At 38.8% G+C, this 113676-nt stretch overlaps 2 protein-coding genes across 7 annotated transcripts in view; one reads left to right on the plus strand and one right to left on the minus strand.

Moving 5' to 3' along the window:
• Nucleotides 1-27213: 27213 nt before the first annotated feature.
• On the minus strand, nt 27214-94091 carry FRMPD2 (FERM and PDZ domain containing 2). Of its 2 annotated transcripts, none has more exons than XM_085324716.1 (46): nt 93968-94091; nt 90283-90440; nt 89533-89598; nt 88339-88524; nt 87352-87478; nt 85415-85546; nt 82647-82731; nt 79987-80137; nt 76125-76196; nt 75266-75440; nt 74374-74524; nt 74141-74279; nt 73074-73226; nt 70684-70869; nt 69685-69841; nt 66811-67021; nt 65788-65891; nt 64680-64778; nt 63456-63563; nt 63222-63338; nt 62478-62713; nt 61851-61955; nt 60432-60525; nt 59873-59958; nt 59547-59697; nt 58256-58470; nt 57414-57512; nt 56176-56540; nt 52914-53205; nt 51815-51973; nt 50978-51152; nt 49609-49819; nt 48271-48308; nt 46877-46963; nt 46344-46408; nt 44609-44770; nt 43331-43502; nt 41088-41173; nt 38901-38986; nt 36699-36799; nt 33445-33593; nt 31669-31759; nt 30190-30524; nt 28589-28804; nt 28241-28303; nt 27214-27324 (listed from the first exon to the last, which is right to left on the minus strand). In XM_085324716.1, the coding sequence occupies exons 1-46, from the start codon at nt 94089-94091 to the stop codon at nt 27253-27255; spliced, it is 6612 nt and encodes a 2203-aa protein (XP_085180842.1). In that variant the 3' UTR covers nt 27214-27252. The 2 variants fall into 2 exon arrangements, with proteins under 2 accessions (XP_085180842.1, XP_085180841.1); XM_085324715.1 differs by having other exon boundaries at nt 36699-36808.
• A 16484-nt stretch (nt 94092-110575) lies between these two features.
• The window catches only part of MAPK8 (mitogen-activated protein kinase 8), a 57106-nt gene continuing 54005 nt past the window's right edge, over nt 110576-113676 (plus strand). For all 5 annotated transcript variants that reach the window (XR_014898208.1, XR_014898209.1, XM_085324800.1 and 2 more), the window contains exon 1: nt 110576-110653. The gene's annotated coding sequence lies outside the window, so the exon portion shown is untranslated. The remainder of the gene's footprint in view (nt 110654-113676) is intronic.

Below are 113676 nucleotides of genomic sequence, written 5' to 3' on the forward strand. Positions count from 1 at the left end.
AGAATGGCGTTCCATTCCATTTCTTTAAATAAACATGCCAATTACACAGCCAAATGGAAACCTTAACTCAACAATGGTATTTAGAGTTTGTGTTTGCTTTGGCTTCCTCCTCTGGGTCCCAGTGTTGTGGAAGAATATTTGCTGTATGAGCAGTGAAGGTTTATGTGAAGCTTATCATGCTAATGCATCAAGTCAGCAAGGTATGTCATATCCTGAGGAGAGCAAGATCCAACAGCTTAAAGAACAAAATTGAGTAGAAGGGAGCTGCTCTTCTTAGGGCACCAAAATTCAGAGGATGAAGAGTCCGAGGGAATCAAATGCCCATGGCAGCCCCTGTAGGTCATCGTAGATATTTACGCATTGCTTGTGCTTGCTTTCTTCATATGAAGACTGCTACAAGTGAATGAAATGAGATGATTGGTGGCACAGTGACAGCTGCAGTTGTGGGTGCTATCATCTGCCACCTCCTGAACAGTAATTAATAAGGTCTGCCCTGAACAATACCGCTGGCTAGTCGAATGCCGACATATGCAACAAATTTTAAAAGGAAGAGACACTCCGTCTGGGGTTCCACCCATCCACTCCCCTTTCTCTCCGCAGCTTAGTTAAAAGTATTCCTTCTTTTTATTTTTTTTTTCACAGCAAAGGTTAGAGTGTATAAAAGTTTACTGTGAAACATTATATCTCTTTGGTCTATATTTTCACAGTGTCACGATTTCATTGGTATGGTATCATAATTAGAAGCTCCGTTTTGAATTCACAAAGAATAGGGTTTATTTGTTTATGTTGATACTTTGCAGTTATGAGAGTTCCATATGCTGCTGAGAATCACTGCTGCTTCGCTCTGCAAGCCCAGCTTTCTTTACTTAGTTAGCACCTTCACTGCATTTTGTCACATAGTCTTGCATTTTCTTTTACTGCAATTCTTTAAGAGGCGTTATTAACCAGAAATAAAGGAAAATATTTTTTTAATATAATCTGAGGGATTAATAGTACTGCTATTGGTTCCAAAAATATATAGAGAAGCACTATTCTTAAGCAGAGAGATCCCTTAAATATCTGTCACATTTTCCAGGTACCTGCTGTATAACACTCCTAGATCTGCATGCAGTTTAATTTATGCCCTTCACATAGTGGAGTAAATCAGGGGGTACTCCAGTGAGCTTGGTGTGTTTGAATTTTCAGAGTCTAAACTGGTATTTCCCCAACTGAATGTGATTCTGAGTTCTGTTACATGGATGCAAATCTAGATTCAATTTGTCATTTATTAATTTTATCTCAGTAACACGTAGTATCCCAAATAGACAATCTTCTCACTTTACAGATGTGAAACTCAGAGGGATGTGTATGTATCTCACACAGTGCTGTTCTGCTGTTCAATACAGATATCTCAACGTTGTAACACATCAACTAGCTTCAGAAACTGGAAGCAGTAAAGTCAGGTGAAAGTACAGTACTGTGGCAGCCTATGTTGATGTAGGCATTACACTGCATCATTTAAAAACACCAATTTGCGTGGACTTAGCTGCATTTTTATGGTGTAGACTTCCCTAAGGTTATATAGACTACTGCAAGATTGCCTAACAAAATGTAGACCGGTAAGCACATTAAAGGACAGCAAGCTCTTTGACCTAACTAAATCTTACGTATTACCAAGACCTCGGATATTTGCAGTTCAGTGTGACACGGACACACTGGAGCTCAAACTTGGGCTGCCTTTTTTCTAGTCCATTATCCTTTCGTGAAGGCAGGGATGAACTTCTCTACACGCAGAGAACGCAATGATTAGCTTGTCTTCTTAACGTGGAGCAAACTTGGACCTGTAGTGATGACTAGCGAAGTTCCAAATTTTTCCCCAACTGTAGTATAGCTTTAGTGCAGGGATATGCACTATCCCAATATTTTGAACGGAAAGGAAATTGTCCATGTATCTACGTATGAATGACAAAGTTAGTGTGACAAAACCTGGAATTAAATTTATATTCTGTTCCTAATCACACAGCAATCTTTGCTTTCCATTAATATCAGTGTAATTCTTTCAGATGAGTCCCATGAAATCGTGGACAATGTGTTTTAGGCGACGGCTGCTTTATAGGATTTAGAAACAGGTGCTATTAATGTACTTCTGGGTAATACAGGGTTGTGGAAGAGAAGGAAAACACTTCTCCTTTTCTTCCCTCCAAAAGTACACTTACATAAGAAATAACTGTCTAGAATTTGGCCACATGGAATAAAAGTGAGCAAGTGCAGAGTGTATTCTCTCTATTTGCACACATATATATGTTTACATGTGCACATTTTCATTTTTAGCAGCAGTGATTCATGACAAGACTTGGCACCTTTCCTTATCCCAGGCCTGGCATTGTGCCCACTCTCTATATAGAAGGAATGAAAAGCTTTTCAATTTCTCCAATTCATTATGCAGTGGTGCACAAGTTGCCACATGTGTGCAGTTAGGAAGTCTCAGCACAGATGAAAATAGACTTTGTCACAAAATATAGGCATTCATCATTACGAATGCTGAGCTTCCCTGCTTAGAGAATGATTAGCTGGCTTGAAGTTCATTTCCAAACTGATCAAAGCTGTGAAATGGGGCTGACTGGCTAATGCCTGTTTATTCCCTCATGCCATTTGAAACAAACTGGCAGAAGACCAAAAGGTGAAGATTCTTGAAAACCACAGGTACAAAAGGCTTCCTACTCTGAGATTTGTTAATCCTCTTTTGACTAGAATAAAGGAGATTTTTTTATGATTGCGTTTTGGTTCCACATGGTGTATGGGTTCAGCAGAGCAAAAAAAGGCCAGATCTTCATCTGGATTTAACTATATTAAAAAAAAAAAAAAAAAAAAAGTGCTCCTGTACTTGAAAATACACGACCAGGCACTACCCAAAACAACCATTGACTGTAAAACACATGAGATATCCTTAGAGATTGATTATTTCTCATTATACGTAAAATAGTACAAATGGTTGGACTGGTTTTTTGTTTCTCTTTCTGATCTGAACAGGTTATAAGGACTTGCAGCTTCCAGGGGTTCACTAAAATGCTAATGAAATATAGGGAGAGTTGAAATCTCTGGCTTGAATTCTGGAATTCAAATTTTTTAGTAATTCAACTCTCATCACTATGTGTCAGAAAGAATAGGGAACAGGGAAACTGAACCCTTCACGCAAAGGAATTGCACTTTGGCTCAGAGGATTAACTGGCAATCTCTATATTAGCAACAAAAAAGGATATGCTGAGCGATGCAGGACTGACCTAAGCCACCTCCTCAAATGTGAGTTGAATGTTAGTGGGCGGGGGCGGAGGTTCCTAGCTCTCTTTTCTTGGTTGCTCTTCAAATCAAGGAAAATAGAAGGAAATTTTATTATAAGCTGAAAAGCTATTTGGAACTAGGATTTTGTCATCTCCACAGAAACATCTATAAAATCAGATCTCTTAAGATGTTTCATACATTAATTTTAGAAGGCAGGAACTGCACAGCACCCATCACAGTGAAGCCGGAGCCCTGATGGATGCTGCTTGGCACACTGGTATTGAGCAATTGTTGTGAGAGCAGATAGTGTAATACATATGAGAGAGGATTCTAGAAACAAAGATTTCATGCGATGGTGAAGCCTTTTCATACTAAAAACAGTGAATAGCAGTGCCTTTTCCTAAGCGATAGTGCCATCACAGAACAATCCACTGCCAGCCAGAGTTTCACCCAGGCTCCAGGCTCTACAGTTCTGTTCTACTTGAAACAATTTCTGCTCAAATAGATTCTGTGGATCGTCTTGGTGTCTCAAAAAAGCTTGTTAAAAGGGTCCCTTTTTTGTTAAAAGTGATTCTTTTTCATAGCTGTCTCTATAGCCCTTAGTTACAGCTGGAGGCTGAAATGGAAGTACTGTGCTAATGCTCCACAGCACAAGCTGGGGTTTTCTGGTCCAGCCAGATGCTGGAAGTCCTGGAAGTCTTGCAAAAGAGCCTGCATATAACTGCCAGCTTGGTTGTCTACAGCTGGACTTAATGGTCTGAGTGCCCCCTGGTAGTCCTGTGTTCCCAAGTTCAGCATAGGATGGTTTGGTTGTGATCCAGACAAGCAGCCAATCTTTTTGGTTACTTTCTCAATATTTACCCACTGTCTCCCTGTAAGACTAGGATTGGCAGGTTGCAGCATATCTGGAGAAAGATATGGTACAAAGTTGTGGAGGCCAACATAAAAGGAGATTCTTGCTCAAACTGGAAACAATTGTTGTATATTTTTCTCTTTTACATTAAAAGGTCATTAAACTTCACCTTTTTTTTTTCCTAAATAGCTGGCTCCCTTCTCTTTGGCAGATCTGTGTTGCTAAGCAATGTACTGAGGAGACACAACTCTTCATCTTTTCCATGTCTGGCCCTTTAAACTTTCATGGAGAGGGATAATGATAGTTTTGCTCTTAAAGTTCAAGGAAATTTAAGTGCTTTATTTAGCCCGAGCCAATTGCATAGATCAGTATGCTGACTTTGATTTTAACTTTGTACACAGAAAAAGAGCTGCTGTTTTATCTCCTCCAACGTTTTTTGCATCTTTTATCCAACAGTGTGTCAGGTGTTGTATACCTACAAGAGTGAAGGCCAAATCCTGCTAAAATGTCATCTCTTTAAGAATTTTTTGTGCCTTAATCACTCACGGTCTTTCATTGTTTACTAACAGCTGCCCATTAGAGAGGATTCATAGAAAGTTCTGTAAACCAGAATCTGATCTAATACACCATGGGAGAATCTGGATTAACTCCAGAGTCTGTCTGGATTTGTTCAAGTCAAGTGGAGAGCAGAATTCATCCTGCCGCTCTAGGCTTCTGTAGCCATCTCTGACAGCTGCTGCTGTATGCAAGGGGAGAAGAGTATAACTGCTGATTTGTACTACTAGGGATAAAAGCGAGTATGATCAAACAGCCATAGACATCACTGGTGCTAAATTCTTTTACACGTAAGTACGTAACTTAGAGGAAAGAGGGAAAAAAGAAAAGCAAAGATCTTGTCATAACCCAAGTCTAGGTAGCAACAGGGAAAAATACTTTGCACCAAGCCTCCTCCTGTCTTCCCGCTTTCTTCCCACTGTTTTAGTACCAAATACAACCCAAACTTTGGAGTGTCTCAGCTATTGGAATAAGATGTTGTTTCATGTCTGGTTTCCATCTGAGTCTCGAGGCAGAAATGCCATAATACCACAAAACAAGCCCCTCACATGCTATTTCTAATCATGACCAGGACTCAGGGCTGCCCCCAAGAAGGGACTAGATGTGTTACAAGATTAGCAGGCATCTCCCAGAGCTCTAGGAGGTAATATAATGTCAAGCCCTCAACTCCTTACAATTCATCTTATTTGTAACTGGACACGTGTAAACTTCCCAAGCAAATCTACACAACACCGAATCAGGCCAGATTGTGACAGCTTTTGTGAACTTATCATGAAAAGTATTGTCCAAAATGCTTGAGAAAGATGTGTAGGTTTAAGCTATTCTTAACTGTCTTGTACTTTACTGCTCTTCCTGTATGTTGCTGTTAATCTCACAGACAAAATGTATTAATATAGGAAAGAGGACCCTTGCATGAAAATAAAAATGAAATATCAGAAAACTTAAAATTAGCATAAGTTTCATGAAGTGTAAAGATTAGGAGTAAGAATATGTCGTGACGTTGGTTAAGCTTGTTAGTTTAAGAGCATTTTGGGGGCTTTGCATATAGCAACCAAATCCCTCAGTCTGTCTATCTTCCCTTACCCTGACAAAGTGCTCTCATTAAGGAATTAAAGATGTTATTGTAATATTGTTCATAATGTATACACTTTGCAGCCCCTAACATCTGTTTTCTGCACTATGTATCTAATCATCAAGACTCCTATTCATATTTGCTTTGGAGATAACAGGGCAGGATACCAAAGGATTCCTGGACTGACAGGAAATGACAGAGGGTTGGTGTAATGGACTAAATAAAGACTTCAAGGTCAGAGGAGAGAAATCTGGGATTCTGTGGTGTGAAGAGACTCTTGGGATATGCAGCACTACTCCATTTTAATGGGGCAGACATGATCAAAGCTGCCTGATCGTTACATCCCAATGAATATGCCTTTGCCAGATCACCCAGCTTCTGATAAGTGGCTAATGTTCTCAGCCACACATTAAAGAGAGATGACAAGCTTTACTTTGCACATGAAAGATTATGAGGAAGCCAGACAACCCGTGTGAGCAAAGAGCTTGCTCTTAGGCACTGACAGGCCACATCTGAGTAGATCAGACTTTTTCTCTATTTTGCTGACCTGTCAGTTGCATCACTGTTTTGGGCCAAAGAGCTCTGATGGGAAGGTAAAATACAATATGAAGATGTAGTCTGTATTCCTTTCAGTATGTACTTTGTTTTCCTTTATTACCTCTGCTGTTAATATTTACAGTAGAAAAATGTTCATATATGTGTGTTTTGATAGAACTGGGCTTAGTAGTCTATACTGGTAGGGGCTGGTTGGGTTACATTTCAAAAATTCCCTGGTAAACAAAATGATAGAAAATTTCATTGCAGGACAATAAATATGCTTTCTTTTTATAAGATAACACTTAAATAAATCATTTCATGTATCTGTTCACCTACGTACATCTATTTGTTGAATGTTTTGGATGAAATTAATACAAATTAGGAAGTCAAAACTCATGAATTTAAAAGTTATGGAGTAAGTTTCTCCCCTCTGCCCCAGTATTTTTCATGTGTTACTTATTTTGTTGAAGTCAGCAAAGAAGAGAGCAGTGAAATTCTTCTACTGCAAATACTGCCAGTAGTTCTGTATGGCATCTATGTATCACTTGTGAAAACAAGAGGCAAGTGAAACACAAGAAAAGATGTATAAGGTGAGATGAAAACAATAAGGATTTGTGTGATAAACAGTAGCTACAGAGCTCTGGCTGTTTTCATAGCCAATGTGACAGGTAATTTGATCATCAGAAGTAAAAGCTTCTGAGCTGCTAGGCTTAATGAATTTTAGTCATACTCAGAAGAGATGACTGTGACAAACTCAGACTCCTTGTGAGCTGGCACAGTGGCATCCTTACAGCATGGGCAAGGACATCTACTCTCTAAACAGTGCCCAGTGTTTTCTGGAGTTCTTCGTCGATGACAGTTTTAAAGAGATATTTGAAGAATCTGAAGTTCACATCCTCTGCTGCTTCATCTGGCTAATGTTGCTGGCAAATCTGTTCTAAACAAATGACTGTGCACTGATAGAAGGGAGAAGATGTGCCAAATTGGAGATCTAAAATTTAGAGCAATATGGAGCTTGAGTCTGCAAGAGCAGTTGTCCAGCCTGCAAGCCACTACAACGTCTCTTTTTCCTGGACATTTCTCAGCTCCAGAGACTGAACTGAGAGACTGAATGAATTGTTCTGGAAACGGAGTGCCTGCTGCACTTTTCCTTTGATATGACCAAAAAAATGTCCTACAGGCAGGCATGTGATGGCCCCACTTGAAAGTCCTATGCCATGGCAGGGTATGATTGGAGCCATGTATTGTGTGACCAGAATTCCCGTACACTTTGCAATGTGGCTGCCTGTGCTCCTTTGGACGATACTGGCCTCTACTCAGTTTATGGACAGAGTTGCATTTACCTGTCAAGCCTTGTCTTCTGCTGCCTTCATAACTGGCTATGAAGTTTGTCCTCTTGGAAAGTTACCATCTCTGCTTTAGAGCACTCAAAACATGAATTCATTTAGGACTTTTGCAAACTTCTGTCACCGCATCAGTAGCTCAGTTTGGTTCTGGATTTAGGTAGAGGGGTGGTAGCAAGATTGTAGACTACTAGATCCTCTGACTTAGAAATCTGGTAAAAACAACAGGAGCTGGCTACATGCTGAAGCCTCAATGGGAAATCTCTTCTGAGTTTATTGCAAAGTACTATCTTCTTTTAACTTCTCCCTATACTATAGTTCCTTCATTTATAGTGGGCTGAATCAAACTTCTTTATTTGAACTCAGTGAAACTAATAGAAGTCTGATACACAGATGAGAATAGCAATTCAGACTCATTCCTTATTTCTGATCAGGTTCTTCTTGGACACTGAGACAAGAAGTATTTGTTTGCAACTGTTTTTCCTCCAAAAAAGGGAGCTGGCACAATGACACACTAAAGCGTACATTAAGTTCAGGATATGCAATGAACTTATTTTAGCCAGAACTGGCTGTTGTCCTAAACTATAAGCTGATTTTTGGGGGCTGGATGAAAGAGACCTAGAGCTGGAGCCTGAAGCCTGGTTAGCACACAGCCCCATTGTAACAGGTATTACAGCTATTTTTCTTTATTTAACCTCCTGAATGCTTCCTCTAATCCATGCACAGCGACTCTGGAGATGGTTTGCTTATGATATTGTGGGAAAACATATTACACTAATCCTAGTTTGCTTTTGATTGTCACAGAGGTAAAGTGCCATGGGATATATTTTCAAGGTACCAAACAGTAGGGCTAGTGGTTCAGAACACCTGAATTCTTCATCTGGCTCATCTGATGGCCTCCCAGTAACACTAAGAAAGTCGGTTTACCTTTCTTTACCTCAGCTTCCCCAAAACTAAAGTAGGATCTCTTTTGTATACCACTTTAAAATTGATGGATGAAAAATGTTAAGATTGGTTCACCACAATAAGGATATGGAGCATTACATACTGTATTTCTCTCTCTCAATGTTTATTTAAAAATAAATATAAATTTATATATATATGAAATATAGTCACTATATATATCACTTATTGTATCACTATATATATTACTAGCAAAGAAGACCACTTTTGTGTAGTTTTCTCTGTCTGGATTGGGGATTAGCACCTAGTTAAGAGATGTCATTAGCCAGGTTTTTCTAACCTAGTTAACTCTGTAGTCATAATTCCCTGACAGACCTGGGGCATCATTTAAGGACAGGAGGTAGCCTCCTTCCATGCTGTTACTATCTAGTAATCTGAGGAGAGACAGTGGCCTGCGTGAATGGCCATGATGAGCAGTACACCCCTGCTGCCTGTCACAGTCACATGTTAATCAGGGTATAGTAATTTGTGAGAACATTAATAAATACAAATCACTCTCCAGGGGACTGCAATACATTATTTTACCTCTCAACAATAACAGTCCTTGTTATCTTGGAGGGAGATGCTCCTGTCAAGGCAATCAAGGATGGCCACTTTTAATGAAGACAAATGATCTCCTTCAAAGGAGCACGGAGCCTTCATTTAGCTTAATGACTTGCTAATATGAAGCATGGATTTAATCAGAGCTCCAGCTTCTGTCATGCATGGACCTTGAAGTCAGGTAATTGGAGGCAGGTGCTAAGTACAATTTAAATGAAATGTCTAGTTAATAAGGACAGTTTGAAACAAGCAACTTATCCCCTTCCCCCAAGCCCTAGTCCTCTCAGGGATGTGGAGGCATACAGATGTGCTCAGGCACCAAATGACTTAATTTCTCAGCATTGCCTTTCCAACTCCCAAAACTACGCTGCTGCTTCAAGTTTGCCATATGTCCCAGCTGGAGTGATGTTCCTACAGAAAAAATGGGCCACGGAGAGATGGTCAGACCCAGTATGCATTAGTTCTGAAGAGGCAGTTGAGCAACAATCTGGACAGAGATATGGTCCATAGAGTTCTGGCTTTTAAGCATGTCAGAGTCCAGGAGGGAATAAGCAAGGAACAGAGTAGCAATGTTTCCATAAAATACACGTCATCGATCACCCTAAACTGTGGGTCTGAGTGAGGGGGTTTGTCTGTATTGTGCACTATGGCCCCTTTCCTGCCTACCAAACCATTTCCTTCCAAAGATGCAATCCTAGTTTATATTTCTCTTTCTTTATCTCTCTCTCTCTCTCTTCTTTTTCCTTTGTGACGGATTTCTCTGAACTTTTTGGTACCAGCAGGAAATACTGCTACAACCCATGACTTGCTTGTAGTTCCATTTGGAACCATTTAGGAATCTTCAGTATCACTGACTCTTGTGATTCCAAGGCAACACAACATCTGTTGTTTTCCTAAAAAAAAATAGCTCCTGAAATCATGTGCTTATGAAATTATCAATGCTGGTGGCTGGAGAAGAAAGTCTGAACATGATATCCAAAGCAGCTGCACCATCAACCCAACATCTCACTGGAAAATAAACATCTACTTTTAAGTGAATCTTAAAATTTTGAGGAGGGACCTCTCTCATTTTCAGTCATTTGATGTCAGCAACACTGAATCTTATAGAAAGCAAAGCTCAGGGAATTATCACCAACAAATTTGTCAGTCTTCTTTACCTTCATTTATGCATCAATAGGAGACTAAACTAGTTTTAAATCCTTATTACCAATTATTTATAAGCAGGAGCTAACAGGAAAAATCATCGTAAGAGTGGTCCTATAGGTATTACAGGATATCCCTTGTCCCCTGTGACCCTTTCTGCCATCCCCTGAAGCTAAGAGTTGAAGGTAGTGTATTTGTAACAAAACCAAGATTTTCCTTCTGGGGGAAAAATCAATTAGCCACTTGGTGTGGAAATACTTTGCATTAGCAACGTCTTAAACTTAAACTGGAATGCAAATATCCATGTTGGGACTGCATGACTAGGAGAAACCAGAGGCTTTCAGCTATAGGGAGATTTCTGTGATCAGCTTCTGTGAGACTGATTTCAATTTCTCAGTCAAGGAAGTACACTCCAGCAAACAAAGTCCATTGATGCAGCTGAGGAGCGAGATAGCTCCATGTACTTTCTCAGCATATTATGTGCTGTTTTGATTTGCAGAGGACCAAGCTACAAGCCTCTCTACTGCAATGCCAGCGTTACTAAAGCTGAACTGTAGTCGATGCACCTGTTTCTGGGAGTGTGACATGGTAGTAATAGGTGAAATAGATTTCTCTTCATTCTCTCTTATTTGTGCTGCAGCAGAAGCATTCAACATCAGTTGACTTCTAAGGGAGCTTCTTCAGAGAAGAATTAAAGTAATTCCTGGCTCAAGTTGTTTATTGGACTACTTGGAAACAAGAATTCTTCCTGGGGCCCATTGCAGTTTTGTCTGGATTTTGGGAAACCAAAGAGTTTTTGGCCTTTCAGATACAGTTTGAAATTCACTGTTGATTTTTTTTCCATCCTTTTCCTGTCATCTAAATGAGGAAAAAATGACCAGCTGTAATTAATAGATGAGACATACGACAATTTTGAACGGGGAAATGGGGCAAGAAGAGTCAGGAGAAAAATATAGGCACCTTAGACCAGAAGTTAGTGTTCAGCTGATCACACTCCTGCTACCCTTCTGCTTTTTGGTTTGAATTCTTTCCAACTATCAGGCAGTTAGCCTGCCCTGAATGTGGAAAATTTCCTAGTAGTGACAAAGCAATTAAAAGGCAAAATATTCAGTTGGCTTTTTTAAGTCTACATCTGCATTGATGTGATTGCAACTCAGCTAGCTTTAAAACAACCTATGAGCTATTTGAATTACTAAACCTAGCTAATTTGGATCTCAAAGGCAGTGGAGATTCAGCAGCGTGGACTGCATCACAAACTGATATAGGCTGGCTGGCATGTGAGCAAATTCACTGTGTCATTTGTGATCATGTCTCTCTCTAGTGGAGGAGAGAAGCAGCATTCTGTATATGGCAGAGGTTTTTGCTTCCAAGGTAGCAGTTGCCACAGTCACTTCCCATTGGCATGTGTGTAAGTAGAGTTTGTCATGGACTGGCATGACAACTGAGTGGTGATGGGAGAGAGAAAAGAGGAATTTGATTCTATACCAGAAGAGGAGGGATTGCAATGACTACCTTGCCTTTTAAATGTTACGTGTTTCTGTGTACCTGTGTCAAAGCAAGATGTTTATGGAAAAAAGGGTATTGTCATTCTGTCAGAAAATGGAGCATTGATACTGTATTTAGTTGTTGCCCTGCTGAGGAAAAATAGAAACTGCCGGAAGAGGAGAAGGCATTTGAGATAACTGTAACTATCGTGTTTCATCATGGAGGTTTGAAAAACAGTGGAGAGAAACCCCAAGCTGGGACTGTAGTTCCCCTGTCCCTCTTGAGAGCAGAAGTGGGAACCATTGAGCAGTGAATGGTTTTTATATCTTCTGTCTGTAATCATAAACGATTTTTAAAAGTTACACACAAGTCTTACAGATAATTCACACCTTAAAATAAGGATTGTTCAATTCTAGATTGGGTGCTATTTTTGGCAAGCCAGGAGGAGACTGTAACACTGATGGCAACAGTGGGCAGGAGACAAGACTGAAGTTACCTCATGAGTCACAGAACTTACGAGTAAGACTTATTCCTGAGCTGAATAACCTTGTGATTCTCCTTGACTTGTCAGAACACCCAAGAGTAAAGCCACAGTGTGGAGATGTTTATTCTTCTGCCTGTCTTTGCTGCTTTGTACACTGCATGGAGCAACATGCACTGTAATCCCAGCTGCTCAGGACAAGCAGGCCCTTGCCAATGTGGACAAAGAGCTCTTCGTTAAAATACCATTAGCAAGAGCGACACAATAGGAACTAACCACCATGCTTCCCTAGCAGTGAGGTTACAGGAGCAAGGCACTAGGCCAGAGGTTCGTTTATACTTGCTGGGATTCACTTTCCCAGCTCACCATGTTCACTATGAGGCACTGGCCAAGTGACTTTGTCTCGGTGTGTACTTCCGTGTAAAACGCCATGAATAATGCTGCTAGCCTCTCAGGAGTGAAATGGTTTGAGGCCCTCCGTGAAAGGTGTTATACAAGCCCAAGCTGCCATTGTCCGGCCCGGCCCGGCAATACCTCGTGGAATGTGTGCCTTTTCTGTCTGTTCTGGGACTACGGGGAACGATGTCCTTTCAGGACGACAGAGGTCTGCAGTTCATGGTGAATTTCCTTTCCTTCTCTCATTAAAATCCATTCTTTTCCAGTTCGACCTCTTCATTCACAAACACACATTTTGGATATTTGTCAACTTCTATTCATCCTATTTAGCCTGCACATCTCATCTCTTTGAGACTAAATGTTTCCTCGGATGGTAGAGCCTTAAGAGTGCTAGTCTGCCAACTGGGATGCATTGGGATGGCCTCTTGGCAAGCCAGCTTTTTCTTGGGGAGCACACTTATTTGAGTAGTGAGATCTCAGGCATTTGTGCTGTACAGGAGACCACAATGCTCAACACTCAGTAAAACTCAGAAAAGAGCCACTACTTTGAAAAACAGGATGCTTACTGGCAAATGTTCTGCAAGATGGGTATGGAAAGCTGGCTTCAGTGCCCAATTTATCTCTTGACTTCCTATGCAATTTCAGGCAGGCCACTTATTTCAGAATCTCTAGCCTGTGGAATAGTAACACAAACTTAGTTCTTGTGCGTTTTGTCACTATATTTCCCACCTGCCATGATGGGTATTTCAGGTAGAAGAGAGTGGAAGAGCTTAGTGGTAGTGTTCCCTGGTAGGAAGTAGAGGGAAACTGATTCCATTCAGATTAAGCTACCCAACATTCATGACATCCCAGTAGCTTTGGTTCAGTATTGATCAAGCAGTATTTGATCCACTCACGCAAAGAAAGTCTCTGTCCTCAGCTCCTTAGGCTAGCCATTTTACCCTGCTCTCTTTAAAAGAGAAAGACACTGTACATTATTGGCACTCAGGCAGAAGGCTCCTGCTGTTCGGACACCAGAGATCCGTGAGAACCTGGTGACATCTGGTGGGAACTGGAAGGATCACATGCCTTTTGCTGCCGTTCTTTGCTAGCTTACCACTTCTGTGCTATGAGCTTCTCTCAGGACTGGAGCTATGAAAGTCTTAAGAAAATATAACCTAAAGGATATGAAAATTTGGAGTTTTCCAGTGGAAAATCAAGGGCAGAAAATTCTTTAGTAGGCTTTGCTAAAGTGGTCTTTTTTCTATCACAGAAAAGTTCATTAGTATCAGAAAATGGGGTTTTTTAAAAGAAACCTGTAACTCCCATCAATACCAAATAAATCGTAAAGCAAATTTAAAATAGCTTGCCATAAAAACAGGCCAACAACTATGAGAAATTTCTATTAATTTCATATTCAAAATCACAAGAACATATTATCACAGCATTATGCTCTAAAGATGCATAAGGATCACTGTGCTTTAGGTATCAAAAGTCTTATAAATCTAATGGAGACTATTTCAGCAGAGCTGAAATCTGAGGTATCAAATGAATTAGGAGGTCTGTTATGTGCTCTAATACAAAGTGTGGACCCAGTTCTGGCTCCCCCTACCCTGAACAGAACCATTCCCAATTTACAGAAGTGCATAGCAGAGAGATTTGCCACACACAGCTTTGCTGAAATCATAGAACAGCTAGAGTGACAACTGGCAGAGGCTAAGTTATTAATGGTCACTACTGCAGCCACTCTCTGGGTAGACATTAGAGCCGTCCTCTTCCATTTCTGTTCCAGCTGGGTGGCTGGCATAGTCAGGCTTTTTAAATCTGTCACACTACAGCAGTAAGTGAAGCATAGTGAAAATTCAAGAACTCCTGTACAAATTTGGCATTAGATTTTTGCAGAAATGTTTTTATCAGCCTGGTCAGAACACTAATATAAATAGTAAATGGTCCAGGTCACATTTGCTCATCAGGCAGTGTCAGATGTCTGTGGTGTATGCCAGTCTCCATTGAGTATTGAACTCTGCATATATCAACCCGGAAAGCATCATTGTCAGTAAATTCAGCAGCCCACTTGTAAACCATCAGATCTGAATATGTGTGCCCACTTTTTGCATTAGGAATAGGTCTATCTGAGCGTAAAGCTTCATTAAAGGGTAGAACAGTGAAGTCAAGGTTATATTCAGGCTAATACTAGTGGAAAGTGGAGATGTGTTGCCAGAAGTTAAAATGATTTATCCCATTGGGTCTGTATGCAGATGCAGATGAAAGGACTTTTCTTCTTTTTTTTTTCCCCTGGGTCTTTTAATCCTACAAACATAAGCACTGTTGCCTTACTCTCCCGTTTTTGCAAGTGCACTTTTGCAAGTGCACTTTTGGATCTAGCTGTGCTTAGCATTCTTGTAGCTTCACAAAAGGAGCCAAGTAATATCCAAAAAGAGACAGAATTTTCTCCCTATCTATTATCTACTAGATGTTGGAGCAGTGTATTCCTCCAAAAAGTGAAAAACAAAGGATCCCTTGCCTTTGCAGAAAGTTTTGAGAGGCTTGTATGAGAAGTGGAAGGGTCTAGAATGTTACCAATCTCCTTTTCTTCTTTGTCCCTTTCTAGGATTTGTTATGAAATAAGAAAGAATGGAAGTAGAAAGAGAAAGTCAGTAAAATGATGGTCAAAGTTTTCCTAACTGATTGTGAAGACTACACCAGATCCAGCAACTACTGAGAGTCCAGCATGTAGCACCTCTTGAAATTCAGCACCTCTTGAAATTCATCCCCCTTAAAGGATCCTCAACTGGGGCTTTAAAGTCACTGGTAAGTTCACAAAGCAATTGCTACAACCTATTTACCATTTCATTATTCAGTAAGGAAGGATTAGGGTGGAGGATAAAGTAGATTTTCAGGGTGAAATCCATCAAGTCCAAAGTAGATCTCCTCTGAGCTACCTGGGGGAAAGGTTTACACTGTAAGACTTCAGGTTGCTTGCCTAGAGCTCCTCAGACCTCTGCATCCTTTCACATGCCAGTTCCTCTCTGCAATGATATCATGGCATGTAATTCCACTGCTGGTAACCTTATTAGCAGAGCTAGTTCTCCAAAAGCCTCCCCACAGGAGGTTGCTATGGAATGAGCTGTGGCTCTATTGTTTATGACAGCATTAGGTGACCTAATTCACTCCAGTGGGCCCATCACGCATATCCTCACGAGGTGGTTTTCCCCTCTGACAGGCCATTGTCAGCACCCCCTTCTCTTAGTAGTCTGCTAGCCCTAGCCTGAAGTACACAGCAACACACAGCTACACACAGATGTGTCCCTTCCCATGAGCTAGTTAATGGGTATCTGCATGGGCATGGTGAGCACAGAGCATCAGCCTAAAGCTACTTGGACAGGCCTTAAGCTTTTAACATAGCAAACTATACAGGGTCTGTAGAATTTAGTCTTGGATAAACCCATTATTTTAGCTGCTCTGACCAGGGCTGGAGCAGACAACAGGAGTTTCACTGTGTCTTATGACACAGCGATAAACAAAGCTGGTAAATCCACACTGAGAGAGAAAGTCATGTTTACCACCACACTACATGCCCTAGCTGTACAGAGCTTGAGGGCATCTTTTGGGACAGAACTAAGATTCTCCATAACAATGTACAGACAAATGCTACTGGAATGAAGACGAAATCCCTAGTGAGTGAAAGGGAATATTTTGTTGAACGGTTTTGATTCTGTTTTGCACATCAACCTGCTCCCATGACAGTAACACCTGGTGGATGCATCCACTCTAAAGCAGATTCCCTTCTGAATCCTACCAGTTCTCTCCCAGACCAGTAGATATTGATTGCATCTGTGCTACGAGATGGATTTGGAATGGACATATTCTGCTTCTTCTGAAAGCTGGGGCAGTTGCTATATACAGGCTTGGTACCCCTACCTATGGAGGAGATAACTGAGAATTAAAAGCATGTTGGTCACATCCTAGTCAGTGTTCAAAGAACAGCCTGATAGAAAGAAAAATGCTGCAGTTCTGGAGGGAAACCTTAAAAAGAATTGAGCATGTGTGAACCCTGTGACTTAAAGCTGTGGAAAGAAGGCAGCCTTGGGTGGATCAGGAGAAGAGCAGCCAGGACAGACCTCATAAATGTATCAGTCAGATCATTTCAGTGTGAATGTAATTATGCTCTGTATGGTAGAAAATAAGGGATGAGGATATGATATAAGCTTGCTTGGGAATGAATGGTACCAAACATGCTTGTATTAAGGACCAGCCTAGTCTATTGAAAGCAGTGTGGAACAGAGCCAAGAAAAGCTAAACAGTAACCTGGAGTGTGTCAAGAAACTTTCTCCACTCTGTTCTGAGACCTGTATATGGGTTATTTTTGAAGGTTTCTCAGGGAGGTGATCTGCATAATGATTTTGAGGCAACTTAACCTGAGGCTGAAGAGAGCAATTACATTGGTGAAAAATTCTTTTCCCTGCCCAAAGCTGTAATCATTCTGGGTGGGCTACAGGCTCCTGAGCAATGTACTCTTGACCAGCTGGAGATAGCTTTGCTGCACTTTGGATCCCTCAACAGCTTTACACCAAACTGTAAGTAAAGATACACTGTCAGAAGTGAAGTGGTGGCTGGTGTGAGAACATGTTGCCTTATTTATCAGACAGTTAAGAGGGGAGAACTGCTGCCAAAGGGGAAGAAGGGAAATTTTCATCTAATGGATATTGTTAACATATTTACTTGGTGGTGGTGTTCCCTTCTTACTCTGTGTCCTTCTCAGTACTGAAGGAGATAATTGAGTTTCATCAGATCCTTTGATAGAGCTCAAACCAATGTTATGTAAGTCCGCAAGAGGAGCTCTTGGATAATTGAACCTGGCCTTTTGAGCAGCTGACAAGTCTGTCAGAAGAACATAATCTAGCAGCCACCCACACTCTTAGTTTAGGATCTAAGTGAATGTTGATGAGAGGGGAAGTAGGTGGAGAAGTCTCCATGAGATTGAAAATCTCAGCAGGAGCTGGCATGGAGCTCTGTGGAAGGAGATGCTGCTGCCTGGGGCAGCGCTGCAATGAAAGAGCTGAGCGTTTGTATTGAGCTGAGAGGTGAGGTCGTCCCACTGCTGCTGGCATCCCAGGCTTTGTCTGGATTCTGATTATGGGAACAGTTTTAGATCTTTTGATGTAAAAGTGCTGTCAAGCAAAAGGAATGATACTCGGTCTGTGCTAAATGGCTCAAGTTAGGTGATGCTAATAGGATTTCTAGCTGTGAAATAACCACTTTGGTCCTACTTGCTACTCAAATGATAAATTTAGCAAAATCTTCCTCCTTTCCAGGGGACAGGTAAATGGAATGAAAATAGCTCACAGTCATATGAAATAACTATTTCCCTTAATGAAGCAGCACAAATTTTATAATAACAGAAACAGATGCTTGCTACATTTATTCTAACACAAATACAGTAATGCTGGTGAATTTACAGTAACTGAATAGTGCAAACATGAAAAATATTTTGTGCTTTGCATCACCTTTTCCCTGAGCACTTTTGCAAGGATTACCTATGACTCATGTATCTCCTGTAAGATGGAAAACAATAAGACAAGGAAAATGAGGCATGATATCATTAAGGAACTTGTCTTACAATTAATTCTAATTGTGGTGAAGAGAAGAATGCAGGAGTTCTGGAGGAATCTGTGTAGTACTATACCAAGTTAAATAATGAAACACTGTTTCTCTTTTATCTCCTGAAAGTTGAAATTCCCCAACAGTCATGCAATTATTTCATCTAGAATCCCAGTAGAATCAGAAAGCACTGCCTGTTTTCCTGTTGAATACACAACTGCAAATTTTGCCTGGTTTCAATGGAGAAAATAGATGTGAGATGGAGACAGGATAGTTTAGTGAGAAAGCAAGGGTCTGTTCTTGACTCTTGCATAATGGTAGCCTTCAGATCTCTGTGATAGTTTTATCAATAGGTGGTTGCTTTGCAGACGTGATGATAAACTTTCAGTAAAATGTGGAGCCAATTGAATGAGGTTTGAGATTTCCTTGCAAATAGTCAACAGTTTTGAAGCTGCTATCTCACCCAACATTTCCAAAGGTGTGTGAGCAAAGATGGAGCTAAGTTTCTGTCTGTCGTAGGTGTTTTCTTGTGTGTGATGCTATCTGTGGCAAGACTGCAGGGCAGAAACGCTCTCTTCTGATGCTCTAGCCTCAGTTCCTGCTTTATCAGCCCTTTCACATATACAATAACAGCAGTTGCCCTGCACTCATGGTGGGGATTTGCTTTGTGACTACTGGTGTTGCTATAGCTACATTTTCCTAATGTTCATTATTTCCCATAGTGTTCTTGTCACTTCTCCAAGGATGCTGGCATTGAGTAAGCTCACAGCATGTCCTTTTTGCTTTGGGAACTATTGCTAGGTGGACTGAATGGACCAAGAGGTACTGCAGCTGGTGCTTTGCCTGGGGTAAATCTACTTCAACCATGAAGGAAATGGCCAAGGAAATAGGAACATTTTTACAGCAATGTGATGGGAAAGGAAAGCCTACAGTTGCTAGGGCTCCTTTCCAAGGGGGCTGGACTGGAAGGGGGAGAAGGAATTGTCATCAAGAGAACAAACGCAGGGAGGGGAGAGCATGTAGGCAACATTGGTTAATTGCTAGGTTGTGTAATGAGCTGGGGTGCTGGACAGCTACTGTATAGTCCCCATTGTGTCTGCTGCCTGGCTGGGGGTGTACTGCTCTCAGGCATTTTAGCTGTTTTTTGTTTTGGAATGGTTTAATGAGCAGGCTAAATAGCTCTGAAATTCAGAGCAGGATCTCTAAAAGCTCGCTGTCCTTCAGACATGCCTGTGTATCTGGTGCTCTGAGCAGACAGGGCAGTGAATTCTCAACAACCACTGACTTCCTGCAGGAGAGAGCTTAGTAGAGTCCTTGTTACACAAGAAAAGACACCGAAAAGTCAAGACCAGCTAGAAAGTAGAACTGGTCACTGTCAGATCTTACCAGCTGACTTCAAAGAGATGCTACTGACTCTGCATCCTCTTTTCAATTCTTGTCTTGGCTTCTCAGAGCTGGATTAGTGCTTAAGTGATATTAAAACAACAACTCTCTCAAGCTAGTAGGTAACAGAAAATAGTATATCTCCCAATTTCAGTAGACATGCAGCTGTTGGATGAAATCTCTTCCTTACTCTGAACCATCATTGGCATGTTAGAGCCATGAAGATGATTAAGGGACTGAAGTATCTATCAAGAAAGGAGAGACTGAGAAAGATGAGGTTATTTAGCTTTGAGAAGAAAAGACTCAAGGGAATTTTTTTTAATGTGCATGAAGGAGTAAAGACAGGAAGGAGTAAAGAAAATGGAGCCAAACTCTTCTCATGGTATATAGTGAAAGGACAAGAGGCAATGGGCACAAACTGAAATACAGGAAATTTCGTATAGAGATGAGGAAGATTTTTTTACTGTGAGGATGGTCAAATACTGGAACAGATTGCCCAGAGAGCTTGTAGTGTCTCCATCCTAGGAGATATGCAGAACCTGACTGGACATGGTCCTGAATAATCTACTCTGAGTGACCCTGCTTGAGCAGGGGGATTGGACTGGACAATCTCCAGAGGTGCCTTCCAGTCTCAACTGTTCTTTGGTTCTGTGGTTCTGTGGTATCTGTTCTATGCTTTCATGTCTGAAGAAGCATGAATAGAGAATGACTTGCTATTCTTCCTGGTATGCATTGAGTCATTGACCAAAACAAGAAAAATTATACCTGTATGGCCCTAAAGAACACTCTTCTGGTTTCAAAAACTTACTTCTAAAACTACAAAGCTCTGTCAGTGCAAAATTACATGCAAATTGTACTTTACTGTTACACATTCCTTTATAAATCCTGTGTCTTCCCATCACACAAGCTACTGGATATTTAAGAGTTCACCTTTAGTCCATTTAGACTGCACAGGCAGTCTGCACAGACAGTCTCTCTTCACTGTGGAGATCTCAGCTGACATCTGTTTTTTGTACTATTACAATAATATTCAGTAATCTTTGCAAGCAGTAGGCTTCCTGTTGATCTCAGAACCATGCTGATTTAACAGCTGTCAGAAATACTGTTGTCCTTCACTGGTAACTGAGACACTTGATGCTTACTGCAGTCCTCATTTTGCAGGTGAGTTTACAATATACCTAACAAAACAAACCAATGACCTAACAAGAGAAAACAGTTTACAGGGGTTATCTCACAGTAAATATGCCCAATTAGAGTTTAAATATCCATATTTAAACCGATTCAGCTGTTCACATCGTTTCATAAAATCAGAGCTTATAAAACTCCAGTAGGATTTCAGTAAATGTGGAAGATACATCATTCCGAGAGCAGCCGTGTTTACAGATCAAGAACAGGCTTAGAGAGAAGTTAGGCTCTGCTCGAGATCTGGGCAGAGCCTGTCCAAATCCTAGACATGTGGTGTCTGCACTTTCCTGAGGCAGACACAATATTTCGTTATTTTAGGATTGCTTAGACTAGCTGCAGGATGCCTGGACAGTTTGTAGCAGCATGCAGCACGCAGCACTTGCCTGGCCGGGCAGAGCTTGAGTGAGAGCACTGCCTCTGGCCTTGCACATCTTGGTAAAACTGTTGAGTGAACTTCAGTGAAAGTTAATTGAGTAGTTCTGTCACCAGGGCACAAGTGACTAATTGCAATTATTATTGTAGCACTAGTGGTTTGCCCATAGGTGGCGGTATGTGCTAGCTTTTATTTTATAATACTGGTAGCGTTTGCATTTATTGTGTTTGCAATAAATCACACCAGACTTCGTTGTTAAGCAAGACCATAAACTTTAAACAGGAAGACAGTCAGAGAACAGTTAATGACCAGCCTCTCTGATTTTCTAAGAAAGCAGGAGGAAGCCTATTTTTAGTCACGCAAGTTTTAAAAACACAAGCTGGTACCTCTAGAAGTCTGTTACTCAGAATGGTCCTGTAGCCAAGAGCTCCCATTCTGGCTTGGGTGGAGATTTTAAGGTATCTTGCTGTTGAAGATGGGTGAATTACAGTGCACAGAGCAATGAGCATGATGCAGTCCTGAGTCCATGAAAGTCTGTTAAGGTGTTAAAGGAAAGAATGACAACACGGTTTTGCTCCTACTAATGAGTAATTTTGTAACTTAATAGCTGTAAGGTGGTTGTCATTGTACTTGCTTTAGAATTGAGATAAAATGTTAGGTGCAGAAAACTTAGCAGCACTCTCAATAGCAGTAAAACAGTCATTTTCCTGGTGCGTGATGACAAGACATGCTATTCCGAGGATAGAACTGCTATCTATCTCAATGTTAAGGATGACTGGCAAGATTTTTGCGCTACAGTATGAATCCAAAGACTAGCAGATGTTTACTTGTTTTGAGTGCTTGTTAGGACAGACACTACTTCCAACAGATTTGTCCTTTTGTTCGCATTTGTACTGCAGCTTGTCCTAATCAGTGACTAGGTTATTATGGTAGCAGGACTCAGAAATGCAATAGTGCCACTGCTGATGCAAGCAGTGTGACTGCAGGCATGGATTGAGGTTCTGTACCATGACATGGGTCTTGTATCTTAGGATGTGTACAAGTCAGTTCACTTTATATTCTAAAAGACATCACATCAGAAATGGGCCAGAGCACTATGATTCTGTTTTCTGACAGGAAAAAAAAAAAAAAAAATCTGACACAGAACCACAGCTTATGTCACCTGTGTTTAGTTCCCAGATTTTCCACAAACTCCCTGCATGACCTTAGACAAATCACCAACCACTGCCTCATTTCCCCATCTCCAAAATGGGACAATAGATCTTCCTTTCTTTCTGTTTTAGTCTGACTTGTTTACTTAGTGTGAGATTTTTAAAGAATGAACTATTCCTTGTTACATATGAGTGGATTTCAGTGAACCTTGATATTCATGGGAGTTTTGTGTGAGTAAAGATCAAGGAAGTGGGACTCTCATTTATGCAGTTTGTGGGAAAATTGTGTGTGTGTTCTAAATCATGAGCTGGTGGATGCAGCTGCTGTGATTTAGGATAATGCCAGACCAATGTGTTGATTGCACTTCATTACTGGAGATCACTGTCCCTGTTGGAAGCCTGAAGTGAAATTCTGCATATATTTCAGTTATTGCAGTTCCTCATACAGCATGTCAGCTTTAGTTGTCTTGATCAACCATAGCTCTTGAATCGAAGCCCAAGCTAGTTCTTTTTATCTTCAGAACACCTCTGTGTAATGATTGTGCCTAGTTTTTGAACCTAAAAATGAATACAACAAATGATAACTGTAGTTACAGAATTACATTGATATGAGCAGCAGTGCTATTAATACAGATAACAAGAAACCCACAAAACTGAAGTATAAATAGTGTGATATTTCACCAAAAGGCGTGTGGAGAGTGACAGGTGTATTGTGAATCACAGCTGCACATTGGAAAACCTTTCAGAGAATTACTAGAAATAAAGCAAATCTGTTGTTTCTTATTTAGAAGAAATACAGATTCTTGAATTAGAGTAGGGTGTCAGTATGGTCTGCTGTATTTCTTCCTGATAAATACAGCTGGTCACTAAAGCCATCATTTCTCTGATTTGCACTTCTAATCAGCATTTTTAAAAGCAGTTGGCTGAGAAATAATGCTGTGGCTATTCATCAGAGGTTCTTTTTCAAAGCTGGCTACAAATTTGTGCTTTGAATTTTACATACATCAAAAAAAATTTTTTTTCCTTACCCATGTAAGCATATATCTCAGGGAGGTACAGCTGGACTGTAGGTTTATAGTAAGTTCAGTTGGCAACATATATATAGATCTGTAGAATCATGAGCAGTGCCTAAGCACTGCTGGCATCAGAGGCCTCATTATGTAAGAATTCAAGCATTCATCCTTCCTCAGAAATATGCTTTTCTTATGTCTGCTTATCTACAGTGGCTTTGTTTCAGAGCTGTTCTTTACATCTTTTCCCGTGGAGATAATGTTAGCTAGAGAGCAGTCATCAAAGACATCTTCTTAAGGAAGAAAGTCAAAGCCAGTATTTTCTAAACTTTACCCATTATGCTCGATGAGTGCCTGGTCTTAGAATGCATATCAGGCTCTGAGAGATGGATGTCCAAGAGATGCTGATTTGAGTTCGCTATGAACCTAAAGTACAAAACAGTTTGGCATAGTCTGAGGCAGTAGGGAATATGTTAACTGGTAAAATATAACCATGTAGGACAGCTCAGCAGAGTTCTGAAGGACATAACTGCACAGAGCTGTGTTGGCTGTACCTTTCCCCTGTCCCCAAAACAGCTGATGGCACCAGAGATGTTACTGTAAGTAAATAATAGATTTAAATCTCTTGATACAAATACTTAAGTTGGAGAAAGCAGATCCCCTTACAGATGAAATTCCTTATGCTGAAATGAGTCTTAATAGTCTTCTAGCTGTTGTTCTAAGTTTGTCTATGCTTGAAGCTCAGTGCCTAGTCTATAAAGGACATGAGATCTTCTAGTAATGTAATGTAAAAGAAGACACCAGTGAGATGTACAGCATCCTGTTTAAGAAGCAGTTTAAAAGTGAAGTGATTTGGCTTATTCAGGCTTATTCAGGAAGTCTGCAGCAAAGCTAGAAAATGAGTCTCTCACTCCTACCTTGAAAAGGGAAGCAAAGGAGAAATTGTTCCTTACTACTCCCAGCAGTTATACCTGCTAAATGCTTATCCCTTATTTCTTCAGCTTAAATGTTTATTTCTTCAAATATGGTGTCTATTGTAGGAAGAAGCTATATCTGTCATTGTCCTTCCCTCCTCAAAATTTATCTGCTGTCTGGACTGATTGTCAGCAGTGGAGTTCGTGAGAAGCACTAGTATGGAGGTGACTGCCCTTTAACTCCAGACAGGCACAAAGCTACTCACCCCTTGCAAGTCTGCAGCGTTCTTAAAATGTTTCCAGGCTTTGGGTTGAAAGACTTCTCTGTAGGTTCACCCCTGGACTGAGAGCAGGGACAGATGAAGGGCCTGTCACAAGTCAGGTGGTAAATCGATCTATCGGGTTCTGCTCAAAGTTGGTTTGAGCATCTCTGAGATTTTCTGTGTACGAAAGTTTCTTTGTTAGGTAACAGATTATAAAATAACTGAACAGACAGTTGTATTTTATCTCACTCCACTGGCAGCTCCATAGCCTAAGAAGATCAGATCTATGTAAAGGTGTGGGGCTAATCCCAAACAATCCCAAACTGTGTTTTGAGTGAGGATGTCAAGGTGGGAATCATAACCATAGCGTTTGTTTAAAAGCATTTCATTATAATACTCCTACAATATAACATTAAATATGGCAGAATGTCTCAGATCTACAGTTCATAGTCCGACTGCATTTGATAGAGGTCAGTGGTATCTGGGAATGTGCAAAAGGTACCAACGTGACAAAATTCATACACAGGGAAAGTGGGGGAAGGGGAAGTTTAAACATAAGCCCTCATTAATAAAAGATTATTTTTCCCCAGAGCCCTTACTGTTTGGTTAAGTATTACAACAGCTATTTCATACGAAGAAATGAAATGAAACACAAGTCAATATGTTTTCAGAAATCTTTTTAATATCCCTGTAAAACAAGAAACACTTCTGTCAAACAGCTGCAAAGATGATGCACAAATGAGGAATAAATAGCGCCACAAAAGCTATCTTCCGAATCCCAAATACTTGTTCTAAACCACAGAAAGAATCATCTTTGCATAAAATCCAGGAATATTTTCACTGAGAAGCTTTTTAAAGTTTTTGTGGTACAAAAAGTGAATTGTGCATTAGTGTGCAGTGTTATTTTGCATAGTAGTAAATGTACAATAAATAAAATCAAACTAAAAGGCCAAATACCAAATGGAGGTAACAAAGTTAGGAACAAAAATTTGGCTGATGATGCGTGATAAAATTGTGCAAACAGTCCTTTATATGCAACATAAATATAGTAAATTCGTAATATAGCGAGAATAATGCTTTCTAGAAGGCTCAAATTCAATTAATTTAAGACAAAACATTAGATTTTGTTTGTATTTACACTGATATAAGTCCAGAGTTATTCCACTGTTTTAGAGTTACTCTGGATTTCTGTCAGTGTGATTGAAATTAAGCATTTGGCTCATATAAATCCTATTTCCAGTTTTTCCTGACTTCCAGCAAAGTATCTGAGGGCAGAAAGCCAAAAATGGCCCTTGGCCTTAATCACGATTGTATTACAGTGGCTTTTTCTAAAAGTCAGATTTTTATTTTGTATTTAATGCCTCATTCTTTCTGAGTCATAAACCTCTCATTCTCATTCATAATGAAAAGAAATAGCTATTTTATTGTCTTTTCAATACTGTAGTTTTATAGTTAAATGCCTATTAATATATTCTCCTTTCTTGAAATCAGTGAATTTTTTAAAATATGTACAATTTAGTCAAATAAGTGCTGTTACCATTTCCTATGTGTGAAAGTTACTCTTCCAATGTATATCTAATAATTCCACTGTATATATATATATTAGCTTCTAGATAAAGGAACTAGAAGTACTATAGAAATAGTTACAATCTTATGAACTCAGACAAATGAAACCCCGTAATGAACCGCCCTGTAAGAGACACCAGAGAGCCTTCTAAAGTTTAATTTAGGTTTAAACCTCACAGGGGTAGACAGTTGGGGAAACAGTAGATATCTGCTCAAATTCAAACTCTCACAAACGGAAACACTTTTTATTAGAGAAATAAACTGCACAGAGAGTTATTTACTCTGATTTAAAGATCTGATTCAGCCCGTACTGCAACCAATGGGACTTTCCATAAACTGCACCAGATCCTAAATAAGAATTATGTGATAGTTAATCAATGGAAATGATCAGGGAGAGAAGTGTAAAGGTGTGTGCCACAATGCACACACATACCCAGTTATTTCATCTGGTTTAGTATTGCATTCCTTTTTACATAGGTGCACAGTGAAAGAATACTAACACTATCTACAGCTGTTTCTGTCACTGGAAAAAAGTGAACATTTCTTCCAATTGCTAGAACTGCTTGCTACTTTGAAGAGCACTAGGTAGGGTTTTGAGGTGTCCTATCTTTCTATCAGTCTCTTGGTTTAAGATTTCCAGTGATGGCTGTATAAATTCACATGCTGGAGTGATACCTGGAAATGATTCAACTTTGTTCAAGCAACTAGAGGTAAATAAATGGAATCTTTCTACACAAAAAGCATAACTACAATAGAAAATACTGATTTGCAATACAGGAGCCAAAAGTGTATAACTATATGCAAGGGTTAGCTAATCTTCAGCCAACACCAACAGAGTCCTAGGTCTTTTCAGCCGGCCTTCGGACAGTAAAGCTAAATCTAGAGGCTGCTTTCTCCTCATCACAGTCCAAAAATATGTTCCTAACAGCTAACATGTTATTACAGAGAACACTCAAAGTGTCCATTGTAATTTACCAGTAGTGTTGCAGTTCTGGCTGTTTCTCCAAACTGCCAGCCAAGATTTAGATGACTTACCTAAAGCATGTTAAGCAAAGTTTAAACATAGTTTAAAAATCAGAGTAATCTAACAGAGCATGTAGTACAACACTTGTCCATCCTGGCTTAACATCCTTTTATAGCGATGGTTGAGTGGTCCCAGGGAGTCCAAGAATAATAGCAACAGGGAAGAGTCTTGTTGCAGTCAGTAGGGGTCCATGGCTTGAATGTTCCGAAGGACTTTCAGCACAACTTCGTAACAGAATAAATACTGATCCTGTATGCAAAGGCACCAATGTGAAATATCCAATAACATTCAACATGTTATAGACAAAGAATAATGAACTGGCTGAAATGCTGTTTATAACATTAGTAACTTTGCAGTGTGGGTACAATCACTTAGACAGTTAAGGACATCCTTGTTGTTTTTGTTCTATCATTCATAAAAGTTCAAGAATGCTTTCTTATTCAGTGAGGTACCTGTAAGCATGTGTTCAAGTCTCACTGATGTCAAAGGAGGTTATCTACAGGCATAAGTTTAGTCACGTGTTCAGTCATTATCCTGAAGATGTGCGTTATCCTTTAAGCATGTGCTTAAATACTTGTCTACGTAAAGAAAAGGGAACACATAGTGGCCTCTGTGTCACTTAGCCCAGCCTTATCCTGCTTTTCTTCACAGCTCCTGTTTGCTCAAAGTTCAGCTAAACTCATCTTGTCTTTTCCTATATGAAAACTCTTTATGGGGCCAGATTTGGCTAAATAGATGGGTTTACTGAGATGATAGCTCAGCAGCAGAGCAGTAGAGTTGAGTTCTGACTCAACTGAAGTGGTTGCAATTTTGCAGGGTAGTTCTTACGAGATCTTACCTGTTTTGTTTGTAATCCCTGTTACTTGCCTTTCTTTTTGCCTAAAACAAAATGTTGGCCCTATATCTGTACTGCATTGTTGTTTTGGACTGAATTTCAAGTGCCTATAAGCTACACCAAAGGTTATTTTCTTGTTTTTTATTTCAGCTATTAAGTATTGCAATTTTTATATTTGAATCTATACACACTTGCATGAAAAGTTGTCATTTTCCTCAAGTGAGAGGGCTAAAATTATGCTTTAAGCCTCTGATTTACCAAAGCATGTGGATGTGTACCATGAATTGGACTTTTTAAAATCATAGTCTGGTTTGAATATTGAGAACTTACCTTAGTTTGAATCATGCCAAAACGCTGATGTCTCAGATCTCTCACTATCTGCTTGATGTTGAACTATCAGGAGAGAACAGATCTTATTTTGCTGAAGTTCAAGTTAAAAAGAAAGATTTAAACATGTCCTGATAGCAAAGCTATAACTCAGTTCTTTTACACACGATGTATTTTTAATTAATGTCTCTGTTGTTCAGAACAATAAAAGCAAGGCTTATTCTATTTTTTAGGGTGAATTGTACCAGAAACTATTCTGCTCTAAGACTCCCATACATACCATTAACATACATACTGGTTCGTAGTACATAATGCATTGCAATACTTAACAATGACTTGTTTGATACTTACACATAGATCTTTTTCTATATAGCTCAGCAAAACTTCAACACACAGCAAAACTCCACTTCTTCCAATACCAGCACTGCAGTGAGCAACAACAGGTCCTGTCTTGTGAGCTTTTCTCATGTAACAAATAAATTTTACAAGCTGCTCAGCCAGTGTGGGAGTACCGTGGTCTGCCCAAGTGGTAAATTGCAAATGACTTACACTGCGTTTCTCTTCTGTCTGGAAGAGAAAGATTGGAAATGTGTATTGACTGAAATATTAGTAATATAGTTATATAAAGTCAACTGAAAAAAATGAATACAAGCAACAGAGGAAAGAGCTTTTGCTTTTTCCCCGGTATTTCCATCAAAAAAAGCTAAATGAAAAAAGCAAGAGTATTGTCATATTCTGGTAAAGGCTTGTATTATAAAGACCTGAGTCTATCCACTAACTCTTCTGCAAAATCATTATTTAGATAACTGAAGACAACACAAAAGAATCCAGGAGCTTTTAGGACTGAAGCCTTCCTGATAAAGTTCCAGTCAGGATGGCTTATGAAACAAAATGCTCTTTAGACAACCAAGGCATTCAGTGAATTAGAGCCATATTCATGTCAGGGTTGAAGAAACTTTCTGATTCTGTGTGCTACTTACTTACAGAAAGGCTGTGAGCTGCAAGGCAGACACCATAAAAGATAGATGCACGGAGAGAAGGTAGCAGTGGCTCCCAGGAGCCCTGTTACGCCTCTGTGGCCTGGGGTTGGGATGCAGTAAGTAGATGGGTTCTAAGGTTTCTTTCGGTTTTACAGAAATGCGTTCTCAGATGCCCCAGGCCTAAGAAATTTGCTTGATAATAATTGTGGATGAGATAATGAAGTTACTTGGTTGCCCTGTAAGGCTATAGTTATCTTATTTGTTGCTTAGAAAGGAAAACAAAGGTATTTGTAAAACTAGAACATTCCAGTACTGGTTACTGAAATTGTTTCGGTGCTTTGTACTCAAGAGACATAAGATCTATCATGTTTTCTTTGTATAGAAAATTTGTTTTCTTGATAGAAAAAAAAAATCAAGTTGATCTGGAACAAGTTAGAATCTTTTAAGAATTCCATGAACTAATCTGTCCTTTGAAATTGCTCTGAATTTTTAAGTTCCAATTTACATGTTCTTGCAACTAGGTTCTGTGTTTGTTAGGAGTTTAATTTGCTCTCAGATTTGTAACTTCATGTGCATTCGTGTCTTTGCATGAATGAAAGATGTGTCATTCTTTCTAAATTCTGGAATGAAAACTACCTTCTCCCCCTCTTTCTTTCCACCCATCATTATAGAACAGGAGACCACTCTGACAGCCCTTACTGATGATGTGATTTCATAAGAATAATAAGCAATTCTGAGCACACCAGTTCTGTGACTATTAAAGAATTAATTTTTGAACATTCTTGCCCAAAAGTGTGTAGTATTGGATCCTCTGCTTGTGCAATGAGCAAAAATTTGTCCTAAATTCATGCCTGTTATTCAAATGTTCACATTCTAAAAAATACCTAGCAAATATGACAGAAGAAACAAACAATAATCTCAATATATGTTCACGTAAACAATTTCATCTACAAAAATATTAACTAAACTTACCTGCTTGTTGATCACTTCTATTATTCTAATTATGAAGTATTCCAATATCTGGTAACTGCCTAGCCTGAGATGGAAATTAGCCAGGTCTATAGATTCATGTGGAGGTTCAGGCCAGTATCGATGACATTTGACTTTTCCTAGCTCCACTTCTTTTGTCATCATAGCAATCACATCTGATTCATTCTCCCAAACCATTTGCCAGAAATCAGCTATGGTGGAAGGCAGGGGCCCTTGAGTTATGATATAGAAATGTTCCTCTTCTCCAACTTTCATTCTGATATAACTTGCATTAATGTAGCCGTTGTTTTCTCCAAGAGGAACTCGTGTCTTATCATCTGCACAGAAACAGAAAGTTGGTCTTTCAGCTGTAAATCCGAAACTGAGTTCTACCATGGCTAGGATCTAAGAGATGGGGAACCTGAGCCTCTAGCAGCAAAATACTGTCTCTGATTTTTAGAATACATTTAGCTGGCAGCACTAGTATCAGTCACTGCTAATAAGAATTCCTGCAAGTACATTGTATGGTTCACTGCAGCTGTATTTCTCTTAAGGTACTTCCATCACACTCTGACAAGCCTTCTAATTAACAAAGAATTGTTTGGCAGTCATTCAAAATACTGTATTCCACACTGCTATTCATATATAGCATGGGGCCATTGTACCTGGATACTGGTAAAACAGGAGATCTGAATTATCGGTACTGTGTCACTAATATACAGAGGTGGCTATGTTACAAATTTTGTATGTGTAGTCCTGCTGCAGCAGTTTAGAAAGGCTTCAATGGTCCAAAAGGAAAGTGTTCTCTTGCTGTCATGATGCTTCTCAGAGAACAGTTTGGCAGCACATTGGAAATCAGGTTTGAGAGATCCCTGTTAAATGCAATCATTCAGCTCTTGAATTCAAATATTTCCTCTAAAATTACTTTTTATCAGTGATGAAACTTCTTTCTGGCTTAGAATCAGATCGGAGTCGAGTAGCTGAAAAATCAGGTTGGATATTATGCTTTCAGATACTTCCAAAAGAATCTTGTAGCTTTTCAAGAGCTACATAACTCTATGATTTCCTCTATTCTTTCCAGAATTCCACTGTGTCACAAGCATTAGACATAACTATAGATTTAAGTAGATTTAAAGAGCTGCTATTATAGTTCAAGTTACGTTTCCCCACAGAAATACAGTAGATCAATGTCTCTGAAAAGAGGGAAAGAAACACTAAGACAGCTGGCCCCCTTCCAAACCGCATGGAGGACGATGCTTCAGCAAGTTACATGCATGCAGCACAGACATCCTTACATAAACTCTCAGCTCCAACTCCACCTCTTTTGGGAAAATCTCACTGATTTCATTATTAGTGGAGCTCTCTGTGACTCAGGATGTGTTAGATTTGCCTCCTACATCTCAGTTTTATAGCTGTTCTTCTGGTTTCCCATGTCTTCATCCATTCAATGTGTGTGTGTGTCTCGTTGGTGTGTATACTTACATGGAAGAATATCTTGATATCTGTTTTTATCACGGTTTTCTGGTGCTTTGCCAGTTCTGCAGTCATCTATTGGTTTTATGTGTTCTAAAGCCTAGATCAAAGAGAAATAGTCAATCTATGTTGCTCATGTCCTTTACAGAGAACCTATAGAGTTAGTAAGCAAGTTTTACTGATGTATGTGACCAGGACTAATAAACAGAATTCTTGCAGTAGAGAATCACTACAACATGCTCTAAACTTTTAGGCCAGGAATTCAAATTACATTGTATTTTCTTCAACTTGTACAAAGTTCTGCTGAATTCAAACAAGGTTTCAACTCACATCCTCAATACTGGTCATTAAAGATGCCTAGTGTATATTACTGTAAACAGATGTTTAGAATAGTGTCTTTGCCAAAAGTCAGCATTCCTGATCAACGACATGCTGGCTGAATCACCAGGAAATGTCGGCAGATACTTCTCAGTGTCAGAAGAAGTGATGGATATAGGGAACAACACCAATGATATTAAGTGTAAATTACATGATCAAAAGTGTTTCATAGCGGATCTAGGGGAGCAGAATGCAGTGAAGCCAGGGAACCAGAAAGTGTAAGTTAATTTCATTTACATTTCACGACATTTCATTTCATTTTCTTTTGAGTTACCTTCACTTTTTTTCCTCTCTTTTACATCTTCATATGCGTTGTACCACCTTGCACCATGCTCAGCCAGCACATTATGCTACTGTACGGTGTATACAGCATGAAACACATGTGCCAGTTCTTTCACGTCTTCATCAGTTACTATAGCTTTTAGTTGGATAAAATACCCATTGACTTGGGCACGTCAGTGCTTTTCCTGTTAGATCTGGACATTTTCTGAGCGGACACAGGACTCAGCTCGTAGCATCTTATGCTACATAGTAATGGAAGGGAATGAATGGAAATTAATTTATATTCTTGAGCTTTGGGGAAAGTTAACAAATCCTGTAGACTTGAGCCTATGGGATTTTGTACTCAGAATGTCAGGGGTAGGAAGGAACTGATAAAGTCATGATTACTGTGGAAAAATGGGAACAATCTATTTTACTGATGCTAAGTACATCCATTAAAGAAAATTCCAGTATTGTGTTGAAGAATCATGAGATAATCTGTTCTTTGGGAAGTTTACTGAAAACCTCCATCCTGAGTACTTCATTTATATCCTGAAACAAGCTTATAGGGTTTTATAATTTTACACTTCTTCATAATTTATATGCCATCAGATGTAACTGTCTATTTTCATTATCCATGGAAGTATTTTATTCTTTTTATTTTCTGTTTTAGTCCCACAAGGTTCCTGACCTTAATAGCATCTTGTGGCAATATGTTCCATGGATTGCTGGAGCATTGTGTGAAATGTGTGTTCCCTTTCATCAACTAAGTGCTTCACCTAGTGAATTCCTAGCAGCATGGGTTTCTTGCTCTGTTGCAACCACAAGGACACTTTTTAGGCTGAAGTTCAGAGGAACTGAGGGAGCAACAGAGAAAAGATAATCTGTGCAAGAAAAATTAATCTGTGGCAGGATCTTTGGACAGGAAACAGTGTAAGTCTGATCTGCCTGTAAAGAGAGAGATCCAAATGTAACATCCCCCAAAAAGCACAGAGGGGAAGCCCCATTCTGTCTGGACTGTTTCTCTGAAAAAATGGGATCAGTAAAGATAGACAAACAGATCTCCCATATAGCATGTGGAAGGCTAATAAAAAGCTTTCTTAGCTTTACAAAACACTCAGATCTTAAAAAGAAATCACACTTTACCATAAACTCTTTTGAGACCTCTTGGTTCTCAATCCGTAGCTGAAGACCTCGAATAAGACCTCTGATGCCAGTCCTTGGATCTACTCCAGTCAGTGAGGGTTTAAAGTTAATTAACTGAGCCAGTTCATCTTCAGAAACAAAAGTCCTGCCTGTGCATTAACAAAAAGAACAGAAGAGTTTTTAATGAATATTATTCATAGCACATAGCTTTGACTTTAAAAAATAGGGGACTGTAGTACTTCAGTACATTTTTAAACTTACATTGGGGGAGTGAAACACAGAAAATACTTTTGGCTTAGTTATGTTCACAGTAGAAAGAAGAATAACAGTACCATGCATCCAAACAGCACCAGCTTTCACGAGATTTGAAAACGGACCTAACTGCTGGAACTGCTGGCCTTACACAGTTTCAAAATAGTCTCCTCTAAATAAAAAATTTGTAAATTTTAACATTATTTTTATTGATGTAGGAGACTCTGGCCACATCTTTGTAGTAAATCACCTTCATGCTTCCAATAGTTTCCTGAAAATTAGTATTGTTACACTCCACTGCTAGGAATAATCACTGTAAATTCTTCCTCCTCGTAGTCAGAAAATATCTTCTGTTCTGTTCATTTTACCTCATACTCTCCCTCAAAATCAAAACATGAAGTATCTTTCATGCACCAAAGCCAGGATTCAATTTAATAATCAGCTGATCCTGAAGAATATGTTCTTACTCAGAACATGACAGATTAAAAATATGGATAAATATTTAAATCTCCAGAAATATCACTTCTGGAGTAATTGAAAGGAAAGGCATATTAGTTCTGTTACAGTGAAAAGTGAAAACAGTAGTTCCTTTGGTAAAAATACTGGCTCAAGGCATAAGTAATACAGAATTTGTTCTTACAGTCATACACTGTTGTTGTCAAAGAGTAAAATCCCAATTTTCTCAGAAAAAGCCTGTAAGATAAATTCTGCAACTTTGCTGTAGGCTGAAGACAAGGAGCAATGCTCTCTGGTTTCTTAGTGTAAGATGGCATTGCTAGTCCATTACATAAATCCTGTACTTGCTATGTTTTTATCTTAGGTGATGACTTGTACCTGTCTTGCCTGAGCATCTAAAACTCTTTCTATTCACTTTCTATAGCCCTTAGAGGTGTAAGGGTTTCCTATGAACAAGTTAGCTGAGAGTGCCAGCGAGGACAAGCCCACCGCTCCAGACAGAGCAGGGCTACTTCCCATGCCTCTCCTTTTCCTCCGCGTTTCACCTGTTCCACCTGTACCTCAGACCTGGGCTTTTGGGTCATTGCAGGTTTGGCAGTAGGAAATTACCAGCTTCTAAATGGCGACAGTTTTGCAGTTAGAGCTTGAGCTTGACTCCCTGTAGGTTCACACACTCCTATAATTTCATTGCTATTGCATCTGTATGACATCAGGGCAAAAACCCTTCTAGTCCCATTGTGTTTTTCCACCTCCTAAGTAAGGTGGCTTCATTAAAGGAAGTAATCTTCCAAGTAAATTACTTTCATATGACAAAAGCCTCTGTTGCTGTTGCTGTTACGTTGGCAGAAAAAATGTCGTAGTTGATCACTATGTTTCCAGTTTTAAATTAATGGACTTTCCATGTAGTTAATAGGAGAAGGCCTGCTTAGTATTTTGGATCAAGGGAGAGATTTAGACTAATCATGTATGCCTGATGAAATGTGATTAAGAATCCTATGGGTGCTTTTATGCAGCTGTGCAGCCAGGTACACAGATGTTAGTTCACAATAAGCCTTCATGTATTGCTGTGTTCCAGGTGAAGTTAAAAAAAAAAAAAANAAAAAAAAAAAAAAAGAAAAAGAAAAAAAAGAAAAAAATATATCTTTGAGCAGCTAATAAAGGATACATCGATTATAGTTTTGTGTTTGCTAGCCAGCACAGCTTGGCAGCATGAAGGGGAGGATTGTAATTTACCTCTAATAAAAGCTACCAGCAAGTCATTGCTTCCACAGAGCCAGAAGCAGCAAGGAGAGAGACGTATTTCAGGGAATCTATGGGATACAGCAGCATCCTTTCACAAATAATTCTCCTGTTTGGCACAGAAGCAGCTGAATTTCCCTTAGGAATGTCTATGCAATTTCCTTCTGTAAGCTTTCTTCTGAGATCTCTGAGAAGTTTAGCACTTGATCTGTGAAAATGCTTCTGCACGTGTTTTAGCACATCTTTTCTAGCGTATTTAATGAAATTACTATATAAAATGGAATACAGTGATTGTAGGAACAGAGTCTTGAAATAGCATATGACACTTTCATTCTACATTTTTATATAAGCCTTTAAGTTACTTTTTTGAGGAGCTATAGAGAAGGGAGAGTAAGGGAGAGAAGAGAAGAATGATTTCAAGGACCTATTATATCTAGTTATAACAAATACATTTTGTTACATGTTCCTGAAATTTATTGCGTTAATTCTCAATGCCTTCTTCGACATTGTCTTTCATATATGAAACAGGCCTTCTACCACATCCAGGTCTGCTTTCTTTAGCTCTTGTGAGATAATCCATCCGCTTTTATTTTATTCATTTTGGGACAAATTAAGAATTTCAATTTTTAATTATGCACTGAAAATATCCCACAGATTTGCTTCTGACCCAAAATGCAATATTTATTTTATGGTTCAACCACTGAACCAGTGTATCATTTCTTTGTCTTATCTAATAGTTCATGATTTGAAAAAGTATTGTGATATTGCTCAAACTAATTCAGCAACCTTCTTTCTCTCTTACTTGCTTAGTTTGTACACCTAATCAAATACAATCAATGTGTTCAGAGATTATTTTCCCTTTAGGGAAGGACATAATACATGACATGATCTCTGTTTTTCTGGCTTTGGTCAGACATCTACTAAAAACAGAGAGAGAGTCTTCATTAGCTCAAGGAAGAGTTGCCGATATTTTTGACAGTGAATTCTACAGCTGTGGTGCACACAGAGGTGATGAGCAGATAGTGACCAGCAGAGTTGCCCTCCCTGAGTCTGTGAACTAACATTCAGTCTCATGTTCCCTCCTTCTAGCAGTTCTTCAAAGGAATTTGGGAGCTCCTGGTGTTGGCCTTCTTCCTGCTGAGGTCTGGTGTGTACCAGAGGAGAAAACTGTGTCCCACGTGGCCACAGTTAAGACACAAAGACCAGATCCTTAGCTTGTGTACGAAGGATTAGTGTTCATCTCACTATACGTGTACTGAGGGACTGGCCTATTGCATTAGGGAAAGGAGAAGTTTTTGCACAGTTACTTCTAGGTAGAAAGGAAGTCCTCTGGGGTGCATCATCCTCTTCATTGTTCCAGCTGTCTGATTCTGACTGCTGACTCTCTCTTCTTGTGTAGCTTTTACATCTTGCATATCTGTAAAACAAAGGTAGCTGAATGGTCTTGCTGGAAGTGGCATAATTTGCGATAATCTGGCCTGTACAAAGGTTTTGGTTTTAATCTATTTTCAATTGCTTTTTACTTTCTTGAACAACTATTTTCAAGAATTACTTTGAATTTGGAAGAACATAAGCTCAAGGATTAATTGTATCTTTTTGTCTGGGGTACTGTTTGCAAACAAAGTTAATAAAAAAAAATACTATTATCTGTATAGGGTATTTTTTCAAAGAGCTGAGAGGATGGTTTGTATAAAATGCTACCAAAAACTGTATTTAAAGTTTGTCATAGTTAAAAATAGTTGAGAAACAGGATCGTATATGAAAAACAGTGAGGTTGTCATAGCTAAACAGGCCCAACTAACTAATACTGCCTGAACTATTTAGAGAATTATGGAGTCCTCAAATATGTTTTAGGTAGAAATTATGTCTAAAACTATAGTGAATTATTAACTATTATGAATACAATTATGTGTGCAGAATGGGTCATACATGCCTGTACTAGCCAAATCCAATACCCTGCACAGCTAATATTTTCTCTTAACTCTTTTAGGAGGCTTCAACATATTACAATATTATATAATCCTATCCTGTATAGGATTATAATACATAATGTAAAAAATAGAAAAAAGTTATTCTTCTTCTTAAGAAGGAGAATAAGAGAACAATGTAAGTAGCAGCTCTGCAAATATCAGTAACTATTGAAGACTGTGCAAGTTCAAGATAGCTAAAGCTTTTGAAAATAGAAAGTAAGACTACCAGAAAATACTGAAAATAAAATGATTCAGATCACAGGATGAGGGTCAGAAAGCTGGCTTAATTGCAAAACAACCAGGAGAGATACTTATTATCCTTACATAGGATAAGATAACTTAGTATTAGCAATAGATATATTGTTTATATCATATAAAGCAAGATAATTTAATAGTAATCATATCTGATTACCTGGTATAGAACAAGATAATTTTGTATTAATGATGAGATAATAGCTAGTGGCACTAAGCTTATGTTCATGCAGATGTTCCCACTTCAAAATGTTCCCAAGTCTTCTTTCAAACTTGGTCTCTGTATATGAGTAAGTTAGGGAAGATTTTCTTCCCTAATTGATTGGCTGGCTGTTATTGTTCTTACAAAATTTTAAGTTTTAAATGTAAGTATTTATAACCTTTTCTCCATTTATGTGGAATATAAGTGATGAAGAAAATAATCATATATTTCATATATTGTGTATCATTGCAATAAACAAACTGTCCATGTCTTATCAGTACTGCATTACTCTTTGATTGCCCCTTGTACTGTACATTTAAAACTTTAAGCAAAATTATTCTTTTCTTGTACTATGTGCCCACATACTACTTTCTTTGGATTGACATCCTCCACCACCTTCTCTTGGTCCCCAGAGGCCCAGGGTTCAACATCAGTATTACTACAGCTGTAGGAGAACAGAGTCCAGAACAGGCTGCTGGACATGCTTCAGACACTTAGCAAAACTCATGGGGAACCTGTCCGTCCCGAGTGCAGTTGGGCTGCCACAGCTCTTCTCGCACTTTCCCAGCTAGCAAGTTTAAAGGCATGTCTGCATGAGTTGCGGTTACACTTGTGGACTGTATTGTACATACATGCACAGTGTACAAGCCCTCAAGGTATTTTTCATGACCACAGTATTTTTATATTTGCTAGTTATTCTGCATCACTGGTTACTTATGTTACAGTAGATTATTTTTGTTCTCCAACTGGATAAGCTCCAGACTAGAATTTAACCCTACCAGTGGCATCAGTGGCAGCAGAAAGCTGTTAGCAATCCTGAGAACCAAGCCAGTAAGACCATTAGGAAAACGAGGGAATTTCTATGTAGATATGCCTAAAAGCTTTTGTCGCATTTCTCTTAGTTGTTGCATGAAAGCTGTTTGACAGCTTTCTGCAGATGGAGCTGCGTTTCGATAGAACTATATTTGTATAATTTGGGACATCTGTGTGTACTTACGTATCATATTGAGATAGCTCTGGAAATAAAAGAATAACCTATCTATAATAGTTATTTTGATAATTTTTACTGTGTCTGAGAGACTTACCTATCTGAATTCTTACTGGCAATATCCTGATATTCTGGTCCAGGCAGCTGACCTCGCAGAAGGGAATTATGTGTACTTTTGGGATCCTGTAGGTATAATACAAGAAAAAGTTGTGAAAAATCAGTAAAAAGAAACAAAGGATATAGCTACTTTCATCAATATTCTTTCTTATTATCTGACAAAAACGCATCCTTCTCTGAAGAAGGAAGAGGATGATAGAAAGTAGTTTCCACATCCGGAAGAAAGTACATAACTGACTCAGCACTGCGGGACTGACTGGAAGTAAAAAGCTCTATCAGTTGTATTTGTGAGCGTCATAGTAATGCAACCTTCAGAAATCTCTGTACAAGCTGGCATGCATGGCTGAACTTTAAAAAGGTTGGTGTTAATTATATCCTCTCTGATCTCATAAAGAAAGTGCAGACACAGGAATCATGATCCACAATCTGTTCTTTACCTCCCAACTCCTGGCAGCAGAAAGCACCAGTTTTTGAGCTGGAATTGTTGGTAATAATTTCCTTTTTTTATCCCAGACACAACGATGCCAGCTGTTAGAAGCAGGGTGCAGCTGCTCTGCAGAAGAAACACTCAACATAGGAGGCAGACGCTCGATTGCCCTCCAGATGGAGTAGAAGCAATAGTACTGGTGACTGTTTTTCAGTACTAGAGAATGATAACTGGATTCTGCATTCAGATTATGATGCAGGACATCTGCCTTCGGTTTATGGAAGTGGCTCTTCTCAGCTATAACAATTGACAGATAATTATTTAAATCTAAGTTCAGACTGGAGTTCTTCTTTCCCTGCTTAATATTCCAGATGCACTCAGAAAACCACTCCAGCATGTTACACAGTATAAACTATTGAACACTCCAAAGAGTCATTACAGTAGCCGACACTTGTATCTTACAAAATAATTTCTTTATATTTCTCCACTAGAATAGGGGAATTCATGGGTGCCTATTTAACCATGATTTCATTTATCCATGATTTCATTTATCCAGTTTCTGCGTATACTGACCACACTGACTGGAGAATGCTATATGGGTTTTTGTTTTTTCTATGCAGAGGAAAGATACTTTACTGCTGCTTTTATCTATCTGTTCTCTTTTTTTTATTATTCAATAGCTTGTCATTTTCGAAAACTATATAGCAGCGGTGCTCTGTAAAGTAGAGCACAAATAAGTAGACAGTGCTAAAGGCAAGCTGAAAGTAATAAAGAATAGAGACTTTAAAGAACCAATTCAGCAAAAATTTAAGCATGAGCTTAAAGTTAGGCATATCCTTTGCTGACCAGGTAGACTTAATCATCTGCTTAAAACTAAAAGAGTGTATTAATGCCTTGCTAATGCTGGAGTCTAGTAAAAAACCTGTAACCTTAGTAGAAACTCCTACTTCTGATTAATCTTATTTCTTTGGCATTCTTCTTTGTTAGATCATGGACATAACCTAGTTTTGATAGTATATTTTATCAGTCCCTAGCAGTTTATTTCCAACATTCATTCCAACTGTGTATTAAAAACTTTATCAATAGATTCCTCTTAAAAGTTTTCCTAGCTTATTCAGTTCAAGGATTTCCTCTGTTTTCCTTTTTTGTAGTTTCATTAACATTGGTTAAGGCAGCGTTTGGGGCATTTTTTAGCTCTGCAGATTAAAAAGACTTATATTTTCTGGAAAGAAGTTTTATAGTTGTATAACTCAGAAAGGATAGATGCTGTAAAATTTGAATGTGGAATGTGTTGGAGGACTTACTAAGATTTAAAAACATAACCCAATTTGAAGAAGTTTGAGAGCCTCAGAGTTATGAACATTAATAGGAAGACAGGTGAATAGCATTCTTCTGAAGTGTATTACATTTTAAGATACTAGAAGAATGATAAAATTAATAAATCATTCATTCCAAAATTATACAGCGCTAGAGTTAGCATTGCTTGTGCAACTTTCATTTACCCCCTATTTAGCGTATATATTAAGCTATGTGCTCATATGTGCTTATCTCAGTGGAATCTCAGTCTCATTCAAATGTTACCAGCTCCAGTGATTGCAGCACACTTCCCTCAAGTTAATCTTTTTTCATGAACAAGGTGTGGCTCTAAATTCGCTTGCCTGCATTGCGCCAAACCCTTTCCGTCCACAAACATATGAGTAGATTGCCTGATAACTTCTAGAAGCCTGAGTCAAATTTTACCTGGCTGCATATCTGGTTGCATTCCTCTTCTTCCTTGAAGGTGCAAGCAGGCTGAGCTCCTCTGCTTCCCTCAGCATTGCAGTCATCTGAATACAAAAAAATAAAATTGAAGTAAAATACTTCAAAAGCATGAAAATATAGATCCGTTTTTTCTGTGCAGCCCACACCATGGGACTTTGGTCTTGGAAGAGGAACTGAGATACAGGAACAGAATCTGAAAGGAAATATTCCTTTCCTGGTTGCTCTTGGAGGGGCAGAAAAACACAAATGACATATATCACTATTTAAGAAGCCAATGTAATTCAGGTGGCCAGAGGATGCACTGAAGTAGCTACCTGTATTAGTCAGAGTTATAAAAAATCCATAACAGAATTTAAATCTGCCCTTCCAAACCTAGACCATTCCTCTACAGTGATGAGAGATAAAAAGCACAGATTTGCTTTGATGCCATTTTTTCTATAATACCATTGGTTTTTACTAGTTCAGGAAAACAGTTTGAATTTCCCAGCAACTGTCTAATTCACCAATGTCGTGCAACACCCAAATAAACGTCCCTCCAGCTAATCCTATGAATTTGCACAGCTGAAGAAAACCTAGTCTCACCAAAGCCAGTGGGAGTTTTGCCAGGCCCTTTAGTGGAGCTAGAACTTCGGTCAGCCTTTTTACACCTGGCTGCCTCTCCTTTTCTGCCTCACTTATCCCAAAAATTAAAGTGGAGCTGGGATGGGGAAATGGACATTCTCCTTCCAAATCAGACCTGAACATAGTTCTTGCAGCCTTACAGAAAGAGGCTTTAAGGCATTATAATGTAAGACTGGTTGAAAAGTCAGTTGCCAATCACTGAGAAAGAAATAGGAAAACTTACATATGCCACTCCCTTTAGCTACTTCAGATTCATCGAGGTCGCCCTAAGTAATTAGGCCTTTTCTGGCTGCCTCTTCTGAGGGTCCCAATCTGGCTGTCCCAGAGCCCTCAACTGCCAGGGACTCGTAGCACCTTCTCCCCAGCTCTGCATACAACCCACTTGGCACCCCTGCATCTCTCCCATGCCTGTTTGTACACCTCTTCTTTTGGAAAAGCCCTGCTCTTGAGCTAGGTAAAGGACTCTCCAGTGCTCATGGCACATGCTGGGAATTCAGGAGAACTAGGTTTAGTCTGACAGTGAAACACTGAGGCCTGAGAAGTGTTATCCTTGAACCCTACAGACAGCTGCTGCCTAACCATGGAATTGCCTAGAATAGCTAGGCAAGTAGGTTTGCAAACTAGATGCATAAATGTTTGCTGTTAAATATGTCCAAAAACCGGTCAGCTGTGCTGTCCAGTCAGCTGGGGAGAAAAAAGATAACGATGACTGTGACTTCTTGTCTGAGGAGATTTGAAACAAAGCTCCTAATTTCCAGTAGGTAGGCCAGATGGTATTTTAAGGAGGAATTCTGCCTTCTTCCCATTGAAGCTTCTCCACACAGAAAGAAATAAATAAGTATTCAAAGAAGTAGAATGTTGAGGCCTATACATCTATAGTGTTTTGGTCATAGTCTGCCCTCAGAATAGTCTGTCCCTTCTACCACTCCCAGATTTAATGAATATTTAAATTTTGAGTATTCAGTGGAATAGGGGCTGCAATATATGTTTCTTTCCTTAGACTTAGTCAGCCCTCTGAGTGCTGCCGATGCAGGAGGATGTGCTCTTAAACTAATAGCAAACAGCCTGGGAATTAAGGCTTCTAGGTTTGAGCATGAGCAGGAGCAGGCACAGAAGGGAGAGGAGTTTTCTGCCAGACAGATCACAGGTCGTAGTCTTTCCAGGAGGTAAGTTAGCAGTGTTGGGAGATGAAATTTCTGAAAAACGGATTTTAGCAGCTGGGTCAGGAACTTTAGCAGCCGGCTCAGGAACTCACTGATTTTTATCAGTAAGTTCTACAGAACTGGGTAAAATTAGTGCAGTCCAGGAACCATTGTAACCTAAAAACACAAGCTAAGTTAAAGTGTCTCTGAGGGTCCCACAGCTTTGTCTCCACCATTCCAAGATTTAAAAATCACACTTGGGCATTCCCTGTGGTCCTGTGTCTTGCATGGCTTAGTCAGTGCTGTAAGGCAGGGTAAAGAACTTGCTTGTATTCATAGCTATGAATTAGGAATAATTGTAAAGTTAGTGAAATTAAATTGTTTTGCTGATAGGAAAACTGAGCCCAGGCATCATGTAATCCCACTTTTAACACATACTGAGTGGATGCAGCTGCTTACCAGACTGTGCTTTTGTGTTTTGAGAGAAAGGTGTGCTATTGCTCTGATTGCCTGAATAAGCCCAATGCAAAGCCACGCTTCGGCAGACCGTGAGCTGAACAGTGCCGCGAGCCTTGCGTAGCAGATCTATAACTGTGTGGCGTGGCAGACCAGACACTAAAGTCTCATTCACCTGAAAAACACAAAGACATGTACCTCCAGATTCCCGTAACAAAAGGCTATTACATATCTCAGCACTGAGCATATTTTATACATCTTCTCTGCAGTTCATGTATTCTTATTCTCTTCCATTTTAGCAACTCAGTTGCTCCTCTCCTCTCTAATTTTTATACCATGATTGCCAGCAGTGTACAGCAGCAGTATAGTCTGTGCTTTCTGGCACATTAAGAGGGCACCATTTCCTTCCCCTCCTCAGATGGCAAAAGTAGGAGAAAAGGAAGCAGATGAAAAATAGAAAACAAAGCAACAAAATATTGAACCTCTTGAAAGGGGAGACTGGGGGGGGGAATAATTTGGGGTACAAAAGATGATTTGCCATTAAAAGGTGGTTAGGGCAGAAAGATTACAAATAAAGGTTCAAAAGCCCTAATCCCTGTGCTTTTTGGTTGTCTTGGTATTACTTGATGGATACCTGTGGTAAGTTCCTGCTACTTTCCTGCTGATCTGTTGTTGCATGCAAACTGCAGTCAGCTGGCTCTTGCTCCCCTGATCTCCATGTGGAGCCCTTGCTGGGCATAGTTACACTGCAGAATAGCTGTACTTTGCTGCTTGCTCTGCTATTCTGGATCTGCTTATGTCTTGGGGTGCCCTACAGCCTCCTTCCTGCTCATGCAGCTGGGTTTCCTTCCACAAAAAGCAAGCAAGCAGAAGTCACATCCTGATAGGCAGTTGAATATGTTCACAGTCTCCTCTCTTTTATTCAAGCTTCCTTTTTTTCCCCCATTCTTTGTGCTCCCTCTGCATTTGCTCAGTAAGGCAATGTGAAAGAAGTAGGAAATGAAGCTGCATTTCTTTGATTCTAGATTTTTGCCAGTGTGGCAGGTGGTTCCCGGGCAGAATAGCTTTGGAGAGGCCTGCAGGAAGCTGAAATGTATGCAAGAGGATTCCCAGACCACCACTCTCACCCCAGGAGCCTAGGGATGCTTTCTTCAACATGTCACTGTGTCGAGCAGCCTCACATTTTGAATTTGCACAATCATCATACTAAACAGACTGCTCACTGTAGAGCCACAGTAGTTAGAGAAAAAATGGGCCAAAACAATGAAGAACAAGCATTACCTTCAGCAAGATGTCACCAACTTGAAGCCTCCCATCTAGATCTGCAATGCTGTCCGGGCTGATGGCTTTTATTAGGATAGCCCTGCCATTTCTTCCACCTACCAGTGCAAATCCTAGGCTCCCATTTTCTGCTTTTTCCAACTCAATCTTAATTATAAAGTCCTATAATACAAAAGGACACAGTCTAAAGTGGAGTTTATTCAGGGATGTGTTTTATTTGTATTTTTAATCTCAAAGAATTCCAGTGTGCTTCACAGTCCTCATTGGCTGATGTAAATTATAGGATACTTTCTTCTCTAGAATAGACATGTAGAGCTTCCAGTGATTAACGCAGCAGCTGCATGTGTATATCAAAAGGAAAATATTACATATGTATTTCCATATTTTTTTTTAGTAATTGCTAAAAGGAGAAAATAAACCCTTAAGATCAAGGAAATGTGTTCTTATGTAATCCTTTCATAATACATTGAATATATCATCCTCATTGACAAACAAGTTTAGCCTGCCGGTAACAGATTACATACTCCATTCCTTCCTTTACTGTTCTAGAAAATCTGAAAATCTTAACTTTGGCAACTTCAGCATATCTATTTGGCTTTAGTGCTTCATTCAGCTGTACAATCAGCTGCTTTTTTAGGGTCAAGTATGATGTCAGAAATAGCAGCAACCTAGAAATGTTTATGATTTGCTGCATGGCGAATTCTAATGGTCCAAGGGTTGTCCTTAAAAATTGTTTTAGTTGAATAGATAAACCATCATGGATTAAAAATAAGCAGTAATAGTGATGACTTAATCAGAACTGAGAAAATTGTTCCAATTTTAGTGCCAGATTGGAGGTCTAATTTTAACAAGAGACAATCCTTTCCAGCAAACCACAATTAACAGAAAACTAGGAATTCTATTCTCATGAAATTTCAGTCCCAAAATGGACAATTTCAATTCCATAAAATATTCTTTTCCACATACTTACACAAATGAAAGTATTTTTTGCACTTGTGAGAAATTTTAATTGTTGTATGTTGAGTGCAAAAGCTGCTTTTTAAAAAAAATATGACTGCATATTTTAAGAATCTGTCATTTCTAAAATGCCATTACTCATCCATAATTGTAAATTCAAACTATTTTGGTTTATGTCAACATTGTGTAATATTCCAAAGTTCTGGTATGATTTAACCCTTTCTTCAAATGTCCCATCTGAGAATTTTGTACTGAAACATAAACCACAGATTTCAAGGATTGTTTTGACTTTGTTGTGAAAATACATCATAATTTCAATTATTACACTTATTTTTCCTAGAATCCCATGCTGTGCCATTATGCCCTATGTTTTTATGTTTTCTGTGCTACTTTCTAAGTTAGGGTTTGATTTTGTAAGCTACTGAGAGGCACATTAAGACTTAATGGAGGGGTTAGGTCATATGACTCTTGCTTATGTTACCAAGCTGGTAAGATAGTGATATTATACATTGAAAAGATCAGTAGGATGGTCTGACTCAGGAAAGTGCTCAGCACATTCTAGTCAATGAATGCAGAGCCTATTCCAAACTTCACAAGATGCCTCCCAAATATTTTCTGTCCACATTTCCAAAAAAGAAGGAAATAATACATTAAATAATAGTAATACATTTACTACTAATAATAATTAATGCATTAAACAGTACTATTGAAAAATCTCACTCCATATAGATCACCTTAATTGATGGACCATCTCACAGTTGATTAGATTGTCACTTACTTTATGCTCTGAGGAATCAGAAGTGTTTTGCTCAGCACCAAAATTTGCTTCCTCCAAATGTTTCTCTGGGAAAAAGCAGCAAGAGTTTTTTCACAGTTCTACAGGACAAAGTTTTATAGTATAACACTCAAACATAATATTTAGAGACATAATAATGCATTTGACATAACAATGCATATTTGACATGCAAAAGAATGCAAAAAACTTCCTATGGGCTCATACATGTTTTTCAGCCTGTTACATCCCTGAAGTGTGCGATTGTGAGCTCATGTTATCTCTGCAGAGCTTTTTACTTCCCAGAGAGCAGTTTACAAAATTAGCTTTAAAAGCTGCATGTTACAGGATCAAAGACACCAGCTGGACAACAGATAACATATGAATGTTCTGTGATACATCACGAAAGGCAGTTTTGCTTACTAATAATTAATCTTTTCCATGTACTGCCAGTAACACCTACAGACTTTATTCTCTTTTGAAGAGATGGCACAAAATTTTACAGACTCCAGATGAAAAATGCGAAATAAGCTCCTTACCATGTTGATGGGGTAGATGCTGTTCTTGTGGATTCAGGCTCTCATTTGACAGAGAGACACTGGCTTTTGCTGTCTCAGCAGGTGGCCCTGCTGAAAACATATATTTAGGTTTGCATTAACTGACAGTCCTCCCACTAAGCTACATGTACACAGGAGAACTTAAACTCAGTACTTTTTTATTATTAAGCAAAGCATCAAGGGTCCTGTATTCTCAACTCATATCCAATATTGACACTGTATGAAGCAGTATGAGACACTTAACTATTGCATGATTAAGTTTCCCTATTTGCACAGCTATGTAAATAATTCTTCCATAAACTACAGAGATATTTGCATTTCAATTACCGGTGTTTTTTAAAATTGTAACAACAATCAAAAGCCAGACTGAGTCTTCTAAACCTGTGGCACTGATTAAGTAGGGGAAGAAAGAGGATGTATTTGTGCCCATAGGGCTGGATGTGTGAGAAGACAAAGTGATTTTTTTGATTTTTCAGTTTTAAGTTTTGCTGTATAATTTTTGGTAATGTTACCTTCCAAAAAGTACTTTTAATTTTTGAATTATAGGAAACAATAAGCATTCTGTAGTTAGTGTGTGTATAAAAAAAAAAAACCCTCCATGTTATAGCTGCAATTTTAGTTTACATTTTTGTAACTAAGAGAATATACAAAATGAAAGCATTCCTCCTTAATAGGAATTTTTTACAGATTTATAGATACATCTGTCAGAGATAATAGCAAACAGAGCATCAAACACAAACTACTATAGATTTTAAAAGTACTTCACAAAGGCAAGAATTCTCTATTGTAAAAGATGAGGCAGGGAACTGCACCACATACTGTTTACAAATTTGTGTTAGAAGTGGTTGGTAGCTGGTAACCTGTTTTGGAAGTGTCTTGAGAAACATATATATACTTACAACAAGTATTGATAGGAATGTTGTTAATTTAATTAAGAGATATTGGTACTGCCTGTGATTTTCTGTAGGTGTGTTGATATCAGTTTAAAAATTTGGTCTAGATAGTCAAGTCATATTAAAGCGTGACTCAAAAGTCCTGAAAAAAAACCCTTACAGATTAGTTTTAATCAAAACAGAACTTGAAAATATGCACACATAAAAATCCCGCTTAATGACAGTAGATTAAAAAAATAGGAAATGACTATGAAAGATGAAAATAGGGGTAAAATTAAGTAAATGATTTTTTAAGAGACCACTACATCTTCTATCTGTAAAGATTTAGCTAATTTTCTTCAGATCTTTAGTACCACAGAAATACCAAGTGCCAAGCAGCAGTCTGTTAGTGATTTTTTTAATGTAATGAATCAATACCTTGTATTTATTTCCAAAAGGAGAAGCAAGTTCTGAACCAAGAACAGAAATATTAACATTACTTACTATTTTCCTGTTCTATAGGAACCACTGGATTGCCATTTCTGGGGGCAGAAGAAGTGAAATATTTGGACCATTAAGACCTGCATGCTTACATATATAGCATTTCATATATATAAAGCATATATGAAAACTATTTTTAAAAAATATAGTTGTACTTCCATTTTTTTATTCTTGTGTTTTTTAAAGAGTCTTTATATCAATATATGAAATATTTATCTATTTTTACCACAAATAAAACATTTTAATTACATGGGCTTGAGAAAAAGAATGTTTTATACCATCTGTCCCAGTACAAAAATGCTTTGTGGTATATTTTGTTGAATTCAGCTTCAGCTTCCCCTCTATTAAGTGGGAATGAGAATTTGTAATTTCCTTTACTCTTTTTCTGTTTGTCTCCTTAGATTGCAAGTTCTTAAGATCACGGTCTGTTGTCTACTCTTGCTTATGCAGCAATAAGCATGATGCTGCAATTCTTCCAGCTGCTTCCACAGTGCAAATAATTAATAAAACATTGATAAAAGTTTGTTGAACTACTTAAAGCTTTGTGACAGATACACTGTCACCAACTATGGTTATGTAATTTAGCCATTTGCACGCTTTTGCATTACTGTTTGACTGTTCATCTAAGATCTGCAGAAGCTATTTCTGTGAAGCAGTCCAGAACCTCTGCTGATACTCTATCAGACTGTGAAACAAAATAAATCTAAAGTGCAGTCAAGAGCTGATAAGGGAAATTCTTAATTGCAGGTACTGATGAATCCTGGGATGAACTTTGTGTTACATGCTGCAGATGAAATGCTGCATTTCAACACCTTTCTAAAACATTTGGCTGTTGGAAGTAACTCAGAGTTTCCAGAGAGGCAGCTGCTTGCCTATAATTGTGAATCTAAAAACATAAGGAGGTGTTTGGAACTAGAGGTGGAAATACAAAGCAGAGGATTTCCCAATCCTCGGAAGCAGGATATCTGAAAATGGAGGCCTGCCTTGCAGTTAAAGGATCCACGTTTGTGTTTGGATGTTAAAGGGTGATATTTGACTGTACTTATTCATGAGTACACCTATACCCATATCCTTCTGTGTTAGCTATAATTATGAGGAGTTAAAATATCTTAAGGATGCTACTCATCAGGTCACAACCTTCAGACCTTTGAAGTACAGCATGTTTTCTTGCTGTTTGTCTTGTTTTTCTTGTTTGATTTGTTGATACAAAAGTTAGAGATCTGTTTTACAGTTATGATTGAGATTGACTGTGCTCTGATTCTACTCTGAACATAAAGCTACTATTTTTTTTTTAATCCTTCCCTCTTTACTTTCTAAAAGGGCCCAAAGAGTCAGATTTACCTGGTTGCTTTGATTCGGACGCTCTGGGTGGCAGCTTCACACACTCTCACAGCATCATCCAGGCTGATGCCCTCAGTCCACAGTCCACAGATGTACAGAATCTGATCTCGGGGCTGCAGACTACCTTCCACACTGGCAGGAGAGCCAGGCACTATCTCTAGCACATAAATACCTTGTAACTTGCTTCCAGCTCCTCCTGTCAGCTTCAAGCCTAGAGTAATGAGGACAAAACACCTTTATGGTAATGTATTCTGAATTTCACTGTCAGTGTGATATAGTCTAACAGAATAGATGTGGGTCATTGAAGAACAGGCTGAATGTCAACATTATAAACAATCTTGCTTTGGTGAGACTGTATATTAGAGCTGTGGCTGGGAGAGTGAAATGCAATTAGTGCAATTAGATGTTAAAAAACATGGAAAAAACTTAAACAGTACTGTCCATCTGAACATTTCAGCTATTCCATAGTGCTTTATTTCACCTCCTGTTGAACAGACATTTGAAAAGGATTCTTATTTGCTCACCAGTACCTCCCTCATTATCACAGTATCTAAGTGGCTTGTAGTCTTTAGAGTATTTCTCCTCAGTCACCTGTGATGGAGGGAAATGATATTAATCCCATTGTTGAAATAGGGAACTGATGTACAGGAAAACTAAGGAGTTATCCATACTGCACAAAGCAGTATTGTACAGTGATACTCAAGCTATCTTCAAGAAAACTGGTGTCTGAAATGGAAACAGGTTCCTGCACCTGAGCAAATAGAGCTATACTATTTCCTGGGTCTACAGTTTTACCTGTGCATGGCACTGGCTGCATTGTGTAGATAGAAAGATATTCCTACTGTGGGGACTTCTCACGTGGCCTCTATTGCACGATGTAGACAAACCTTCAGTGACAAACTTTGGTTGTCTGTGGTGGATCAGAGATTTAAGGGGAGGTTATTTGAATCCCAGGCTATTGCCCTAACCAGTGGCTCATCCTTCTCAAACTTTGTCTTATTTTTTCTAGTATATGTTTATGTATCACAGCAAATAGTAGACCTCATCACCTAACTGCTAACAACTTCAGACAACTAATTATCTGTATTTTAGTGTCATGAAATACGAGACTGAAGATCTTCCATAAACTTCAGCTCATAGGGTGATAATACAAAAAATAATTTCATGGATCTAATAAGCGATAATAGCCTTCCTTTGAAGACCCTGCCCAAATTAAAGCTCTCCGTTCACAGGTCATGGTGAAGGAGAACAGCATAAAAGTGTCACGATATCTCAGGACCATACCAGTCCAAGGCCACAGTTGCTTACGATTATCTTACCACAAACACCATCCCTGTCAAAAAAGCTATGTGTAATCTTTATCACACACCTAGTTGTCCATTGGCACCTTTTGTAAGAGTAATTTCAGGAATCTCTTCTGGCCTAATGGAGGGACATGGATCACTGTCAGCACGGCCAACCACAAGGTGTAGATCAGGAGGAGAACTGTGCAGTAAAGTCAGGGCTTCATTGCATGGTAATGATGTGACATCAACTCCATTCACCTAAATGACAAACCATTAAAGTCATATCATAGATCTCATTGACCATCTACTTCTCCCTGATACCCTCTTCAAAAATATGCATGTGAACTTAAAGTAGTTTACACTTTCATTTGACTACTTTGCTATGGCACTTCGTGAATGCAACAGTTAAGAGTGCATTCTTGCAAAAGAAGCAAGATTTCTTTTTTGAATTTTTGTATTCTTGAATGCCCAGTTTGCAGAAAAGTATATCTTTTTTCTTGAATCTCAAAATTCCATAGCAAAAAACAAGAAAGACTAGTCTTGATGAAACAAATTGAAGGCGAACCTTAAAATAGGCTTTTTTTTTTGTATGTTACAAAGGACATAATTCCTGCATCCTTTGTAGGTCACCTTTCTTATTACATTAATTTGACTTGCTTCATTTAAGTGGGAAGGGATTTACTGTGTCAGTTGTCTTGTGTTACTGCTAGATCCATGTTATTTGCCTGGACATACAAGCTATTCAATCTGAAATTTGTCCTACTGAAGTCAGCAGAATAGTATTATTTGATTCATTTGCACTCGCATGCGTAAGCATGTGATAAACTAGATCCTACAGTGATAAAATAAAAATATCTAAGCCAAAAGGCATTGATCTGCAAATATTTTCTTCTCCTTTTAAATTCAAAGGATTACTGTACCATAATGATTCTGTCTCCCCTTCTCAGTCTTCCGTCAGACAGGGCAGGCTCATTCAAGATCTCATCAACATACAGGCAGTTGTCTAGTTTGTTGAAAACCACTGAGAATCCATAACCATTGTTCTCTGACCTTCTCAGAGTCACAAAGATCTCCGTTTCCTATTAAGTGAAGCACAAGATGTGTTTGATGTAGGCTTTTCTGTTGCTTTATTAGCATTTTTCATTATGTTTTATATGCAGATTGGAATCAGATCTTCACACGGTATAAATAAGCAGCATCCATAAGGATATCTCTGATTTTTTGCTGCAGTAATTCCTGAATTCATTTTACTTTGTTATACCTGGTGGAGCTTCAAGATGATTGATTGATAGAGCCTAACAGGGCACAGAATGCCATCTGGGACAGGAATTTTAATTTATACATTTTAAAATATATAGAAAAAGTCTTGGGGTCTTCTAGGCTGACAAGTGTTACAATAAAATTGTTGTTGTTATTGCTACTGCTTTTCCACTGGAGGATATGGTTAGGACATAAATTTTGCCCTCAGTGCTCCCAAATTAGTAGGAATTCAGATATCATTAGTGCAGCATGAATGGAAAATGTTCAGCTTTTGGCAGGACTGAGCCCTATATTTTGAATAGCAATTAGTACAGGGATCATACTTTCTTATCAGGACATTACAACAGTATCATTATGTCATTATAACAGAGCGATTCTGCACATGGGTTTAAAACATGAAAAAACCCAAGTAGCTGACTTCAATTAATTTCAGATGCTACTAGGGAACAGTATGGGATTTGGGCCTATATATGCTGGTAATAAGACTGCAGAATGCTGGAAAGTTGAACAAACAGCAAGACGGTCTGAACTCCAAAGGGGGGTGACTTTGACGGAAATGCTAAAGAGGTCTGGAGATTTGAGCATAGAGAAAGGTTAGCTATACTTACAGGTTCAGACTTTTAAGGCAAGTAAGAAAAGCCATGCAGAAATTAAATAGTTAATGGGTTATATTTAATGTTTGTAAGAACTGCCATACTTGGGTTGTTCCTACTCCCCTGTTACGGTCTACCTATAATAATCTGGTGCCTATCCACATACCCTAGAGCAATCCTCCTTTTCTGCCTTCTCCTCTTCCTCCTGTTCCTCCAGATCTTCCCATTCATTGTCACTGTCACGTGGCACTCTAGCAGGTAGGGATGATGAGAAAGGGTCACATGGTTGTGGGGTGGCCATGGTTGAGGACAGTCTCTCAGAGCTTCCTCCCCGTGAAAGTGAGGTCACAGATGTTGAGCTGATGGTGAGATACTCTTCATCAATAGGGGTTAGAGAGAGAATTTCAGGCATGCAATTTGTTTTGGATAGGTCATCATCAGTCTTATTAAATACAGGGCTGCAAAGTAAAAAGATTGCAGGGCTGGGCTTTCCTTCTGTGTGTGTTACTGCCTGCTGAAATCTCTACTGCTTGTTCACCACCTTGATTTTTAACTGAAGCAATAGTTACAGTATGAAGTTGCTGATTGAGTCCTCTCAGTGTTACGATAAAATAAATGAAAAACTAATCAATATTTTGCAATGCTAGTAAAAAGATTAAAAGATTTCAGAATGTGAAAACAGTCCTTGCAAAATCTTGCACACTTTTTTTAAGGCATTAGTACTTTGTTGTTATTTGAAAAGAATACTTGGATAATTCTTAGACTGCTAATATAAATTCTTTCATCTGCCATAAACAACCTAACTTATCTGGTAAGTGGTGTGAATATTGCAATATTTCTTCAGTTTTCATAATTGCCCTTTTCTTCTTGAAAAGGGGAAGCCAGCCACATTCCTGGCTGCTATCATTCTTTCCATGGTAACTAGAGCACAGATCACAAAATGTATGTTATGAGGAGACAGGAATCATTTTATATTTCAAGTCCTAAATTCCCATGAAAGGTTGTTTTTATTCTACCTTTCTTTTCATATTCCTTCTGAAAAAAATTAAACTTCAAATACAAAGACCAGATCCACTTCATAATGGCAAGGTATATTGGTCCTGGATGGGAACTGAACAGCTGAAACTCAGTTTTCTAGAAATCTGGGTCACTTATTTAGGGGATCCTAATTCTAGCTTTCCAGCTTTCATAAATGCTGGCTCCTGTGTACACAGGTCTGTTTTTATAGTGTACTTACCTGCATAATTATGATTTCGGTTTTCACATTATAGTAAAGTTAATATAGTTAACAATATGTAGCAAGAGGATATAGAGAAGCACTTGGGACTTTGATGTGAGGCCAGCAAAGCATGAAAGTATATGTTTGACTTGAGGCATAAGTGTTGTCCTGCTGAAATCAACAGATTTGTTAGCTTAAAATAAAATTATCTAATTTATTCCACTACACTGGAGATAGCGTTCAGCATTTCTGAGATTCAAGTCCAGAACATTTAATCATATATGTTCTGTTTAATGTTATATTTTGGCTGCTGTCTTTAGTTAATTGATATTATAGCCATTAAACTTACCATTAAAGCTAACAGAAATGTTTGAAACAAATTTTTATTGAAAAATGCCTGTTTGCTTCATATCATTCTTAATTGAAATATTGCTAAGCAGGACAACAGATACTTACAATACTCTAGAAGAGGAAAGGAATGGTTAAATGAAATGCTAAAGGATAACAGCAAATGCAGTCTATTATTTTCTTTAGAAGACAAGGAAATAAAAGACCAGTTCAGTGAACCTCAGTGAGGATGTCACAGAAAAGGTCACATGCCAGTGAAGTGCTGATCAACTTTCAAGGGTATGAAGGGTGTTTGGCAGACCTACACTAGCTCAAGGCAGTGAGCCAAACAGTGGCTTAATCACAGCACAGATGCCAGTTGCTAGCCCACCTCTGCATCACCAGAGGAAATACGTGAATCTTGGTCTTGTGTGCCCATACCCAAGCTCCATGGACCTGGACAGGTGTGTCTTTTGGAGTCTGTGTCTGGTGACCCCTGCACCTGGACCTCCCTGAACAAAACTATGAGGTAACATTTTTCAAAACATTTTTTGAGGGTTCTTTTTGGTGGCAATGAGCAGAAGATGAAGAGGATTTTTTATATGAAATGCTGAGTAGGAAATTTTTGAAATTCGTATCAGAAGATTTCTACCTTTGCGTGAGAGGTTTTGAGCAATTTGAAGGGAAAAAAAAGGGGGATAATTCTCTTTGATTAATGCCTATTTCTTTCTGCTTTTATTTGTTTATCTATTTTAGCCAGAAGGATCATTTAAGATGAGGTGACTTCTAAAATACTATTTCAAATGCATATTTTGTTAAACTGCTCTGACTACATTTTGAAAGCGCAAAATCTGAAATTAAATTATACTGAGAATATACCAAACAAAAACATTTCTTCCTTCTTGGGAAGAATCCAAAATTTTCCTTGGAACTGATATTTTCCCACAAGAAACTTAGTTTTGATGAAACTGTATCTCTTGGCAAGTGTATTTGCTATAGACATATTTCTGCTGGTTTTAATCTCAGCAGTAGAGAAGCACATAAGCAAGCAGGATCTTCACTCATGAGTAAAAGGAGCTAAAAGTATGGATTGCAGTTATGCTCCCACTTGCCATTACCTAGTGCTGTGACTCCCCAGAGACTGGAATCTGTGACTAACTGGGTCTTACTCTTGGTGAATATCAAGAGTCACAAAGGGATTTCCAGTGACTGTGTGAAAAATAGAGATAAGTTTCTAGAGAAAATTTATAAAGCTATAAGTGAAATTGGTCCTTTCTAAAAGAAGACCTTTACCTTGTCTCTCCACCAACACTTTCTGTTCTGATAATATAAAAAGTCTTTTGCACTGGGAAAGATCATTAAAATGGAATGGTTGGATATTCTGTTGTCCAGTGTATGGTATATTCAACATAGTGTAGAAGGAGGCTGAGTCTCTGTAATATATTTTATTGTATAATTTGTCTGGCTTAAGGCTCCTACTGGTTTCTGAAGGCCAGAATTCTTTTTCCTCCTTGATCACAGCTTGTCTTCTGAGTTTTTTTTTTCCTCTGAAAAATTTGAAATTAGGAAATCACACAGTAAGTAGGAAAAGCTTTGATGCCTATTAAAGTCAACATGAGTCTTTCCACTAATTGCAGATTGTAGCCAGATTCAGATGAACAGTGAAGTCACTTATAGCAGTGCAGCATTCATACAATTGTCTTTCAATGCAGACTAACGCACAGTTCCAATAAGAAGATAAGAGTAAATAGAGACAGTGGATTAGGTTAGTCAAAAAGGCTGGTAAATCAAAATGTTTAGTAATTAGGAGTGGTTAGAAGCAGACAATTCTGTATTTAAACCCTGCAGGGAAGACTGCAGAGCAGGTTTCAGTATTTCTTACCTTTTGGCCCATCCAAATTCACATGGTGAGTAGCAGTTCTGCCTCACTTCTTCCTCTAAGGACTGGAACATTTCAGAACTGGCAGCTTCTTGATGAAACTTCCAAAGGCGTTTATAGCAGCTTTCCCTGGGAGGCATAAGTGTCTGTAAGGGATTCTCTTGAGTCTCTGCTTCTTGCTCTTCATTAGTTGAGCTGTCGTCTTCAGGTGGCTCACTGAAATCTGCTGCCACTGGAGAATCTAGGCAGTCTTCCAGTTCTGGAGAGGTGTTACCCCCATCACTAGTAAATTGATCCAAACCATCTCCTATCTCTGGACTGACTGGTATTTCTGCCACAAATTCTTTAATTGGAGATGGTGCTGGAGTCTATCAAAATAATAGAAGGGTTAGTATAATTTCTTTTTTTTAGGAGCACATTCTTTCCCATCTTCCTTCCTTTAAGAACAGAAGATGATATCAATAGGCATTTTAATGTGAACAAATCAAACAGTAGTTGAAAGGGAGGAAGAAATAGAGGGAAGTACTGGCTCAGTAAATAACTGTTTTGCCTTTACGATCATCTTCCTTATTCTTCAGGAATTCCAATCAGTGAACTACCGCACAAGATGTTTATGACAGGAGTCCTTGTGCATGTATCCGTGAGTTGTATTCAAAAAGCAGGAATAATAATGGCTAGCCTACCTAATGTCACTTTTGTAATCAAAACCATAAAAGAACAGTTTCTGGTTTTTCTGCTGACTCTGCTAACTGCCAATAACAAGCTAAATAGCCAGTTGAAACTTTTATTTCACTTAACTAAGTTCATTAAGAGGCGGCCTGGATAAGAAAAGTTCTTTATTACCCTCCCAGATAGCTTCCTCATACCTGCACGTTAAAACATGAAGAACTACAGTTGAGAGTATCTGGAGTATCTGGTCTAAGACCCAGTAGAGCATTTTAGCAGCATCATTTGAAGATCTGCTTGGGTACATGCTGTTTCACCCCAATGACAGTGCTGCAATTCAAAAGCTGTAGCACTGGGATGCACAGTGTTTCGTATCTGTCACTTTTCTATTACTGTGATTGCTAATGAAGTAGCAATTGAACTCCAGAGATGAAGTTGAAGCTGGGAAGGGAAAGGAATATAATAGAGTGCCTTGGAGAAGAGGGAAGGTTGTCTTGTTCAAGGCAGGCTAGCAAATATATTAGTGGTAGTTTTCCAGGTTTACAGAAGCAAGTTCAGGATAGAAGCTTTCTCACCAGGGCACTTGGCTCTATTTCTGGAAGAACACCTTTTGGTGGTCTGCAGAGGAGAAGTGTGACTTCCGGAGGAGCTCCTCTCAACAAGTGGAGGACATCCTAACCAGAGAGAAGGAATATTAGAGTTCTTGTAGAATGCATTTGATCCCAATCTGTACTATATACCTTCATATTAATTGTCATGGGGACAATTTTTATGTGAATGCTGAATTCCTAGTATTTGTGCCTCCCAGCAATATTTGTGAGCCAAAATTCACTGCTGTATGGTTATTGTATCTAAGTTGATAATAATATGTATGTGGATGTGTATCTAAGGTAAAATCAATCCTATTTACAAACTCATGCTTCAAGAACACACATTCAGCTTTATAATAATCTTTCTATTTTCTTGAAGAAAACCAGAATTTTCAGATAAACACATTGAAATTGCATATGACAGGAACAGATCTTTAGCCAGTTATATCGGCATAGCTCCACAGACTGCCATATTGGCTTAACTAAAGGGAGTCTTTTTCAAAGCTCCTCCTGAAAGTAACATTTATTCAGTGGCATTTGGATTTCATCTGTAGTGACAAAACATTTAATCTAGAAGAAAAAAATCCTATAGGCAAAAGCACCTATGTGTCCCTCTGCACAAAAATGCAGTACAACAGAGAGGAAATGGTGCTGGCAACGGCAGACTTCTCCAAGCCAGAAGAGGAACGTGGCATATGATTGCAGCCCCTAGGCTGTCTAAGATTCACAGCACTGCTTGTGGTTATAAAAACAATAGGATGAAACTTCATTTAAACTTAATTAATACGTTTTCCAGCAGGAAGCCCTTTGATAGTACTGCCTGGTACCTGATACGAGAGTCCTTGAATAGGTTTCCCGTTCACAGCTAAAATAATGTCTCCGACTTCAATTTCTCCATTCTCTTCAGCTGGCTGCCCTGGAAACAGTCTTTTGATCCTGACAATAGCTCCTCCAAGGTGTTCACAGGAATCTCTTTCCATTTGCAGAAAACTGAATCCAAGGCCTCCAGAATTCTTTGTCAATTTGACTTCAAAAGTATTATCTGTTCAAAACAGGGATTAGAAAAAGAGTGGGCTGCCTGGCATATGTACCCCTTAAAGTGGTGATTTAAATTAACAGCAGACCTTTTCCCTGTGTACTGCAGAGGTAGATCTACTGGTATTAACAATAAAATAAAGTTTTAGTATTCCTTTAATTTATGGGAGCCCTAGAATTCACATAGGCAGAAGGGTTTAAAATGGATTCTATTCCACCATGTGTTCACAGGCTTAATACCATCTGGCACAAGCCCATGAAGGAAGCAGCATTCTGTACTGGCCTAAAAAGGTTCAAATACTATCCTTTTCAGACTTTCCCCCGTGTATATTCGGTAGGTCTCTGTATTCTGTAGCTGCCTGATGTTAATTCAGGTGCAGAACAAACCAGCATAAGCTAGAATCAGAGCCACTGTTTTTTTCAGACCGGATCAAGGGACCAGCCCTTTCCCAGATACTATATTTGGAGCTGAACTCTATTATGCTAAGGATAGTGAAGAAGGAGATGAGGCAGATAAAGATTATGTGTCAGCCACTCACTAAGAGATACAGCATTTATTTGATAGCTAAACTCATTGGAAGTGATGTCTGGATCACTGAATGCCTTTAAGAAAATGAAGAGATAGCACTCCCCAGTCCTGGCTGTGGGGCAGCAGTTCACCCTAGCCACATCTTTTGCACAACACCAGCAGCTGCACTAACCAGCTAACCAGCATCAACAACCTAGCCGCTTCCTGCATGAGAGTGCTGTGAGAGTAGAGAGACTCCTCCTGCCAGCCGCATCTCATCAAGGCTGAGAAATATAGTACTTATGCTTAGGATAAATTCAGTGGGAGTGATCTCTGAATCAGCTATATCTAGCAACTGTAATTCTCTGTACTTCGGAAATATTTTGTTCAGAATTAATTTTTGATGATGCCATTAACACACACATTGTCTGGTATTTGTTCAGTATGTTCAGTTTTCCTTCCAACCCACAGAAATTTCATGGAATTAGTTTCATTCATTCTTTTCTTGCATATCATAAGAATCCAGAGATTCAGAGTCAGAGAAAGTCACTTGGAATCGCTTTTTTATCTCTCACCATCTGTCACAAAGGAATAGTCCTTGGTACCATCTGTGAAGGATGCTGCCACAGGAACAACTGCACAGTGGTCCTCCTCCCTTCTGTCCTTAGCAGTCATGTGCAGCTCTGCCAGTCGGTGGTGTCCCCTTTCTAGAACAAGCTTGGCAATCTAAAAAGGGTAAACAAGTCCCATTTATACAGTTCACAGGGAGCCCTACATCTTTTTACTTTTCGTTAGAAGAAAGGTGGGGGGAATTCTTTTTGGTCCAGGTCTGCTACTGTGCTTCACACTGAGGGCTCATTACTGTACTGATCATATCATTCAGCTCTGCCATTTTACAAACCTGACCAGATTTCTTAAGTCTTTCCACAGCCTGCTTGTGTGTGATCCCACAGAGGCTGATTCCATCTACTTCCAGCAGACGATCACCTGGAAGAGAAAAAATGAGGCAAATTACATTGGGTTTTAACTCCAAAGCTACCTGCATGCGTTAGATCTGCACACTTGTATGTGTAAAAGTTACATTATGTTATTTTGTCTAAAAACGTTACTGCTTAGTGTACAATATTCTATACCTATCACTTAAAACATACCAAGGTATTCTGTGAATAAAGGCAGTGACAGTATCTGGTTACACAACCATACTGAAAACAGACAGCTGAGCATCACTAGCCTGATGTGCAGCTGGTAAGAAACTGTACAATGTTAGTATGATATTCCTGTCTTTTTCCAATGGAATATGTAAATACCCTACCTTGGCAGGCTGAGGAACGAAGAACTGTGTATTTTATGTTTCAGAGTTATGTGCCCTTCAATCCCAAACATGTTTCATTGTCCTGTGGCAAGCATTCCCCAAGAACATAGAGTTCTGTAGCTCAAAGATTTATTGTCAAATATTTTACCTATCTTTATTTGTCCGTCCTTATCTGCTGGTCCCCCGGGAATAATTGACTTCACGTATATCCCACCATGGCGCACACTAGTGTTAATTCCACCCTGCAAAACATACGTCTACAGTTTAGAGTGGAGACTTCACATGTTCTTTCTGTGATAAAAATCAAAGCAACTTATGTATGCATTGCCAGGCAAATGCTTTAGATATTCTGGTAAAAAAATATTTATAGGAAAAAACTGAAAGAGGATGTTACTCCAACATCCTATCTTCTCCAGACAGTAATCATGTTTTATTTTCTCAGTAAAACACAGCACATTTCTATGTGGTTGTATAAACATATTTTAAAAACATTCATAAGTATTTCTCCATGCTAATGTAATGATACGATTACCCCTTTAGGTCAGCCTCTAGCCCAGCTTCTAAAATATGCAATATGCATTCAGCAGTTATTAGCCTTTCAAACAATATAGAAAGCATGGACCTGAACTCATGTAGCCACTCAAGAACCTTCAGCATAGGGGAATTGCAGACTAACCTAAGAATATCATTCTGTCCATCTACATCCCTTGGCAATTCCAGATGAAAAAACAGCCCTCCATTTCTTCTGCAAGCACTGAAATGGTTGTTGCTTCCCACTCCATTTCAGCAAGGACTGAAAAGACCCCTCAGCCTGTAGGGATAGATTCAACCTCCATAGCCAGAGCAAAGAAATATTCTTCAAATGTGGCCTTCTCTGGTCCTCTGAATGTAAGGAGAACAGTATTTCCTTGTATTAGTAATAAAATTGTCCCAAGTCCATTCTCTGGCCTTCAGAGTAAGAGGCATGGTATAGCTTGAGCCCATACAGATGAACTTTATTCCTCCCAGCAAGAGGTGACTTGTGTTATGCTGCCTGCTGAGAATGTTCCCAGACAGGGCTATTCCAGCATCACAGCCCAAAGCTGTACAACCAGACAGTGCCTGGGACTGATGGCCAGTGCCTGAGCCTGTGCCATGGAGGGTAGACACAACCTTTGATTTCCAGGAGCCCTCTGGAAACAGCGAAACCAGTCATGACTGAGTGGTTTCTTTGCATCATTGCATTTTCTGGAACCACTGGCTATATCCCTCCCTGACAAAACCCTGCTTTCAGTGCTCGGTCTTGGGCTCAAATTAAGTCAGAGTGAAAAGATCATGTAGTGCTGTGACATTTATGCCAGCACACTTTTAAAATCTCTTCTGATGAGCACTCCGCAGTGAGCAGAGCCACTACTTCACCCTTACTCTGTTGATCAATCAAAGACTCTGCTTTGAAACATGCCACGCTACCAGTTCTTGCTAATGGCCTTTTTTCCTACCCCTGTTGCACAGATATACACTTCCTTATTCATTTCTTGGTCATGTAACAGTTTGAAGGACACATTGAAAGATGAACAGTAACACTTGCAGTCACACTGATTCCAAAAGTCCCGTCTTCTTTGACAAGCTCCACAGTATAGGTATCATTTGAGCTGGCTTCAGCCGGAGATTGTAAGTGCGAGCAGTCAGCTTCCTGTCTCGAGAATATAAATACTAATGAGGCTACAGCATCAGAAAAAAAAAATAGTAAAGGGTTTGATACTACTGTCAGCATGAGCCTGGAGTAGCACCATTGGCAGTAGTATCCTGGCATTACTCCAGGCTTACACTAGTGTTACTTAGAATCTCATTCATCTCAACGAGCATAAACTGAGGGTAGATAGGGAGGCAGTCTAATAGTAGAGACTCAAACACAAAATGTGCTGGTCCTTGAGCTTGCAAGAAAATAATCAAAATTTTACAACTCCACTGGAAAAGGGACAAGAATTTTTAATAACATTCAGTTGAACAGTTTCCCCTCTATTTTGACTCATTCTAGACACAGGTAGCATTCTGACATTTCAAATTTAATTTAACAAGCCACATCTTCCAAGATTTTCTTTTTTCTTTCCTCCTTTTACCTTCTCAGTTACTTTTTTATCTTAATACAGCAAGCATGTTGTTAAGGCACATGCTGAGCATAATGTTACTGAACAGCATCAAGATCTCCAGTTACCTCCACATCCAGGCTGTCAACTGAAAGAACTGGAATCCTGGGGCCCAATTTTGGTGCTAAATTCCAGGAAAGAGCTTTCTCAAGTTCATCTATATTTATGTCTTCTTCTTTGGAGGGAGCAGTATGACAATCTTGAATCTTTCTTCTCCCACTGTCTACACAGGAGATCTCAGATCCACTAGTGCTGTTCCTTCTTGATAGACTCTTTTCTTCATTGAATCCTTCTTCATAAATATCTGCAAAATAAAAAATTGCTGAATGCAAATAAATAAGAAAATTTGAGGGCAATTTTTGTATCAGTGTAGGAGGACAAAATAACTTCTTATGTGGACAAGTTGTGAAATCTGAGATCTGTAAAATGAGTTAGTCATTGTAAAATTGAGCATTGCTTTTGTAAGTATGGAGAAATGTGTTTCCTTCATCACTGGAAAGGACTGTGACAATAGCAGTGCTTAAGAGCTGTACTGTAAAACTAATTCTATCATGAAAAGCAATGCCAAATTTTCCATTGTATTCAGCAGCGCAGAATAAAGCCTATAATGTATCAGATTTTTTCACACTGACTGTAGGACAGAGCTCACATGATACCCACTAGAAGTTGCCTGTTCCCACTGCTAATCTATACTTTTTATAACTTGCACTGAAAGGCAAGAAAGTACTACTGCATTCCAATGCCTAATAAATACCACTTCCTAGAGTTTATTGTTAGTATTTCACAGCCAGTGAAGACATTTGACTTTATACCTTTGGGTTGAGAGATGATTAGTTCCACTTCATCAGGAGAATTCTGTATAATTTTAACTGCAGTATTAAATGAAACACCCTCAAGACTAATACTATTCACAGAGATGAGTCGCCCACCTTAAAAAAAGGATAAAAACAAGACAAAATACATCAGAATGGGGGGAAAAAAACCTAAATAGCTAACTTTAAACCATGAAAGTATTTTAATTCTAATTAAAAACTGAGAACAGTGACCTGGTTTGATATTTCCAGCTCTGTCTGCAGGTCCCCCAGGAATAATTGAAGCGATAAAGATACCAAGGTCTAATTTTCCTACATTTTCTCCTCCAATAATTACAAAACCTGCAAAAACAAGATAGCATGAGAAGGCAGAGACACTGGCAGTATTAGAAAAGATGAACCTTAGGAGAACAAAAGCATCGTATTCCGGCAGCATACATTTTATGCGTAGTTTGGGGGATGGGGAGCTCTGATTTACATGGCAGCATTTGGGAGAGCTTTAAACTCAGACTTTAATTTAAGCGTGCTAGTGACTGGTATTTAAATATAATTTTTCAATAAGAATACTCTCCTGAGTTGGGACTTTGGAAGATTCCAACTGCTTTGCTACAAGAGGTATAAACTGTGTGGACCTGTGGACCTTAGAAATCGCTGTAACACCTACAGGAGAAACACAATATCAAATCTCATTAGGTAAGTTAGAACATTGTTTTACATTGTGTGATCTAGGACCCCTCAGGTGGGCCATGGAGAATTGTAATGCTTATGCAAAAGGTGTTTAAGAAAACTGAAAGTAGTTTAATTTCACTATACTATCTCAGAATATTCTGCATATTGCAAAAATTCTTTTCACTGGTAGAAGAGTTGAGTTTGAAATCAAGAATTTCCACTCAGATCTCTACCATTTAGAAATTTGATGTTTACCTGTGTTAATAGTCAGCAACAGAATTTGATAGCGCACTGTACTCATGTACACACTGTACTACAATATGATAGTGTATTATATAACAAAAATGTTATCCAGATAAGAATCCAAAAGTCAAGAAACATTCATGTTAAGATGTATATGCATATTACGCCCACATGCGCGATATGTAAAAGGTTTGCAGAACATCAGCTCACCCTGTGTATGGTCTAAGATAAATAAAATAACTCCGTATGTATTTCAGATGCAAAACTATACCCTTGTTCCTTTCATTCTACTCTTAACATTTAGTCCACTTGATATATATGGGCTTAGTTAATCCTCTAAAAAAACTGTGGTCTTGATTTATGTGTTCATCTTTTTCAATCTCGGAAATACTAAGTCTTTTGCAAAGATTTGTCGTCTCATTCTTACAAGAAGAATAAATGAGGTTAAAGATACAGTCTTGCTCAGCTTGTATCAGCAAGTATCAGCGTTAGCACCAGGATCTGACAGTCCTAGCAACAAACATCACATTCATACTCATTACTTACCAAAGCCATTCTTAGGGTCGCGTTTTAGGGTGACACAAATTATTTCTCTTTCTAGACCACTTAGCAAACGTTCCCTTTGGATGACTGGTGATCCAGGTGCTGCAGAAACAAAACAGCTAGAATAAATGCAGATGAGTGCAGAGAGACAAGAGATTCATGTAATATGCACATTGGGGCTTTAAAAATTGAATATATATTTTGTCCTTATTTTCAACATTACCATTATTTCTGAATTACTTTGATTCAAGACACAAGCTCGAACAAGTGTTTAGAAACTTACTTTCTTTAGAACAGAATATATATAGAACAGAAAAGCACAGTAGCAGTGTAAACATCTCCTGTGTTCTATCTGTCACTTCTGGGAGAATACACTAGCCTTGTTAAGAATAGGTTATTTAAAGAGCCAGGCACTTAATGCCCATTGAACATGAGGGGATTTTGGACACAAAATCTTTTATGTGTTCCTTTGAAAACTGTTGTCCTTGGCTTTGTGTGCTCTGCAGAGCTTTTGGCTCTGTAGTTATAATCCCATCGGCACTGATTTTGATGATAGCTTTGGTAGTAGTAGTAGTTTGCAATACTACTTAATATTGTGCACTTGCCACAGTGTGTACACAGTGTGTACAAGTACAGCTCTAACTTTCAAAGAGACTGGATAAATAATCACAGCTTTATGTTCCATAGACCTGTTCCTCGTGTTCATGTGATAGCAGGCAACTGGCTTCTGTAAGAAAATGAGTGTCTAGTGCTTCTTATTCCAGTTACCTGGGTCGCGCAAACACAAGCACGGAGGAGGGAGCTAGACTATATTTTGTCTCATCATTTAATGAGTCGAGGATCTCAATGGCAAACCAAGTGATGACCTCCAAACACTGGGATATTGCCCAGTGGAAAACTTGGTCATCAAATGTCTTACCACTGATCCTGATGGAAAGGAGGAATGAAAGAGAAGAAAACAACTTGTCTTGCTAAGCCCTGGCTTATTTCCCAGAACTGGAAGTGGCAAAATATTATTCTTTGATCTGTTAATAGAATATGTTTTGGTCTCTTGCCGGTGAAACAATAAATATGGAAGAGTACCATTTCCCTTCATGATTATTATACTCACCGCTGATTGTGTTCTGATTTGAATGGATAGAGAGGTAGTCATAACTCCTTTGCTTTTCATTCAGATTGATGTGCATTTCTGACTGGGATAGCCCTGATGTAGATCTGCAGGGGAGGGAATGAAGACTGTGTTACAGTAACAAATCAGTGATGGTGTTCAGCACTCTTCATTGTCATTAGTCTGTGAGAACCAGGCTGGGACTGCACACATTTATAGGCTTCTGATTTCTGGGCCACGTTTCGTTGTAGGGGACAGGTAGTCTTATTCTTGCAAGCATTTGCTTCTACGTAACAGCTGCTGTTAGGTCACTCACTCAGTGACTGTTTCCCCTGCATCGTTCTCTGAGCTGAGTGCACGCAGCAGGAAGGCACAGCAGAGTCGCAGCGTGATTCAGTTAGTCCTGTTGTCTATTTAGACAATGCCATGTCTGAAAGTTTTCCTGGTAGTTCATAATGTTCTTCGTTCTGTTGTACTTCATAGCACTCTAAAAAGGCACTAGAATTCATCAAAAGCCTTGAAAACTTTGCAGCTACAGTAACCACCTACACTCTGATGAATGTACCAATATAAATGAAAAGAGAGAAGTTCTTATACTATTTTCTGTGTTTGCACCTTTAGAAAAGGGACTCTATTAGGGAAGATCTGCTCCAAAAGAGCTTCCATTCTGTGTTCAGTTTACATACTGCCTATTCCAGATAAGGAACATATACATTAAAGACTTTATTTGTGTTCTGCCTCATTTTTATCCTTTTCTGTATCCCAATAGGTGATTCATTCCTGAGTCTGGTACAAATATAAATGTCAACTCTTTTTCAGATTCTTACCTGGTAGATTGTTAGCTTCCTGCCTGCGCTTGCATGGCTGCAGGCACAGTGGAGTCCCAGTCCTGACTGAGCCCTTTGCTGTGACCACAATAAATACTACAGAAAAATGTCTGGCACCTCACAGCTTACCAACAAAAATTTGAATGATACAGTCTGCAGCTGAATATTGTTAGATGTTTAGAGAAAAAAGCAAACCTACCTGCCGAGATTACTTTTGTCTCTAGTCCTGTTGCTGATTTCCACACTGAGGTTATCACAAGATTTGCTCATCATCCCAGCAGAAAGGTTTTCCAGGTTTGTCCCATAGAGCACATTCTCTGATCGAGACAGTCTGTGAATCAGGGCTAGGTGTTCATGCTGAGTTGCATATGCAGAATTTGATTTGTCTATTTCCATAAATCTACTGTCCTCTGAATAAGAAGGGGAATTAGGAAAGGAAGAAAAGATAAATCCACTGACATTGTCTCATCTTTTTAAGTTCAAAGCTGCTTTCTGTCTAACCTTTTCATCCTGTCAGCAATAAGACTGACATCACAGATACATTTGTCATGGCATCCTTGAGGATATCTAGACCCTAGATTGAGAGTCCAATATCTAATCCATTTATTTCATAGGAAGTATATTCTGTATTTAGATTTTATTTCTGTAAATTATACTGTAAATTCACTTTCCACAAAGGCAGATGAAATGTACAGACCTGTATAATTTAAACTTGACTGTCTCTGAAAAGTGTATTGTGTAAAATTCAGCATATGGAGAAAGTTCTGTCTGTTAGAAACTGAATCAGCCAGGTTGGTGGTTTCCTATCCTTCAGAGGCCCAGCATTTCAACATAGATATAGCTGCGGAGACAGGAGCACTACAAACACATGTTATCAAGAGCAGGGAGGAGCCAAGGAGCTGGTCATTTGCTGAGTGATTTGTGCAAGGGAGTTTGAGTGGGCTACCACCTTGGTGACAATTTTTGGTATCCCATTTTCTACCTCTGTGTGTAATCTACTTTCTTTATGACGTTTGGGCCCTCCAATATATGAATCTACAGCATCTTAAAAGATCTCAAAAAAATCCCTCAAATCTCAAAAGATGTTATTTCCCTGAAATAAGATAATGCTGGAGGAGGCATTGTTCATTTATTTAGATTCTCATTTGATGGGGCAGAGCACCCCTGAGAGGGAATTTGGAGAGAAGGACAGTTGGCAATTGGGGACATGTCTGAAAGTGAAACAAGAACCTACTTGGCAGAAGGTAACATAAGTATGGGCTTTACCTCTGCTTCTATGTAACAGATGACCTCTGTTGTCTTTCCCTAACACATACTAGTCTGAATGCAACTTTTAGAACATTACTCTACAATGTTAAGCCTAGGTTCCCTCTTTCCTCAGTGATTTTGATTGAGGACATTTGTTAAGACATCAGAAGAGTTAATTGTCCGTATTATTAATGCAGTCTGAGAGTTGCCATGGTGATTTCAAAGTATGGGGTTGCTAGCAAATTTTGAAGAGATTGTGGCTTATGCATCTGCACTGGGCAGCAGAAGGAAGAGAGTTTTGTTATTGGCACATGCACAAGGAATCTCATTATCTCTTACGGTCCTTTGTAAGAGAAAAGAAATGGGCTGTGGTGGCAAAGGCAACATTTAGACCTATGATCCATCACTTGCCTTCAGAGAGCCAGTTTTTCCAGGAGAGCTAGTACACCCTGAACCTCAGAACTTGCAGCTGCATGACTTATGAAAGTCTGACAGTGATTTGAGGTGCTTGATATCAGGACCTGGGTTATAATTTTCCTAGCTCTCTGTCATTTTGTTCTTTTATATCTGCAATGCAATAATTTTTATGAAATACTACTGCAAGCAAATGTGGCTCAGAAAACTGTAAAATTCACTATTAGGACTCATTTGTATGCTGCAAATCACAGTCCCACTAAGTTTTGTTAGAAACTACAGGAGCCCTAACAAAGAGGGTGCCTCGAACATACATGTCATTGTGGCACATTATGGAACAAATTTGTGCAGGAGAAAGTTCTTTTTTGTGAAAGAACATCAGTGAAAAAAAAAAAAAGCTTTTAATCATATATCCCATGTTATATCCTATTATATAACTTCATTGCCAACCATTTTAAAGTTTTACTAGAGGAAAGAAGGATCCTGGTGGATAAGGCATGACACTTGGATTCTCTTCTGCTATGACTCACTGAGTCAAATCTTCAGTGGGTGCAAATAATCATGATTCTGTTCAAGCCAATAGACAAGTCTTCAGCTGGTGAAAATCCACATTGTTTCACTGAAGTCAAGAGTGGTGCAGATTTATGTCATTTGAGGCTATTATTTCCTTTATTTTGTGCCTCAGTTTCCCCACAGTGATCCTCACCTATCTTTACAGAGCAAGCTAAGAACAGTGGGTGAGAAAAGCAATGCAACTAACTACCCTGGGTCAGGCAGCATCTCATCCAAGAAAGTATGAAAAATCTGAACTCTAATGAGGTAATAGTCAGGTCTTTCTGGAGACATGGCAAAGCACAGAGGAAGAAAAGAGCAGCTAAAACCTACATAGTTGAGTGACTGTGACTGACATGCCTTTGGTTCAGTGGTTTTGGTCTGGGATCGAACTGTAGGGTTGAACCCTTGTCTCAGATAAAGAGATCCAATAGTCTAAATTCTGCTCCAGTGTATCTGGACACTATAGTTATTCTTTGTGGAACATTTCTCAGTTAGGCTGGGGAGAAATCTGATCTCTTCCTTCAGAATTCCCAGCAGGTTTCCTGAAGTGAAGTATAATCACGCTTTTTAAAAATCTGAGTTTAGCTATATGATGTTTATCACTAGAATACCCACATCCTCCCTGCATGCCCCCCGCCCCAAAAAACGTAGACTTACTGATCTTTAACTGTTTGTGACATAGGAGACATTATTTTCTGCTCTGCAGTGAGAAGCTGCAGCTCAAGTGAAGCTGATGTGGCAGGTCTTCTGGGTCTCAGTATAACTAAGGGCCACTTTTCATCCTAAGTTCTTCTCTCCCTTATAAAACCTAACATTGCCCTATGTCATATATAATGAAAGTACATTTATAGCTCACCTGATGACGCTTGTCGAAGTTGCCTAGAATTCATTTGTGCATTGAATTTGTGTTGGGCAGAACAGAGGTCCAGTAAATATTTACAAGTCTTTGCTGTGTCAGTAATGAATGTATGTTTCTTGCCACTGAAGCTGCTTTCAATCATGAATTTTTTTCTCTGAAGGAAAAAAAATGCATAGCTTGCTTGATATAACATATCAGTCATAATAATGAGGCACTGTAACTTCTGTATAATCTTGTTTGTTTGTACAGATTTATTTATGCCTGGCTGTGTGCCTTTTGGGTGCAGTAATTGCCTATCATAAAATCAGCATTTGTGAGTGAGGTGTCTGTCATTCAGATCATAACTGCACTATGTTGAAGTCAAGAGCCCTTGGACACTGGCTGCACAGAGAGCAGATAAAACTTGATCCCACACTTGTTAAAATGTTTAAACCAACTGAATATGAAAATGAAAATATCTTCTAGGGGCAAATGAACTATTTTGGGAATGAAAACAGGCTGGGAGTAAAGAACACTGGGGTGGTTGGTTGATAGATCTCTGGTGGCAGAATACCACTTAGAAGGGGTTGTAAGCTTGTTACAAATACTGGTTTATGAGCAGACATCAGCATGCAAAAAGATGGGGATGGAAAAAAAATGAGATCTGGAAAGAGAGAGACATGATCTCATGACCTGCTGTAGCAAGGAAAACACAGGAGAAAAGAGACATAAGTAAAAGGGAGAGAGGAATGAGTATGAAATACGCTACAAAGAGGTTTAACATAGTCGCTGTAATAGTTAACCATATTGTTCAATACTGTAATAATTTGACTTCAGCCTCCAGAAATGGGCAAAAACCTCCTACACTGAACATCACTAAGAATTCACATTCTCAGAATCCATATCCAGATCTGGCCTTGATATTCTCGGTCTGAATGCAAGGTATTTATAAAAGGGACAGGCAGAAGGAGAATAAAGTGTTAGAGTAGAGAACAGGCTCACTCATTTCCAACTCACATGAGCTGAAATTCTCTCTGTTTCACGCCACTGGAATCTTAAACTGGCAATTCTTGTGTGATTTTTGACCTCATATACAATGATGCCTTTGGCACAGATTCCCAGGATGATGTCTCCTCCTGCTGTTTTCTTTTCTTGGGACACTCGATAGAATAACACTCCATACTCAGGGAGCTGCTGAGTCACCTTTTTAGAGAAAAAGTGCATTTACCTTGCGTTATTCAAAAAGAGGTATGGGGGGGGGAAGGGTAGACAGGAGGGAAAATGGTTGTGAGTGTCTCTGCTGAATATTATTTCACTCTCTCTAGAAACCTGTGGAAACTCTTACCAAATTTCCATCCCCCCCTGCTTCACTGAATGCCTGACCTGAACATAAAGCCATTCCATGCATTAATTTTACATGTGTAAAGTTGAAATAACATTTCCACACATACCTCATTTGAAGAGATAAGAGGATAATTCAGCTTCCTGCACAATAATCTAAGCATTATAGTGGCATTGAGGTGCTCAGTATTACCACTATTTAGCACTTGTGCAGATTTCCAAATATAAATTCATGCAGCATAAATGCTACTAGACTAATGTTAAACCTTGTTCCTTTCCATTTTTTTTTTCTCTCTTTGTTTTCCCCAAACTGTGAGGTACAGCAAGTACACTGACATTGCTAAAACTGCTAATACTTTGGCACCAGCGCTACTGTCATGTTGTTATGGGTTTATGTGGGTTCCTTTCCACAATAGCAATGACAAACTGGAAATCCTAACAGCAAGGAAGCCCCAGCTCACAGCTTTCAACAAACTCAGGTACACATCCCTACTTGTTCATCACTATCATCTTTTAAAATTAGACATTATGAATTTCCCTTGACAAGTTATAGGAATTGTTAAATTGTGCCTCAAAGTCAAGCTTAAATATGATGACAACTTTTGAAGGAATTTTACTGCCCCAGAATTCCCCGCAGTATCAAGCTTTGGAGTAAGAGACCTTAATTGAGGCTTCTTTTTCATACAGTGCTCATTGCTGTGAGAAAGGCAAGTAGTATACTGTAAGAGACTGAGGAGCCAGCTTCTGCCCTGGCCCTTTAGCAGTGTGTAGTATCATCTTTAGCAGTAGCAGTGACTTAAAAGAACCTCATCCAGAGATCTAGATGTTGTTATTTGTCCTTCTTCCTCCTGCACTTGGCCACAAAATATTAAAATGTGACTTAGAACCCACAGTCCTTTACTGATCTGTGGAAAATGAGGATGATTTTCTGGCCTCTTTTGTGATACATAGATCAATATGGGTTTTTTCTAATCCGTTTTTTTCTTTGGAAGCTAATGCAGGAACTCAAAATGGCTTTTAAACTGTGAATGGAGATTTTCAGAAACCAAATTAAAACACTTCAATAAGATCTATTTTTCAGAAAGTATCTAGAGCACAAGTGTTCATGTCCTGAAAATTGGGGCATCTATAATCACTAGCTGAGTCCTGGCTTTAATTTTGACATCCCTTTCATATTTGGAATTTGCATGTTCTTGCCATAGGGGCTATCTTTCTCACATTGTATGATGTATTGGCTCCTTCTACAGTCTTACTCATTGAAACAGATACTAACAAAGCTGCTTTTCTTCGCTGGATTTGCCACACATGATGGGACTATCATTAAGGCTAAGCTTCAATCTATTTCTTCAATTCCAGGGACAGTGTTAGATGATAAACTAACATAATTAACCAGCTAGCTTAAAATGATGCTATAAATAAAAGTATGTCTCACTGCAGCAAAACGGTTATTGATATTTATCCATTCTCTAAATCATGATATTTTTATACGATGGAAAACAAAGAGATTGGGGGAGAAGGATGAGAAAATAAGAAAAAAAAATTCCATATCATCATGACACCCTAGAGATATAGTCGTATGAGAGAATACTTCAGGCAGCTCTCCCCTCCCTTCCATGGTTTAAAAATTTTAATTTTCAGCAAATAATTACTAGATGTTTAGAAAATGGCTGAATAGCTCCTATAGTTTCAGAAGTCAAAAGGGTTTTTATTCCCATGCTTTATAATCATCTCTAATACATTCAATCAGTATATTTATAATCTCTTAGAAACTAGACAATGTATCTGTTGCATGCAGAAAATATGCATTAACTCTCAGAATGTGGAAAATTTGCATTAACTGTATATAAACTATTTATGAAGAGAAGCCTAATATTTAAGTGTGATATAAGCTGTTCAGGGTGACAGTACAGGCAGCAGAGTTAAATTTTTAGTTCTTTGTCGAATATACAAAGTTTGCTACATCTAAAATCTTGTATTGGACAAAAAGGAAATAGTAGAAGACAGTAAATAGAAATGGACTTTCTACCACAAAAAGAGAAAATAGTGTTTGGTGTGTGGCGAGTTACCTTTAAAAATTCTAGTTCAGCTTCATCCTCAAAGAGGGAACGATTCATGCGATGCAATTTAGCAAGCTCTCGCTGTACGCTTGCTAGGGTCATTTTCTCTATTCGGCTTGCTGGAACGTAGTCCTCAACACGAAAATAGCTCTTTCCATGCATCTTCAGGAAAAAGAATTTAAAAAAAGAGGAAAGAATAGCCTTTACTTTGTTCTTTTTTGACTTTTCCTATTGGCTCACTTCCATTTTTAGGGTGACCCATATAGTGAAGTCACCCTACTGACATTTCTTAAGAGAAGATAGAGAACAGCAGAAAGTGTCCAGTAGCTGAACGCATCTTTTGCACCTATGTTCAGCCCGATGCTTAGAGCATAGACCACTCCTCAGTGCAGAGGGGAGGAAAGAGGTGGGCCTAGAGGCATGAAAGGAGTCTTGCATTTAGCGCTGACAGCTGCAGTTCCATCAATACACATCAATACAGTGGGGGACCCAATGCCAGGAGGGATCAGATTTTGGTTGATTGTAAGACTAGACCACACAGAGTTCAATTAGTAGAACTACACTATTTAAATAACTGAAGATATGGCAGGGAATATAAGTGGGTATTTTCTGTGCAATTTGAAACTGAGAGAACTAGTTCAGATGTACTGTCAGTGACCCTTCTGTCTTTACATCTTACGGATCTGAGACTACACACAAAATCTCTGTGAATTCTAGAATATTTCTTTATTTTTTTTGTCCATGTTTTCTCATCTCTTTAAGCCCCTCTCCACTTCCAAGTTGTGTCTGCTTTGGAAATTTTCTGCAGATCTTCCAGAGTTTCTTTTTGGCTATGAAAGACCAAGAGTCTTTCACTAGGTACCATTTTACCAGATTTCCTGCCAAATTTATCTGTCTCATTATTGCTCCATAATCAGGAAAATGTTGTAACTGTTTAAATTAAATTTGAAATGTGATTACAGAAGGATTTAGCTGAAGTTATGTGTTATTCACATTTCTTCTTTAAACTCTGTATGACAAGCAAAAGCTGCAAAAGGTGGTGACAGAGATCTTTGAGAACTATTATTTATCCATACCTCAGAAGCGTAATTGCCAAGCTCTGCCTGTAAAGCCAAAGCACCAAGTTTCAGGGAAGTCTCGTCATTACAATATAACCGCTCTTCCAAAATATCTTTACGAAGCTGCAGGTAAAACTGATGCCTTGTCAAGCTGTGCCTGAAACACAAAAAAAGTTCAGGAACATAAGAGCCCTGAACACTCAGTGTGAATGCCACTGCTTTTCCTGCCGTCAGCAAAACCATGCACTTACTGGATAACATTAAAGTGGTTGACAAAGAATTTTATCCGTAGAAAAAGTGTGAAATTAATGATAGAAGTTTTCTTCTTGGGTTGGTCATTCCAGCCTTCTGGGGCCACTTTGTAGAGTTTGGTCTCATCATCCAAAAAGAAAAACTCTTTACCTGAAATGAGAATTGTGGGTTCTATGGTAAGTCTAGAGATGCTTCAGTAGCTCAAAGTTCTGCTATGTTTATTCAGTGCATCATTAGCAATAAAACAATAGATCATGGATGTCAGTTGAGATCTGTACCTTGGGTTAACTTATTGCTTCTTTGCCAGAGAATTTAGGATAGCATTTAGGATTACAGTTGTTAGATGCTGGATTGGGGTGCTATAAATGGAAGCATTCAAGAAGAATTCAAAGGGCTTGCGTTCAGCTTACCACTCAGATTCTGCACCCCACTGTAATCCTTGTGCCCTACACAGAAGATGTGGTTCCTCCTGGTGCCTCAGAAGTGTTTGCCCTCTGAAAGCAGTTAGGAAGATATGGGACTTGCAGATGAAATTGCTGGGCCTGTACTCCAGCTTACATATAGGAGCAAAAACAGTCAGTCTGCCTCACAGCAGTGCTTCCTGAAATTTCTGCTGGGGCAACAGGGCTTGGCATTATTCCAGTGCATAGCTGGGCCAGAGCCTTTTCTGCATGGGAGTATCAGCCAGTACCAGCATGGCTGCGCTGGTACACAGTCCTGTGGTATGCAAGCTTTACATCAGTGCAGTACAGTTTACACCAATGTACCTTACTTTTGCTTAAGCTCTGGATCTGCTTCCATCTGAGGATCAGGATTTTACAGAAATTCATTAATAAAGTGACTACAGAGGCACTAAGAGAACTGGTAGAGTAATTAGCTGTATCTCAGTACCTTTCAGGTAAGCCAGGCCGAAGTAGAAATGTTCCACTAAGTTTGCATACGCCACCACGGTGTTGAAAACATCTCTTGCCTTAGACTTGATGTCACATTTCACCTCAAGGCACTGCCCGTTGAGCAGAATCACATTGAGATCCCTTTGGGACAAGTATGATTTCCCTTTTTTAGTCTAAGAACATGTAACAAAGAGTGAAGAATGAGTGCCAGGTTCAAGCAGAAGTTCCACAGCATTTTTTTACTGAGCATCCCGAATTTCCTATCCTTAAACAACCTGCTGGAATTGGTCACAGCACTGTGCTGTTCCTCGCCTCCCTTACCATAAATTAATGTCCCAAACATTTCCAGTTTTTCAAAAACCCAGGGAATCTCCCCAAAACAGCTGAGCATTCTCAGATTCTACAGTCACCAAGATCATTCTAGGTTAAAGGGTAATTCCAGATTTTCTTTACCCTAATATATACTGCTGTGCGCTGTCAACTTTTTACTTTATCATAATGAATAGCAGAGGATGTGCCTGCAAACTGGAGGAATACAATACATTGGCACTAGATGTCACTTTGCATATTTACTGCATAATCTTATTCTCAAAAATCTTGCTAAAGTGATCATTCTTAGCTGAGAAGGATAAAATAAGCTTTTTTTTTTTTTACACTAACCTCAGCAACAGAGATATCTCTGTAGCACTGGGAATTAAAGGTCTCCTTTTTGAGTCTCACTATCTCTGCAGGAACCCTAACTTGATTTGGAAGGAGGATATGACAAGAAGCCTGGGATGGGACTCAGACGCAATGTATAAAGAGCTCCAACTTAAATGTCACTAAATTAGTTCTAAATTCTTAACAGTCGTACTTACTACAATTGATCCAGGCAGCTGTAAGGTCACTGGTGGTTCACTAGACAAAATAACAAATTCTGGACCTGAAAACTGTGAGGAGGGAATTTAGAGATTTAATAAACATCTCCTAATGTTAAGAAGATCCTAAACACCAGAACCAATGAAACCTGTTTCCCACTCATCTCTATGCTGTGGCTGACTTCAGCATCTAATAAGGTGCAAATGCTGATTGAAGACTTCTCTCTGTTTGGGGTTTCTCCTTTGTGGACTTTCTGGGGTGCAATTAGGAGTGAGCTCATACTGCAGCCTTTTCTTCTGTCAATGCACTTAAAAGGTCTGTTTCTTTTACAAGTCACCTATTTTCATGACACGTGAAAAACTTTCTTCTCAGACCTTTTCCCCTTTCTCAAATGTGGCTGAAAAAGACATTTGATTCCCAAGTTACTATGAGGACAATCACAGACATGTACATACGTACATGTACACTGCTGTGATTTCACAAGCCTGGCTTCTGTAGGAAACCAGACTAAAAGGTGGAATTGCTTCTGCTCCCTGTGGCGAAGGTTGCCTGGCATTTGTTATCTGTATCTGTGTTAGCTTCAACAAACCTTAAGAGCACAAGGTGATTTTTTCTTTCTAAACAAGCACCTCAAGTTTAATTTTTTTGTAAGTTTCAGCACAAATGTTTTGACAATTTGTGAAAATACGTTTGAAGGAATAACACTGATTTGTATTTAAGAAATATCAAAGTTCTAGAGCTTCCATTAACTTCTGGAGAAAACATCTTTTATCATTCCTGTGGAGAATATTATTTATCCCAGGACTTATAGGCTTTGGTTCAATGCTATGCCTCGCTGCCCAGCCAAAGGATGGTTTGATGTGCAGAATATGTGACTCTCCCATGTACCACAGTAAGTCAGTGACAGAGCTGTGACTAGAAAAGCGTTCAATATTATAAAGGTTAAATTACACTAGATTCCTTTTCAGGCTACTCATACAGAAATCTTGAAGCACCAAACGATTACTAGGTGCAGACATCCAGCACAGGAAACTTTATATTCTCTGACATAATGAACACCAATTTTGCAGCCAATCGCTGATATTTGATCAAATATCAGAATTATTAAATGTCAGTGAATACAGAATGATTAAAGGCAATCTTAGCTAGACCTTCTCAAAGAAGCCAGAAGCATGAGTTAGAAATGTCAGGAAGACACAATATAAAGAATAGGTTGCTATTTTGAGCAGTAATAATTTAAAGACCAGGCTCTGGTAGTTGCAGAACACAGTACAGCAAATTAGGTAAGTTCCTGATGCGATAAAAAGCCAAAATTAAAAAAAAAAAGAAAGAAAAAAAGAAAGCACTGTAAAAGAATCTCAAAGGTCATAGCCCTGTCCTCTGTAAACCTATACTCCCCTGTATCATCTGACCATTGTGTCTTTAATTGTCATTCCTAGTCCCTCTTTATTCACAATATAAAACTACATTGTGTTTTGGCAGCATAATTCTAGTATTATGAAACAAATCATACATTTTCTCAGAAAAAGATCTAAATGGGTCAAGGGACTAATTCATGGAGAATGGCTGGAAGGATCCACATCTTACCACTTGCAGACTGTTACCTGTTCCCTTGTCTGCTGCAGTCATTTCAGTCTGCTTCAAGGCTCTAAAAACATAGATGAACCTGACAAAACCCAGCCACTACATCACATGTCCCCTTCACAATTAATTCTAGCCTGGTCCAGCCCAGAGCCTACATTCTACATGCTCCTCCTGTAGTGCTTGCAGCTGTGACTACATGGTAACTTTGTATTATGCATCTGTCTGGTTTTTGGTTAGCTCCACTCTGTGCTGGATACAGCCGTTTTCTTCTTAGTTACATCAGCCTGTCATGAGGGAGGGGCTGGGGAGAGGAACGCATATACTCATGGAGACCTCTACTCCATTCCTTTTTTTCTTCTTGTCATCATGACAGCAATCTCTCAGATTGAAGGGGGCATGTTTTCTTTTTAGAGAAGGAAAAAAAAATAACATCAGAAGATGGGTAAGTACAATAAAAACTAAAACTTCATGACACAGACCACCACTAATGAAAATCAACTGTAACTTTACCCATAACAGGGCCAACAATTCCTACCTTTCCTCCATCCATAGCTATGCTGAGGGTAAGTACTTTCCCACAAGGATTTACATACCGTAGGTCCTATCACACCTCCCATATCCTCTTTTGAATATATCCTTTTTTTTTAAGCCCCTGCTTTGATGATGAACTTTCTCAGAGTTTGAATAATAAGGTCCAAAGCCTGTCTCCTGCAGCATCTGCCTCTGACTCCCCCAATGGTATGAAGAGGAGTTAAGAAATCAGAAAAATGTTCTGAGAATTTCCTCCAGTATGGGCATACAACAGAGCAAGCTTGTTCTGTGCCACCCTCCATAGGGTCCCTGGCAGAGGGTCATCAGGTAGGGAGGAGGGGGCCTAGAAATGACCCATTGCAGCATTCTGTATAGCGTTGAAGAACTGCAGATGTGGAGCTGATTTATCTTAGAAACAATTCATCCAGAGAAACGGCCAAAGAAGCATGAAAACCTTCGTAACTATTCTGTGCCTGTACAGTACCTAGCACAACTGGGACCTGGTGAATGACTGGTGATCCTAGTACTACCATATTAAAAATAATAGCGAAGAAATCACTGTTTGCCCTGCTGTGCTTTAGTTCTTTTCTGTCTCTCACAATATACTTTCTTTTAACTTTGAAATTGTTGGACTCCTTTTGAGGGAGCTAATTATTATTTCAAAGAAAAACTTTAACGCAATTAAAAACAAATCTATATATAAAAAGATTTTTTCGGAGTATCTAACTGAAACTCTTGGTCTTCAAAGTTCTGCTAGTGGTCAGTCTTGAGATGAGAGAGAATGTGAAGTACTGGAGAATGTAGAGGGGCACTGATAAGAAATACAGAAATGATTATGATAGCAGCAGCAGCAGCAGAGCATACAAGTATGATTCACTTCGGCTGAAATTGGAGAGGGAGATTGTTTGAAGAGCAAAACTGCCATAAAAAATAAAATGCCCTGGAAAAAGGGAAACAAAAATAGAAGCAGTTTTCCTCACTCCACAGAAGTGTGATTTCTGGGATTGTTTGCAGCAGTATTATGCAAACAAAAACAACCTAGATATAAAATATTAGGGGGGTCTGTGTATGTCTGTGCATGTGAGCTTGTGAATTTGGCACAGGTGAAAGTACCCACCAGCCTGAAACCTGGCCCTTCTGTTTTCCACAAGAGAGGGCATACCATGGGCAGCTGCATTGTAGAGTTCTTTGTGATTATGTTATTCCTGGATTTTTGTGATGTGACTGCCAAAGAAGCATTTTCCTTCCCATTTAATAGATAGGAAAACCACAAAAATGTCCTACGACAACTCAGCAGCTAGAAACAGATTCATAGGTGAACCATTGGTTTGGCACACTATGGAGGCATATGCTGTAAAACAAATCTAAGTCCTTTGATCATCATTGATAAGCAAGGGTTGGGTTCAGGCTCTCTGTAACTTTGCTGTGCTGATGTTTCTGTCAAGGTATTTGATCAAAACATGCCATATGGTGTTTGCTGCTTGCAGAAATCACACATGTAGGTCACAGAGGGTTCAATCCTAAGCTTTTGCTCATTCTGTGTGTACAAGAGCTTCATTGCCTTCAGCTCTGAGCTATATATCACAACTGTCTCCTGCCTAATTTGGAGTCAGTCATTTTAGGAGACCCTCATGACATGACTCCGTAGCCAATGTGCATGTCATCGGTGGCTGACAACTGGATAAGAGATTTTTCATTAGTGATATTTACATTTTGAAATCAGGTTATACATTTTTCATTAGTTACCTTTTCCTTCCTTTGGAACAAACATTTCTGTGATGCAGCAGCTGCTGTGTAGTCCTTTGTAGACACAGAGAAGGTGGAGCCCAAACTCAGCAGGTTGTGTTTGCTGTTCTTCTGAACTCCACTAGGGATTTCTTCTACAGCACTGACAGACCTTCAAAGGAGATATCATAGTGAGCAATATATCGAGTTGTGTATCCAAAACAGCATGGAGTTGAAGACAGAGACCTTAAGATAAATTGAGTACCATGATCTTATGAAATCCCGGACAATAGCATTTATAAGCTATTATGTGATGTTATCCTTACAGAAAAAAAAACAACAAAGTAATTTTACTGATATCCTCTATAAATAAATGTTAAATACCCTTTATGCAAAAAGAGAACCTGTGAGTCAGTGCAAGCTGGTGTAAGTCTGGTGAGGCCACTAGGCAGAGACTTCAGTTATTATTTTCTACAGTAGGGTCACAAAAAAGCCTCAGAAAACACTAACATTTGTTGCTACATTATTCAGAATGTTTTCAGGAAGGATAACTAGATCAATTTAACACTAATTCTTTAGAATAAATTAATGTCTTAGGGAGCTGAGGGAATTTTCATTTTAATTAAGAGAAAGATTAGTGCGAGAGCTCAGTTCAGAAAACTGTTTTTACTGTACTTTCAACCCATAAAGTAATGGTGTTTTCCACATGAGCAGACAAATGTAGGCTTCAAATAAACTTATAATACAATATATACTCATCAGTGAGGAAAATATAATTATATGGTAGAGACAGAAATGTTTTGTTGACATGGATTTTGATTAATTGTATTTTTAAGAAATGACAAAGTCACAGGGAAGCTTTTTTGTTATCTGTTATCCCAAAGTTTCATCCTTCTCTTGTGCATATTACAGAGTTGCTTCAGGAAATTCATTCAGGGAGTTTCAAAAGGTTTTAACAAAGTTACTAGGAGTAGCCTGCATTTTGTTGTCTGTAAAGATATGTAAGTATTTCTGTTTCCATGAATGCAACCTCAGAAAGATCTTTTAATTAAGAAGGATGTCTAAAATGACCTAAAGTGACTTCTGTGCATATAAAAATGTTATGAGCTGAAACTCAAGGTTCTATATTAAGAAGACTTTCTTTCTCCATGATAAAGTAATAAAATGAAATTCCTCTTACTGATACCATTGCCAGGTGTGTGATGCTTATATAGATATTTATACACACACACACACACACACTTGTGTGTGTGTGTGTGTGTATAAATATCTATATAAGCGTGTGTGTGTGTGTGTGTGTGTGTGTGTGTGTGTATGTGCTTGTGAGAGACGGATAGTAATTTCTTCAGAATAGCTGCTACTGTCCTGCCTCCTACTGGCAGTAGTTTCTTTTTGGAAATTTCAAGGTATTTATTTCACATGGCTTAGATCATTGTATCATTGTGGCCAACTTATCAGGAAGTTCAAACAGTTTACTATAGATGCATTTAATTGGGAATTGATCTAAATGGAGCACTTCCTGTGGGCCTGAATTACTCATGTCATGGTTAAAAGAAGAAATTCCTGTTTAACTGGGTCAAGAACTCAATTTAAATGGGCCGTCCTTAGGGATTACATGGTGCTTATCTGTGAGATTCTGGTCTTTGTGATACCTAGAGGCTAACAGTACTTAACATTTCTTCTTCATTTGGAAACAGTTGTGATTTCAGTTGCACTATGTTAACACTCACTCTAGACAACTCTCTTTTGGCAGGAGTGGAGTTTACCTGTTTTTTGTGAAAGAGTTGTAATTGTCTATGTAAGTGTCTGTCTAAGTCTCAGTTTCCCTTGTGTATGTCCAGATCTGCGGTTTTACTTCCATGGCTGAAATGAGGCTAATCCTCATGACAGACCAGAGTGTTTTACTGCTTGTGTCCCTGGGTTACCTATACTCTTCAGTAAACTGGTGGCGCAGGACTGGGTGTGTTTGAGACAAGCGAGGCAAATCAGTTTAAGAGTTGAGATGGAAATGCAGATATTCTGCTGAATATTATGGATCGTGTACATGGTCTGTCAGAACCACTCCAGCATAAATCAGATCTCTGCTAGATTAACAGCAGTACAAGATGCAGAATCTGACCCAAAATCTGAATGTAGACAAATATGGACTCTGCTAATTGCCATGCCCAGAAAGGCAGTGACTATCCATACTGTCTCGTTACTCCCCCTCCACAGAAATTATGTCCTCAAATTTTTCCCTTCCATGCTGCCTGTAGAGCTGCTCCGCAGCTGTTTAAGTCACAGCGAGCCAGGTTAGCTGCTGTTGTTCTCCAGTCTAATTTTGACCGAAACATGCTAGGGGCACCTACATGATAGCTGTGCCAGCTCTTCAGAGGGCAGTGACATCTGGCAGGACACAGTGAAAAGACAGGGAAGACAGAAGACTTTTGTGCACTTGGTTTGAAGGAGCTCTTGATGGCCCGGGCTGTATTTCCCTCACTAAAGCATTAGGACAACTTTGGTTGAGGACTGATTCTGGGTGCACTCTACCTCTACATAAACAGTCTCTGTTATGATAAGAGGTGACAGATTCAGCTGATGATCCAGGCATTTTCCCATAATGACATGGCCGTGCTACATCTCCTGTGCTCCACTAGATAATAAAAAAATTTCCATCTTTCAGGAATACACAATTTGATTACCTGTTTATGAAGAGTTTATAGCTACTTTGTGTCCTTGACCCACTGAGGGTGGGGTCCCATGACCTGTGCGTTGTTGGGACTCTCCCTGAAATGAATGAAGAAAATAGCATGACTGAAGCGATCATAGCAGCACTCAGAATTACATCCTGGGACAATTACAACAAGGAGAAGGTTTTGACTGGCTACTACCTCTCCTACATCCTTGTTTGGGCATGATAAATGACTTCTTGGTAGGTGTAGGTGAATACTATACTAGCAGCATTCCCAGTTCTGTAGTTATTGTTATTCCCTTTTCACAACCCTTCACATGAACATAGTTTTAAGAATAGCTGCATATGTACAGTGTCTGTTATTTCCATACATATATGGGAGTTGTGAAACAGCTTTTACTCTTCAGAACTTATATTTAATGCTCCTTGTTCTTCTCTTTCCAAGCATAAAATCAAGGAAAAAATATCATGTGACTTCCCTGGTTAATCAGAGTAGGATATAAAATCATTGAAATTAAAACTGTAAATATTCCACTAGTTTTTTGGTACTTACTATTTTGTGAATATTTCTACATCATAAAAATCTGATGAAGATACAGGGATGGTTTGTGAGTCATTAACAAATAAGATTTTAATATTTCTTTCACCTTCAGTCAGCTCTGCTGCTAAAGAAGGGATAGGTATTGCGTCCTCCCAATACGCAAAAGCTGAAACATAGAAGTAGAACTAGAAGCAACCTATAGTTGTCAGTGTTTGAGTGGAGACTGAGACATGCACAGATTCACTGGAATGAGCCTTTGTCAAGTTTTTGACCAAGATTTAAAAGAAAATGGACTTTCAAAACAGTCTTCTGCATCTGCCTTCGCTATATGCCACTAGATATCTGACAGACACCAAGTCCTACACAAGTTGTTGCTGTAGTGTGGTATAGCCTTTTATTGCTGTTGATGTTGACTGCAATTCTGGAGCTTCAGAAAAGCAAGTCTTTGACAGGAGGGAATTATCAACAGCAATTGTACCAGCACCTTCACCTTCCTCATCATTCAGGCAGAGGAGTGAGAGGGTATTCTACACACTTTTTCCCTGGATACATTGTCTTTGCCTCCATGAATCATTTCCTGGCAGATTTTTGATCAAGCAGTGTGCATTCAAGTTTTTGCCATGGTTCCTAAGGAAATTAGACCCCAGAGATCATGCTGTCTGTCTGCCTGTCATTTTTGCCCAGTAAATTTAGAACTTGTCAAATTTGAAAGCAGGTGGTATACATTTCATGAAAATTAGCAGCTGGAAATCAGAAACCCAAATTAATGCTCCTCAGTAAGAGAAAAGCAAGGGAAACTCAGCAGTTTCCTGTTGCTTTTGACATCAGTGGAATCAGTGTATGTGACTTGTTGCATCTTAGTAGGTTTCTGGGGTAAAAGCCCACACATGCTCACAGGGCAAGTCTGAATCCCTGCCACAGCAGGAGCTAGGACTTGGTTTCTCATGGCAAGCTAGCAGAGGCTGTGTTCAGCCAGCCTCAGCAGTAGGCAGAAGCATGGCAGCTTGTGCTGGCAGCTAAAGGAGGCAGAAGAAGGAGGTGAATGTCAGAGTGACCATCACCAGCAGTGGGCAGAGCACTGGGAGCAGCAGGCAGTGGTGTATGTCTGGGTGTGCATCTGGAGGCTCTGAAGAGGTGAGCCAGATAGTGGGAAGACAGGTTGAAAGGAGAAGGGAGGTAGGCAGCTGTGGAATGGGAGAGCAGGCATGGGTAGGAGTTTGAGGATGGGCAGCTGGCATGGTAAGCCTGGGTTTTTGGGAGAAGTTGATTACATTACGGCAACAGAGGGTCTGTCGGGCAGTATGAACACACTCTGCCTAAGCATCTCTTGCTCAGATCCCAGTTTAAGCATGAAGAAAAACATGCACAGCAGTATTGCCCTTCCTCTTCTTTAGCTGCCATCTCCTCCTCTGCTAAAAGCCCCTCTTTGCTTCAGTAGTTTCCTCCTACATTGTGATTTAAGCAGCTTGGGAAGGACCCTGATTAAGGTCCACCACAGTGTTTATGCTGAATAGATCTTCTCCCAGATAGTTGATTTTATGCTGTTCCTGCCATAAAAAGTAGGAACTGAACTGAAGTTCCAGCTCTGATATGTCCAGACAAGATAAATCAGAAGAGCAGTATAGAAACTTGGCATTTTGCACAATAAAAACAACATACAGCCCAGGAAATAGGCAGTGGCTCTAGGACAAAACAAAAACAAAAAACTGAGTGATTTGTTTGTTTTTTTCCACTAGATTTCTGTATTAGTCCACTTGGATTTGAATCTGCTTGAAGAAACATTAATCCCCACCATTCAAGTCTTGGCATTATTCATAGATTCAGCTGATTTTAGCACTGCCATCTTGCTGAGACATTGTCATCCTATGTGTATGTGGGGCAACTCCCTGCCCTCTCACATGTTCCCAGATCCTGTTTGCCAGAGACATGCTGCCAAGTTTTGTCTGTAATCTGCTGAACAGCTTCATCTGACAAGGAAGCATAAAGCAAGAAAGAGGCGATGGTCGTGTATGGTAGCCAGGGAATGAACATTCTTATAGTAGGACACAGGTAAAAAGGAACCCAATGTAAAGACATCTTTCTTCTCTGCAGACTCACACAAATACACCTCCTTAGTCACATTACCATGCATGTCTGGGAGTATCTATTGCATGACCATATGTGAGTAGTCTCACATTTTAGGTGACAAAATTACTGAGTTGATAATTTATAACCACCGTCTTTCAGAAAAACTTTACCTCTCCTGTGTCCTCGGTTAGAAAGTATCAAAGATGTACTTTCTGAAATACTATTAGAGTCACTATAATCCACAGAGAGTTGTCTGTAATCTTCTGTTGATCGACTGTAATTCATTAATCTGGATCCTTTGTCTGGAAACAGAATGGAATATGACGAATTAGAGACTCTGATTTTAAATTGATGTATTTGCTTGATAACTTAAATATCATTTGGCTTGACTAACTTTTATTTAGTCCATGCCTCTATGTCTTCAAACACTAACTTCAATTCCTTAAGGACCCAGGAAAGCTTGATAACTTCATTCTACTAACTCTGCTTTTTATAATCTTATTCTCACCCAAGCTAGTTCTCATGGTTCTCATTGAGCATTCCAAAAAAGCTAGTCCAATATGTTAGTTGTATTTTGCAAGCCCAACTGAATGATTGCAAAATGCAGGTATCCTAAAAAGAAGGTCTCCTTTGGTATATTCTGAGTCCCTAAACTTTGAGCTGTAATTACTCCTTCTGAGTGCTAAGTGTACTGTGGCAAGACACAGTCCACTAGCTAATTCAGCTGCAGAAATTTCTTTAAGAGGCATCATCTCAAATCATTATGAAATACACATTTCTGTTGCAGCCTAACTTTACTTTGATTGCATTGTCTCCATCCTTTTTCAGAACCCCTGAAGGTGATCATTTTTAGGAGGAAAAAAAAAAAAAAAGAACTCAAATGCTGCCAGAAATGCATGGCTCAAAAAAATCACTCTTCCTTCTCAATATAATCAACATACTGATTCATTAAAGCCCTTAAGCGAGCATAAGCCATGTGATGTGAATCCTTAGAAAGCACAGAGATCACCCCACATACTCAACACAGAGAAACTCAACAGAAGCAGTGCAAGGGAAAGTGCAGGAATGTACGGCCAACAGGCAGCTGAAGATTGGACCATCTCTTTTGACAGCAGCCAAGTTTTCACCAGCTTACACCAGTATGAATCTGCAAGCTCTATCTCTGAATGAGGGGCTGAGCCAGTATCATTTGAGATTTACTTTGTCTGTATGTGTTCAGAAGAAGCTCCTTTTCTTATGACCAATAGGATCTAACAGAAATGTTCCACAGACATTTAAGCATGTGTATAATTCCAGCTGAAGTTAATGGAACATGTATGTGATTTGCTGAACAGGGATTGGATTGCTTATGTGTCTAATGTTGAGCACGTCCAGAAAAAATCTGCAGGACCTGGGCCAGAAGTCTGCTTCTCTCCCAATGAGATTTTTATTGAAGTGAATATCACAATCTAGAGACCTATAAAAAAAGAATTTACCTGAACTTGAAGTCCATATTTAGTTACAGTTAGAGAATTAGTGTGAGGTCTAATAAAATTTTCATCTTAGTCAACTGAAATGTGAAATTAGTGTATGCAACTTAGTTTATATAGTGAGCAGGATTTGACCTTGTATCTTAATCACTCCAGCAATCCAAGAGTGAATTTATAAAGCATCTTTTGAATAGAAAAGTAGAACTAAATATCAAAGAGAAACCATTAATTTTAGCTGGAATAATCAAATCTTTAAATGACAACAACATAACTTCAGAGAAGCCCACTTTTTACCTTTGAAAATACACTTGAATACAGAGTACAAAAGCAATTTTGTTTTATATACACAGTTTTTAGGAAAACTGCTTAAAAGAGTCAAATATGTACAAGCTGATTTGTTATCATTGTTTCACAGCTTCAGACTGGTGTCCTTTGAGGAAATAAGGAACAGAAATTGCTTACTTGCCTCAGAGTTTTTGCATTATGAAAACATTTCTATGTAAAGCAGTAAATATCCTATTCAGCACTATATATAATTGCCACAACGTGAAATTAAAAAAATCATCTGGCTCAAGAAAGCCTCAGGAAAGGCCCTTTGCAACTTTATTAGGCAGTTCAGATTAGAAGTCTTTCCTTACCTGCGTGGAAGTTCATCCGGGAGGACAATGCTGAAGTGTCCGATGTTTTCTCGTGCAGTCTTTTCCTTATCACATGACTTCTGCTAAGCTGAGAGGCTGTGCTGTCTTCAGTGACTGCCCGTGCTACCTATAAGCCAGTGGTACTGCAAGTCAATATCATATGATATGTGAACTTCAGACCCTTATTCTGAAGTGATCCTTGCCCTCAGCTTGTGAAAGACTGCTGGTTTGCTTGATATAAGCAACTTCTCAGATTAACATAAAACAGGACTGAGTTTTACTGGGTTAATACCTTCATGTTAGTTGTACTTAAAGAAGGGACACCTTCTGTTGCAGTGGGAAAGAGAGTACAAGGGGAAAGGTAACCTCAGAAATATTAATGAATACTGGTTGAAAACAGAAAAAGAAAAAAAAGATATTTGCATTGGGTTCTCTTCTAGTTTCATTCAGCATATCAACAAAAAATATTTGTTAACATTTAAGCTCTTGAAGAAGACTCAAATGCTCACTTATTAATAGCTCCACAGTGTCAGGCTTGATTACATCTTAAATGTTCAGCTGCAGTTAAGGAAGATGAATGAAACTCTCTATATGATGTAAATGTGATTTCTTTGAATTTCATGAAGATAGTCCAACGTCATAGTGGCAATGAGAATTTTTTTCTCTTGTATGAAACTCATTCTTTTGGCCACCCTGAAGTCTCTTTAAAGGTTATGGTTGCTCAAGCATTAACTAAGAGAATGAAGAGTGCAATAGCTTGATTGGTATTATTTCCTGGAAGTGCAAATAGGGTCTGAGATGGTGTCTTGCTTCCTTTGCTTTTACACAGGCCCATGCAATTTGCTGCTTAGATGATTAGAATCAAATCTCACTTCCTTAATTGACACAATTATTAATTTTAGGCAATTGCTCACTTGTATCACAAGTTGCTACTCATCTCTCTCACCAAAGGAAAGGAGATGTTTAGAGTATAAGGGTAGTACCTACCTCACTGACACTTCCCAGCACAAGCTGAACCATTTTCTTTATGTAGACATTTGCTGGTAAGCTGTAGGATTCCTTCTGATGTGCTTCACATGCTTCCAGAATTGAAGCAGGGGAAAGTCTTTTATGTGGCAGATCTTCACATAGTGTCAGCAAGAGAGTGTGTAGTTGGTCACTCAGCTGAAGGGACTGCGTCAACATGCAGGTAATGTTAAATGACATCTCACAATGATCTGAAGTCCTGCGTAAATGGGAATTTCTGAAAGTCTTTCACCCAGCATGGGAAATGGGCACTGACTTCCTTTAGACTTTGGGAAAATTCCAGACAGGCAGCAAAGCAGCACTGAATGGGGCCTTTCCTGGGATAGAGGATGGCCTTGAAAAGAATCAGCATGTACGGGGATTTATCAGCCTGTGTACAGGGCTTCTTGGTGATAGCCATCAGCTCAGGCTGCACCACAGCTTTGCTAAGACTCTGCATCTTAAAGATTTATGCAAGCAGGACATGGTAGAGTTAGCCTCAAAAAGTTGAGGAATTACAGAGCTAAAACTGTTGCTATAGAGACCAAACACTTAAATTTTAAAGCGTCATTTAGCTTATTTTCCCTTAGACTACGTATACCTGTGAAAGGGAGGTTATATCTACTAAAAACTAGTGATTTCCTAATCAGAAGGCATGGATATCCAAAGGCATGGATATACAAATGAAACAAAATACATGCTACAAATCTTTGAAGAGCTGAGTAGCAAGAAATACAAAATTGGAATTAGCAGAGACCATGACAGAGTTTTCCCAGAATATAAGATTTCTTTAATTTGTACTCTAGCATCCCATTCTTTGAAAAAGTGCATATATGTACACAGCACTAGAATCATGCAGGCATGACTTTTTTTTGTCTTTTAGTCCTAAATATCTTCCTAGAAAATATCTCATTGTTACCTTGAAACAAATAATCTTCACTATTAAAAGAAAGATACAGTTCATGTTAATGAGGCCTAAATAAATTCTAACTAAATTTCTGATTTGGATGAACTGGTATTTTTGGACCTTGACACAAGCTTTCCAACTAGCTGTGTTCTTTCTAGTCATCCAAATATAAAACTCCTCTTACTGAGACTTCAGATTATGCCTCTCAATCTTTGAACCTACGAATACGAGGCGGAATAAAAGAAAACGAAAACACTTGTGTTACTGGCCTGGTTTGGAGGAACCTGATAGTCTGCTGACCAGTAGAAGGTCATTCCTAAGGAATACACCAACATCTGTCAAAACAGAAAAGGAAACTCTTTATGAAGTAAACATTAATTGCAGAAAAGCCTCTTGCTAGAGAGACTGAGACAGTGTTTGTTTAGCCACAGGATGGCAGGAGCCAGACTTATACTTAAAATAATAATAATAATAAATATAAAAAAATAAACTAGACTAGAGGGAACATACATAAATGTAGAATGGTGACTCTTCGTACATGGACTGCATAGCATACAAGGGGTATTGCTCAGTGTGAGGGGCTGAGCGAGGCTGCCCTCTATGCAAGGAAGCCATGAGTAGGAAAATGGTTAAAAAAGCTGAGCACAATTCTGATTTAGTGAGAGTTTCCACTCTCCAATTCAGTAGATACCACAGTCCTGCTGCTTCTGGGATTAACATTATCATAGCTGGTCAAATTTCTTGTTCATAAAATTTTTCTTCCTTTCTGTGGGCCCTTACAAATAATACATTTCTTCAGACCTTGAGAACTGAGGTTCAAGATCGATGTTGATGTTGACATTCATTCTAATCTAATGGTGAGCTTCAAATTATATGCAAATTTTTCTAACTGTAGCTTAATTTGTTTAGTGTGATTAGAAATGGAGTTTGGCAGTAGTAGACACTTGGTATGTTGCACCGAAACCCACAAGCTTGTCTTCATGAGGTATTCTCAAGATTTATTTTGAAATATGCCTCACCTTTGTTAGTCCAGCGTGTTTGTTTTTACTTCGTCCATAGAGCAGTTCTGGTGCACTGAAAGGGACAGCTTCTGACTGCAATACATTGTTTTGGAAAGACAAATTTCCTTCAGTAGACAGTAGCACTGACCACGGGCAAATCACACAGATGGTGGGGTCTGAAAAATGTTAAAGAAAGTAATGGAATTGTTAATGTTTAATCTACTGTGCTGGTAAAATGTTATTGCTGGGGTCTCAACCATGTAGCCACATCTATCACTAGAGTTTCCTGGAGAAATACTGAGAAATCAGTGAAATCATTTTTCATTTATGCATAGCTGATTTTCTCACCTGGTATTCAGTGATGGTCAAAGAATTGTTCCCTCTCTCACATCATTTCACACATAGAAACAATATACTGACTTCAGTGGAGTTCTGAAGCCTAAAAAGAGGTGGAATCACATTGCATATGCTGATTCTGAATTAAATTAAAATCTTAGCTTGTGATTTTTACTAGGTTTTTATATGCAAAACACAAGGGCAAGTGTTATGCTCAGAAGAGCACAACACTTTTTCCAAAGAGGTATGAATACTCTGAAGCTGGCATTTGCAGTAGAGCTAAAGCTAGCTTCCATTAAACTGCATGACTGTGGTACAAATCTCCTCTCTGTGATATTTTTTTGTTCCAAGTGCTGCTTATAGTCAGTCATATTTGCATTTTAATAATCTCTCTTTCAGTGCATTTCATCTAACAAAGCCAGATAAGTCAGTATCTTTTCAACCCCGTTGTACATATGAACGGATGCAGAGGCAGGCTGTGATGACTACACAATGTCAGTCAGCGTAAGAGAAGTTGAGGTAGCAATAGAAACAAGATCTCCTAAGTCCCAGAGCTATGGTCTAGTACAGTTTTGTTTGCAGTTGTGTTTTGTTTCCAACTACCTTGAACTTTGGGGAAATTTTTACCAGAAGGCAAATACAATAACTGTCTGAACCAAAACCTAGAATAAGTTCTACAAACACCATGAAGAGCCATAATGTTTTAGCATTATTCACATTCACACTTTCTAGCTGCACCTCAGTTCTATTAAAAGAGAGAAAAAGAATATTTCAGATAAAAATGCCTTGAAATGGTAAATGTAAACTCCTAAATCTGCCAGAGTCTTCATGGCACTAATAGGCCCTCATCTGGGGCCTCCAGCCTCACCTGGGACCTCAACCCACACTGGGCCCAGTGGCTCCGTTTAAGCTCAGTCGGAGGCTTTCAGCCCTGCCTGAGGTATTTTGTACGAGTGCTTGTTTACAGCTATGTCCCAGCTATGTTTGTGCTTGGCCTATGGGCTGTCTTCCTGGCTTGGCCTCAGACTTGTCTTGTTGCTATGGTCTTGCCTGGTGATCACTGAGCTGTGTCCATGCTGGTTACCCTTGTCAAACCTGATCCTGACTCAACTTCTTGGCTTGACCTGAGACCTGCCTTGTCACAAAAAGCTTGTCTGGTGATCTGGATTCTTGGCTGACCCTCTCCCTTAAAAAACAGGTGGCCCTTGCTGCCTTCAGAAGAAATCTGTTTGAAGGCATCTCAGTAATGGGCTAGATTCTTCTTGTAAAGTGCTGAATGCTCCTAAGAAATAGCACTACAGAGATCCACGGAAGTTGGTCTGGTCTGAAGCAGGAATGGAAGCATGACCATATACAGTTTTCTGCAAACACTGTGAACTCATATATATGTGTTAAGTGAATTTGACCAAAGAATTCAAGTGATTTGGTTAAAATGCTCATAAAAAACATGGAATAGTCTAAGATATTTCTCTTACTTTAGAAGAAGGGAAAATTGCATTAGCTATGGCAATTTGAATATGGCATTCCTGAAAAAAAAAAAAAGTTGGTGATTGAACCTCTCTTCAGTCTAGACAGTGAGAGCAGAGATTTTTCAGCTCTCCAAAGGAAGAGAGGCAAGCTCTAAAAGCCTTAGTATTTTAGTACTTCAAAAATTGCATATTAGAAGTGGCTGTTTAATTATTATGCGTGATGATCTTCACATCAGGAAATGGAATAAATGGTAAAAATGGTAATCTGAAAACTCATATGCTCTTAGGAGGTTTGTACTGCCAGAGGACTCAAAAATGCGAATATCAGTGGTCCATAAGTCTTGAAACTGTTCTTTAGGAAATTACAGGTCTTAATCTTCAATTAACCTTTTCTATTGTTTCTCCTCCATTTCCATAATACTGTGCTCAAATAAAACTACCACATTCTGGGAAATTTGTTTTGGAAACAGGTAGCCAGGTTGTACTTTGACCTTAGCAAAGGTTACCATGCCTTCTGTAGTGTTGACCAGCCAAGCCTTCAGCACACCTGCCTAACCACTCATTGGAAATATTACTATAGCAAGCTGGTGCAGACTGACACTGAGTCTAGCAGGTTTTATTAGATCAAGCACAGTGCAGCACAAATGCAGCAATACTGGCCCTGAGAAGAGGCTGATTCCAGAAACGGTACGCTTACAATTAAGTGATGTGGAGCCAAAGATAAGCGTAGGTCAACTGGGCTGGCACTGGGCAGAGGCAATTTACCTTCACTGCCTTCTGAGACATGGAACTCCAGAATGAGTCAGACTCTGCATCACTTCTGGGCTTGAGCTCTGTGAAGGCATGTTTGAGGAGGATTGCACCTGCCTACAAACTAAAACTTGTTTCTGCATCCCTACTTCCTGTTTTTATTCTTCATCTTCTGATCATGATATCCTAAACTTATTTGTTGCAGCAGAGGGAATACTGGCTGATTATCCAAATTCAGTAGACATCCAGCAAGTCTTCTGGGAAACCAAAGTTATGGAGAGTGTAGAATTAGTTTATTGTTTGGCACTGACTTAATAAGCCTTGATTAACCTCAGCTGAGTATGAGTATACTCAGACGAGTATGTCTATACCATATTCCTTAGCACATTCTTAATGCCTGCATAACCTGATCACTAGGTTATAGAGAACTGCTTGTATATTCACCCTGTTACAGTGTTCAAATCCGTAATAACCTGGTTGGTAATAAAAGTTCCCCCTCCAGCTACAGAAGAAGTTCTATCACTTGTTTTCAATATTTCATATTCTAATTTTACATGTTTATGAGGTGAGAACACATCTCATCCATTGATCCCTCGGAAGAATTATCCATTGTCATAAGCAGTTCTCAAAATGTAACTGACAGGTTGTTCATTTGTGCTCGGTTGTAGCACAAATGACAAGCAGTCATCATAATGACTTGCCTAGCCAGTATGATAGTTACATTGTTAGCATCAAGCATGAAAGTCTCTGCTAGCTAAATGAGAAGCCATGTGGATTTGCCTCTCCTGCTCTCACTATCAATATATGAAGGACATGATCCTAGCGGTCACTGCACTTTGTATGGGCATATGTTATTTTGACTTTAAGAGGACTCCTCTGTCCTATTCTACCGTCTATAGTTATCCTTAAATGAATTAACTTCTGATGCATAGTTTGGGGAAAAACTAACACTACTACTGTATGAAGATCTCTATGTTGGTACAGCAGTCTGCATGCAATGCCAGTAACTATAGCTGCAGCACTGAAAGATTCCTCAGTTTTATTAGAAATATATTACTCCCATCAATGCTTCTTTTCTGAGTCAAAAAAATACCCTCAAGAATGAATTTTCAAGGGTGAGAACTATAAGCAGATAACTTTCAGCTCACCTTTGTGAAGGTCCTCAAGAAGCTGCGCTGTGGCCAGGTACAAGAGTGCCCAAATATCTTCTTCCTCCAAAGGGCTTCCTTTTGCCCACAGGACCTCGGCCAGTGACACACAGGAACTGCTCATGCCTGCTGCCAATAAAAACCAGATTTGGGCATGCTAGAGGAGACTGAATTGCTGAAAGCAAACCATATTAACTACCATTACAACTTCTTCTCACGATAAGAAGTCCTTTGTGAACCACCACCCCACTTCTTTGCTTGCAAAAGCTAGGCACAGGTTCACTGGGCAAGAGTGAAGAAAGGGGGCTGGACTAAATGCCTTCCTGTAGTCTTTTCCAGCACTTCTATTTTTCATTTACTTTCCATTTGTAACCAATCACAAAATTGTGTGGGGCAAATCACTTCTCAGGAGATCCTTCATGAATTTGTACCCACTTTGAGTGGTCATCTGAATGGTAGGCCATTTATTTTGCTCCTTAATTGGATGCTCTTGTCTATAAAAATCATGAGGCAGGTATAAACAAAGCTTAGTCCTGTAGGTTTTTTTCTCCTTCTAAGGAAAGACAGACTAGGGAAATGGAAGTATTCTAAGAGAAAAGGAATGGCAAAGCAAGAGATGCACTATGAAAAAGGCTTATAAACGTAGTCCATCACAGTGATTTTTTCTTTCATTCATTGCTCAGCAGACTAGTCACTAAAGGTTTGGAGACTCTCACTAAGTTCATTGAGAGATTTTCGGATGCCTAAGACATGGAACTTGCAGTTCATTCATACTAACGTATGTAAAAGAATGCTTTGTTTCAGTGAACCGAATTAAAAGATAATTCCCTATGTGTGCTACTGAATAGCATACAATGGTACCCAGTGCACTGTCCCACATGAGCAGGAACATAAGACCTGGCCTACTGGAGAATGTTGGTCCATGCTCCTTCTGTTCTGTATCAGCTGCAGTGTTGCATAAGATGATTTATAAGAAGGTATCCTGTAGTGATCAATAATTTAATGTCTATGGAAAAGGTATTTACCTAATCCTAGGCAACTGGAGACTGACTTATGATTTGATGTATTAAGGCTTATTTTCCTCAAAAGATTTTAACATACTAAATGTTGTCAAGGAAGGTTTTGTTATTCACAAATGGGTCTGATTTTACTAGTTCCACACTTTTGTAGTATACTGATTTCAGTCAAGCTGCTCTAGATCTGCACATCTGTAAGGAAGTCTGAATCCAAGCTTCAACTTGGCTAAAAGTTTCTGGAATTTATGCTTCTGCTGTTACTATCTTGTGACAGTGAGCTCTGTAGGTTCATTGTATGCTGTGTAAATAGGGGAATAATGACAAAGATTGGAAGTGATCCATCTACTGCTTTGTGGTTTTGGCATTGTCTATAAACAACCGTGTGAGCATGCCAGAGCCTAGGACGTTGTTGTTATGTACATGGCTAAAAATGCAACCACAAAATAGCTTCACTCACAGCCTGAAAGCAGCTCTTCCCCCCTACCCCAACCTTTTTTCCATCCTCTGTACACAGCACTCTTATTGCTGCTGTTTGTTCTCTGCTTGTAATAGAATTTACTGTCTGAAAGCTGATTTCTTTGCCAGCTTTCCATTTATTATGCAGTCTTCAAGGGGTCATTGCAAGACCACAATAATGTTTTGCAGGAACAACCTGTTGCTAATTAATAGATACTACATAGCCTTTGCTTGATTGGACTCTGTTCTGATTTACTAGCTTCCAGACAAGGAATCACAACATTGGAAGAACAATCCCTTGCTGCAGTCACCACAGGATTATGGACCAACCTAGTGACATTTTAAATGGAACTAGAGTCCTAATTTTAGACTGTGTAGCTTCAAGGGATAGTAAAGCTTCTTAAGAATCTAACCTTAATTAGAAGAGACAGACAAATCTGCTTAATCTAAGCCATCACCATCTCTCTTAATAAATTACTGTGATAGCATTTCACTTAACCCTGTAGTACTGGGACTAAGCAATCAATTCGCATCCATACAGCTAGAATCTGTGTGGCTTCTCCATAAGGCTAATCTACCAGGCTGCACTTACAGCAGCTGTATTTGGGACTGTATCAGAGGGGGACCGTAGCTTCTATTTTAAATGGAAGTTCTTATATGAAGTGATTTCAGTGCTGATATTTCTAAATAGATTAAATTACTTGATAAGCAACTATACAGAGTCCAGGCCTTTCTGCTTCATGGAGCTAGTGAAATCAGCAGTTACACCTAAGCTGCTTCACTTTTGTAGTGAATGTTTATAAGAGTAAAACTTGTGTCTCAAATTAATAGGGTGAATTAAATGATTTCAGCTAGCAATGATGTGCAAAATTATTTTTAAAAATGGTTAAGTCATATTCCCATGGAAATCAGTGTCTGTTTGAAGTTAATAAATTATTGCTTTAATGTTATATTTTACTGTATAGTTAATGTTTAAACAGCGTGCTGCTTTAAAAGCAAATTGACAATTGATTTTTAAATATACTCACATGCCCTGTATTTGTGGGCTGTATTTTTGAGTTTTGTTTTTCAAGATCAGCATGATGTATTTTTTCCCCACTCGTACATTTATATTTTTGTGAAATACCACATTTTTTACAGCCAGACCAGACTGCATATATGTTATGAGAGTAAAAGTAATATAGTGGTGATATTATCATTATAGCAATGCACATATTCATGGTCCTTCTGTTCAGTAAAATCTTTGATCCAGAACTAAGCAATTCTGTGCTTATTCAGACAAACTACAAGTGATATGGCAAAGCAAATAAATTAGGAGGTAAGGAGTAGAAAGGTAACAATAACCTTGCAAGAAGAGACCTGGTTATTCTCAGTACCAACACACCTCAAAAAATGATACTAGATCTCATTCAGCCTGTGGGAAGAAGTCAGGGTAGCAGAATGTACTCACCCACTCTGGAATTTGGCCAGGACATAGAGGTTAATGTTTTAGGGCCTGAAAAAAAGTGTCAAATGACTTTTGTCAAACTCCACCTCTACTTTTGCTGCTTTCCTCTCTGTATAGAGGCAAAAAAGCTAAAAATTACTAATTTGGGGTAGGGAAACTGACTTTCCCTTTTCAGACAGTTATGAATTGAACATCCTCAAGGGGCATTGGGGCTTCTAGATTCTTAAATAAAGGACAGGCCTTTTCGTATAAGCCTATCAACTTACTGTGAAGTTGGTTCACCTATGAAAACAGTTTCCACAGAATAAAAGTGTTAATCCATTACCTGGATGGTGGTGAAGAGTTGGATGAAAGGGGGAGATGACAGGACATAGCAGTGAATAAGACTGTGGAAGGAGGAACTGGGCGCAGGTTTTGAAATTACGGGGTCAAGTTTGTTTCTCATTTAGTTTTAAAGAGGTGAACTTGTTCCACTTGGACATCTTGAAAGACAACTGGAAACTAAAGCATTGGCAAAAGCTTTGTGTATAAACACACCAGAAAAACAACTGAAGCCTGTCCTGCTTCATTATCCTATCTTATATAATGGTAAATATCTAGACAGAAACTTAACCAGTTTTTAAATTGCTTAAGAGAGCAGACAGATGTAGATTTTATAAACAGCTGTGCATGAAAAGTTTGACCATAAATACCCATCCCATCTGTTAAAGGTGACTGAATTCGACAGGGGTGAGCCAGAGAGCGCTCATGTAAGTAGGTTCTCTGAGAGGTCACTAATCTCAGTAAGGGAATGTGAGGGTAGATCCGTAGTGGCAGGCAAGGTGGTAGGCTTAGAGATTAACTACCGCTACATCCAGAAAAAGTCGTCTGCTCACATCAGTTCTTGTAAGCTGGTGCACACTCTTTGCATACAAAGCACATGAAGTTGGCTAATACTGATTTTGCATAATTTAATCACTACACTTTTAATTTAGTCACTACACTCGGATGTTGAAGCATTTGAATCTCCATTACTCATTTTCAGGAATAACCTTAGAAATGACTTATACAGTTGCTTTTAGTGCTGCATCCAAGGAGACACACATGATTCTATACAAAGATAGTTTTTAGCCATCTTCCTCTAGATAATAGTGTTTCCCTTAGCCTTCTAACCCTGTCAGCAGTTTTACTCCAATTTCTTAACTATGTCTAGCAGTCCCCTTTAGGTCTCAATCTAAAAATATCTCCTGTGAATTAACAAGCAAAAGCAAGGGCACCCAATCCTGCTCTTATACACCCAATGCCAAAACTTCTTGGGCAGTGACAGGAGGATGAAGCTAAAGAAAGACATTTTGGAATAAAAGACTCAGTTCTGGCTCAGCTCTGGCACCTGGACCTCAGGTGCTAGTCCGTAAGTCTGCCTTCAAATCTAAACTGATCAAATGCCAGGCAAATGGGAACCTAAAATGACTTTTTCCTAAGGTGTTGGAGGGCTAGTAGGCTGATTTTAATGGCTGGAAAGATATAACATTGTGTGTGTTGCATCTAAACCTTAGCTCTGCAACATCTACTGTCTCAACCCCAGCAGGCTGAGTAAGACTTGCATCTCCCCTGAGGCAGCTCAGGTGGTAATAAGGGAAGCATTAAGTACCGTCTTCTGTGATATTGTCAGAGATCTCACAGCACACCCTGTGAGGGTCTTAGATACCACAGGCCTGGGGTGAAATCCTGGTCCATTCAATCCATGGCAAACTCCTATCAGCATCAGTGAGTCTGGGCTTCTGTTCAGTATTCTTACGTACACAGTGGGGAAGGAAAGCTCTGTAAGTACAAACTATTTTAATTTTTTGTATTAACCTAAATTGTTTCCATGTATAATATTTGAAGTAAACAGCTTGATTTTTAAGAAGATCCCCAGTTTCAGCTATGCACGTTCTGTGAATCTTTCCATTCCCTCCCGCCCCCCACATATTAATTGCCTGCTCTGGTTCCCACCATGTCCTCACTGATCTGCCCTGTTATTTTCTGTATTCCTTGAAGACTTCTGTAATTCCCCACCATTTGTCTGCAATGGAGAAATAAATTGTGTTTAGTAGACATGTTTGATAATTCTTAATATATTTTAGGATGAAAAGCAGCTAGCTAACACATTTTAAGCAACATCCTTTTTCTTGACACGAGGTGCTGAGCAATGAGTTAGTATATCAAATAACGTGTTTTCTGAACAAACCCTGTGTAGGAAAAGGCATAGACTTAACAAAAAACAGGTGAGGGCTCCTACCTGGATAAAATCAGTCTGTCTATCCTGTCTCTTGCTTTTCCTCTGTATTTCTCCACCCTTTCAAAAATTAACACCCTTCATTAACACTCTGCCCTGAATGCCTGATGTTTAGGAGTAGCCCAGTGCTGAATTTTTATCTTTTCATTTTATGACACAGGAGTTCAGAAGTTTCACAAAGTGAGTCTCGAAATTCATTGAAGACCAAGAGTAAATGAAAACATAATAGTTGATTAAGGGCAAACCAGATTTTTTTTTAACACTAAGTATTCCAAATACCCAGACAAAAATTCCTTCTGCCTGTGTCAGGCAACCTGATGCACAATAAGTCAGACTTGATTACCAAATTAGGCAGATTAAAAAACAGGCTAGTGCTAACATTTCTATTGAACCACAGTTTTGAAATCATCACTGTTAATTCCTCAGTAAGTTTACAGGGTTTCAGGAAGGTCTGTCCCGAGCCCAGCAGTGTGTTAGTCATAAGCTCCAATCAGTCCCAGCTGCGCTGACTTCCCTGAGTCACTCACTGCCGTCACGACAGCATCAGGCATGAACCTGAACCAAGGCTGGAGCCATATCAAGATATGAAAGAAGAGTTTGTATTTTGTGGAGGCACAGGGTTATAGCGTAGGATGTGAATTAAACTGGCTGTGGGTCTCCACAAAGTTCACTGAGAAAAGTTTGGCATCAGTGAAATAATTCTGTCAATTCAAGAGTGTTAAGTACTCTTAAACAGTTTCCACATGAGGATCACAAACTGTTGTTGCTCAAGGCTGCAAGTTCTCCACTTCTTTAAAAAAATCTCAGCCCTGTAATTTGCAATGCTATATGGAGTTTTTTAGAGGTGTCAATCTATAAGATAAGTAGGACCAAGTATTTTGAGATAGGAGATATTGAAGAAGCACTGAAAGCTGCGACCAAGCTGTCTATCAGTGAGAACTCTGAGCCTGTTTTGTTTTGCATCCAATTTGTTGCAATCCACAAAACTGTAACATGCAATTAGGTACAGAAGAAAGAAATGATTGCTTCAGTCAGTAATTGTGTTATATTCAGCATAGTTGAAAATGCTGTAAGCTTTGATAGAGCCTGACTGTATCTATAATGTTGATGACAGTTCTGGTGAATTAGTTTAGGTTACATTTTGTGCTTGACACACAGTATTCTTATATGAGAAAAATATAATATACAGTTATGAAAATTAAAATGTAGAAATGATTTACTAAGAAATGACAGCTAAGTATATTACTTTTAGAGGCATTATTCATGTATAACATTTAAAACTGAAAATCCAAATAAATCCAAATAAATTCTCAAACAAATATATATTAAAATGTAGTTAAAAATGGATTAAAGGAATGTTGTGCCTATTGCCAAGCTAATGACTATTACTGATAATCTTAAGGGAAATACAGAAAAATTGTATGGAAATAAACGTAAATCTAATATCTTAATCATAACTATATGAATATTTTAGAGAAACAAAACAGGAAGTACCTAGAGAATATAGATGCTCTTGCTGTGTACTTCTATATTTCTCAATATCTAACTTAAACTCTGAGTTTCCTGCGTATATAATATTTTTTAGGATCACTGCAGTAACCATTTAATATAGTTAGAATTAGTTTGTGGTATATACTATCATCCATAGCAACATGTTAACATAGTTTTTACCTGGAAATAAAAACGTAATAACTGGATAGACAGACAGATACAGGCTAATTACTTGGCTTAAGTACACTGTACTGTATTTAAATTCTAAAATACCTATGTATTTTAGCTGCATAGAAAGTTGGAAGAGTCTGAAAAGGGTACACTTTTTGAAAGATCCGGTTTTAAACTAATTTCAGTCATAAACTGATTTATTCACATGTATTCGATATACAGATTTTATACTCTGACTCACTGAACAACTGTTTCTATAATTTTGGAGAGAATATGTTGTGTTCTTTGTAACAGAGATATGAATCCTATGAAATAAGAAATCCAACTCTCCGAAATGTGGGGTAGAACTTTATGGTTTTATAATTTCACTGAACAATATTAAAAATGTATGTTCAAATAAAGTAGGCGGGAGGAGCCAAATCTGTAAACACTGGCAAGTCCATAAGGGAGTTGCCTCATCGCTGAAGCATGTGACTTTTCCTTAGAAAGATTATGCCATGGAGGTTATAACTATAATGATACAGTCTTCATTGTATAGTATCTTTACACCCTTTAATATCAATTCATTTATATTATTTCTGGTCTAGAAACATACACTTTAATCAGTAGGAGAATTAGCCAGACCTTTACAAAATATTCAGCATTCTCCTTTCTGAAGAGAGCTGAATTTCATTGCTAGGAAACCATAAACTTCTTATAGATTAGATGTCTAAGCAAAGACCAACTTTTGAAAGTCTAATCTTTGAAAGAGGGAGGTGAACTCTGAATTCTGAACTGTGTGGTTATGCACCTCTCTTTACTGAATTCTATGAGCTGAGTAATAAGGGTGGATGAGGTTTCATTACAAGATCTATGGACATTGTTTCTCAAAGACACAGTGCTGCCAAAATATTATTGTTGCCAAAGGAAGATGTGGAAAAATAAGCATCTTACAGCATCAGGCTTACAAGGCCAATTCTGAGTCCTTCACTTCAGTGGGATCCTACCTATGAATTGGAGATGAGAATATTAGGCTGTCTGCAGTCAGTCTGCAAATGGATGTTCTTTCAATAGAAATATATAAAACATCTCACTGGATAACTCCATGGAGAAGAAAGTGGTCCTATGTTTGTTCTTGCTAAGCTTATACACCCTATCACATCCACTTTGGCTGAAGTCGTATCCGAAGATTTCTGTCTGTTGAGGACTATTGCCATTCTTTTATTTTTTTCATGCATCTTTCATGAAAACTACATTCTACAAGAAAGCATAACTTACTGATGGCCTAGAATTGAATCTAGTGCTGTCAGTATTCAAATGCTTCAAAGATTAAAACTTCAGAGATGTACTGTGTGCCGCTGCAGTGCCAGAAATAGTAGGACGGTAGAATTCAAACAAGGTGATAGTATTTTTCTTTTATGCTTGTTAGTGTATGTCCTTTTTTCAGACATAATAATTCTCTGCTATGAGGCAGCCTGGTTCCGTAGATAGGAACTGGGAATCAGGAGTAAAAGGATGTGCTGATCCTGAAATTAGAAGGTATCTGTAGGTATCAACACATGTAGAAGGACCTGAGCAGGCTTTACTCTATTTCAGATGCCAAAGAACTGTCCCAATAGCCAGGATTTTAGCATATGCTATACAAACCTCCCAAAGACTATGCATAGCTTCTCAGTGCTGTACAGCTGACTGCTGCAGTCAGTGCTGCTGTGGTGTGCCTGTTGTTAATACAGAAAACAGGTACTCTAAAGCTAGTTTGTGAGTCCTGTTAGTATCACAGTTGTACCTTTCCTTGCAGCACAAAGATATCCAAAGGTTCTGAACTTGATTCTGCTGCTGACCAGCTCTATAATCTGGCAAAGTCTCAGTGCCTTCTTTCACCAGATCACCAAAGACAATGTGGTTTTCTCTTTTTAGTGAGGCACTTTGGATGTATATGATAAACTACCATTATTTGTATGCCTTTAGAATTTCCATCTAAAATTTTCTAAATCATTAATATTACAAGCCTATGCCAAAACTTCCACAAAATATTGCCTGCTTTTGCTTTAGAAACAGCAAGCTGTAGTACAGAGACTTGCTTAATGATAGATGAGAGAGTATAAAGCAAATAAATTAGGAAACCAAATTCCTAATCCAGTTTATTTAGTCCCAGGCTGTAATCACCAGAACATCATATCTTTCTTGGGTTTGGAGTTCAGTTCTATTTTTAAGAAGTATTATTCAGTACAAATCTATGAATAAGAAACATTTAAAATAGTTTTTCCAGAATCATGCAAGCTATGTTATAAAAATGAAGACTTATCCTTGACATAAGAGCAGTAACAATTAGCCATTTCTAATTCAGCCATTTCTATTCCTTTCCTTTCAATAGAAACTAGAAAATAGTCTGAGTGTCTCTGAATTTTTATGAGTGAAAGTCTGTTATGGATGAAGGTTTCTAACTCTTAGAGAAGGCAGGAGGGACTGAGCACAGATGTTCTAGAGCACAGTCTGACTGAGCCTATGTTACTATTTTTAATACAAGCAAGAAAAGAAATGAGTTTGCATGTAAAAAAGAAAAAGGGTAAATATTAGATACTGCTGTATAAAACAAAGAAGATGAATTGTTTAATACTTATTTAATTTATAATGAGATTAAGAGAAATACATGATATAGAATAATAAGAGAAATACCTAATAACTTACCTGTACCAGTTGGACAGATGCTGCATCCAGATTAGTCCAAAATCTTCTATATTTTTCCTCAATATCCAATGCAGTTTAGAGCTTCATAGTTATAGAATTCACATAAGACATATTCAGGACTTGCTTTGACTTCTGTTTCTTGCTTTCCTATATGCTCTCTCTCTCTCTCTTCCCTTCTTTCTTTCTCTCTCTTTCTAGCGCTTTGTTTGTATCTCGTAACTAAGCAGTGTGTGGTCTGGCAAGTGGCTAAACCAGCAAACAATAAAGTTCCTTCTCCTGCTTGCAAGCCCAGCCTGGCAGCTCCTGGTTTGGAGTTGAGGGCAACGTCATGGCTGCTGAAGCTATTTACACTCTTTTCATTTCTTTTCTTTTTTCCTCTTTTTTTTTTTTTTTTTTTTTTNTGACAGTTCACCCACCTGGTAATAGAGTCTGCTTTTAGGAAGTGGCTCAGTGTAAGTCTGTGGGTCTGTGAACATGTAAGACCTCAATTGGATTACCTGACGCACACGGGAGCGTAAGGTCTAAAGCCCTGTAGACTGATGTCACTTTCAGCCCTTTGCCAACCCAGGGAGAAGGAACCCACCAAGCCCAGAGTGACCATCCAAGGAGGAGAGGCTGTCTTTTATGGTCAGCAAAACCCTTCAGACTCTACCAACAATGAGATGAGATTTTGATGTTCTGCCTAACAGGAAAAAACAACTAAGGTTGGATAGGCATTTCATTGGTTTGTTTTATAGTGCTCGATCTGAAAAAAAAAAAAAAAAAAAAAAGCTAATTATTGCAGAGTGTGGCTGTGGCTCTAGGAACAGAGCACAGGCAGCACTGGGGATGCTCCAACGCACATCTGAGTTGGGCATAAGAAAGTGAAAAAAACATTAGCAAAAATAAAAGAAAGTCCTATTTGACTTATTGAATAAGATCTTCACATTTATTTTTTCTTCATTCTTTCCAATGTTTTTTCTGGCATTGTATTTTATTCCTTCAGCCTTCAAAACTGTTGTTCTGTGATGTGAGCTTAATAGCAAACCCGCTGCCTTCAAAAGACCCAAATTCATTCTTTATTTCCAAGTCTTAAAAAAACAGAGGAAATTATCAAAATGTATATTGTGTATTGCCATGGCAAATATCTGTTTTTGTAATATTATTGATATTCAGATAGAGCAAATAGCACCTTATTTTTAAAAACTCTCAAAAGTTTGATGATGCAATTGAATAAAAATACGGTGACACACAAAAGGCCAAAATCTACATCAACAAAATGTTCTGATCAGGCAACCATCTCTTTTGCTGTCCATATCTGTGGTAACCGTAAGTCAAGATTATTTTATCACCAGAAGCTGAAGTCATCTTTAATCCAGATCCTCATACTGTTTTGTGTGATACTATCAGCCATGTTTTTCTTGATGTCCTGTCCTTTCTTGGACTCTTAAGACTCTTCCCACTCCTGGTTCTTGTCTGTAAGGGCTCCTCTGGGGAGTATTTGGAGAATCCTTTACTTTCTCCCTCCAACTTTCTATAAGGATTCTACGAAACACCATCTGTTCACTCTTTTTTTCTCTTTATATTTTGTCTCTGAACAATGTGATTTGCAAATGTAATTTCAGCTACAATCTTTATGCAGATACCACATAGCTGTCTCCACTGTACATTTCTCTCTTCATGTGCAAATAAAAATCCTGTATTGTTTCTGTTTGCCTGTCTTCGTGAAACTAGTCATTTAAATTTAACATGGCCAAAAAAAGGACCTTACATTTCCCCCTTTCTCACTCTCTTCCCCTCTCTTAGTTACTGATTGATACCACTGTTATCTTAAGCCCATACCTTGTGATTCATCTTCAGCTTCATCTTCTCCTTAGGTCAACCCTTTCAGTGTATCTGGATCTTGACATATGTTTCTGAATAAAATTTACCAACTGTGGCCTTCACTATCTAATTAGATAACAAAAATTATTCAGGCTTTCATCACCTTATATCTCAATCACTGCAAATCCTCGCCTGACACTGACAAATGCAATATTGCCTTATTCAGGATATTGCAGAAAAGATCCATTTTTCCAGTCCTCAGCCTTGGCACATCAGCCATCTATTTTTGTCCTTTCACTGTACCATTTTCTTTATAGCAGCAAAATAAATCTATTTTTTTCTAAATTTAGTCTTGGTCCGGAGGTCATAAGTCTGATCTGAAAGGTAGTCTTCCAGGAATCCAGGCAGGAATAAAACTCAGTTAAGAAGTCTTGCATCTGAAATACTTCAAACAAAACATTTTAAAATCAACAAGCCAACATTTTCTGATAAATCTTAGCAACTCTGTTGTAGAGACTATTTGGTGACCCTTCTGGTGTTCACTGGGACTGACATCTTCATCTTTCAGGTCTCAAACAAAACCCTTGCAATGTATCCAAATACCAACAGATCAGGAAAAAGCTACTGATAATGAAGTGAAACTGAGCATCCATTCACACTGGGACATATTCAGCCTGATCATCCAATACAATCATACTAACAAGAAAAGAGCAACACAGGAATTTGTGCCTGTTCCTTCACCAGGTAGTGACTGCAGAAGAGATATGAAGTTATTTATAGTAGTGCATTTCTGACTACCAAATTTGATTTAAATAGATGAATGTATAATAGTGTTTCTGGAGTTAATAGAGTGACTTGTTGACTCATTTTGCTCAAAATAACGTGCTGTGTGAATATGCCCCCATTATGTCAGGTAGAAAGGTAGATTTGATTAACTAATCAAAGTACCTAAATAATTTATGCTCACTGCTTTGAGGGAAGACCCGATTATTCTTCTCATGAAAACCTGGGCCTGAGTCTGACCTGATCTACGTTGCTGCAAATCTGTGGCTGTTCTATTGATATAAGCAACTGTTCCAAATTTATTGAAATCAAATTATGACTCATGTTGCCTTCTGTATTCTGAAAAACTCTTTTGAAGAGAGCCATTTTAGAAAATGATTCACATCATAGCTGTCTGAACCTCAGTGGTTCAGACTCATAAACTCAAAACAGACTGTCATAATGTGAAAGCTTCAGTTGAATTCATTCAGCTCCACCACTGAATCCTTTACTGTATGCAGATGCCATATGTATATGATTGTGGCAATGTTTATGTAACTGGACCACTATTTAAGAAGGTTAACAAGATGAAAGACTATTTATCTCAGTGAAGGAACTGCTGGATGGAGGCTTAGGATCTCCCTTATGTTCCATGCAGCTTTCTGAGAATTGGCAAGGGTTAGAATCCAATTATTCTCTGACATTAATGCCTTTTCATCCCACAGAAGCTAAGTGTGGGAAGCTCTTAAAGTTTACATAAAGGTGAAGATTATTATTTACTTCTCAGCTGATGCTGGTTGAGACAGGCTGTCAAAACTGCAGCCACAGGTCAGAGATGACTTGCAATGCTTGTCTTAGTTTTATTTGTTTTTACTTCAGAGTCCCACGGAGTGGACCATAAACTGCTTGAACAACCAGAGCTAAATGGAGATCATTTGAGCCTTCTGAAGAATAAGGAAATCTCCCTTTTTGTTTCAAGTCTGCCCAGGTCATATAAACCTAACCACTTCTTCTGAGAGTAAAATTCTATGCATCATCCCTATATTCAGTATATGCACAAGTTAAAGACTTATTTCCATGTGGTTTCTAAGCAGATTGGAATTGATCCAGTCATCTATATTTAGCCTAGCAAAGTAATATAGGAATGTATGCTTGTTCTAGTCTTTGCCACCAAGGGTATTTCACAGCAATGTCTTTTATGACACACCAGATCTGATCTGAGTAGCCCTGGTCTCCATGGTGAAGAAAAACAAACAGAAGAGGCCAAGGTGTAAGCAAGATGCAAAGGATCTATATGAGGAAGTGAATTTCAAATTAATAGAAAAACAAACATATCTATACAGCCTGTTTCCCTCTAAGAATTAATTCCTAAGTTTATCAAAATACATGACTGCAAGGGGATATGTTTGGGAGGTCCTGAAGACAGCAGAGTTCTTATGTGCCTCAGATGAGAATAACTGGTTTTCTTTAAGAACAATAATCGGCAAAGGCTGAGTCTGACTCCTAAGAGAATCCAAATCTTTAGCAAGTTCTACTGAATTGATGAGACCCAATTTAAAGTGATTATCTCCCTTTTTTAGTAGACTTTAAATTTTTTGACTTCTTTCACTATTTTTGAGGTGTGATACGAGGCAATAAAACAAAACTGGACAAGTAGCTCATGTTCGTTCTACCTGATTGCTAATCCCATATGTAACTGAATGATGGGCAGTATTCCTGTAATACATCTGCCTAGGCATCTTCCTATAATACAAGAAGAGAGGGTGTGAAAAAAAGTAATTCATGAAATAAAGGAAAACTGGCAGTGTTTAACGACCAAATGCTCACAGACTGTAATGGAGTCACTCTCTAAGAACTGTGAGTTCAGTCCATTAGTCCAAGGAAAGAAAAACGAAACTTCTATAAAGGTTTCTGGAATAAGATAACAAAACTCCATGGGTATATCCTGTGTATAGAGTCATTAAAAATAGCTATTTAAACCTACAGTGATGCTAGTTATAAGCATATATAGAGATATAAGCATATGTAGAAGATAGAGATAAAAGCATATCTCTATCTGGAATAGAGATCCTATATTTAGTCTGATCTTGACAACCACTACCTACATACATTCAGATATATTCGTATATATATCAGAGTAACAGTTTACTTATGGAGTGAAAATAATTTTTCTCTACCACAGCTGAAGTGATCAAAATATATCTTCATTTCAAAATCCTGAAATGGGTGTTCGCATTTAGTCACAGGGTAGCATTGCACAATGTGGAGTCATGTGGAGACACCAAAACTAGCCCAAAGAAGTACAATTGCTCTCAAGGGGAAAGGCTGCTATTGCAATTGTCCTGCTTATTGTAGCTAGTGTAGTTTGCTTATTGCTAAGTCCTGGCATTGTGCAGTATAGGCATAACACACACAATTAAATATTTTCAAAATCAAAAGAGATAAAATTAGGTTTTCTACATTCCTTTACCTGCCATTTAGCTATGGTCTCCATATTTAATTGTTTTTCAAATCTATATTCAGAATTTACTATTTTTTTCTTTTTTAAAAAAATTGTGATCATCATATGGAAGGTTAGATTCTACTAGCATTTAGATAGGATGTCAGATAATTGCTATTGACCAATTTTGTTTGAAATAATGTCATTTTCTAACTCTTTTCAGAGATAATCCAATACATTATCTGACACGGGAGACATGTTAGCATTTAGGAGTTGAAGTCAAAAAACTTTGACAAGAATTGGTGCACTTCTGATTAGCCTGGCTTTGTTTTAAATAAAAAGATATACTGAGCAAGTTCAGGGCAAAAAAACATTGAAAAAAACATTGTATGTTGGAGAGAACATAGCTGAAAGTTATGCTCAGATGAAAGTTAAAGCTTCAGAATACCCTGAGTTTTGAGTAAGTGTTATCTGAATGGTCATCTAATTTTGGTCACCTGCCAATGGTCCCAAGTAGCTGAAACCAGAAACAGAGTCTAGTGCAAAGGCTTTTTTAACTACGATGACCTTGTAATGACAAAGGACAGACAGCGGCTATAAATGTCCCTATGGGCTTGTTCTGAATGCCTGGAAATGCCCTTTGTTCTGGAATTATTCTTAGAAAGCCAAGTAGAGAGGCTTCATTGACAAGGGTACAGCATTAAGCAGCCACAGTGGAAAGGGAGATTAGGCATTTAAGTACATAATTAAATGAGAGACAGGAGTGTGATACAGATATAAATTAGAAGTATGTTTGGGGGATTTAGGAATTAAACTCGACAACTCAAAAGTTATACATACCTATAATCAATCTTTCCCTAGTAAAGAAACCAGAGCAACACTTAGCTATGACGTAGTTAGAACATAATACCAGAATCCAGCTCTGCATCTAGTGCAGTGAGTCCGCTCTCCAATGTTGTCATTACATAAAGCCAGACTCCAGGAACTTTACCGAAATTCTGTGAAAGCCTTGCCTATGCAAAATTTCAACAGAGCAGTAGTATGAATAAAAAAAGTCCTTATTAATACCAATGTATAGAAATATGAGGCATTGTGGTACCATAAACACTGTCTCCTAATGATTAAACTACGCTTCTCTCTACTAGCAGCTCCCAGTCAGCCGAGTTGTACATGCTTGGCTGCCAATTTACCTGCTACACCTACTAATATAAATGGACTATTAGTAGTCCTATGGCAGCTCAGAAAGACCTTTGCAGGCTCAGCAAAGAAGAGGTTAATAGCGTTAATGCCATTTCAGAGGACACATGGTTTGGTGACTAGACAGAAAGAAATGTCACTTTTACTGAGCTGAAGTATACCTGCTGCATGAACACGGCCCCTGTGTTCGTGCTCATGGTCATAACCTGTTGCATGGTGCCCCATGGTGGCTGCTTTCCTTCTGTTGCATTTGCCAAAGACAGCAACTGCTCAATTGGTTTTGATTACTGTTAAAAAAAAAAAAAAAACTTAATCCTACATCATGACCATTTGCTAATAGGCAGAATTAACAGTAAAATAACATTTAGTAATTAGTGACTGTTTCTGGTTCCACTCAATGAGGGAATTCAGTTCCCTCCAACTAGTTATTTGACACTGATTTCATCCTGCTTAATTACACATAATTAAATAAAAAATCCAGCTGGTAAATTTTTTTTATTAGTTTCCTTTTGATCTACTTGGTTAATAAAATGAAACATTTTAACACCTGCTATATTTATCTACAATTAAAATGTGTGATTTTTGGTTCATTTTCTTTGTATACTTTTTTCAGACTGTAATATGTCAGTTAATTTGGCTTTTGGTTGTAATTAGTTTGTAGAAAATTTCCATTTCACTTTCTAGTGTGCAATGCAACTTTTGTATTGCAACCAATAGTAAAGATAAATCATTGAAGTAAAAATATTATCAAACTGTTTTGTTTATTTCACTTAACTATTTGTATTACTCCAGGAATTTTTGAAAATGTTATAAAGTCTAAGGGTTGTTTCTAGATACAATGTCCTGAACAAACAGTATTTATCAACTTGTTTTTCTAACAGGACATGAATGTTGATCCTGGCCATGACTTATCAAGCCTTAGCATGGAAAAACCAGGCCCCAGAGTCCCCGCAGTTCCTGTTGATCTTTTCTTCTTCAGGTAATTAGTGAGGTGAAGAGATGGTTATCGTTTATTAATTTCCGGAAGGCAGCTTTCAGTGCTGAAAGACAGTAGGTGCCTTTGCAATTTTGATACTTATATATATGTCTAAAACAAATAAATGATAGAATTACAGTGACAGCATGTTTGCACAGGTGATTCAGCCTGAGATTAGTGAAATGTAATTTTTATCTTCCATTGAAAGTGACTTAAGAAATGTTAGAAAGCCCAAAAGTTAGAAAGTTCTTGCAAATATACATTTTAAAATAACTAAAAAAACCTCCCCTTTTTCAGAGTATGCTATTCTTTACCTTCCTATCTATAAATGTTGGTGGCTTACAGTTACAACACATGCCTAGAATATCTTGTTTCTCTTCTCAGCTTGTCTAAGAATGATTGTAGGCATAATCAGATATTTTCTTATTTAAGAAGTGAACCACCCCGTGTCTCTTCACTACAGCCCCATTCAACTGAAGCATATTGAGTTACTTTGTGTATTATCCTAGTCCATTTTAGTGCAAAAATCATCATTCTTTACTATGGAAGTTTTGTGGGCAAAAGTGACTACATTATATAGCCTTGAGCCTGTTATTTTATATTATAGTTTTGAACTTTTGATATTTGTATGTCAAAATTTGGGTCAGATAATCAGATCCACTGCCTTGACTCCAAAGATTTCAGTTTGAATTATGCTTGCTTTGCAGTTTATAAGCCTTATTGCATTAAAAGTGTTCACTACCAAGAATGTGGTAGTTACTAAGAACTTTCTGAAAATATTCAAAAAGGTCACAGCTACATTTTTTATATAATATCATGACCACTGAATTTCATGACCACCATCTTCTTGAATATCAGGTCAGGATGATCGAGAAAATGCATCTCAGTCAGGATAATCCAGAAAAGAGGCTCTACCCAGGCATACTCAGTATTTGCACATAGCCATTATGCTTGCAAGAAAATACTTCTGCGAAGCAGTTTTAAAAACTACACTATGGTGATGCTAAATAATACGTATTTTTTTAATTTAGGGACTTAGTTTTAAAAAATACATGATTCACACAAACAAGAAAATTCTGTCCTTATTTAGAGATGTGTATTTCAATGTCTTACAATTTTTGCATGGAATACAGGAACCTTACAGCCTATCTGTAATATCTTTAATCTTTTTAAATCAACATACTGGTAAATAGTAGATTTATGATATTGAATCCTACTTTCCTTTTATTGTCTTCCTTTGTAAAATCCTTAAATATTTAGGAGTCTGTGGAACATATAATATTAAAATATATATTGCTACTTCATCATGCTTTGCAACAACACTAATTTGCTCTTTTTGTGTAATTTCTGCATCATTATTGTCTGCTGCTTATCAGCTCTGTATACAAGCTAACAATAGATGCTGATGGCACACATGCCTTTGAGTGCTAGTTTTAAAAAACTCCCTTATAAATATATCTCTGTTACAGTGTCAATTTTGTAATCTATAAAATCTCAATGAGAATTTGAATGTCCAGTGAAAAACATATGTGACAAACCTACAGCCTAAGCAAAACATCATTTTGTATTTGCAAATATCAGTGCAGTGTTACCTCTAATAGCACAGTTAGGAACAACAACTCCCTCCAAAAGATTAAGATAGGTGATCCTTAATGCCCTAAAGGCAGATATCTGTGCTGCAAAGAACTGTGCTGATCATGGTATCACCCCCTTGTATCTGGCAGCAGATATGCAGCGCGGAGGTTGCCACCAGAGAGGTCTGCTTGCCAGCAGAAGGAAGCATGCAACTGTGCCATGATCTGCTTTAGGCAAAATCAGCAGGGCTAGTCTCATCTGTCGATGAAGATAGATATGACCTACCTAGATTATTTTTTTTTTGCTTGCAATGAATTTCAGGGATTCATATAGACTTTTCTGCCAGCTAACCCAGGCGTTTGGCACAAATAAATATGGAAGGGAATGCAACATCTAACTGTATTCTCACGTACTTCTACCCCCGCCCCCCCGAAAAAAAGAAAAAGCCTGAAAGCAAAAAAAATAATTAATGCAACTCCAGGGCTGCCCCCTGGAAATTATCAGAGGTGAAGGGGGAGAAACTTGATTTCCTCTGTCTTGGAAAGACACTTCTGAGCCTGGTGGGATGCAGAGACGTCTCCCTCCTGGGATGGAGTCTAAGCAGTAGCTCAGACCTGTTATCTGTCTGCAGATACACCCTACATCTGTCTGCGGGGGTCTGTAATAGCACCTCTTCTAAGATATGGATTGAAAATGTGCTTGCCTAAAATAAAGAGAATTTTAAGGATGCAAGTGCAGAGACCTCACTAAAACAGGCATATGAGTAGTATGTTAACAGCTTTGTGGAAGTGAAGCTCTTAACACCAAGAGTGGGCAAAGCTGTAATACTCTGAAGCACCACCTCTGTGGTGTAAAAATCTAAGCTTGTTACAGCCGTGCAGCAGGATAAAAGCTGTTAGCAGCAACAACCTCATGTAATCCTGGCATCTTCAAAAAATGGGACACTCAAATGTTGAACGAATCAGTTGAATGCAGAATGTCCATTTTTCTTGTGCCATAACTGAAAGATTTTATTTAAGTACTGTTTAAAAGGCCCTGTACGTCCTGCGTCGCGCAAGTACGCACAGGCTCGCGTCACGCGCCTCGACATGGCTTCAAGGTGCTCGGAGGCCTCCTGTCTCTAAGCAGTGGCAGTCCCAGAAACAAAACCAAAAAGCAACAGGCAAGCAACGGTACGCCAAAGGAAATACTGGAAAACCAAAGAGCGACAGCTCGCGTCAGGTGCCGGGAGCCAAAGACCTCCGTGCCAAAGCGCCTGGGAGCGCTGGAGATGGTGATGCCAGAGCGCTGCGCCTGGCTGCAGGCGGTAGGGAGCTGAAAAGCACCGTTTTTTATGGCAGTCCCGGGGGGCGGCGAGGCCTAACGGGGGCAGGGGCTGCCGCGGCAGGACGGGCGCGGAGGGGCCCGGCCGAGGCCGGCGCTGGGGGCCGCGCCGCGGAGGGCACAGCCTG

Source organism: Rhea americana, unplaced genomic scaffold, assembly GCF_003343005.1.
Source record: "Rhea americana isolate MKP2758 unplaced genomic scaffold, rheAme1 scaffold_93, whole genome shotgun sequence".
Taxonomy (NCBI): domain Eukaryota; kingdom Metazoa; phylum Chordata; class Aves; order Rheiformes; family Rheidae; genus Rhea; species Rhea americana.

Bases quoted from the DNA above. Each gene is read 5' to 3' on its own strand.
- FRMPD2 (XM_085324715.1), bottom strand. From the start codon at position 94,091: ATGAGCAGTTCCTGTGTGTCACTGGCCGAGGTCCTGTGGGCAAAAGGA. The intron at 80,138-82,646 runs GTAATCAAATTG...TCTCCTTTGAAG, and splicing joins TATAAACTCTTCATAAACAG to GTCTGTCAGTGCTGTAGAAG. The intron at 75,441-76,124 runs GTAAGTACGACT...ACATGTTCTTAG, and splicing joins AGCTGCCTGGATCAATTGTA to ACTAAAAAAGGGAAATCATA.